We start from the raw sequence: 144179 nt of genomic DNA on the forward strand, positions 1-144179 counted from the left end.
CAGGAAAGAGGCCAGAAAATAGAGAGCCAAAGGACTCTCTAATGGGTGTGCTAGTGAAAAAATGTGTTTATAAAGAAACTGGACAGAAGACACTGATGTTTTTGTCATGTCACATTACTTCAGTTCAGCAACGCCATCTGGGATAAGTTACTGTATTTTTGGTACTCAACCTATATTTGTTTCCTGTGAAGTGCATGTTCCTGATTTAGTATTTTTTCCTACTTGGTTTAGTCTACTGGAACTGCCACAGCTGCTAACGCTCCAGAAATTCCAGGAAAAAGAGAACTTCTGAACCTGTGGCCTTTGTTTTTTTCTGAGAAAGCTCTTGCAAGTTAGATCACAACACGCAGTACTACTTTTTTGCCTGAGGAAATTTTACTGCCTGATAATAACCAGTGTGCATTTGGCTCACATAAAGTCCATCAGCTTGTCTTTCAACAGAGAGAGCAAACAACAGAAACGAGGATGTATTTTTCACTTTTCTATCAGACATGGCCACATTGCCTATGGAACCACTACCTCGTCAGACCACAGACCGACTTGTCATGCCATGAATTGTGTTGCAAAGCACCAAAAAACCGGAGGAAACCAAGCCAGAGGTCCAGGGTTTCTGCAGCTAGCCTTGTCCCCTACTCAGACCTCGAACAGCCTTGGCCGGCAGGGATGGCCTGGTGGTTTCCACAGCAAGCACAGGACTTGGCAACCTTGGGCACATCACCAGTCTTCCGCAGAAGCTGGCGAGCACTTAACATCCACAATGCCTGCAGTTCACCCAGCCCTTTATAACATGAGGCAATTAGCACTTCTCTGCTGTACATTGTAGGTAGGGAAGAGGCAGGACCAGCTGCCAGGACCCCGCAAATAAGGGTGGACAGGGCGAGCTGGATGGAAGACAGCTGCAGGCAAGGCTGCCTGACAGCTGAAGCTCCCCAGGAAACGCAAGTGCTGCCCTGGTGAGGAGGCCATCAGGAAGGTGAAGGGGGAGAGTCCGTCTGGACACCAGTCACGTTGCGGGCAACAGGCAGGCCGGCCCCGCGGCTGCTCCGCGCCAGCCGGGGCGGGGGGGAGGGAGGGAACACCCGAGGGGCCGCCGGGGGCCCAGCCTCAGGCCCCACGGGTCCTCCTGCCCCGCGCGGCTGCGGCCAGCTGTCCCCCGACCCGGGCTGCCCGCCATCACCGGCCGCTCCGGGGGCTGGAGGCAGCCCGCGCCGCACCCCCTGCCTGCCTGAGCCTCCCCTCAGGCCGCCCGCCGCCATCTTCCCGGGTCACCACAAGCCGCCATCTTCCTTCGGCCCTCAGGAAGCCCGGGGCAGCCCAAACGTTATGCAAATCTGCCATCTTCTGGTGAATATGGGGTAAAGGGATGGGTTGGAAAGCCATGCTGCCTGAGCAAATTCCGACAGAGCAATAAACATACCGGCTTCACTCCCTACTCTCCCCTTAACTTTTTCATGTAGCACCCACGACTTCTCCTGCCCGCAGCACCTTTCTTACAAATCCATGGGATTCAGCATTTTTGGCAACAGCAGTACTCTGCAGCTGCTGGCTTCTCTTCGGCAGTGCTGCGCCCCACAGTTTCTTGACTACCTGCTCGGCCCGGGAGCTCAGAAGCTCCGTCAGGGGCGGTCAGTGGGAAAAACCCTGCAGCAGCAGGGTCTACAGCATGGGGCAGGACCTGGGCATAGCCTGTGGGAAGCATAAAATCCCTGGGAGCCCCACAGGGATCTGGGTCTCACAAAGCCCCGCGCTGAGTACCTTGTTCTCTGCCCCACAGGGCTGCAGGCCCTGATGCTGCCTGGAGGCCTCTGCACCCCCAGGGACTGCCCCCCCAAGCACTGGGGCTTCTTCTGCCCACATTGTCTTCTCCGCTGGCTGCCATCAAGCTGTCAGCATGAGAACCATGGAGGCCGATGGCAAGCCCTGGGAATCTGGGCAAGATCCTGTCCCTTTATGACAGGGCAGCATGTTAAAACTGAAGGCGAAACAATTTTCAAGTCCAGCAAAACAAACTGAAAAATGCTGTCTGTGACTCTCTCTCTTCTTTGCCTGAGGTTGCGAAGTTGAGATCCTAGCTCCTCAGCTTAATGAAAGCCTTTGCCACAAGCCATTCTCATTTTTAACTTGAAGAAATGCTGTACCTCTGAGAAGGAAAGGAAATACACTGATCTTCATCTCAGTCTTTCTGCTGGAGCTCCCCTCTGCAGACCTTTAGCTCCAGGTATGCTGGCTGTTGCTGATAATGAGATTTGTCCATTAAAAGCAAAACTGACTTCATCGATAATAAATACAGTTTCATTGTTATTTTAAGTAATTGCATATTAATTTGTACTGAACTAAATCCAATAACTGAGCAAAGAAACATAACCTCTGATTATAGATGAGTTTAAACGTTTTATGGCAAACAGCGGACTTTAGTGGACTGTAACCAGCAGATGGCTGCTACAGGTTGTTACAACTGCCATTTAGTTCTGGTAACAGGGAGGAGTAACTCCAAGTTGTGGCTCTCAGATGTAACTTCCATTGTTTACATTTGAGTATTTTAGCTGTCATTCTGTCAGAAAAAAATACTGCCAAGGAAACCAAGAAACCAGTCCTGCAAACTGGTTGATTGCTGCATGACTGGTAAGTTCTTGACAGGTGTTTCTAGATTTTCAAACGTGATGCTTAGTCATTCCCTGGGAAGTCTGACTGGTGCCAAGTAACTACTTCAATGTCTTACATGTTTTTGAATATTTTTCTTTGGTGTTATTTTTCTTCTAAGAAGTAAGGAAATAAGAAGCTTTGAACTAGTTTGCAAGCAACAAGTTTGCCAGGAACTTTGTGCAGCATTTTGGAAATCAGTCTGATTTGTTTGGCTTTGTTTTGTTTACAAAAATCATTTGCCTTCTTCATTCTTAATATCTAATTTTTGCTGTTGACACATCTCCTAATTTTGTTGGCATGTGATGTTTCCTTCAAGCCAGCATTGTAACTGAAAGACAAAAAGGCTATGTAACATGCATTTCCTTCCCAGTCATTTAATTCAACATGCTACCACATCTCTAAGAAGAATGGACATTGTATGAATGGAATAACCTTTTCATCACGAGTACTCTACTGCCAGTCTCATAGGCATCACATTGATTAAAGAAGCAGTGAATTATACAAATTGCATTTTTGATGCACTGCAAAGCTGGTTTGTGTAATTTATTAGGCATTTCTCATGATAGTTCACAAAAGCTGCATTTAATGGAAAGAACTGCATTTGTATTTGTGTTTATGGTAGGATGGTATTGTTTGTCCTCTTTTAATGTGTGTGTGTAATCCTGAGATATTTGGTGTCACCAAAATATGTTCCTTATGTTTATTTTTGCTTTTTCAATATTTTTGTATTTCACAGTTACTACAGAAGATGGTGTTTATTTCTTAGTGGCACGTTTTGGTTATGTGTAAAAAACTCCAACGCATCCACTTCTATATCCACTTTTACACATGTCCAACAGACCTGCATAAAATTTATTTCATTTCTCCATTTTCACATTTTTTTTACTGAAATAATTTTTATCTGACTATCTGCAATGGGTTAGTTGATAGTTGCTCTTACTAGCCCCCATGTAAAAATTTTAATTCCTTGCACTCTTCCCAACGAGTAAATAAAAGTATCAAGGGATTAGAATAAGGTATTCAAATTTTAAACATATCAGTGAGAGCTGAAAGTGTGCTGTTGATTCAGAATACCATATAAGTTTTGTATGTGGTTCCCCATTGTGTTAGTTACTACTGAAAAATAAAATGGCAAGAGGGAAAGTGAAGGTTTCATAGACAGAAAACCAGGGTATGTTAAGAAAGCCAGTGGACTTCTGTTGATTAGACCAAAAGACTAAACTTCCAAGTCTTCTGATTGTCAAGTGTTCAACCTATGCAGAATTCCAGTCTGTTTCAGCACAAGCAAGTGGCTTGCTCACCAAGGACTGAACTATGGCACTCACCATGTATCCTTAGCCTGCACCATGATCTCTAGCAAGTCACTGAACATTTCCATGTCTTATTTTCCCATCTTTTAGCACAGACCCTGAAAAAAAGCAAATTTTATTACACATTGTCCTTTAATATGTTAGACTATTCTGAATCATATCACAGAGCCAGTTTTCAAGAAGGCTTTCTCAAAATGTTACCTTGTGCATAGACACGCAGAACATTAATAATCGCGTTAGGATGGACACAGACATCATCAAGATACTACAGTGTCTGAGCAGTGGTTAGCAGGTATTTCTTAATGTGGTGATAATGCCTTATAAGGTGGAAAGTATTCTGTTTGAAGGACAAACTCTACCTTGTGCATGGCTAAATCAACTGCATACTCTAGAGTCATGATCTGGAGCCACCTGATTTAAAATAGAAGGGGTTTTCAAAGCAGTCACACCAGCCAAGAATTTGAAAGGTGGGATCAGTTGCCCTTAACTGATACTGTCAGTTGTTTATGAAGGAACTTCAACTTTCTTCCAAAATAGATAACTGGGGCCTTGCTATTTTGTATTTTTAAAGGAGACAGTGACACTAGAGCCATTATTAAAAGGCAAAAAAATGTTACAGGTAAAGCCCTATAAAATGCAAGGAAGAGTTTGTTCTTGATTCAGGACTGCTCACACTGTATCACTTCTGCTTAAAAAGCAAGAACCAGAACTGATATGAAATTACTAAGGTAATAAAACATCCTGAGGAAAGTAGGTTTTTGAATTGGGCTCTTGGAAAATGTCTAGGGCTGCAGCTTGACTCCTTGTGGGGAAAAAAGGGATGTTTCCCAGGCACTAAAAATTGGCTTCTAAGAAAGAGGGAAAATAGATGAGAAGAAACACTTGGTATCTGTGTTAATCATAGCCTAGTTGGAAGCAGAAACACCTGAATTAAAACCAATGTTGGGATCCTAGAAGCTGAAAATTGTGTTCAGAATGTCTGGGTTTTGAGCTCATTTTTAGGAAAGAGGCCAAGAGATTATACTGGATGCTGAATTTTATTTAATGTCAGCTTGCATCCACTGTCTATAAATACACATACACACACCTGTAAGGAGTCCTGTTTATTCTTACTCTTGCTCTAGAGCATTACTAATTAATAATGTATTGTTACAAATAGTTTCTGGAGGGCCAATCAAGAGTCAAATACACAGCCATTTTTTACAATTCATTGGGATTTCTTACCTGAACATTTTCCTGCAGGACTTATGTTGAACACTAAAGTTTTCATATGAATTTTAAAAATTTTGGTGGGCAAAGACATACTATAGTTATATACCATATCTCACCTTAGTTAAAAACTGAGAAGCCAGTACAGCTCAGCAGCAATCAACCTTTCACGTTTGTAAAGCATTTTTTCTAATATCTAGGTTGTTATATTGTCAGTTACTTGCAGCTTTGTTTCAAAAATAGGAAAGCTGAAGACAAGCAAAGTTCAACAAATTACACTAACACAGAGCAGGTCTATGGCAGTGTTTGAACTGTTCCTCACGTCTGCTGGCACATAATGTTATATTAGCACAATGCCATCTACATTTTTGAGCTAGATAAAGCCACAGAGGTAGCCCACCAGAGCATTCAAAATCTGTTCTTATGAGGATATCAGTCTCCTTTAGGTTTTCACTGGCAATGGTATCCTTGGAGCATTTTCATTTCAGTCACGTGAGTCAGTGGTAACAGCCTGTAGACTGACACACCATCCCCCACCTCTCTTTCTTTCCTCTTAACGAGTTTTGGTCTGTCCACCATTAAAGACTTCCCTTAGTTATAAACTCTGACAGACCCCTCAGCTGAGACTAGGATATGGAAATTTTAAGACTCATGCTTTTGAAATGGCAGCTCTAGGCATTGAAATACCTGGATCATTTAGTTAGAAAGAAAAAGTCAAGCGTGTATACTTAGATAAAAAAATAGTTTGCTTTACAAGAGCATTGAGTAGGTCTCCTACTTGTAAATCAGGATCCATTAATTATGAGGCCTTTAAGAGTCCAGTTTTAAGCAACCATTGTAAGTAAGTTTATGTTAAATGTCTGCATGAGTGCTATAAACTGCCTTCTTGGCATTGTGTCAGGAGGTGTTCAGTAAAACTGTACTGCTATCACTCAGCTACGCTCATAGAGAGGTGGGACATGCCATAACACAGTTTCAATAGCAGCCAAATTATTAACCCCTCCAAGTACTGCTGTTTTCTGTAATTAAATGTGATAAGCCTGGGTTTGTTTTTTTCCTCTGGGACAAAGGGGTTTGTCTGTTGTTTGTTTTCAATCTGATGCCCTAGGAGCTTCAAAGCAGGTAATATAGGGTCACCGCCTTCCTGCCTCTTCTAGTTACTGGCAATGCCTTCAGTTTTTGAGGTACCCCAGCACTTCCTAGGTCCTCTGTAAATTCACGTTCTCTTAAAAAGAAAGTCAGACAAATATGTCCCTTCCACTAGTCCTCATCTTCTAGAATGCATTTTCCTCTTTTCTGAAGAAAATAGCTCTTAGAGTAAGTGCTGTTGACAGTCTTTTAAGCAGGTTAAAATTATATATCTCTCTCTCAGCTTTAAAGGAAACAATTAAAAAACAAGATGTAAGTGAAATTCATAAGACCTAAGCTGAAAACTGAGGTCTTTTAAAAATATATGCATCCTCCAAAGAAAAGGCAATTAAGCTAGAGAGAGAAAAGTACTGGCAAATGAATTTTACAAGTATTTCTTACCAAATTTTAAATGAGGGTGAAAAAAATACTAAGAAGAAAATTGAGTTAATCCTGGCAATTGAGATAGGCTATATTTTTCCCATAATTTACCGGAGTAATAAAGTCCAACTGCTAATAAAAAAAAGAAGTTAGAAAGTCCTGAAATAATTATAGTGGCACAATGATGCATTCTGGGACAGCTTTGACAAAACTGATTAGCTCATGGAGTAGGAAACTATTCTGAAGGAAATTGCTTGCAATATTTTTTGGTGTGATGAATGCCTAATACAGTCTAGGGAGGGAGAAATTCAGGTTACACTTCTGCAGCCACCACTAACTCAAGGCTTGTGAACCCAATAGAAATATACAAAAACTTACAAGTTTCTCCATTCTGATTTATCCACATCTTATAAATTTACTGCTGTAATATAAATTTATTCCTTATATCTATTTCCTTTCCTTCAACACTGTGACAAAGCCAGAACAAAAAACTTGTTTCTAAAGAAACAAGTGTGTTTGGTGTTGTTTCTTTGTATGGCTTTAACCATCAGTATTGTTACCTCTAACAAGTGAGACACAATTCACTACTGAGGCAGAACTGAGATTCTCCAGTAAATGAATGTCACATATACAGAATTGTTTGTGATTGCTTCTGTTCTAGGACTAAAGGAGTTAAATAAGTGTATTCCTACTCAATGAGTGTACTTATTAAAAGTAAGTATTAATAGAAGAGCAACATCTTGGCTAATGAAAACACCACAAAAAATTGACTATGTTAAAAATAGTAACATTTACCCTGCTTAAATCCAAGTTAGTGGGCTTTCAAAAAATTATTACAGAAAACTGATGAAGATATATCTGTAAAAATGTTACATTACCAGAGTTTCCCACTGTGACATGTTAATCATGCATGGTCATTATCATCTGTATTTACAGTTTTGATTTTTTTACAGATCAGGTAGAAGCTTGTATTGCTCTTTTCCTGTTGTGTCCAAATGTTTCTGGTGAGAATCTGGATCTTTCTCTTCCATTCTAAACCCAAATCCCTTAGTAAGAATACAAGGCACAAGGATTTATAAACACAGGTGAAAAATCTATGTTAAGTATGTGACTAGAATTTCTTATACCCATAAGAAAACATAATTTGAATGGCATTGCTTAAAACACATTTAAATAATACAAGTTGCTTGCTTAGATTCTGGCTGTTTGCCCTGAGAGCTGAGACTTCCCTTGTATCAACAAGCATCTTTTTCACTATTTCTTGTAGATCTCAGACAAGCCAATTCTTTCATCACACTCTAAAGAAAAAATGGAGAATCTGCATTCTTTATAGAAGGCAGCAGTAACAAATATTGATGACTGTTCTAATGTGAGACAGAGGAGATGCCCTCAATGGCATCACAAGGTAAGTCCAGACATGCTTGGCTCTTGTCATTGTTCATTTCATACACCTAATGAAGAGTAAGTACCTAACTCACAATTCTGAATAGCACTTCCTCATTCCTCCCTAGCAACTGAGACTCATTCTTTCTTTAAGGTCCTTTTGTCCCTCTCTACTAAATCAGGCCAAACTGGTTATTGACACCCTTCATCAGGGAGGGCCACTAAACCCTGCATCTCTACCTACTTCCTTGCTTGCCTGTCAAGTGTCATTCTGCATGAATTCTCATTGCTGTCTCCTAGTACTTATGAAATCACAGGGCCATCTTGCAGTCTCTGCTGTGCCAGTGGCCAGCATTCAGCAAATCTGTTGCTTCTCAGCTATTTTCATCTAGCAATGAGGGTTTCCAGTCAGGAAAAAGAGGACAGCAGAGCAGAGCAGTTGGAGTCTGTCTGCATCCCATCAAGACCACTTTCAGGCCAGAAATCCAGTGAAACACACTCGTTCAACACAGAGGTACAAGCACTTCCTCACTGTGTGATGCCAGGCACTTGTAAACCTTTGTCCTCACAGTTCTGGTCTTTGATCCTGCCTGCTACTCTTTACTTTTCTTGTTGTCCTGGATACTTCTGCTCTGCTCCTTGCTCCTTTAACAACAAACATTTTGGCTATTTAAATTATTTTAGAATGCATATAGCCTGTAGGACAGGCTCCTGCACACAGTCCTATTGGTCATAAGTCCAGGCAACTCTGAAATAAATTTTCTTTCCCTCTTCTTCCCAGGCCTTAACATCTATACCCCCAAAGTTTTACTTGGGCAGATTTACCAAAGCTGGTTAACCCAGGTTTCTGTGCGTAGTTACAATACATACATTGCAATGCTCCATATATTGTGTGACTATATAATATGATTCTTTTACACATCATAAGTTCATTTTTAAACAGAAGTGCCTCCCAAGTACACAAGAATGGAATGAGAAGTGTTGCTTCTTGAGAAAGTCAGAGTCTGGCCCACTGGCTACATGCTGTGAACATAGAGTAATGCAGTGAAATGGTGCTGCTAATGATAGGTCATGTTCATTCCATGGTTGGAAGTGAAAGTGATCTCAGACTGCTTTTAAGAGAGAAGAGAATCCGCTCTGTGGGACCAGAAAGATGAGATTTTAAATATATCCTAGTCATAATACACAGTGATGTAGCTGTTTCGCAAAAGCTCACTAACTCTGCTAGATTTGTGGTGTTTTTTTTGAAGCAGAACAGGGTGTAAGTTGGTTCAAGAAACAAACTTATGTGCTGGGTATTTATCGAACCACTGGTACATCAGAGGGAACAAAAATAACCACTGAGTTATTTAAGAGAATGGTCCACTTGTGTTTAACTAAAGCCACACAGTTAATCTTCTCTTCACCTTTATGCTAGCCACAGCTCCCCAGTGGAATTTCAATTTATATCTCTTACATAATCAGAGCACAGTTTCAGGGGAGAATTTGACCCTGAGGGAGGCAGGAGGACTGGAGAGACTTGCTAATAGTCATGTGGTAAAAATAGTCTTTTCATAAGCCCTGCATGAAGCACGGAGAATGCCTTGAAACATGCCCTAGCTAGTATCAGAAATAGCCGAGCCAGAGATGAAAAGCATCCTTCTGCTCAAATGTAAAGGGAAAAAAACTGCCTAAGATATTCTATAACAGTCCTCATGAGTCACTCAATGTGTTAATGAGTTTGTCACAAGCCACCATTTAAAATGGCAATCCTTTCTCACCAGCACAGAAGTACACCAGTTCCCTGGACATTCAGGTTCTCATGCACCCTTTCTCTCCTTAAATGTGGAAGGTACTAACAGCAGTCTCATTTCAGGGTCCGTAGAAATCAGTCTTCACAGCCCAGGTGTTTATTCACAAAAAGAAAAGTGAATAAGCCTCATGTTCCCTGGGAAGCAGCACTTTCTCCAGGAGCTGGGAGAAGAGCAATTTCTTTCCTGGTTTTGCCTATACAACCTGTCTAGTTTCCCTACCCTTTGTGCAGGTGCCTGGCTCTTTAATCCCCTGTTGTCTTGACAATGGTAGGAGATTTGTCCTGCTTCATGCTTGAAGGGCTAAGGATTTTGTGTATCATTCTTCCAAATGAATTAGTTGCATCTCTAAACTTTCCCATCAAGTATGAAGCTGCTTATCCAGCTTCCATGGGATATAAAAAAGGCACTAATAAGGTGCAATTTTTTACTCCCACTGAAGTACAGAGAACAAAATATATACAGATTAAAAGTCAATGGGATAAGCACCTGGTGCATGAGGAAAGGACACACCTAGTCTTTTTTATGACTAGGGAAAGAGTGATATCATGAACCAATGCAACAATTGGTGGTCAAGCATTACCAAAAAGATATCACTGTTAAGAAATTAAAATGACTGTATAAATTTAATAAAGATCTCTAAAACCACAGCCAGTCTGAAGCACATATTTTGAAGTAGGAGTGTGCCTGGAAAGCAAAATATATCAGTGATAACACTGTTCATTTAAAAATACTGTAGAAACCCCAGAAAATCCCAATATATTTATAACGTCTGTGTTTGAAGTTAACTATGCATAGAATTCTGTCCTGATAATTACCTACTTACTGTAAAAACAACTTCTTTACAGTAATTCTTACTTGCAATTCGAAACGGTTTAGCAAAAGGTGCTGTAGAGAGATATCTCTACGAGGTTTTGAGCAAAGCATTTCCATTTTCCTCCTGAACTTTTTTTTTTTTTCTTTTTTTTTTTTTTTTTTTTTTTTTCTGCAGCGTTACAGCTGAGGTGTCCTTGTCAGAGAGCAGAAAGGACAGAGTGCTCCAGAAGGGAAGGAGATCCAGGCTGACAGCAAGACAGGAAGAGCAGTGTCACCCCAAACAGGGCCCAGGTCCACAGTGCCTGAAGAGGGCAAGCATGACAGGTCTGGAGATAGTAAACCGTGTCAGCCAAAAGTAGGGATTGACAGACAAGTCCATGGTGATGAGACAAGTCCGAGGTTAAGCCAGGAAGTCAAATCCATGTGTCACAGTTAGGATTCAGATCAACAGGATAACTGGCCAGGTATGGGCATAGGTGCAACGTAGCTCTGGCAGAAAGCAAGTGTGAGAGCGCAGCCTAAAAGCAGCTGCTAGAAAAAGGTGGAGAGCCCCTGCAAGGGCTGCTCAGGCAGCTCTCCCTCACATAGCTTCAAGGCTGGAGAGCTGCACTATCAGTGTTGGCCCTGAGACCAGGCAGCATAGCTTCCAGGCGAGAGGGGTATGGTCGGGGCTCTGATAGCCTGCATCAGGATGATGAGTGTTTCCTTTTCTTACTCACTGTACACATACTTACACAAAAAATAGAGTTTTTTTCCAAGAAGTTAGTGGCAGTAAAGCATGGGGAGACTCAGTGAGCATCAGGCTTCTGGCTGCTATTTGTGCCTTTAAGAATCACCTGCTTTTGGAAGTTTAAAACCCAAGAGATTATTAAATAGGAATTACATTATAAGAGAAGTGAGGGGTCTGGAGGGAAGTGCAAGATGAGAAGACACACCTGAACTCCTAATGTTTGTCAGAGCAGAGCAATTAAATACTTCATGGCAGAATCATAATGACACTTCTTGATAACCAGGCTGCACTAGAAGCTGTTAAGGATAGCACTCTGGAGTGTGTTCTCTGAAGAGAGAGAGATATCAAAAGACAGAAGAAAAAGCTAATTAGTTAGTAGCCCTAGGCAATACAAAAGTGAAATAAAAATTGTCTTACTGACTTATTATGCCTACATATACCTTTGCAGTGTGTTCTCAAGTTCTCCATCCTGACAGTAGCATATCATTGGAAAAAGCAAAGACATGTGCCAGGGATTTCAGTCAAAGTGAGGCTGAGTCCTAAATCAGGTGGTAGCCGCATGTGGCTACAAAAGGATACGTTATTTTATCCCAACAGGTAAGTCAGATCAGGTATTTAGGTTTCAAATTCAAAACAGTTTTCTTTTCTTCTGTTTGTCTCTTCTTCTCTGTCAGCATTCGAGCCACTGTTCCTTGTGTCAAAGCTACAGTGCAAATGGTAGATTGATCTTTGTTTGGATGCTAAACATGACAGGAAAAGAAGTTGCTGGCTCCCCACTGTTTTCTGACAGAAGGTAGGCATGTCTAACTTCAGCAGAGAAAGTAATGTACCAAAGACTAGAGAATCCTGAATGGCAGAGAAATCTTTTCAGGTTCAGTAGCATCTGAAAATCCTCAGCTTCTCCCACTAGACTAGTTCTGACAACTAGTCAGTCACAAAACGGTCTACGAAAGGGCATTATGCCAAATTGGACATTTACCAAGTTCACTCCACTTGAGGCACAGATTTAAAAAGCTCATTGAGACAAAGCCTCCATCAGCAGAAAGACTGGGATGTTAAACAAAGGCTGTTTTCCACTTCTTTCTGGAAAAGTGACATTTATTTTAATTGCAGTATGACAGTGGTCTCGATTATGATCCTGGGCTACACTTGAGATCACTTCTTTGCATCCAAAGGTCCAAGGAGAAAGTGCTCATTCCTACTCCTGAAATATCTGTTCTACTTAGACTTAGGCATTTTCTTTAATCACTCTTTATTCCTGTATTATGTTGCTGAAACTAGGATGATCCTTTTTCCCCGTAAAGAAATGTGAGAATACGTTTGTGTAACGCATCTTGATACATAGTAACTGGCAGAAGCCAGAACCCTAAAGACTTCAAGCATGTAAAAAGTATACAGAACATCCTAACTGTTCTCTGTGTAGCTGGTGTAAGTACTGAGGTGAAATTGTAGCAAGATAGAAGGAGGTGGGACCATAGAGAAAACTTTTTAACAGGGAACGGTACTGAAGCGTTGTACTACATACACCACAAAGGAAATGGTAAAGACTCCACTACTGAAGGTCTTAAAAACAGGTTAGGCAAAAATCTCTCTAGCCTGATATATGCAGTAATGATCATGACTTGAAGAAAGGAAATAGTTTGGACCTCTGTTTCATTTTGGGGCTGGTCCAAAGGGATGATCCAAAACGCTAAATGTTCCTTCAGTTACAAAAGGCCAAGAGAGCCCCTGTATCAGTGAGGTGAGTTCTCAGTGGTGTCTTAGGAATTTCTGATTGCATGAGACCCTAGAAATGTGGAAGCAATTATAGGCTATGAGGGTGTCTTTTGGGAGGGGGGAAGGGGTGAGAAAGGGTGTGTGCAATGACAATAAATGTGCAGTGCTAATGTGCATAAAAATAAGACAGAAAATAATTCAAGAATTCTGAAAACATAAATTAGTAATGCAGTGAGAAGTGAGAAGGAGAGGGAAAACCCATTAAAGCAAAATGCAGATTTTAATTGAATCCTGCTACAACCAGTGGAGTGACCAGTAGATCACTGGAGCATGTCGCAGGTAAGAACAGAAATGTCCCTCAGCTGCCATCTGTAACTGACACCCACATTCTCCATGGTAGATCTTAAGAGCAGCCAAGTTTGCTGTTCCTAAGCACTGCAGACATCTATAACATTTCTGCCTGCGTGGGAGGACTGAAAGATGGGAGGCTTTTGAGAACACCAGTGATGTTCTGCTCAGTTTCTTCCCAAACAGAAAACTCAAATTATTCTGTGCTGAACTGGGACCAGCTCTTCTAAGGCCTCTCAGGCAGTCATCCTATCAAAGTGAAATTCATTCTCACATTCTTAGACTTGCTGAATGCCCTTTGAACAACTACAGCATTGACATCCTGCATTATAGTAACAGAAACCCAATGATTTATTCAAGCAAACCCCTTGATGCAGAAATATTTTAAGTTATGTACTTAGGCTAGGATTTTCTAAAGGTTAACCTGGATCACTTTGAAAGTGATGTTCCTGTTGGCTTCTCTAGGAACTGTGAGTTAATTTTTTTTTTTTTTTTATCCAGTCTCTTTAGGGGTTTTCAGTCATATGTTATATCAAATTATTAAGACCAACAGCATTTTCAGCTAGAGAGGTAATCACTGTAACCCATTAGTTTTCTAGCTGTGAGTATTCTCCTTGCAAAATTCCAGATGTCATCATTCTTTCCACCTTCTCTTTGGAAGAAGAAAAATTACAGATTGCTTTAGGTGACGAAAATCCTGGAATGTTGATTTTCTTCCACAACAGCTCATGTACGGGTCAATTCTCTAACCAGAGAATAGTGCATATTTTTAAAGAGAAATATTTCTTCTTCAAGTCTGTGACATATTCTAGATGAAAGTCTTCATACATCCTGCAGGGAGTATACATGATACTTTTAGTTTCAAGTTTTGATAGATTTTCTAACATTTTTGAAATTAATTAAATATTTAATCTTATTTAGTGTTGCAGATCAAACCCAAAGTACAAGCCTTCCTGTGATGCCCCATGAACTAGAGGGGACCTAAGGAATTAATCTATAAAAGCATAAATTTGTTCAGCATTTGCAGTAACTTGAGAGTCTAGTGAAGACTATCTGCCACCTTACCAATTAATACCATTTGCATTTTTGAGGTTTCTGTGAGTTTGTGTATAACATCAGAAGCAGTTAGCTTCTACTTAAAGTACTTAGCTGTAGTTTTCAATGTCCCTAATTACCTTTTTACAAAACTCTTTCTCTGATCTGTCATGTTTTCATACTGCCTCCCAGCTCTGTTCCTTTATGTAAACTATGTAACTGCTCCTTCTGCTGCAGTTGAGTTAAACTGTCATCAAAGATTAACCACCTAACGTTAACCTTTCAGATCTTTAACAACAAATACGTCACTACTTCTTTTTTTTTTTTTTTTTTTTTTTTTTTAATTTTATGTTTACTATTCTTTTAGCCCAAGGCCTCTTTCTTTGGAATTCTCTCAAACTTCTAATATTTGGGAGACTGTATGAAGGAAGTGGAGAGAGACTACAAAGTTAAGGGACGTCATGGGTGAAAGCTCAGTAGCTTGCTTACTGCTCTCCAGCATTTCACCAGACCCACAGCTGTTGCCTTTTCAGCACTCTCAGCAAATTGAGGGCACTCAGTACTTCTGAAGCCACTGAACTACTACAAAACCTATGACAATGTTTAGTCTTTTAATTACCAAGAATTCTGGAGAAAATCAGATGTTGCTTTTTGATCTTGCTAATCCAGGCTCAGCTGAGGTCTGAGTCTCATTGAACCACATGAACACACATGTGTGTTACTTGAATAAGAGTTTGCACCTAGAACAGGTGAGAACAGGCAAAGAGTGGGAGGAAAAAACCAACGTGTGTGTTACTTGAGTAAGAGTTTGCACCTAGAAAAGGTGAGAATAGGCAAAGAGTGGGAGGAAAAAACCAGTGACCTAGTTAAAACTAATGCAGCATAATAATAATAATTTTAAAAAAGAGCAGTTGTAACTGGATCAGAGTTTTGATCCAGTTGTCCAGTTCATCTCATAAGTAGCAGAAAGCTTGGAGTACCAGCACCACAGGGAGAGCACACAAGAAGCTCACACTGGAAGGCCTCTTTTGATATATATGCTTGCTTGTGTCAATGTGGAGTTACAAGACAAGATCAACATCCTTTGTCCATGGGGCTCTATGCAGGACAGAATAGCACTTTCTGCAGGCTAAAAATGCAGAAACAAATGGTTACAGTGACCCAGTGGAGGTGTGATCACTTGCTGTGCTGTCATAACGTGGCCATATACCAGAGCCCTGGGAATTTCTTGTGGCAGTCCAGTGCATCACGCTGCTGTGGGAAGGGAAGGGGTAGAAGGCCACTAGCTGCTGCCACCAAACCCCCAGGTGAGAACCTGAGGTCAGGCAGGTTCTCCGCTACACTGCTGCCACCTACTCTTTGTGGCAGCTTGTGCATCAAGAGAAGACTATCCTTAAACCAAACTGCGCACAGGGGAGAATCTGTCTGCCGTTGTTCTGCATTGAAACCACTAGAGGGGAGTGTCAGAGTGCGCTGGCCATGCCTGCTCACCACCTCTGCAAACACGGTAACTATCGAAAGGTTTGCTGGTCAGTTATGATCCCAGTAAGTAAGGCACTCAGACTCTCTGTCATTTAAAATGCTTTTTCTTGGAGCTAACACTATAAAATGAGAGTAGGATAGATAATCTTACATCTCTTTAGATGCTAGGAGCATGGGGCAGTGTAGCATTGAGCAGGATGGCAACCCACGTTCAGGATAGTTTATATTTCAAGAACTTAAGTTTTAGCTACTGATTTCACAAATGACAACATAGTTCAGATAAATGGTATCTTTGTAATTCCATCATTTTGAAATGTCAAATGAGCCCTGGCAATGATTTTCTGAGATTGTTTTTTTGTTGAAAATAAATGTTGAAAATATGTCTTGCTAGAAAATTTAACCTATTTAAAAATGAAGTAGCTTAACATCTCTATTTGAACTTCAGCTTGTTATCAAGACAAGAACCATCTGGAAGTTCTGAATGCCAGAATAAATAAATATTGTCAAGGATATTTGAAGCTTTAATCACAGTTATTTTTATTTCATTATATTGCTGGAAATTGCTTTCCTAAAATACTTGAAAGCACATAATTAGCAAGTCTTATGGAGCAATATTTTAACCATTGTTATTTTTTTCTACAAATGTTGCATATTTATATTTTATTTATTATTATCAAAACATTAATGAAAATGCATGGTTTTATCAATATCTACAGTGATATTGCTCATAAAACTTGGAAATATCTTTATTTTCCCTCTGATTTGTAGTAGAAGTTAGTACTGAGTTAACGAATGAAATAGAAACGTCGTAGTTTAAGGGACTGTCTAAGCATAGCCAACACAACAGAAATAAATCCGTAAACATAAAGTCATTTGATAAACCTCATTTCAATCAGTAGAAATTACATTGTGTGTGTGTGTGTGTGTGTGTGTGTGTGTTCAGATGAAGAGATCCTTCTAAGAGAAGAAGCCAAAGAACTGTTATTGCACTGAGCCAGGCAAGTGGCAGTAGGCAGAATTCAGTTCATCTATACTAGACTGGGTCTGACTGTGTTAATAAACTCATTTATAGTATGACGGATGGTAATGCAAATTCTGTGACTGTGTATAACTTACAGAGAGAAAAAGAAACAAATGTAAAATAAAGATTATTAGGTTTGAGATTACCATCTCACTTTATTCAGATCTACAACAGAGAGTTGTAGATAGACCTGAAGAATGTATTACTCACTAAGCTCTCAATCCTTTCTTTTTACCAAGGTTCATATATTTATATTGCAAAATATTCCTCACTGGTTTTCTTTTTAAAATTTCCAATGCTTAAATGCAGAGGTGGTAATGTGCTTCTCAAATAGCTGGGATTCTGATCCATCTATCTTTAATTCAGGATTTCCAAGCCAGCTTCTTGTACATGGCCACTCTCCAGGAATTCTGAACTTGGTGATAGACAAGTAACTATAAATGTAATGTATGATCTTTACAGTCTTTGAATCATGATATTAATGTCATGTGAATATTTGACAGTCCTGTTAAAGAAAATAGGATCAGTCTGGTATTCTTTTGGCTGCTGTAGGGCCTAACAAGTTGTAATCCTTAACTTCCATGCCAGCAAATTCCTCATTGAGCACAAGATATCCTAAAACAAATCACCAGTAAAACCTCTCCAAGATGTTAGTATGTGTAGCATTCTTTTAAGCAGATAATTCCAGCCAAAAAAAAGGCTTTTTTTTTTTTTTTTTTTCTTCTCCTTCTGCCATGTAGCCAAGCTGAAACACGGTAAAGGCTTCCATATATTGAAACCTATGATTTGGATGAAATGGTCATAGTGAAGCACAGGAAGACATAACACAAATGAGGTTTAGGATTTCACTAGAAACATAAAATTCCAACCTAAAATGTTTGTATTAGTTTATACAAGTATCTCTTTTATGAGTGAATCCAAACAGATTTTTTAATTGATCTACAACCCCTTTCAAGATGAGCTGGTCACACATTGCATTTTTTTCCTGCAATTTTGATGCAATAAATAGTGAAGTCCAAGCATTTTGATGAAGATTCTTAATGTCAGTTTGGGCTGAGAGCCAGCATTCCAGAGAAAACACAGGGAAATATTCAGGAGACCTGAATCACAACTGAAGTTCTGTGTTAGCAGTGACTTCAGCAAACATAAATAGTCATGGACACATCTATGTCTTTATTGTACCAGCATGGCTAGGCAGAGGTCTGTTTGCCTGTGTACGTAGCAGGACACTTGTCAGGCAGAAGTTGTCCTACACCCTGAGAAATTGAAGTCATAGGGTCTAATATAATTCAAGTGAGAAGGAATGTCAGGAGATCACCTAGTCCAGCCTCTAAGGTTATCTTACATAGGTGACCGTTTCTTGCCTTGGAGTTTATACACTTCTCCTCCCCCAGGCCCAGCCATGTCTCTGTGTTTATTTCCACAGTATCGATTCAACTGCCTAAGGGTCAGATGCTGCTCAAGTTCGACAAGTCAGTGAAATGGAATCCTCCCGTTGCTTTTCCAGCTTTGAGCTGACAGGGGCACAAAATTCAATGGTCTGAGAGCAGGGCTGCCCCTAAGACAAGTGATGATTTTTCAGAGAGGTTCAGCAGAGGTGCATAGGGGTGTTTCCACCTTGCACCGAGAAGTGGGGTAGGGGGGAAGAGGGCAGGAGGAGGCAGAACAGCTGCAGCAGCTGTAGTTGCCAGGTTGAGCTTGCCTAGCAACCCCCCTTCTTAGGCAAGGGCATCTAGTTCTGTAGCAACAGCAACATCAGAAGCAGCCCTGACACTTGGTGAGCTGGGTGCATGTTAGGGAGCATGAGAGCTGTCAAAACACCAGCCTTAGGGCTCCGAAGCCTCCTCAGTTTATTGGTAGGTAAACTACATAGATCTTCTTACCAGAACTTATTCCTGTGGTCTGTGCATATGGAAAGATCTGTATATGGCTTATTGCAGTGAAACAGCTGTTTATACGAGGCAATCATTGAATGTTATTTTAGTAATGTAGAAAACGAGTAAAAGAAGAATATATTGGAAAAATGATATAATTTTATCTTATGCCATGCATACTGTGATAAGTATTTAAGCTATTCTGATGCTGTATTCTACCTGTAATAGGCTTATGCAGTCTTAGTATTATCTATAATCATATATTAACATTTATATAATTAACAGTTGTATTGTGTTATTAAAAGTATAGCAAAAACCTACTCTGTCAAAGAGTTTAGGTGTAAAAGATTAAAAGAAAGAGCAGTTTGGAGCAAGGGGGGTACCATTTTAAAAGCAAACAAAAAAAATATCTTTAAATCAAATGTCTCTCTGCATATGCTCCTAGAATCCCCTGCTCTTCACAGAAATAACCTTCTGCAAGACACAGATTAGTTAAGTCCCCTCAATGTTTCATGGCTAATTTCTGGGTAGATCAAAATAATATACTGATCGAGTCTGTATATCCCTCGAAAGCTGTCATTTTTTTCTCCAGAAGTTGAAGAGAGTGATATATGCCAGGCTATGTTTCTGCATTTGGTTTGACTTCTTTAGAAGAAATACAAACTTTGGAGAAGGAACTCATCCTTCGTTTCTTCCCATACTGTCTTTTTTTGGAGTCTATTCATATGCTTTTTTCTGGCAGGTGATACTAGCGGAGGGGTGGCATGATTTAGATAACAAAGACTATGACTGTTGGCCCCTGGAAAAACCAGATGAGTATAACATGCTGGACTGTGGAGGTGAGTGAGTCCTGAAGCTGCTCAAGAAAGAGAATCTCTTGCTTGGGGAATGGTTGAAACCCCAAAATTGAAGTACTCAGTATAATACCTAACTCATGATGAATGTTATGCATGGTAGAAAGCATCTGAATCGGTGACAACCTCTCTTTCTAGAGAAATAAGTGAAAGAAAACAACCAAAAGATACTCAAGAGCAATTATTTGTCCAATATTCATTGGTTCTGAAAGATTAAAAAAATAGCAACAGCTGAATCCCTTCACTCTGGAAGAAACTGAAAACATCTTATTTCTCTTTAGAAAACCAAATGCAACTTCATCAAAACAAAGCATGTAGGCAGCTCTGCATTGCAGCAAATTCTATTGAGTCATTGCTGAAATTTTGTAGTGTTAGTTCAAAAGTGGACTGTGTTTAAACACTCCAGCCAGTAAACAAAATCACTGATTCTACATATCATGCTTTTCCACCTTGCTCAAAACTGTGTTCCATAAGTACTTAAAAAAAATCTGAGATCTTTAATCACTTATTCCAGTCAGTTTCAAAAATTAATTTATATGATGAGATAATAAAAAACAGAATAATTATTTATGTTGGAAATTGATTTTTTGAGATTGAAAAATAATTAAAAAGCAACTGAAAAATGAGAAATTAAATTTAAATATGAGAAAATACTTTTATACTGTAAGGGTGACCAAACAGTAGAACAGGTTGCCCAGAAAGGTTGTGGTTTCTCCATCCTTGGAGATTTTCAAAACCCAACTAGACAAGATCTAGAGCAACCTGCTTTACGTGATCCTGCCTTGAGCAACAAAGGGTTGGACCAAATGATTTCTGGAGGTGCCTTCCAATTTCAACTATTCTGTGATTTTGTGACTCTGTAACTGATAAATAACTGATGTAAAGCAACACTTTTGTTTCTGTTGTAGAAGATAAGACCAGAGACAATGTGTTTCAATATGTGTTTTAGGAAAAATAAGAACACCCGTGAAACTAATACTGATAAAACACTCCAGGAAATACACTGCTGGGTCACACCCTGAGTTCAATATTACGATTAAACATTTTCCAAAGAGTTCTGTTGGAACAGTGAAATTGAAAGACTATCTAGGGTGATCGTCAACTAAGGTTTTTATCCCTGTATGGATTTAATATTACTTTAACATTGAAACAACTATTTACCAGAAAAGATTACTTGTTTAAAGCTATTCTTGCTAATAATCAAAGTATGAACTGAATACAAGGGAAACTAATATGAGGAGGTTGTTTAATTAACCTATATTCTTTACAAACAGGTTTAGAAAGAACTCCAAGCTCTATCCTACCTTTCTCTGTGGTGCTTCCTTGTCATCTTCTGGGCATTGCTAAAAGCAAAGCAAGAGGCATATACTGTAGCCTGATTGTTGTGGATTTAACACAAGATCTTCAAAGGATTTAGATGTGGGAGTATTGATCATTGAAAGAAGAGTTTTGTTTATTTTTGTAAGATCTTAAAAGGAATTAGAGAGTAATTAAACTGAAATTTATGTTGACCTTTTGCCTTCATTCTCACACATTCTCTGAAGCTCAACTCTCTCTTACCTTTTAGTGCAAATCACACTAGTATTTTGTAAATCTTTGTGGTGTTGTTTCTCTCATAGTGTTAGCATTTATTGAGGAAAATGTGAAATCAAGAGGTTATTTTACAATTTTCTTCTTTATATCTGAAAGGTAATTACATTAGGGGAAAAAATAGGAGCTTCACTAACAGTGCAAGTGAAGAATACATTTGTAAAAACAACTCCAGAGTAATAAAAGATCTTAAAACAGAACAAAAACAACAACAAAGTGAGATTCTCTTGAAGGGCAGGTTTACCCATCTTCTGCATAAGGGATTTGAAACTTCCTCACAAACTGAGAGATACACACTTGCATGATGTAAGTAATTTGATGTGGTGAGAATTAAAACCTTCACCCAACAATATGGAAAGAGGTAGGTGAAAGGAGTGGGAAGATTTTGATAGTGTTGTTTAAGAATATGGATTAAAAACTTCTCCTGTCTTATGACACTTCATTCCCAGGCAGGTAATATGGTATCCCAGGGACAAGGGAGATGACTGGGATAAATCATCTTTCCCAATAAGAATGTGGAAATGGAAAATGACACATGTCTGAGTAGCAGTCCTTCCACTGTCCTCTGTTCTAGATGTGGTATGGTTTTATAAAATGAGAATGCTTTCTTAAATATATTAGTATAAATAACTTATGTCTCATGAGGTTAAGGGTTTTGACTGAATTTCTTGTGTGCTAGAGTTGTCTGTTCTTCTTCCATAATGAGGTATGCCACAGTGAAAGCAGCTAAGAATGAAAAGAAGTGTTTATTGCCTGATCAAAGAGGAAAACAAATATATCAGGACAAGCAGCACTGCATTATACTGGGAGTAAAGACACTTCAGATAAGATGACCAGATTTTTTGTCATATTTCTCCAATTGCTTGATTTTTTTAAACTGAGTGTCAGAATTGTTCAGTTAATGTGCATTTTTATTTACCTATACAGCCACTAAAATGGATGACTGTTTTGGGCTCATAAAAAGCAATAGGAACAGCTGATGAAAATCACTACAGAGAAAATTCTACATTTGTGTGCATCTGTAAAGTAGAAAAGTATAGCAAATATGTTAGCCCATGACTGTGTTGTTTCTAGGCCTGGAGATGGCATGGGTGCAAAGGCCTCCAGAAAAGGCTGTGAGTGGAGAATTCTTCAATGTGACCTATGCAGTCTTTGCTTCAGACAGCTTTTATCAATATGCAGTGCAAAATGGAATCCTTTCTCACAGGTATTAACTCCAATAAAAATGCTTTCATTGTCATGATTATGTGGGGATTCTGTGTGTGCATTTTCAGTTACATAATTGGAACACATATTCTGGGGCTCCTTTCTAATTCTTTGCATCTCTTTAAGTCTCTTTTAGCTCTGTTTGCCCTGATATTTTCCCCTCTGCATTGGCTTTGCTCTCAGATAAGCCATCATGGCATGCTTGCCTGCATGGTCAAGGATAAGGCACATCATCCTGTATCTGTATTACTGTCTCAGTGCAACTCTGAACATCACAAGGAATTTACAACTGAAATTTAAGCACAAGTCCCAAATTAACTATGTCTTATACTCATTTTAATCATAAGTGTGTTTGAAGTGCACAACATGGATATGAAAAAGAGGCTGGCTCAACCCTGAATCCACTGAATTTAGTGGTGAACTGCTTTTGATTTCTGTGGGATCGAAATCAGTCCAAAAGCTTGTATACCAACTCAGAGATTGTGTTGATAACTGTAGACAACAGAGGTTAAATACGGAATGTTTATGGGTACAACTCCAGATCACTTAGAGGCTAATAAGCCCTGATTTTACACTTTTGTCTGTACATAGCAGTTCTCCATCCATATACAGCAATGTCAGGGACAGAGGTTGCAGCTGTATTTCCCCACTTTATGTGATGTGCTTGGTTAGTGTAAGAGAGGTTTATGGAAAACGTCACATTTTTGTCTTCCAGTCTGAGTGTTCACATTGCAAAGTTCAGATTGTAAAGGCTGTTATCCAGAGATATTTTTTTTCATATTGAAAGATGACCTATAATCAATTTGCAATGGTAAAAAGTTGATATGGGATTTTGATCGTCTATGTACTGTGGTTACACTGTTTTGCAAAATTTGTATATCACATTTTCTGAAATCTATGGTTAGTAATAGTTCCAAGAACTTAACCATAAAGCAGTTTTTTTCACTGCTTGGAAATGAATCTATTTTTCTAGTCTTACCAGGGAGACCCACTTCCTTAAATCAGTAAGGAATTTGGAAAATTCTGCTTTTTGTGTACTGATACATATCTTGCACACAGAAACAGATGGTAAATATTTTAAAAGAGAGAAATCTATGCAGCATTTTTTCAAAGGGATCAAATTTGCACCTCATTTTAACTAGAAGACTATCTGGTTGACTCATAAGCTTACAGTGGCTGACCAAATATGGCTGAGGCTGGCTAGTCAAAGTATGGGTGTCAGCATAATCGGGTGAAGGCCATGATGAAGATATTGAATTGAAAATAGACAATACAGGACAAATTTTAAAAAGCAGCCATAAGGACAAATATGTGATGGAATTAGGCAACAGCTTGCTTAAGTGTTTTTTAAACTCCCAGCATGGAGTCAAAGGCCAATAGATTTTAATATTTTATCTGTTTAGATGCCTTGGGAATTGACAAATTTGCTTATCTCAAGTTTCAAGTATGTCTATGCCTTTGTAAATCTGGCCATTAACACAATCTATGTCAACCAGATCCCCTATGTTTGTGTTTATTTCTTATAATACAGTCTTCTGTCTTAAATCTGCTCATTACTGGCTAGTTCTTCTTTCACTAAAAAACAAACCGAAAAATAAATCCTGGTGCTCTGGCATTGCTTTATAGAGATCCATCACAAGTGCATAACATTTAAACTAAACCCTACAACTACATCTGTCTGTATCTACTGAGTAAACCATGTTTGTAGAAAATTATTTTATATTAAAGCTAAGTTTATTAGGGTGATAACCAACTGAAAGTGTAACTGAGGAAACAGTGGGGAAAAGTGTTTCATCACACATTTCCAGGTAACTCTTACAGGGATGAAATTTCAAAAGGTCCACCTTGTTTTGCAGAACAGTCTGTTCATAAAGTCCACTTTTTGCTATAAGTTTTTGGTTTGCAGAATTGTATCTGATATTATTGTCCAATATAGTTATTTTCCTTGGCTGTTTGCATTGTAGAGCAAAGACTGGAGCTCAATGATATATATGAATCACCTGCATAGATAAATGTATATAATTGAAAACACTGAGAATAAAAGTAGCCAGGGACATATATTTCTGATAGTGGAAGTAGAGTAATGGTATCTTGTTCTGTGCCAGATGTAGTGGTACCAAGTAATCTCACGTGGTCATCAAGTCAGTCTGGGGAAAGAAGTGGAGGTGAGTACCTGCTTGCAGCATAGTATCTGCCAGAAGTCCCTACCACATGGCAGTAGACAGTGATCCAGTTGACAGCAAGCTTCATTGCTCTAGAAGCGCTTCAACCAGAAGCAAAACAAAAGAGAAAGAAGTGGTGTAACTATGTTTATTTCACTGCGTATGTTTTTGCTGCTAATTTTTCTGTGCAGGATAAAGAACAGGCTTTCATGTGCTTGTTGCAGTTTTGGGAAATGAGGAATGAATATAAAAGTTTCTCTTTCTGCTGCTTGGCTAGCAATGCTACTGCTGCGAAGGAATTCTGTGAGGAGCATGAATGCCCTGCCAGCTGGAAAGATGCAAACAGGGAGAACTGCTGTGTCTACCACGCCAACATTCACTCCTGTCCTTTGGCCTTCATGGTTAGTATAATGGTGCAGCATCGTGTGCTCTGTTCTTGCTACTGAATGAGGCATCATTGTAATAACCAGGTTCAAGTTTATGAAGTCTTTCTGTGATTACAATTAGACCAAATCTATAGCTCACTAAAACCACTGTGGGGATATCTGTCAGTTTTAGAAGTTTTTGCACTGGATTCTGAGGCTCCAAAGCAAATGGCTGGATTTTTGGACAAGGCAGTATTCGAAGTCTCTCATTAGGGCCAGTTTCATCTCTTTGCAATTACTTGACTTAGATTTCTGTACAGTTAATAGAGAAAGAAAGACATATCATTTCATTCTAAAGCAAGCAGGGTGAATTGTCAGTTGGAAGCGTTACTGTCTCTGCAGCTTATAGAGGGACCCTGAATGATTTGCTTGAATTACTGAAGTTGAGTAGGGTAAGTATCACTGATTACTGAAGTTGAGTGCAGTGAGTATCACTGGCTGTGACTTGTAGAACTGAAGCCTGTATACACATGTCCTGAGAAGGAATTATTTTTCTGTATTATATCAGAGCAAAATAAAGGAATCCAAATACATGATAACAAAATTTGTTCATGCAATGTAAGCAGGATCTATTCTTAACTTGGCTGTCCCTCTTTGAATGAATATTTAGCCTTTCTAGTTGACCTCGCTTCTGGCAACCTGACACATTCTTTGTTAGCAAAGTTGGTGTAATAGAAAACCTAGTGTACATGTCTTGTGGCTATTTCATGTACACTTCTGTGTGAAGGCTTAATGTCTCCACAAGAGCTCTAGCTTACTTCTTGGCAGTCTCTTCAGGAGCTGTTGTAGCAATGACTCCCTGGGGGCCTTAGCTGATACCACAGCTTTGGTTTGAAAGAGGAATCCCTGCTGGAACCATCACATCAAAACTTTTGTCTAGAACCATAGTAAAGAACTTCAACATCCCACCACTGCAGTGACCTCTCCATTATTTCTTACTTTCACAGTTAGTTCTGCCTGGAATTAAGGTTTGGAAAAGGTGAAAGCATGTAGCCAACATGCATCATCTGGCTTCCTTGCAATACTGTAAATATTTCAGTTTCTGCTTAGGAAAAGTCTAAGCAGGTTGGCTGTCATGCAGCAAAAAGGCCATGAGTATCATTGCATAAGATTGAACATACACTTCAAAGCAAGCTTTTTCCATTATTTGACAGAAGATTTTGTTGGGGGTTTTTTTGCAGTGTCATGATTTTTAAATGTTTTATCTTGGTTAACATGAACTCCGGTTCTTTTGATTTGGTCTATGTCTTACAGTGCATTGAAAGAAGTGCATGAGGAAATATCTGGAGTTAGGAGACAGACTTAATCCTTTCAAGCAAATAAAAAAATGCAAGATCTTCAGATAGCCGAAATAATGCTCTATGGTTGCAATTGCTGGGAGGTTCACATCTTAACAGCTTTACTGATAAATGCTCTGCAAACAGGCACAGAAGAGATGCCTTCCTTTCTCATTAAAAAAAAAAAAAAGCTGCCTTATCAAAAGTGAAACGGCAATAAAACCCCTTTAGAAAAATATTTAAAATGGGATATGATTCTGGTTCTGGTTCTAATATAGCAAATCCTGAAAAAGTGCATTAGCTTCATAGAATTACTGCATTTAAAATTTGGGACCACATTTTGGCTCCTGTATTTTTAAAAATAACAATATTTGTGAGATTTTAACTCAGTATATGCACAATTTCTTCTCTCTTATTTTATCTTTTATCACAGAACAGTGTTGCTTGTGCTTTGTCATTTTAATAGACATTTGGTTATAAAATATCACTTTATTTGCTCTTAGAGAACACAAGTCATTTTAAGAAAGTAAAAGAGGAGGAGCTAGTATTTTATTATGTCATGGTTTACTGACATAACCAATATGTCTGATAAAGGGCAGAGGAGGAATATGTGGCCCATGGATCCCAGATGATGGCCAGATATTTACTCACACTTTGTCTACAGCTGGCAAAATGAGCCAAAGAAACTGGACTGCCAAGGTAAGGTATATTTATTGCATACAGGATTTTACCTAGTTTGCTCTTTTCAGAACTTACTTGCTAGTAGTTTAGTGCAGTTCATGTATGTGTTCCCCATCTCATTTATTTGTCAGTGTTATGTGTGTTAAGTGATGCATATGGCTGAGTAATATCAATTCCCAACTGACTTGAGTTGGAAGTAAGAATTTTTCACACTACTACTCCCTAGGTAGTAAGTAGAAGTAATGGGGATGGGAGGGTTGAGAATATCTTTATCTGTGCATTCAAGACCTACACTAACAATATATTGCTCTACTGACTGGAGAGTGTTGCAGGTTAATATGGTCATTAGGGGGCTTCTACCCAGCAGAAGTAACAGGGCAGCAAACATGACAGAATGCACAGGCTGATAGCCCTGCTTGGTGAAAAGAACCAGGAGGGGAATTAGACCTGCCTTTCCCACAAGAATTGTGTCTCTTGCTTCTGCATGTCTCCCTAGTCAAGGATACCTGTCCTTCCTGATTCTGAAAAAATGCATGCGTTCTTTTGCAAGACACCACAACTGGACAATGTTGGTACAATAGCCTACTGTATGCAAGTGAAGTTTTGATGCTTCTGCTTTGTTCACTTGTTTGGCAGGTTGTTTTAGTTCATGTGGGTGTGACTTCTCTCATCGCACATGTCAGAGTTGGGAGAATGCAAGTTGCTCTGGAAGCAAAAACCACAGTCCTTCCTGCAGTAGGTATGACATAAAATGAAGATGTGAGGGAATTGCCTATTGAATGCAAATCCCAAAGCTTTTATCATTCATACATGGTTACCAAGAGCAAAAGGGACTCCTCTCCACCATTGAAAATGCACAAAAATCTTCCTAAAATTCTTCATCACATAACACTGAACATCTGTAAAACTGTTTGAGTTTCTAACATATGTATGAATCTAGAACAGTAGGAAGCCACTCTTGTCAATAGGTAAAGTCAAATAACATGCCAAATGGCTGCAGGTACTACAAGGCTTATCTGCAGTTGATGGGGATGTGAAAATATTCTTCCAGCTAGTATATTGTAACGATCTGGACACTCTTCATCTGAAGGGGACCAGGCTAGCCTTAAGCATACTGGAAAGGTAGAAAACCATCTTGGTTCCCTTGTTCACGTTAAAATTCAGTTGCTCCCAGAGGCATCAGTCTTTCATTCACTTTAGCTGTATGCAGGGAAGCAGAAATAACTGTAACAATTCTCTTAGCAATGTAAAATTTAAAAACTGGAGTTATTTAATAAATTAAACACACAACCTGAAGAAAAGTATTGGGTAAAATAGGAATGTCATCATAGTACTCTTGTTACCTACTCTTCTGGAAGTTTGAGAATAAATTTTCCAATGTTATGAAAAAAAAAAAAAAAAAAAGAAGAACCAAAGTAACTCCAGTTTGGATGGAAATACTTAGCTATAGAATTTGCTATTCATTTCAAGACACCTGCAGCTGAGTTTTCCAGGAAATTTACAATTTATCAGAAGAGAAATCTAAAATATGCAGCTCTACCCCTGAGGCAGAAAGTGACTTCTGTGATTACCCTGGTATTATCCTGGAATCAATTGACTGAGCTAAATTATTACTGAGCAGTGTGTTTTTGGTGTTTTTTTTTTGTTGTTGTGGAGGTTTTTTTCAAAAAGGGTATTACATAATGACAGAATAATACCTTCAGTTCATCTCAGAAGGCTGAAGTACAGCATGATATTAGTTAGTCATAGAGGTAAAATTGAAACACCATTCAGCACATGGGAGAAGGAGTTTTGTCCTTTAGGGCTTTTGTTTTAAATCACACTTGATACTGCTGATAATTTTCATAAGACCTTGGAAAAAAAGAAACCTTCTTGAAGTACAAGTTTCATTCAGCAGTATTCAGTGCCTTCTGCTGCTGCTGAGGAAGGGTCACTGGTTTCTGGGATCTCAAGGACTGGATTAAGTACAAAGAATAGAAAAGACAATGCCCACCTTGAGGAACTTTAACTCTCAGAAAAAACAGATGGACAATGAGAAACATAGTAATGATGAAGTGATTTATAAACAAACATGTCAAAGGCTCTGATGTCATTAACAATTTAATCTGATCAAAGAGATCCTGTATCACTTTAAAAATTCAGATTATTCTTTCAGCTGCTTGGGTACTATCTCTGGATTTTTCAGAATTTATTCTTTCTGGTACTCTGAGGTTTCCCAGATCAAGAACCATGTGTTAAATCTGAATACAACCTCGTGGAAGGATGAAACTGCCTTAAAGTATTCTGATATGTGTTTCCTTTTCTTATCAGTCTGTGGAGATGGCTTTTGTGAGGAAGAAGAAGGCTGCTCTATCTGTCCAGCAGATTGTGGTGAATGCCCACTGTCTGCTGATGCTAGGATAGCAATTGCCTTACCAATATGTTTAGTCTGCACTGGCTTCATTTTGACAGTAATGGTAAGTATCCTGTCTCTCCTCCTCTATTTCCTTTCTCTTACTTCCATGATTTGGTTAGCTAGAGTAGAGCTCTGTCTTAGCAGAGGGTTAGATTTTCTTCTGCATCCAGAACCTGTGTCCTATGGAAAAAAGCAGAAGGAAGGGAAACAACATTTTTGGCTTCTTGATGAGAGGAGGCTCATCGGGCTAGGAATTTGCATCCTGTAAAACAGAAGCCTGAAGAGGAATGTAACAGAGAGATGGATATATAATGGTAAAGGAATAAGAGGTTTTTCACAACATAGGAACTAGGCAGTGCTAGTAAAGTAAGAGCACTTTTTGCTCAGAATAAAACTGTTATGAAATTAACTGCTTCAAAACCCTATGGGGGCCAGAAGTATAAATGAATTCAAAAATAATGTGGCAAATTCATAACGGGATTAACTCCACCAGAGGCCATTAAATCTCAGAGTCCAAATACAACTTAAAATGGAAAACATTCAACTTGGGATATTCTCAAAAGAAATAATAAGAAAAGGATCTTTCCTTTGTGTTTTTTTTTTTTTTTTTTTCCCCTGTGTTTTGTTGGTTTTTTGTTTGTTTGTTTGTTTGTTTTAATTTAATTTTATTTTTTAATAGATTAATTTACTTAGGGTAAGTGAACCATTTTGGTTCAGTTTAAAGTGATTAATTTTACATAATAGTTACCAATTATTATAACAGACTCATGAAGGAAAAACAAAAAGGGAATGAGGAGAGAGGAGTGTATGGATATGGGAGAAATAGTTTTGCATACCTTTGAATGAAAATGTCTGTATAAAGAGGAGACAGCATGCTATTATGGCTTATTACTTCACAGTGCTTCTAGGAAAGAGGATCTACATTCCTTATGTGTCTGCATCTTGAAAAAAAAATATGTTTCTGAATTTCATAATAAGGATTTAACAGGTGAATATGGCAGTTTTAGAGTCATTATATTGATATGTACATAACAGATAATTTATTTGGTGTTTGGCCTATAAATCCTGTAAATCGACAGGCTCTTCTTTCCTCAGGGATTCCTTCTTTTTCTATCTTGTACTGCAGTTGCAGTGACCACCTGAGGTAGGCAAGAGCACTGAGGGGGAATGAGCAGAAGACTGATGGCCCACTGAGTAAGGTGTCTTCTCTATTCTGTGCCCCTCTTTGTGGCTTTGTGAGTGAGGAATGGAAGCACTGTTGAAAACTATTTGAGCATTTATAATCCACAGGGCAGTTGTGACAATGTGTTTATAGTAACTGTCCTGTAAAACCATATGATCTGATAGAAATGTATAATTGGACAGATGAGAAGTTCAGACAGTTTTAAACAATTGGCATTTTAGAAAGAGCAATGAAGTTTCTTGGCCTTGCATTGGTTTATCTAAAGGTCTTTTAGCAAAATTTACCTATTATTTCTGCTATTTTTTGTAGGTTTTGAGGTTTATTTTTTTCTTCTTGCATTTCTGTATACTTCTTCCTGCCAAATTCTGCAGTAACACCTTCTTTATTTAATGTTTTATTTAGGTGATAAGTAAACAAGATAGGAAAGATCCTTTTACCTAAGTCAGTAATTAATAAAATGTAAAAAGAACCATGTGGGAAACTAATGCCTTCTTTAATCATTCAAAAAGAGGAGAGGATTCCTTTGATATCAGTGTCTCTAGCAAGCCTAGTGGTCACTTCCAGCTAATATGTCTTTTTTCAGTCATACCTTTGCAAGACAAAATGTAGCTGATGTCTTTCCTCAGAAACATTTTGAAATAAATGGGATTACTTAATTTTGATTCAGCGAGCTCTATATTTGTCATAAAATTCTACCAAAATATCAACACAATCTCCGCACCATGTTTCTTGCGTATTATCTGGGCTCCTGTTACCTGTGTCAATGAATGCATAATTCCCAATATTAAATTCCACACTATAAAAAATGGTATAATGATGGTAAAATTCTGCTTCGGTTTGATATTTTTGCATTGACTGCAGCTATAACAACTGTATAATTTAATCTGCTGCTCCTCTTTTGAAAGCATATATTTACAGTTTCTACGTTAGTTTTGCATGTCAGCTCTACAGGAAATCAGCTATTAGATTGATGACTTCTTTACAAAGTAATCACAGAATCCCTACTAATATTCTTTATACTGGAGTATTTGACATAATATGACCTCTTTTGTGGATCAGGGACTAATTCTATTACAGGATATAAGATGTAGTGCTCTTTACCTTGGGGTTGGGATGTAGTGTGTTCTTGTCATGCATTTACATAGCATAGGACATTTCCATGACTTGAGGTGTTGTAAACCACTCATCTGATGTCTAGGATGACATGTAAAGGTAGTGCATAAGAAGTATTGACAATAATGGAGAGTTGGTAGCCAATGCAAAATATAACATGTAATTAGATTCTAGAACATAGATTGTACAGTTTTTAAGATACTTATCAGATGCTGTTTTCTTTTAAGCTTGTTATTAATACTCTTGGTTCTAATATTACTCATAAGATACATGTTGGATGCTTAAACAGCAGATTTTGTTTGGATAATTATAAACTTTCATATTTGAAAAAAATAATCTCTGGTTTAATTCCTTTGAAGAAAGTAAGGCTACATCAGGAATTAATTTGATTGGGTTTTGTAGTGGTTTCAATATCAGAAACAAAAGATGTTTTGGGATGAAAGCTGGATTATAGACTTCACCTGCATCAAACAAGGTTAGTAACTTGTCATTTTGATACTACAATCAGTTTCCTTAATCATGTTGAGAAATAATATCAGACATAAATACATCTTCATGTTTTAAGGGTCTTATAAAAGGTGAACCAATTTGTGAAAGACATAGCCAAAGTTTTGTCCCTGTAACCTCTGTGAGCTGATCACTGATATTTTTATTTATTGGAACATTAGATGTCAAAGTTATTTTAAATAGTTTCTTTCTTTGTTATGGTGATTTGTCAATTTAAAAAGACAGGCCTATCCCAAAATAAACAGCTAATCTCTGGACTTGGACAAAATAAATTCCATTTGCTTCAGTGGATGTATCATTCTGTATAATTGGTCTCATTAAGTTGCACACATATAATGAGGGATATAATGAGATCTTCAGTTCTCTCAGTGTATGCTATCTGTGACAGACTTGCTGCAAAATGTAATGCATTGTGGCCAGAGTTTTTTTCATTTTACCTTCTGGATATAAAATATGATTTAATTGGTTCTAATTAAACATGTTATGAATAAAATCAGGTATTATTATATGCTGTACTATGCTGCACGCAAAATAGGTATATATTATTTACTTTGCTGTTCATTGTTTTAGCATTCAGAAGGAAAACAATGCCTAGACCCTCTGAAAGGGTAAATCTGTAGAAATCTGCCTAAGTTGATAGGTCTGTGCTGGTGTACACTCTCTCACTTTTTGTCTCTGTGAGGAATTGCTAGAAAGGTGTCTGCTGTAGCTGTGTTATGTCATTGTGTTGCTAGTGGAAGTGTCAAAACATTCTTATTATATAGTACAGACACTTTCAGCTTTGGACTAGAATATTAATTTCTGTGTAGTGCTGATATGATATCCACGTTGCTGTAAGGAACAGATGTCAGTTTAGAAATTAATTTGAATACATAAACCAAACCAAATTTCAATCCAGATTTGTGAAAACAGAAATGGAACACTCAAGGAGAAGTGTCTTTCAAAAAGAAACACGAGAAAATTTTCAGCTGATAGTGAATTAGAAGAGTTCATAAACATCACAGAGGAAGATAAACAATAGAAAGAGACTGAGGGAAATTAGAACCACGATCAAGAAATCACACATTAAAAATTAATTTGAAAAATCCAATATGAAAGACAGTTTTCTTGGAAAGGAGCCTATGAAGCAACAATACTGTTTAAGACCTAGGAGTGGTAATTAACAACTTAAGGTTAATAAGCACTGATAATATGATGAGATTTGGAAACAGACAGTATGTATCCTCTGGACAGAGCTGTCCAGAGATACCCATAGTTGCCTGAAATGTACAGTTATCTAAATTGAAACACATCAGCAGTGCTATACCCAGGGTGTGTACCCTGTACTGTGAAAAATTTGCTTTATTTTTTCAAGATAACTCCTTTTTTTGGTGCATTGCACCATATACAGAGAGAGAGATATATATATATGTACACTCTTATTCTCAAAGCTATCTTGGGGATCTCTAATATATTTCTGGGTGGAATGCCGTAGAAAGACTCCCAATGTCAATGCAATTTTGAACTGCATATGGATAATACTGTGGTGTTGGAACATGGCAGTCCTGATGCAAGGTGAGATGCTGAACTTCCTCAGCAATGCTTTATTAGATACTCATACCAGGGAGAATTGAGAGGTTTCAGCAATGCTGAGACTAGTTGGCTAAATGTGGGTTTTAACTGGAGATGGTGAAATGATATGTAATGTGATGTTACCTTGAGCTGGTCATCAGAGATGAAAAAACAGAAGTTAGGATCATTGATTTTTTTTTCAACTGACTGTATTGTTGCTCTTCTCTGACTTCCCTCTAGTGTCAGTATCACTTCCCACATCCTTGTACTTTAGAGTCTTCTAGGAGCTCCAAATAGACTTGTTAAAGTATGGCACAGGGCTTGTTCTGCTTCCCTGGGTTCTGTCCTCGGCATCTAAGTATCAGCAAGGGCTAATCATCCCAAGAACAGAGATATGAAACTTACACTGAAACCCGGGGATTAGTGGGAAAGATCTCTGTCAATGAATCACCTCTGGAACTTTTTTTACTTTTTATGGAACACTCACGTTCCAAGCAAAGTGTTAACAAGACCGGACAAGATGCAAAGATTTGGAGAATTGGCTATATTTTTCTGCCTCTGGAGTCTCTAGCTGGGAAATAATATGCATCTTCATGTGTCTTGTCTCATCCCACATCCCGTTTAGATCACGTAGTATGGACAGCAACAGGAAGCATGATGAGTGCTCCTCCAGCACACAGTGACTCCAATGCCAGCTGTATCACTGTTCTGAGCTCCTGCACAGCACCTGCTAATGTGTCCAGGAAACAGTACTTCACCCAGACTGGGAGATAGTAAGTCAATGTATTACTTGTTTACTGCAGTACCTACTATACTGTAGTTTCACCTTGCTTTCCGGTTCTTGCCACTTTACTGTTGATAGGTAGTACAGAAGTGTCCATTTCTCTTGCTAGGCTAAATCCAGTAAGTTAGCATCATCACCTAACTTCTGTACCTCATACTGACTGTGGAATATCTTATATGCCAGGCTTCTGTTTTGGTTGTCATTTCTTCTTTTCTTTTGGGGAATTGTTAAAAGGCTGTGGCTGCATAATGTGTCTTGCATCTGTTCATGAATGGCCCTTACTGTTCAAATATATTTGGAACCAAGGCTTTTAAGCAGCCTTTTTTTCTAAATTGAAGGCAGAGCACAGCTAGGTTTTTTGCACTAAAGAGTGGCATCCTATACAATAGCACATTAGAAATCTTGTCCTTAAACCAGCTGATGTGGCTGAAGATACAGAGCATTTCACCTCTGGATCACATTATAAAGGTGCACATCATATAACTATACGAGCAAATAGTATAGCCATATCCTGCTATCCAGAAAACAATTTTCCCATAAAAATACTACCGTTAGGGGTTAGGGCCAGAACATATATGAAGATAGAAGTAATACCTACCATTTGAATACACAGGGAAGGATCCGTGATTTGCAGGATAGAGGAGCTTAGGATTATCGGCAGGGCAAGCAGCTGCCTTATCAGCACAGATCACTGTTCTGAAAAATTGCAGCCACTTCATTGAGTGACATTGAGAGACACTGTGTCCAGCACAGATCTTTTACAGTGAGCATTTTTGCTGCTTCTTTCTGAATTATGACATTTTCATCATCACCATCTTCCTCAGATGAATCAAGGTCAAACACATTCATCAAGGGTGAAAGATGTAAGAATGGGACATTCAGTCTCATTGGCAAAGCACCTACATCTGCTACACCACAGACCCCATACTCTGTATTTATATGGTGGGTATCACTTAAATTCCTGCATGTATGTCCACTGTATTCCTTTATTCTTCCATGGAAAATTGCTTTGCTGTCTATCAAACTCAGCTGCTTCATCGCTGAGAATGCTTTATCCCATGAGAACAAAAGGATGTTAAATATCAGTGGTGGTTCTCCAAAACAGTAGGCAGAAGCAAGGGATAGCAGGGATGTGTTTCACTAGCTCTGACATTTCCTGTAAAGTAGTAGTAGTAGTAATACTATTCCATCATCCAACTGCCTCAACTGACCCTAACCTCATATGTTCCAAATGTCACCCACAGATCAAGAATGCTTGAATATAAATGCTAATGCTTCCCTCATCATAGAAATAGGGCCTTGTTGCCTGTCACGTACTCAGATTCAGATTTACACCCACATATGGACATGCTTAAATTCTGTGCCTCATCTTGAGAGATATGAAGCTGCCCACCGTAGAAAAAAAAATCCAGCCCATTTTTGCAGTCTGGATGGATTATGAAGTTGGCCTAAAACTCTGTGAACAGCATTTCATTCTGTTTCAGTGATGGTAGAACAGTGGCCATAAAGAAAATAATGAAGAAGGCATTCTCGCTGTCCAAATCTATACGTAAAGAAGTAAAGCAAGTGAGGTAAGAAGTGAAACCTGAGGAGTCTATGTTGTTCCATTTTTATGCTGGTTCTTTAGGGTTTACAGGGGTTACAATCTGTCCAAATGTGACTGTAAATTCATATTCCTCTTTCTTTCAAACTTTGTTTTGACACCAGATCAAAATCTCCTTATGCCAGTTTTACTTTTCTGTCTATATTGTGAGACAAGGGACTTGGTCTTCCAGTTACCTTACAAAAAGCAGGAGGGACATCTGTGAAAACTGATGGTGTGTTGTGATTTTTGTTGATTTTCACAGGGAACTTGACCATCCCAATCTCTGCAAATTCATTGGAGGTTGCATAGAAGTGCCAAATGTTGCCATCGTGACAGAGTACTGCCCCAAAGGCAGCCTGAGTGATGTTCTACTCAATGAAGACATTCCTTTGAACTGGGGCTTCAGGTAGAAAAAAACTTTTGGAAAGCTACATGACACAAACTGTGCTATGTGCTGTTTAGGACAAGATTTTAATTTTAGATAAAGTCCTTGGATAGTCAGGCCTACAATGTGATATGGAGAGAATGAAGAAGAAAGAAAGAAAGTGAATTCAAATATCCAACCCAACTTGTCTTCTGGATTTTTGAGCAATCATATGTTTAGCGCTGGTCATGCTAAGCCAATGGCTTTTCAATCCACGTCTAGTTATACTGAAAAACTGTTTTTAAACCTTTTTTTCCCATGTAACTTTATTTTGTTCCCAAGTATCTTGGGCATCTCCATTTAATTAAAAATCACTGCATCTCTGTTTGTGAGCACATATTGTTGAAATTATTAGCATAACTACAGATGCAGTATTATATTTACTGATACAGAAATTGAGCTCACATTGTCAATGGAGACATTGTTTTTTGAGAATAATCTTCTTGGCACACTCTTTCTGCTTCTGCCTTATGATTGCCTTCAGCAAAGAAAAGGATTGTAAGGGAGGAAACCCTCCAAATCAAGCGAGAAAGTTAATAAAAAATTGTTTCTCTTGTAAACATTTGGAAGTACTCTCAAAGATACAAAGGTACTGGGGATTTCTAGAAGAAACTCAACTGTCTTAAAAGAGGCTAAAGACCTGTGGACTCAGACAACTGAGTTGGGAGTTTAGGGCTTTCAGCAACCCACCTTCAGTGTTTTGGAAAAATAAGCACACAAACTGAAAGCTATTGTAGTCATAGAGAGGCTTTCTGTCAACCTCAGTAAGCTTTGGAGCCACTCTTGAATGAAGGTTTAGTGGAAATACTAGCTCATTGATTTTTGTCTTTCAGGTTTTCTTTTGCTACTGATATTGCACAAGGAATGGCCTATCTTCACCACCACAAAATGTATCATGGACGGTTGAAGTCTAGTAACTGTGTGATAGATGACCGATGGGTTTGTAAAATTGCAGGTAAAGAGAAGATAAGAAACAAAATTTCAAAACTGTTCAGCTAACCCACCAATGCATATAGATGTTACACTCAACACTCCTTCTAAGCACCTCCATGTTGACATTTCATGTGGAAATGCTGACTATACCAGCCTTCACTAGAAGTTCCCTGTGCTGAAGCAATTTTCATGTTACATTCTCATGTCAAGCCATTTAATGTGTCACTGATGCACACATCAGATCCCACAAATGATGGGTTCTATCAACATCAGTCTGAGCAGAGACTGTCTCATTCTCAGTTTTGATACAGAGAGAAAACCTGAGCCATGGACAGTGCTGTAAAGACATGAAATAATGCTGAGTGATTGGTAAACACAAGGTAGTTTCATGGAGAAAAGCAGACTCAATTCAGAACTTTTCAGTCTTGTACACAAAACTGAATTGTTTCCCAGAGACAGAGCTATCAGTCTGGTCTGCTCCTGGTACAGGAAGACAGCCTGTGCAAAAACACTGGAGAATCTAGTTTAGTTTGCAGATTCCAAAGGGAATGAAAGCAATGATCATCTTTTCTACTTCCTCCCCAAAGTAGTTATTACACTCTAGAACCCACAGCCATCTTAAAAACAGGAGCAACAGATTTGTCTTTCAATTGTTCATCTTATGACTAAGGCTCCTACACAAGGCCATGCCTGCTTCTCCAACTTGTTTAGTATCCTGCTGCCTTCAGAACTGCCTACTTTGCTTAGAGCCTGTTCTGGAGAAAAGCATAAAAAATGGAGGTAGTTGGATTACATCAGCTGCATCACCTTAGCACAGCTCCTCTGAATTAAATGTGATCTCTGTGAAATTGTTCAGAAGATAACTGGTAGCATTGTAGAGACTTCAAATATTCATGGTTTATGTGGATGCAATAATGCTAAACAAACCTCACAAATAACCAGTATGGGAGCTATTTGAAAAACTCCAATGACATCCAACATAAAGAATGAAGCTCTAGGACCATCTTAATTAGAGGTCATTACGGGCAAACCCAGACATCTGTATCCTGCCTTCCCATACACTCAGCAGAGTGCTGTTTATTATCAGAAAAAAACCTGAAGTCAGTTGTTTTTTTCTCCTCTCCGATGCTGAGTCACATACTGAGAATCTCTTCTGTTAGGATAAATGTATAACTGCAAAGATGTTTCACATTTATGCTGCCTTTGTTTTCAAGCTAGTAGTGTGCAGGTAAAGGCCACCATCTGATTTTCAGTAGTTCTAGTCTGTCTAACTTATAATTACTCTAGCAACCTTCCACCACAGATAAGGATCAGGGGATGAGTGAACAGAAACCTGCATTTGCATGCTAACTCTTGCACTGAAGTGAGCCTATTCTCTGAATATAATTTTATAAAATCATAAAATAATTCTGATTGGAAGGGCCGTGTAGTTCAACTTTCCTGCTGTCATGCAGACTCACCCAAATATTTGGTTTCCAGATCCTATATTTGCAATTGGTTTAGAGGGACAAGACCACCAGGCCTACACTATTTTTAGACTAGGATGTGTATTTCAAATAGGGAAAATTAATTATTTTAGACTAGTTGTGTTACTGTCTACTAATGCACATGTTTCAGAGGAGTACCCACTGAATAGTTTGCTTCCTGTTTTCTTGCATGTTAGATTATGGTTTGCAGTCATACAGAAAAGAAGATTCTCCTGAGGGGTCAAGCTCCTACCAGCAGCATTTGATACAGATTTACACAGCTCCTGAAATACATTCCCTTTCAGACTTTGAACCCAATTCTATGACAGACATCTACAGGTAGTAAACTTTTCCTGTTTCTCGCACTTAATAATCTCATCTCAAGGTGAGTATTCTTTATTCACAATTAGGCTCAGTATCATTCTGTGGTCACCCCACATATATTTTAAAAAGGATTGATTCCAGAATACCGAACAGCATAGATAGGATCTTCTCTTTCAAATACTGAATTCACTGACATTATGTAAATGCAGAGTTAGTCTAACAATTTATGCGGAGTTACTCTGGACTGGTAGATAAAAAAGGTATAAAGAACTGGTATTATCTAGTAATCCTTTTTTGTTGTGCTTCTTATGAAGAAGTAGATTATTTTCAACATAAAATTTAAGAGCATCAATTTTCCAGGATGTTGTAATGAACATATGCATCCCATAATTCTATAATTAGTGTCAGTACGTTATTTTGCTGCATACACGCACAGTGACAATATTTGGTTTGCAGAGGAAAAATAGAGGTAAGAAAAGGAGATGGATGCACTAGTGAATAGCTCTATCTCTTTCCTTTCAAAAGCCTTTATAGGAGACCACTTGGCAATGGTTTATTTGGCTATTAGGTTTAGCCTTGCCAGTGATGGATAGGTTCTATCCAACTGCTTTTCAGATAAGCAGGATTACAATTGAATTTCTGGAGAATAATAATGCAATGAAAAAGCCATTGAACTAGGTTTTTAAAAAAACTACCTTTATTTCTTGTTTCTCACATGAATTTTCTGTATTAAATAGGAAAATCACTGTGTTCTTGGTGTATTCTATTTCATAACAATACTTCCTCTGTCTGCTTATTTCCAATAGTTTGCTGAAAGCATTTGAAAAGGGAAAATGCAGAATGGTATTACAAGATGTTTTGTGTCCCTTTTCTCTTACTTTTGCTTGCTATACTCCCAGCTCAGCAGAAGTCTTCTTTTTCCTGGGGACTTTGGTAGCTAGCAGAGTGTAAAGAACTGGAATTCAATTAGAGACTGAAATGCTGATAGTGCAACACAGTTGAGCAGAAGGTGGCATGGTTATTAGCACTGTTTATTGACAACATTTACCAAAGAATAGCTATTATTGCCTTTTATCAAAAGCTCTGAATTTTCCTCTGGCCTGCACTGGGCCACAACAAATACTTACTGCCTTAAGTGACTGTTATGGGGCTTTTATTGAAAAATGAGTTGCAGAAACAGAGAATGTAGTTTAAGTCTTCCCCTTTTTTCAATTAGGATTAATTAAAAATTATATGAACTGAAGACATTATTTTATACATAAGATTTACGGGTTTAATGCACATTATTTGCCTATAAAGAAATGTATGCATATATAATGTGCTACAACTTTATTAATTATAATCCATTCTATCAGATTATATAAACAAGAATTTGAGGTCTCAGTAGTATTTTTATCTATAGGTTTAAACATGCCCTTAGAATTTGCTTAAAAATAGCTCAGCTAAAGGCAGTTTGTCACTATGTTGATATTTCTGGCTATTGTCATTTGTCCTGTGTTGGTCTTTAATTTTTCAACATGGACTATTCTTAGAAAGTACTGTGCTTCAACTAAGCAGTAATTTTAGGGTTATCTTATGTGTTGCAGTTTATGATTGCTCCACTGCCAAAATACATTCCAGAAAACATTTCCTTGGTGCTTGTCTGGTTCACACTTTGCCCCTGTTCAGGCTAGATACCATTACTTGACTTTGCAGTGAACCTGGCCTCCTGAAGCCTTTACTTGCCGAGGACTCCCCGTAAAATATTAGCTGATTTGCTCATACCAATGATGAGTACAATGAACTTTTGACAGATTCAGTGAATGCTTGCTGAATCTATCTTGCTCTCAGTGCCCATGTCTGCAAAAATCCAGGTCTTCTTTTGTTATACTGCAGTTAATCCTTTCTTCATAAAAAAGAAAAAGCAGTTAAAAGACGAAATCAGAAAAGGGAGAAGAGCAACGTGCAGTCAGGGAAGAAAGATAGAGATGCGCCCTGTAGCATTGAAAGGGTTGTCTTTTTAACCGAGCTATTCTTCATAACCTGCATTTTAACACAGTTTGTGTTTGATGATATGAGCATCTACTAAGCCTTCCTGATATATGTATGTGGGCTTGCTGGCCAGGGAGCAACGTCCCAGTCTTGGAATCTTCAGTTTTTATCTGTGCAAAAATTCCATTACTATTCTGAAGGTGTGGCCCAAATAAAAAATAGGTAGAAACTGCAGGAGTGGGACTTGTAATTTTGTGTGCTTTTACAGATGAATCACTTGCTTTTAAAGTTCTCCAGGGAATGTGTTGGTCAGATGGGAAAGCTAAAATGGAAATGGGAACAGGAGCATGAAAGCAGCTCCTGGTTGAGCTGAAGAGGCTGTTTCCAGTCACAGTTTCTCCTAGATTGGCTGCTCTTGATTTGTAATAGTTATGTGAATTTCACTATCCACTATGTTAGGACTTTTTTGAGCAGTGCTGCTGAAGCTGAATGAAATCAATGCTTCTTTATTGGAGTTACCGTGACCTAATTAGTCTCCTTGAAAATCTGTTTCGGCTTTGCTCTCTCACCAGGATTGGCATTCCTTTATACTATCAAATCACCCCCAAATTAACATAAAAATCTAATCAGATTAATTTCTACATTGTTCAGCATGTTTTATATGCATTATTCTATTTGCTAGTGGTGGTACACAAGTGGACTGAATGATAGACAGATATAACCCATTTTACATCTAGAATGCCTTACAGAACAGAGTAACCATTAGCAATACAACAGATTGGAAACCAGTATTTCCCATTAAAATAAATGTTACCAAGTAGAGATGCATTCAGGGAGTTAATTATTACACAGTTTCAATACATAAAGAGGCAAGAGCATCCTTATCAGGATTGTTGGCTGGAGGAGGTGCTGGATTCTTAGACATCACTGTTCTAAAAGATCTCTAGTGAGTTCAATAAAGAGACTGAACACCCACTTGTTACCCCATTTTTTTCCATGCTTCGCCCTTGATGAATGTGTTTGACCTTGGTTCATCTACAGAAGATGGTGATGATGAAAATAAAATTCAGAAAGAATGAGCAAAAATGCTTACTGTAAAAGATCTACTCTGTCTCATCATTGACCTTATGGAGATTTTCCAGAACAGTGATCTATGCAGAAAAGAAGCCACTCCTCCAGCTGATGAACCTGCTTCCACCCATTGATTACAGCACAAACCTGCCCTATATGTTTAATTGGTAGGTATCATGTAAGTCCCTGCACATATCCCCTCTGGATTCCATCAATTCTCCCAGAGAAAATTGCTTTGCTCATCAAACTCAAAAGCTTCATCTCTGAGACTGCTAACTGTGAGAGGAGACTGCTATGAAATGATCAGTGACAGATCTCTGAAAGCACAGAGTAGTAAAAGCAGCGCTGTTGCCATCCTTCCTTTTGGGATACTGAGCTTTCAGTCACAAAATAGGGAAGAATAAGAAATCATGGAAAGAAAAAATCACTGACTCCATTAACTGTTATTTCATTAAGATTTTGGTTTGCTTTTATTCTGCAGTTATGCCATCATTCTACTAGAAATTGCCACAAGAAGTGACCCTATGCCAGTAAGTAAAAATTAACTTTGAAGCTTGCATGACAACTTTGATTCTGTTTCTGCTAAAGATACAAAACAAACTCTGTGTAACTGCACCTTTGATTTATTTTTTGAGCATGCATTTTCCTTTTGATTTTGTGGGTGCAAGTTCAGTTCCAATGGAACATGCAATCAGGGCTTCCTCATGCATCTACCAGACTTCCCTTCAGGACTTTGAAGAAGAGTGTATGACAAAAATAATGTAGCTCCAAAATTGTGTTTTCATTAGCTCTGTGAGGCTTAATGGCAGGAGGGTGGAGGGGGAAGGTATGCCATAACATCTTCCTGTTTCTCCTGTTGTTCCTTCCCTTTCCTGCCATGCACGGGCCCTTTCAGTGGAGTCTTGCAGTGGTAAGAATATGCTAGAAGAGCAAATGAGCTGTTCTCCATAAGGAAAATGTCTTCTTTGCACATGTCTTGTCAGTGCTAAATGGCAAACACAAAAAAATGCACCTTGACATTGAAACCAGATGTTCTGAATATGTAACAATGTTCTGTTTGAAATAATTTTCTGAACAAGAATTCTAACAACGAAGACCTGAAACTGCCGTTCTTCCATTTCTGACCATTTGTGATAATAGACCAATGTAGGCCTTGTGGTTTCTCAAAAGTTTTCCAATACCTTGCCAGCTATTAATTTGTTTCAAAAGTTCTTTACCTCTTATAAACACTCAGATTAAAGTCTTTCAGCCATTAAAAAGCTTTTTGACAGGGCCACCCAGTTTAGACTAGGTTATATCCTCTTTTTTTTTTTTTAGCTTGTACTCAGGTAAAAAAGCTGATCTGGACATGATAGGGAGGATATCATAAAAGTAATGATGATTATAGTAATATATTTTCAATGGATGGTATGAAAAACACAACATTGTTTAATCACTTTTTCTCTAGAAAGACAATGCGCATTCAGCTGAATATTCTTGGTGCCCGCCTTTGGCAGAATTAATTTCAGGAACGGCTGAGAATTCTTGTCCATGTCCCACAGACTACATAGAGGTGAGTAAGATACAACATCGTGTACAAAAATTCTTTATTAAAGTGAATCTAAGACATGTCACAGAAGTTTTATGGCAATACTACCTTTGATGAATGTAAACAACCCAGAAGTCCAAAAGTACATCTCAAACAAGGTACAATGAAATGCTTTAATACCCTTAATAAAAAACCTGTCTTTCTGACAAATTGAAAGTTTCAGTTGTCACCTCAAATTGTCAGTGTAATAAATGACATTTTTAATATTCAATCATTGATTTTTGTGCATTTTTATTTTATTATAAAGTGATGACTTCCATACATATTTTATAGTAGTAATGTCTATTTAGCTTACTGACAAAGGACTTTCAAATAGTGAAGTATGTGTTCAGACAAAGGATGAGTTTGGTTTGATTGTCATGTAAAAGGTCTATGTGTTCAGTAGCCTCAAATGGCCTAATAAAAAAAAGTATACCACCTCCCAGTTCAGTTAAATCCGAACAAGATTGCAGCATCCTTGTTTCAGCTTAAGAGCTATATAACTCACCTTTGGTGGTTTGTAGCAACATAAATGTAACAAACTTCTCATAAGCAGGACTGTATTTTAGTCAGGAATTAACGTTCTTAAGTAGTTGAGTTTTTAATCTTTTGTGAATTTTGTGTACAGACAGGTCCTCTGAAAACAGTATGTGACTCCAACAGCATAACACTGAACTAAAGCACAAAACAAGAGCTTAAGCAGTGTTTGGCAGAAGGAACATAGGCATTTAATTCATGATTTCCCGGAGCAGCATTTTCATGAACTAACATTCTTCATTCAGCATAAATCTGTAGAATTCCAGAGAACTCAGTATAGCTCTGCCACTTTTTACCAGCTGCAGATAGGGCTTCCCATCCACAGTTTGCACCAAGAAAATAGTAGTAGTAATTAGAAACACTGCCTGTGCTTAGAATGACAAAAGGCTGTTTGCTTTTCTCACTCTCTTTTCCCACTGCAGTTAATCAGAAGGTGCAGAAAAAATAATCCAGCCCAAAGGCCTACATTTGAACAAGTCAAGAAAATGTTGTACAAGATGAATCCTAATAAAGTTAGCCCTGTTGACATGATGATGACTCTGGTAATTTTAGTTTTTTAATCAATTCTAAGTCAATCTGCTCACCTGCAGTAACTTTCACCTCTATCCTTCAGGTTTGTTTTCTGATCCCATACCCCTTGTTTGATGAAGAAATCCAGTCATTCACTCACCTCTGGTGGGGTGATTGTAGCTGCAGTTCTGCTTGAGACCCAGCTTTCCTTCTCATTCAATTTCTGTCAGTTTTTCTTAAATTTCTCAGCTTCTTTGGGGCTGAACACTTTTGTTTCTTCAGTGAAATGTTTGGGTTTTTATGTACTTGCAGGAAACTAGATTCCCCTTTTCCAGTGTCTTGGTGGTGGTCTTACAGTACTGGGGGTATAGAATCCCTGCAAGCCACAAATAGCATGCTTACAGATGCATTTTGAGCAGAGTATCTTAAGCCCATCAGCAGAGAAAAGAGACTCCTGCCTCCACAGCCTATTGTCTCACACAGAGCAAGGATGTAAAAAGCATAGTATAGCATAGCAGGAAGGATAGTCTACGAAACAGCATTGTGAGTCTTTGACAGAAGATTGAGATTTAGATACATTTTGTTTTGGTAAAATATTTTAATCCATGTCTGCAGCTTGGTCTCTGCATTGGATTTGACCCCTAATATTTACACAGACTTTGAAAAGTCTGGAATTGGCTTCTGCCCTCTTACGTGTAAGCGACAATCTCAAATCCAGAATCATAAATTTACTTAGAGAGAAATCTGATCTTTGAATTTTGTAAGAAAAAATTAGCTATCATCTCAGACCTGAGCCTTTACTTATCTGAATGTTTTCAAAGCAGAATCATTCAAATGCTTAAATCCTATCCAACTATGAATCTGTTTCAGTAAACAGATTATTTTATGCAATTCTCAATGTTATTTAGATGGAGAAATACAGCAAACATCTGGAGATATTGGTTTCTGAGAGAACCCAGGATTTAATGCATGAAAAACAGAAGACTGATCGTCTGTTATATAGTGAGTCATACAGCAAAAATACTTCATATTCTTCTCAATAATAATAATAATAATTTGATTTTAGCTGTCTAATTACAAACAGAAACCCTTTGATAGTTGATTATTTAATAGATAACATTTAGTTAACAATGAATTAATATACTTGTTCCTTGCAAAGCTGGAAAGATATTTAGCCACTTTTTATATTTTCCCCCTAAAAATCAGTGCACTCCTCTGAGAGCTATGACTCCAGAATCCATAGTGCTCTCACTTTGATCTTGCTTGGTAATCCTTCTGTATAGTTATAAAAAATGGGGAATTGCTTTCGGACTGAGGTTACTTTTGATGGCAGTGTATCTTCTGGAATTCCACAAGAAAAAAAGGATAAAGGAACAGGTATAACACAGAGGGCAGAAACATAACACAGGAAGAAAACACTAGCAAAGAGTTAGTAATGTCACAAGTCACACTATTAGAATCTAACCTTACTCTGACTTGGAATGTATGGATACTGGTCTGTTTGAACTAAAAGTTATAGGTCATCTGAAAAATCTGGACTTGTTATCAGTGAGATTTACTGTGAATTCTCACATTACAGCAGAGCAGATTTTGATGCTAAAGACTGCTTTCACCTTCAGAATATTTCACATTTATGAACATTGCTTTTATACCTTTAAACAAACATGTTCTGCTTATTGTCTGCTTTTATCCATGTCAAAAGCGTAACAAGGCTCTACTTTCTACAATAGGTATGTTGCCGAAGCAAGTAGCAGATGATCTCAGGCAGGGAAAACATGCACAAGCACAAAGTTACTTAAGTGCCACCATCTTTTTCAGGTAAACAAAAATGAAAGATAGGACTAGAACTGACTCCTACTGAAGAAACTTCTAGGCTCCTAGTAGAGTGCAGAGTTTCTATCTAAACTGTCATTTATTGTACCAAGTGGCAACATTTGACTCTGCAAATGAGTGCCTTTCAAAATTTGCACACCTCTCCAATTTTCATTACAATTACTTAAATAAAAAATGAGATTACTGTGGAGCTCTAACACACAGCAACATGTCCCTTTATGTGTGTTACACACATATGCATGTATGTTTCATAAGATAGGCCTAACTAAAGGTTCCAGCATTTAGCTGTGTAAAGGAAACTTGTCTATCCTTAGAATCCACATGGCTTTACAGTCTTTGACTTGTTATGTGTGCATGAAGCAACATACAAATTGCATATCTTCACTTGTCATAAATGGACAGATATTAAGTTCCCTTTTTTCATTTGTACATAACCCAAACCTGAAGAGTACTTAGTCTGTTGCAGATTAAAATCTAGCTGTAAAAAATGTTTTACTGCATTGGTAAGCAAAAAGACTTAAGTCAGACAGTCCTTTTAAGTGGAAGGAGTCTGTTTTCAGTTTAAGTAAATGTTTGAAGAAAAAACTGTTCTGTAAGATCCTTTGTGAAAGAAATACTGAAAAAGAGAGGGTTGAGGTATTTCCACTGAGAAATTATTACTGTGTGTTTAGGTTTACCAATCTGCAATGGTCCAGACAGTGGATGAGTATGTTCTTTTTGTTGTGTTTTAACAGCGACATTGTTGGCTTCACTCAGCTGTCCAGCAGCAGCACACCTTACCAAGTGGTAGATCTCTTGAACAAGCTTTATACCACTTTTGATGAAATCATAGATAACTATGATGTCTATAAGGTGGAGACAATAGGAGATGCCTGTAAGTTCCTCGAGCTGTGGACAATGATGGGTCATGGGTATTTCACCAGGATAGGTACTGACTTGGTGGCAAGGAAGAACAGATGAAGGAGAATTGGAAATCTTATTACCACTGGGAAGACCACAAAAAAACAAATAGGGGAGAAGTCCCACCAGAGCCCTAGCAAACTTTAGGAACATTTTCCTGCATACCTTTCATCATTTCTACAATTGATGAATGTTGTGGATGGGACAAATGAGTTGAGTAAACTACTGCTGCTGTTTATTTAGTTCCCACGTCCTATAAGGTCTGACTTTAAACCTTGGCAACAGATTAATCCCGGTTGACAACTTCTGTTTCACAGGAACACAACTTAAAAATTTACCTTCTATATGGGAGCATAGGTGCCATTCCATAAGCTTTATTCTCTCTCTCTTTTTTGCAAAGACCATGACAACCTTCTCTCTCCTAATACTCTGTAGGAGCTTGTCTGCCTCTTCTTTTTGGATTTTTAGGAAAATGGCTTTATATTTGCTACCATGGGAATCTGTTAAGGATTGACTACCATTAAAACTAAGTTCCATCAAAAACCTAGCAGAATCTAGCAGGTTTTTTTGCATGAGACAGAGAGGAAATCCTGTAAGAGATGTGGAAAAGAAAACCCATCTTTTTTTATTCTGTGGTGTGGTTGAGCACATTCTGGAGCATAAAATTCCTGAACAAATGCACCTGAGGGATCCTGAAGAGACCAGTCTTTTGTCCTACATAGTAAGAGTCAGTGCAGAAAGCATAGGACAATGCCTAGTAGGAATCATTGTCTCTCTTTATAATATCTGCCCAAAGATAAAAGGTATTGAACCGCCACTTTACCACTACCTGTCCCACTTCAAGCATCCTTAGTGAAGGGAGGGAGGAAGAAAGGGTAGGAAGGAATAAATCTTATGGAAAAGTAAGCAGGAAATCCAACATTTTTCATAGCTAGCGTAACTACACACATGAGCTGTAGCCCTATCTTTCATTTGCTTCTGGCTTTCTCAGCTCAAATTGTGCTACAGGATAAGATGGAATAGGGCTTTACTTTTTTCTAACTTAGGCAGCATCCCTTGGTAAATCTGTGTGTAACGCCACACAATGTTAACACAGTTGCATTGTTGTGTTAAGATATGGTGGTGTCGGGAGTACCCAAAGAGAATGGGATTCTTCACGCCGGTGAGATCGCAAGCATGGCTTTAGACCTTCTGGACATCTGCAAGACTTTTAAGATCCCACATAAGCCCAACACACTCCTACAGATAAGAGCAGGAATCCATTCAGGTATGTTAAGAGGGCTGCAAAAGAGTCCTTCTCTGGTTTAACAAATGTTTCTGTAGGCATTTCCTCTCCATTAAAAGTGAAGTTAATTTCTTGACATGGGATGGAACACCTGATAGAGGTCATCCCAACAGAATAAATTATTGGATACCTGGAATATTTGGAACACAATGCAGAATACCACATTGGAAACACCACATGGCCCCAGTACCTTTGCTGATGTGAGTGAGGACTGCCATTCTGTATCTGTTAATTGTCCTTTTCAGCTGTTCTCTTTGAAAAATAATGAGTTGCTTCTTGACTTTTTGATCTAGCCTTCAATCTCAGACTCCTAGCTCCTTGATCTAAGCTGATGCGTAATTGCAACTCCTTCTTGATAGCCAGCCAGAGTTAGGCATGTGCTGTGCAGCCAGAACCAGCAAACTAAGCAGCTTACATTGTCTCAGCAAGAGATCATATCTTCTGTATTTTAATTCTCCTGGGGCTGACATGAAGGAATCAAAATAGTCATTTTCTGCCTTCAGCAGGAGCAGGTTACTTCCTGTTCCTGTGTTGTGTTTTATCCCAGCCAGCAACTAAGCACTGCACAGCCACTGGCTCCCCCCGCATCAGGATGGGGGAGAGAATTGAAAGGGTAAAAGTGAGAAAACTTGTGGGTTGAGGTAAAGACACTTTAACAGGTAAAGCAAAAGCCGTGCATGCAAACAAAGCAAACCAAGGAATTATTTCACCACTTCCCATTGGCAGGCAGGTGTCCAGCCATCTCCAGGAAAGCAGGGCTCCATCACGCCTAACAGTTACTTGGGAAGAAAAACACCATAACTTTGAGCATCCCCCCTCCCTTCCTTCTTCCCCCAGTTTTATATGCTGAGCATGACACCATATGGTCAGTTGGGGTCAACTGTCCCAGCTGTGTCCCCTCCCAACTTCTTGTGCACCCTCAGCCTGCTTGCTGGTGGGGTGGGGTCAGAAGCAGAAAAGGCCTCAACTCTGTGTAAGCACTGCTCTGCAATGAAAAACATCCCTGTATTATTAACAGTTTCCAGCACAAATCCAAAACATAGCCCCATACCAGCTGCTATGGAAAAAATTAACTCTAACCCGCCAAAACCAGCACATCCTTCTTTTCCATGTCATTACTGAGCGTTGTGTGCACAACTCCTATTGGCAGCTTTCTTATCTCGCTGCCCCTCAAAATATTCTGTTGTTGTGTTGCAACATGATTCTGCAGGTGCCTTAACTCATGTATACTACCTCCATCCCATCATCACTTCCCCCACCATTCTCCTCTGATGCCCTAAGAGACCATATAAGGCCATACTGACACTCAGTCTTTATCTTGTTAATGAATGAGATATAAGGTAAGGTAGGAAGCAGCCATGAGGTTGTATGACTGATTATGTGATTTAAAACCACAAAATATATTGTTTTCTTTAACAGGGGCAGTTGTAGCTGGAGTGGTTGGGACCAAAATGCCACGGTATTGTTTATTTGGAGATACTGTGAACACAGCTTCCAGGATGGAATCTACCAGTGAAGGTAACAAGGAACAAACTGTAGATGTGGTTTTGACCATCCCTTAATGAATTCTGAAAAAAATGCTATGCTGAGTTTTGAGTCCTGTCCTGTTCAAATGACTGCAAGTCCCGTAAGAAGGGTGTTGATTTCTGGGTCCAATCTGCCTTTGGGAAATTATGCCAGTGATATTCTCTACAACTTTTGTAACAAGATCCCCTCATTCCCCAAGTCTCAGATAGGAATATTGATGCTTTTGAGGTTCTCTATAATAAAAAAGGTAAGAATCAGATAAAATGAGAGGTAAGTGGATATATTAACTATTTCTATTCCTTCCTGGCACCCAGCTGAATTTACAGTAAAAATATTTTCATAACTCCTCTGTTTCACTGATAACTTCCTGAAATGGAGAACACTAGAGATGGTAGGACACCATGGGAGCTGTGTCTGTCTTTAACCAGTATAGCAGATTATACATATGTCCTCCAGCAAAGAGATTAGGCAGAAATCTCTAATGATTAAATAGTGGAGAGATCCTCACTGTCACTTCTTTCCAGGACATAAGAGCTCCATGTTTAGTTAACAAGCTTCGTCTTTAGCCAGTATGAACATTTGAACCTCAACTTCTGAAATATATTAGCCCAATCAACAAGAACTGGAAAAGAAAAAAAAAAAAAAAAGAAGAATGAGTGATTCAAGGTCAAACAACCTTGGTGGCTTGTTTTTGTTTCTTTCATTCATGAAATGAAGCTGAATAGTTTTATGGCACACGTTGCAATGCTTTGTAAATGGATTTGAATTAGGCAAAATCCAAGGTCTTTTCAAGTTTAATTTCATCATAAAAAGTGATGCTTTCAACATCTATCATGGCCCACTAAAAGCAAGGCAGAAAGGCAGAGGAGTGGTTTTACATTATGGCTTTGCAGGTTTAGCCTGGGGATTTGAGAATCAACCATGATCCATTCCTTCTCACTATTTTATACATTTTTCCAAAGCAAATACGAGCCTGAGTGGAACACATATAAATTTCTTTTCCTTCTGTCAGTCTTCCAGATAACTCTTTTCCTTCTCCATCTCCTCCTTTCAGGCTCCTTCTATCATCTCATCTGAACTGCTTTAAAACTAATGCCTTCAAAATCTGCTTTCATCATTCTTCACATTTCATCTTTTGCTCTGTATGTCAGTCTATTTCTTATATGGCACATCAACACTATGAACTTAAGTATATAGACAGAGCTTCTTGTCTTTTAAGCCTTTCTTTTATCTCCCTCTTTTTTCAGCCAGTACATTTGAGGATCTCAAATTACATTAACATACTTTAACCCTAAGATGGTCACTTGAAAATAGGTTAATTAATTACTAGTTTTATAAATTAAAATTGCTATCAGCTGGAATCTCAGTGCTAGTGTCTTGTTCCCAAGCAGGATTACCAGTTAAAATATCATTTATCTACTGGAAAGACTATTTCAGAGATATGTATCTGGATATGTTGAAACATATATTTCCTGGTCTACAGGGAATATTTTGAGACTTTCAATAACAAACATTTAAAAAAGAAAAAGCAGATCTACAAACCCATCAATTTTTATATAAGAAAAATCAATAGGACAATCTTAGCCAGCCCTACTATCATCTGGGATCTTTTTCAACCAAAGAAGCATAATGATTTACTCTGTGTTGCAGAATGATAAAGGCAAAAAACCCCTAAGGATATTTTGGTAATTTTCCAGGTTTTGGCAAGATTTTCCTTTTAGGTAAAAGTAGGAGTATTCAGAATTTATTCTATCTGTCCTCCTCCTTGGTCCTTCCTCCATCATTTGCAGAAGGCAAGACAGCCAGGATTTACAGAAAAATAAAATTTTAACAGAGGAAAAATCACATTGTTTAAGAAAAAAAGATAGTAGAATTATGCTAATATTGTCTGTTTCTGTCAGAGAGGGTTTTGTCCCCCTGTTTTTGTTTACAGGTTTGGAGGCAGAGCAAGGATGTCAGTTTTTTTAATGTTTAGACTTTGCTGAGAACTGTATGTGCAAAGAAAGAACTGGCTCGTTATTGACCATGAGGTAGAACTATGTATGGTTTTCTTTGCAAGATGAAAAGGGTGCTTGTCAGTAACTCCAGCCAGGCAGGTATGAAGAGTAGACAAATAATATTAGATGCAGGATGTGAAGAGTAGTGTTTGTTGACAGCCATATATTTGTCCTGAGATGCTCTCACAAAGAGGCCAGGATACTGGAGCTTGTCTGTGAACATTTCAAATAACAGAGGAATGAAAGCAAAGACATGAAAAACAAGAAGTGGAATTCATTAATGAGTCTTGAAGTCTTTGAGACACAGAGGCAGATGGGTCTGTCTTAGATTATGTCTTAGATTAGATGCTTAAATTATTATGATAATATGACAATTGTCTCTCTTTCCAGCTCTTAAAATACAGTGCAGTTCAAGTGCATACCAGCTCTTGGAGCAGATTGGAGGCTATGTGTTAGTATGCCGAGGGAATTTACAAGTCAAGGTGTGTATGCAACATTTAAACTCAGCTTTTCAGAGAGGAGAGTGTGAAAGTACTCTGGAGTCCCTCAGTTTTAACCCATGCAGTCCTCTATGTCTCAGAGTCCTTGGGTTAGTCTATTTCCTGTCCCTGAAGAGAGCAGTCTCGAATTTTAAACCGGGACAAATTCCATGGGCTTGCTCATGGGACAACCCTGATAATTCAGAGAAGAAGGGCTTAGCCAAACTTGGAACTACTGTGTGGCATGTCACTTTGTCATAACTGCTTGAAATCAAAAAAGGTCATTCAGAGACATCAGAAATCATCATAAGAGTTCCATAAGAGGACTAACATGCTTCTGGGCCCAGTTTTGGATGGGACTTTGTTTTAATCAATAGTGCTTCTGCTATCTTTTAAGGAAAAGTTTTATGCCTCAGTTGTCCTGTATGTAAAATGGCTGACAGGCACATCAGTCTCCTTTTGGAACTAGCTTTGAGTTGTAATAAGAAGGTTATTAAACAAATTATGGGTAGTATTTTAACCCTGTGACTCATTTTCTTCCTTAGGGGAAAGGAGACATGGTAACATACTGGCTTGAAGGTAAGAAAGCCTCTGCCACCCAGAAGGCAGTCACCAGCACTTCTGCCACTCTTCAAGACCCCAAAAGAGCTTCATTTAGTTTGATACCAGGTGTCCTTCCCAGTGATCCTCTCTCAAGTCCTCCTTACTAGCCACTCACCAACTCCAGCATCCATCCTGCTTTCAGTCTGTTAGGTCATCCTCCTAAATTAGAAAGTAAGAAAAGACATACTATGCCCCTTTGGCCTTGGGGATGTATTAGCTCAGACTTTATTCACAGGTATCTCTCCCACCAGTAGCAGGAAAAATACAAAAAAGCAAAAACTCACCTTCAGCAATGATACATCAGATTGGCACACCAGCTACTAGGGCAGAAGGTAGCTCCCCGTGTTACTTGTAGATTTGGTTTTGCTGGGTAGTGCCCTGCCAGCAGCCTCCACCACTTCAAAACCAGGTGCCTGGATTTTCCAGCCTGTGAGCTGCTCCCACAGGAAAGAAGGAGACAGTGTAGTGTTGCTATTTAGTGGTATGATAAACCTTGTGGGTGTGATTGGTTTTGTTCTGTGAAAAGGAAAAAAATGAGTTGTGTATTGTGTTAAAAAGCAAGGCCCACTGAAAGAGGAGGATGAAGCAGTGCAATCATAGTTGATATAAACTGAAATGAGAATCTGTGCTCCTGCTTCCATTTCATCTCCATTGTCTGGAGCACTGAAAGAAGAATTAAGAAGAAAATCCAGGGTATTTCCGTAGAGTCAACTCTTAGTGATACCTGCCATCTTGGTACAAAGGTTGAAAATCTTGGAAAAGAAATGAAAGACATTGCATGCTGTTGTTAAACAGAAGAGAGTCCCTTACAGCTGCTCTTGTCTTTAGTAGCTCTGGGATTTCTCTGAAAAACTGCTCTTAATGTTAGCTTATATTATGGAATTGCTCTGACTAAAGTGGCGGTGAACCTACTATTGCTGGCTAGCTGTCTGACTGTGAAATCAGCCAGCCCTCTGAGTCACTGTGTAATTTAGGATACAGTTTAGAAAATGTCATTCCTGAGCAAGCATTTCCTGTAAAGAGAGACCCATCACTACAAGTGGAGTTATCTGTTGTCAAGTATGGTTCTGTAAGCATTGCTGGTGTTGATTTTCTTTAAAGACAAAGCATATCTACAGTGAACCCTATTTATACTTCTTAGGGTTTTATTTATGGCAATAAATTACCTTTCAGAGCTAATATATTTTGAAGAGTTTAGCCAGTTCCTGTTGAACTGCTTAACAAACAGTCTAACAGGATTAGACATGTGAAATAGAGGAAGGAAGGATACCAAAAGTCACAGCAGTTCCACCATAATGTGAAGTGGACTGGCCAAAGCTAACTGGAAGGAGGTGAAAAGGAAGGACATAGCACCATTTACTCCTTATTCTGCTCCCTTACTTTCCAGTCTGTCCCCAGTCCTAGGTACAATACAAAACCACACACGTAGATGCATTTTTTCTGGTATAAATTTGTGTAGCTGAAACAAGCAGCTGCCTAGTTGTCCACATTCCCAATGTAGCTAGCATACTTTCAATGCTGAATATTTGCTGTGTGATAGTAATAGGAGAGTCACACTACAGTGCTTCTTCAGCTTCTGTGGGAAGTAAATGCAGTGGTAATGTTAGATTTCTCAGAGATGCGTAATAGAGGTAGAAAGCTAAATCCTTGTGAATTATGGAAGTCTTATTTGAAATACACAAAAAAATACAGAACATTGTCTCTCAGAAGTCTGTGGGAATATTGTCACTTGAATGGGACCAGAATCTTAGCGAGGGACATACACATAGAGATCCCAAAACAGAGTCCAGCCAAATTTTTAGAAATTGAAATTTTTAATGGTTTCACATTTTTTCTATACTTAAAAGATCCTTTTCTCTATTTTTTTTAAATTTGATATTAAACATGGTACAGTACAGTTACCTTATTTGTAATCTTAACAAAATAAATCTTTCAGTTATCCAGAGGCCAGATATGTCCTTTAATACAACCATTTCCTTTATCCAAATGCTACTTAGATGTTGTGAAACTCTCTGCTCTATTATAATGCTGCATGATTTATAATATAGTTTTATATTATCCTTTTAATGAGTTAGCATTTTTTACATTTTTATTAGAAAGGTGCCTATCATAGGGTCTTTTATCAAATGTGAATGTGAAAGCATGTGCTTTGTTATATGTTCATCTGTAGCAGTACTTTAGTTGTAACTGGTCTGCTTTATTTTAGTATCGTTTTCAGAATTAAAAGCTTTAAAATGAGTGTCTTCTGAGTTTAAAGTCTTCTAAATATAAATGAGTGATGAGTGACCATTAACAAGCTTGTTGGATTGGCAGCCTTCACCACTGACATGTCCTTGGGTAGTATTCAAATTCTGCTGGAGATAGTAGAGAGACTCTTGCTGACTTCAGGAGGCTTAGAGTCTGGTGGCTATCCACAAAAGAGGTCCAGCTTGAAGAACAGCAGTGGCAGCCTACCTCTCTTTTTTGTTTTTATCTCTTGATCCTCTCCTCAAACACACCATCTCCAGAATGAGAACTGGATTATTGTCTAAGGACTGTTGAATTTGTGATATGTCTCCTAAGACTTCAAGCAGTAGTCCTTATTAGTGTCAGTTTGTCTGATGACTGTGATAATATGAATGTTCTTCCTCCACAAGATAGAAGTATGGGGTAATGAACATTATAGATGCAAACAGAAGTGTCCTCAGTCAACTGGCAAGTATTTAAGATTTATCTCAGGCATTTTGACAAATGTCAATGGCTACAGCCTTATTTCATTGTCAATGACTGAAGCAATAGGCAAGTTTCAGCAACATGAGCTCTATTTGGTTACCCAAATTTTTTCTAGAAGTTAGACACAATGCAGCAATCGTCAGAGATTGTATAACACAGCAAATTCAGCAAAGGTGGCTGCAGCATAAAGCCTGTGAGATGTGCTTTGCTTTTACCTCTTGGGGATGGCATAGCTGCAGAGATAATTTTTTTCTGTATTGTGGCCACACAGGCATACATACATGTAATAATGTATCCATAGAATATATACAATACAGAGATAATTATATATTATTATATATGTAAAACATGTCTGGCTATAAATATAACTGTATAAGGAGAGGTTTGTGCAAATCAATACCCGGTGTAAGGACACAAAACTGTTGACATTTGTTGCCTCAGGCTTGAACTCTGCAAGCATCAGTTTTTGAATGCACCCAGGGAACACAGAGTGCTGCTGTGCACAGAACTTCATATACAAGGGCAGGTGGTCTTTATAGTACCTGCAAACCAAAACGCTGTCCCTTTAGACCACTCTAAATCTATATCCTTGTGTGAGGCAGCACTTGTGACTGATACTGCAAATTCAGATCTGCAGAGTCCTGTTATAGCTCCTGGTATCTCTTGCTGTCCAGGAAATGTAGCAAGGAAGTTTGCTGTGGCTAACACTGTTGCTGCTGACTAAAGTCCTGATGGCCTTGGCAATGCGGAAAAGCATTTACCAGCTGGTAAAGCTGAAGTATGATAACCAACCAGCATGGTGCTCATCCGTGAGGTACTTTAAATCCACAGAGATTCACATCCCAGATGTGCAGTTAGTCAGCTCATCTAGCAAGTATTCTTTTCTAAAATGGCACTCTATACAGATAAATATGTGATGTATTCCTCCTTTCATAGAAGATTATATCCCTACCAGAAAATGGGAAAGCTAATAACAGAGCTGAAGAACTGAAGATGATATGTACTTTATAGATCATGTCAGTTCTTCACTCAGTGGCCATTCATTGTTTATTGTCATGCTAAACAATGCAGAGGATACTAATACTATATTCATGATGTGATTCTATGGAAAGATTGTGCATTTTGTTTATTGTTTATTGTATCTCCATCTACATACAGGTGAGGATGCATGCAGGTACATTAAATAAATCACACAACGCAAAAACTGACTTATGAAAGTCTTTAATTAGATCAACAAACCTTCACTATATTGTTTCAGTTTGAACATTGAGAAACAGATTGAATAACCACAATATTTTAAAAAATCCCAACAAGTAAAAAAAAAAATTGGTTAATGTATTTCCAGGTGTAAAACTTCCCAGATTTTATTCAAACCATTGGCATTGGAAAAAGACTGTGTTTTGCCACCAAAAAGTTAGTATTTATCCCCTAGATTAGGTAGCAAACATCTTTTGTTTAGCTTGTTATTGAAGTGTGCAGAGGGTCTCCAGTTCCATGGTTCTTTTTGTGTAAACAGAAAAGTTATCTGCTTCCTCCTACAGGTAATTAGTCAAATGAGAAAAATGAGTGTATTTAAGGAAAAGTGGGACAAAGTCAGGTGTTCTTTGCAAACAGTGCAAGGGCATAGTATGAGTGTTGAGCCTGACTGTGCAGTCAGAAGATGCAGGGTTTCTTGAAGATCTATGTCTGAAGAAGAGATTGGTATGAGGTTTCCCAGAATGTAGAACATCTCTCTCTCCCACCCCACTCAGATCCCCAAAAGTTGTTAATAGCCCTTCCATCTGAATTGACCTCAATAGTAAAAGTCTTTGGTTTTTTAAGAGTGTCTTTCTGGGGCTGTCCTTTCAGACCAGTAAAAAAGACAAAGCTATGCAAGATTATTCTGATTGTTCTACAGCTGGCTACCATCTGCTTTTCAGCTAATAAGTACTCTGTCCTCCTAATTCCTGTCTGAATTTTCCCATACTTCACACCAGTCAGTGTAAAACATTGGGTTGTACATTATTACATTCTAAATTGGAATTCAAAGATAAAATCATTTGCAATCCAATGTTCTCTCCAAAGAAAATAGGGGAAAATTCCCTTTCCTCCTAATTTAAAATTTGCTAAAATGCACTTTCTAATGTAGAGATATAAACCAACCAGTTTGAAATGTGAGTGTGTTTTGTAGAATTTGTTTGCATGGGACCCCTAATGACTGAAACCTTCCAATGAGCATGTATGAGTCTACATGATGCTATTTATTGTCCCATAGTATACTAACCATGGTCCTCAGGTTAAGACAGGGAACAAAGCTACCTCATCTTCTGTATTTGTACCTCACCTTCATACTGCACTAGGTCTTAAGTGCATTTGTCCCTTTTAGAACTAACTTCTAGTGCCAGATTTAACAGTTATCATACAGCAATAAGTTTGACCTTGAAGCCCCACATGATTTTTTTATATTATGACTTTGTGAATTTTGCCTTGGATTTCAATGGCAGCAGAGTAGGTGCTTCCTAGTCAGTGAATGCCAAATACAAAGCTACTGTAGTAGCATCCTTATGTTCATAAGTGCACATAATTGCTAATGATTCACTGCATTTCATAGTAAAATACAGTGCTGTGCAAATAAGTGTTTTGATGAGATCCGGGTTGCTGGCATCAGATCCCTACTACATGCCAATTTTTTCTGTAGCTCTTGCATCCTTCTTCCAGGCAGAAAAACACTCTGTCCCTACCTGAGGAGCCTGTTCAGGGTAAGCTACCAAAAAGAAGCTGCACATATGGAAGAATGCACTAAACATATTGCCTATGCAACTAGAATATAACACAGTTAATCCAACAAAGTAATGAAATACTGTCTGTGAACCCTTTTTGGCCCCTTTTGCTTTCATGAGTGATATTTCTTTTTCTGTTCTTGCCTCACTGGAACAAAGTATGGAGCCAGATTTTCAAAGTATTTAACCCTTTTCCACTCCCTGAGTAATGAAACTGTAGGTTGAAAAAGTACCAGTACTGAATCTATCAGAATTGACCAAGGTTTCAAGGGTTTTACCAATGTTTTGGGGAAATGCTTTGCATTCAGCAAAGCACTGGAAATTTTCAGGTTGCAATAGGTAACAGAGCCAGGATTTCAGAGTCAGGATGTAACATTGGTTACAATGAAACAGTCCTGGGACATTTAAACTCTGTGTATCTTGTTGGAAGAACCCTTTGTCCTTGAACAGCCACAATGGAGTTCTTAGAAAAATTGTCTTCTCCTAAAGGATGGAAGGAATATAAAACTGCAACAATAGGCTTGAGGCAGAAAATTTGGCTGAGGTCTCAGAAAGACAGAGGGGTCCTCTGAGCAGATCTCAAATTAATATGTCACTGTGCTTATGCCTTCTGTGACCTGCTCTTGCAAACAAATGTGTACTGTAAACACACCTATGCATAGTGCAGTGTTTTTAAGTAACAACATTAAGCATAACCATTTCTGCATGCATCTGACAATAGGATAGTCAGGGGTAATCCATGCAACTGTTCTGAACAGAAAATAGACCGTGATTTAAAAAGCAATGATAGCTGGATCTCCTTGCCTGGTAAAGACAAGGTCTGGAATTCCTCCACTGGCAGGACTGTTATATTAAAGGTAATGCTCACTGATGAAAGTTTGCCGGAGAGGATTAAAAGTGAATTCTAGATCTACTCTCTGTGTTGTTTCTGAAGACCAGACATAAAAGGGCCAGTAGTACCAGAGAAGTAACAAATCTGCTGACAGTCGTCCCAGTAGGGATTGCATGTTCAGACTGTCTGCAGTGTTGAAATGGGCTCAGCATGAGCAGCTCTGCAGCTGATGCCCCATGCTGTGTTGTAAGAATGTGTCAAGAAAACTCCTCTAGTCTACATATTAGGAAACTCCTCTGCAATGTTTAATATGATCGATACTAGAAACTTGCACAGAAACCTTTCAAGACTCGGAAAATCCCCATGTCAGAACTGCATTCTCTAGCAGTACGGCTTTACAGGCAATGTGTTGAGATTCAGGTTTCTGAGTGCAGATTGTGCTCTGCATATAAATATATCAGTCCCTAAATGCTCATAAAAGTCAGGCTGGAAGTGCCTTTGAGACCTGACAGTTACCCATCTCTAACCCATCACTGCAGCACCTTTAGTGTGAAAGGTATTACACAGAGATGCAAAATTCCAGGCCTGTGCTGCAAGAACTGACAATTTAGTTGGATGTCTCAACACAACAGCTTACATAGAATGGTTGATATAGGGTCAGATTCTACCACCCGGGTCAAGAGCAGGAGCCCATTCTGCAGTCTGGTATGTACCAGGAGAAATGCTGAGAGGGGGTCATAGTGGCTGTTACTCTGCTAATTACAACATAATAAACAGTAACTGGAGCCAGGACTGTGGAGCGGTTGGATCAGATGTGGAGGAACTGCCTGTGGAAGAGCACCACATTTCTGCAGAATGCAGATCAAGAACACAATACTGATCCCAAGGGTCACACACCCTGAGCACACTCACCTCCCCCTCCTTCCATTCCAGGCAGAAAGGACCAGCTATTGTTCAGTGCCCCGGGAGAACAAACTGCACACTGATTAAAACTCCAAATTTTCTGTTAAACTCTTTGCAATGATCAGCTTGTATGGCTGTAAAACTGCTATTTGTGGCAACAGGAATTTAAACAAAGAAACACAAAATTGTCCTGTGACGATTGATCTGTGTATTTTTTCTTAAAAGAAGGTAAACTCCACCATAGCACTATGACAAATGCTATTCTAAAAATAAATTTTATATATCTTAGGAATCTTCTGTGAATGTCCAAATCAGTGGTTTTCTTCAAACGCTAATATATGCCCTGCCGCCCATACTGTAGGACCAAACAATATGTGGCAATTGAATTCAATGAGACCAGGTGCTAAACCCACAAACAGAGCTGCTCTACAACCACATGTGTTGTTTGGAGGATAGCATTGAGGACAGGAGTAGCATTTTTACCCAGAGGTGTTTTAAATGTAGCAAGGAGAGAAGCTTTCATCTCTGGATCATGGCTTGGAATCACATCCTAAGCTGTGGCGTCCTGAAATCAAATTCAGAGCCAAGTCTAGAAGCTGCCTCTGAAAAGCAATGTGATTATTCCTGCTTGTTCCAAGATCAGCACTGGTCCTACAAGTTCTAGTGACCATCAGAAGAGACCACATGAGCTGAATGAAAATAAAGCCCCAGTAATTCTCAGGCCTGGGCATGGTACCTGCATAAAAAGCTTGAAGCTGCTGTCATGCTGTTTTTGGTCAAATAAGCAGTAGGTTTCTACTGGTAAAACTACAGTGTATGAAAAATCTCACTTTATCTAAAAAAAAACACCAAACCACCACACAAAAAATTTTCATTTTTAAGTGGACAAATTCTTATTTTTAAAATGTCCAAAATAATCCATTTCCATTTCATTCTCTGCTTAACTAGCAGAAAAGAAAGGAAAAATCACAGAGAAAGAGATTTCAGGGGCAGCACTAATATATTTATTTAACTTCAAATTCCCACATGTTCAATAAAAAACTTCAGTGGATTATGGTGGATTAGCCTAGAAATATTGCTTAACTTGTATTTTGTTATGAAATCTTACCTCGGCTAAATGAACGGAGAAAGGCATTGACTGTAAATATCACATTTTAAACATACATTTTCTATATATCTTCCTATATTGTGGGAAATTTTCACACCCATTAAACTTGCTTTCATACAAAAATTCTCTTGTTTTTACACTAAGAATGGAATAAAGCAGGACTCAGATCTGCATGGCTGTATCTCAGGTTATATATTTACCATTCTAGTTGTCGCTAGAGTTTGCTGTCTTGCCTTGTAAAACCCCATATAACTTTTGTCAGGGAACATCTAATCCTACACAAAATGGAAAAACTTGACCTCTTCTTATATATATTTGCAGAGCTGTACAAATCTAGGTTCTCAGTGGGCTGATGCTTTGCTCTCTTATGCAAGGCAAGCGATTGCTCACAACCCCAGCAAAGGCAGCATGCAGCTACCTGGTAGCCTGTTCTCTCATGGTGGGTCTGATCTTCAGGGATGCTGAACACCCACGGGCACACGCCGAGTCCCTCACCTGCTTCCTTCGGGAACAGAAAGCGATGAAAGACCCTATTTCTCATCATGTTCATTAGCAGTATTTTAGCTGTTGGCTTCAGAGGTCCTGAAATAAGACTGCCCAGTGCTATCAAAGAACTACTCTGTACGTTGCAGAATGTCTTGGAGTGACTAAGCCTGCAGGACACTACCTGCCTGACAACAACAGAGTGCTTTTATGTGGAAGTGGGAGTTGAACATGTCAGGGAGAGGGTCTGTGTTTGTGGAATTCCTTTACTCAGTGGATAAAACTTGGGCTGTACTGAGTATAAGTTTATTTACTCGCACAGTTCTTTCGCTGCATGCCAGAGCAGCAAAGTTCCCTGTAACCACCTATCAAGAGGCTTTACGTGACTCAAATTAGCTAGTTTTTTTTTTTTTTATTTATCCTAATAGCATCCTGATAGACTGGCCAAAGTGTTAAAGTATTTTTTGGTCTGAAAGAAACCGAACTATCTTCTGTACAAAATTCTATTTCCTCCTTCAGGAAACCTCTTCAGAAACTGGTTGTTCGTAACGATTTGACGTAGGTTTCCAAACAAACAAACTAGCAGATGCATGAAGTTTCCATTCACTTTCCAAACAGTTCCACGGGCAGTGAAAAATGGCTCATTTCAGTGGAAAATCCCTTGCCACTTTCTCCACATCTCAGGTTGCTACAAAAGAAAGGCTGTTTTTCTTCTTTCCTACCCCAGTAATTCAAAACATTCATCTGGTACAACTCATGGTTGACAAAAACCAGCTATGTAAGAACAGTTATTAAGACTTCCGTCACAGAGGAACTTTTTGGAGTTGTGAGAGTTTAGTTATAGGAACTGGGACTTTGAGAGACGCTAGTAAATTACTCCATGTTTTAATAACCATTACTCTAAGACCTCAACCCTTAGAGCAGCTGCTTAGCATGCACATCGTATTATACCACATCTCTGTTACCTACACAGTACAGGTCAGATAAGATTTTTACACACAGCATGGAACATGCAATTTAGTGTTGGACAGAATAGCCGGGATTTGTGTTTCTGTATCTAAGCTGCAGGCTTAGATTTTGAATGGTTAATCCTCATTACTCGCTTCATATTTCTCTTGCCATGTATCCATAAGCTGTGAACAAAAACATCCGTCAGCCAGGTCCTCTGTTCCCTCCTCCCCCCAGCAAGGCATGTCTTTGAGACCCTTGAGTGGACTGTAACCATTCATCACCCATAGAGAAACATCTGGCATTTTAGAAAAGGCACATGAAAATGACATTTTCGGAAGAGTCAGGTCCAGCTCTGAACACAACCCATAGAAGTCTATTCCCTAAGTGACTTTAGAGGTACTGAAATGTATTTTTAAGACCCGAGTCCACTGACATCTGCTCTGAGTCCCTGCAAGGACTGTGTCATGATCATGTAGTAATCTACTTGTCAAGTATGCCTATAAAATCCAAAAGCATTAGAAACATTCCAGTGAACTTGATACCAGTGGGGAATGAAGATAAAACCTGTACCTTGCATGCTATTGATGATGGATTAGCTTTTGAAAAGTCCCCTAAGCCTATCTGGCTCCTAGGAGATTTTCAGAAGAGCCCAGAGGGTCAGCACATCAATTCCTTGAAACAGAGGAAAATAAAATCCTTCCAGGAAAAAGAAGGAAGAGAGACAAATCACTTCTACACTCCCTAACATCAGCCAGCTATTGGAGTGCATGCTGACATTTCTCAAGCCCTCCAAAAATTAAATGACACTATTGCTAACTCCCATTCAGCCATAGACCACCACATTCTTTCCTGGAGACAGCTCCAAGAGTTTTGATTCAGCTCTGGATCTCAGCTGACAGCCACTGCTGCCCTCCCTGCCGGTGTGTCTACAGGACTGGGTGCAATAGGCAGCAGGAAAATAAAAGGGAATGAAAAGGAGGAAATAAAATAAAAGTGTAATTTCTTTTTTCCCAAAATGAAGAATTGAGTTCTTTAACCTTTAAGCATGCTTGTTTACTTACAGAAAGAGTATTTCAGGCACAAAAGGTTTGAGTATCAGTCACATTCCGGGTTAAATTGTAATAGTATCAGGATTGTCCCATGCAGTGCAGTCAGCTATATTATCCCCTATGAAGAAGTTGAAGTTGTAGTTTTTGTATACATACATATATATATAAAGTATGCATCTTTCACACTATGGTCTCCTGGTCTGAGTTGACTCCAGTAGGGTTTATGTAACAACAGTATCTGTCATAAGGGCTGTTCTCCTTGTAAGAGCAGACAATGATACTGTCTTTAGGAGCAACAAACATGTTGTCTTCAACGTCTGGGCAAGCAATGCTGTCCCTGGTGGGAGAAGAGCTCTTCTTCTCCAAGGCACTGTACGTGGAGCCATCTCCCACGAACACATTCCCCGGCATCTCTGGGTAACAGGTCTCCAGGTATCTCAGCATCTCCTCCTGCTCCACCTTTCTGATGAGGCTCTTGCACTCTCCCATGGTGGTGGTGGTGGTGGTGCAGATGGACACAGAGTCCTCGCCCCGCAGCACTCTCCTGTCCTGGTATGCTTTCCTGGCCAGCTCGTCGCAGCTGCCCTTGCCAGACTCCAGGTCCGAGGGGGTCCTCAGCAGCTCCGTGACGTCCCGCTCCGTGACTTGCTTGCAGCATGGACACTTGTTCTTGGGCCATTTGGTGCAGCCGTCGGTCTTTCTGGTGAGGGCAATGGCGGCGATGCCTGGCAGGCAGATGGCCGGCCCGATGGCCAGCAGCGGGATGTCCCCCAGGGTCTCTCCCTTGATGCCGGACACGGTGAACATGAAGCCGAACACCAGGAAGACGCTGACGAGAGCCACCACCAGACCCGTCCGGGGGTTGATGTCGTCGGGTCTCATGGTCCGCACCATCCTGCCGGCGCGCAAGGGACCACTTCCCTTCACCGAGGCGGCCCCTCGGGGCAGGGGCTGGATGCTCCCCGGCAAGTGGCTGAAGTTTCCCGGACGGTGAAGCGCGGAGGCCCCCGACGGCCGGCACCGCTCGCCTTCCCCTCGGCGGAGCCGCAGCCGGAGGGCGGGACGAGGACGGGAACGGGGACGGGGACGCGGACGCGGACGCGGACGAGGACGAGGACGAGGACGCGGACGAGGACGAGGGCGGAGACGGGACGGGGACGGGGACAGGCAGGCACCGGTCCGGGCCGGCGGGCGGGAGCCGTCCTGCCTCCTCCCTCTCCGAGCCGCTCTGAGCCGCGCTCCGCCGACCGCTCCGCTAAGGCGGGAGCGGCCCCCCCGCCGGCAGCCCCGCCGCGTCCTCCCACGCGTGACGGCGGGCACGCGTGGGCGCGGCCGTGCAGCCGTGGGCACGGGGCTGGGGGACGGGGGACGGGGGACGGGGTGGGGGGGACGGGGCTCAAGCCCAGCAAAAGGGCCGGGGGGCAAGGGGGGAAGGGGCACGGAAGAGGGACCCAGGCGGTTTCTAGCAGCCGGCGGACGGGGAGCAAGCGGCCGCCAGGGACACCTGCCCTCCTCCCTCCTCCTCCCTCCCTCCCTCCCTCCTTCCTCCTCCTCCTCCTCCTCCTCCTCCTCCTCCTCCTCCTCCTCGCCCAGCCCCGCCGGAGCCCCGCAGCAGCCGTGAGTACGTGCACCGCCCACGGGTGCCGCGGCGCGGGGGGCTGCGGGCTCGGGGGTGGGGTGGGGAGGCTCGGGAGGTTCCCCCCACCCGATGGCCAGCCACCGCGGCGTCGCTGGCGGCTGCCGCCACGCCGGGCAGCCTTCCCCTCCCGGGCGGAGGGGACCCGGTCTGGGAAGCCGGCGCCGGACCCCACCGACGGGCGTCCTTCCCCGGGGTGCACCGGCCCCCGCTTCGGAAAGGCGGGACAGCGCTCCCTCTGCGCGGCACACCGCCCCCGCCCCCGTTCCCAAAGCCCCTGCCTTTGCGGGGCTGGGATTTGCGGAGTAAATCCTCCTCCGGACAGAGAGCAGCCCTGCCCCCGACTCTCCTTTCCCGGGTTAGGTGCAAGTGGGGAACAAGGCTTTAGGAGATGCTGTGCTGCTGCTGCTGCTGCTGAATTTCATCCCGGAGGAGGCCCGTAGAGATAAAGCTTCTCACGGTGTTATCATCTCCCCAGGACCCCAAGAACAAATCTGGCTGTTGGGATGCACCCCGCAGGGTTTCCCTTGGCGTCTGAGGCCGGCCGTAAATCGGCTGCGATGGTGACGTTTGGCCCCTGTGTTTTGATGCACGTGGGTGACGGTAATACAAAGTAAGCCCCACCACCTGAATGAATATAGGATCTGAAATGTGTGGGAATGTGGAAAGGCTGGAGGAGCCTTATGAGCAGCAGCATTTTCGGGCAGGTTGCTTCAACATTCAATGTGCCGGTGACATGAAGGAGTAAATGCTTTCACCTGGGGCAGACATACTGGGACATAAAAAAGGAGCGATGCTAGAAATCGTCCAAGAGAATTAAGAGGCTAAAAAAGGACATCCTGAACTAAGTTGTAAAACCATGTCTTCTGTAAGTTTTCCCTTTAACATGATTCCTTTTCCGCAGACTAGACGTTTGGAAAGCTCAGAGAAGCCATTTTAGAAAACACCCAAACACCTTTTGTATTTCAGCCATGAAAGGTCCTGGTTTTTCTACATCCTCCCTACAGCACAACATGAACAAAACACCTCTGTGTTGTAGAGTTCCAAGCTGGCTTGCAGAGAGCAAGCCCGAGAACACCAGAGAATATCCTGTCATTAATGGGCACAACTCCTGCTTTACAGGGCACTTTCTTCATAAACAGGGTGTCAAGTGATAGCCTTTGCTGTCTTAATTTGAAGGAAGAGTAAGTGTGGGAACAGAATTACACATACTGCGAGAAGTGTTTAAGTTGGTGGCAGTGGCCTGGTTTTGAGGTTAAAAGTTTGTAATGAACCATGATCATCGTTTGAACTCATCCTCCAGAAAGTCGTCCAGCAAAATGCACACCGAGTTTCTCATCTGTTGCTGAGCAGGCTGAAGCAGGAATAATTTGGACTCTGTTAGGAATACCCTCCGTCTTGACTGAAAGACTTCAAAATCAGACTTTCCAGTTATATTTCAGCACAAGTTAACGTCTGCTTTTGTCACTGTGCAGGATTTAGCAGGGTGAGAAATGACTGTAGTGTCTCGGCTCGTATTTTCTGGAGTGAGAATTTGCTGCTTGTTTCCATCTGCTGTTATTCAGATATACAGCTTTTATGTCCTCACATTAGAATGAATAATGCCTTTTTTACCCATCTGCTAAGTTCTGGATGAAAGGAAGTGATCAACCTTCAGCCAGTCTGTCCCACATAGCTAAAATATTGTAAAGGTTATGTTATGAGTTGGGTTATGTTGGTAACTAATGCTGTGAAACTCACTGTTCCTGCTCCCTGACCTTCCCTCACCTCCCCTCATACATTTGAATAGCCTTTAAGATTTCCTGTTGGGTTGGAAATTGGTCTTTTGCTGAAAAACAAACAATGTTGCTTGGGAATAGCAATTAGCTGTAGCCATATTAATCAACAGTCCTTCAGAGAACGGAAAACTGCATCAGTAGATGACACAGAAATGTAAATATCATTAGTGGCATCAGTGAAGGGGAAAAAATACTCTAAGAACTGCAGTACATGTCAGAAGAACTAAAAGAAATAAAAATGGCCCTTCAAATTTAAACGACAGGGTTACTGAGATGGAAGAGAGAACAGCTACTTTGGAACAGAAAGCTGTTAGTGGGCAGAAAAATACTTACAGAAAATGTCAGGACAAAGGTGGAACTAAATGCCTCCAATTTGTCCCTTTTTGAGTGGTTTCCAAGACTAACAGTATGAAGATTGTATGCTTCCTGGGGGGAGATAGAAAAGGGAAACCAACCACCACGTTCCAGGAAAGCAGGCTGCAATTGTTAAAACTGTATTTCCAAGCTAGAAATCAAGAGATCAGCAAGTATCCACTTGCGCAACTGATCGGCAATGCAAATGGTTGAGTTTTCCATCCTGTTCATTACTAGAGAAAAAAATTGCTTCTTTGAGGTGAAGCATGTTTCTGTTGTGGTGCCTTACACAAAAGGTTTGCATTAGCTAGCTTTGGAAATTCCAAAGTTTTAATTGAACAGATGGTGATGGTGATTAACAATCTTTTATTGCTATTACCCATAACTTAGACTGTTCACTCAAAGCAAAATTGGAGCTGAATTCAGGGTAAAAACTGTGTTCCTATTCTACACTGTGATTTTGCCACCTCTTATAGGATTGGTCTAATTGGATTAATCTCTGGAAGACACTTTTGGGAAGATCTAGGATTCATTAAGAGAAGGCTGAGAATGGACATCCCTTACCAGGGCAGGCAGAATGCTGCTATTGGACACTGGTATGTGTCATGCATAAATAGGGATATTAAATGGTAAACCAGTATGTTCTGGACTGGGACACTAATTTCAGCTTGCTCACCATGCATTTCCCCTATATACACAGTTAGATACAAACCCCATTTCCTGTCCCACATAACAGTTTAATGTAACAGATAATCAGGTAGTGTATGCCATCCTCTCACTGTTTGAAATTCATAACTGAAAGCAGTGACCACTGTTGGTAAAATGTGCAAGCATTATTCAGGTTGAAAGCTTCTACAGAGGTGTCACCTCCCCAGGCTCCTTATGGCTGCGGTGTGGAAGCTGGAGAACTGCAAATTAGAGCTGGCTTCAAATTGAAAATAAAGATTTTTTAAAAAGAGCTAATTCAAAGTACAGTTGACTATTGTAGTGTTAGTTATGTTAAATATCAAGGGTGCCCAAAAGTGCTCAACCTCCTTTTTTATCATCTTTATCCATCAAATGTAGAATACTTAAATATGAATGGCTCCTGTTGAGCATTAACTAGAAAGGTGGGAACTTTAACATGTCAAAGATCTGAAAGTCTTCAGCAGCTCTGGTCTCATGCAGTGGTCTGAGCCCAGTGCATGTATATAGGAATAACTCATCCTTCCAAAAGGACTGGATCCCTCAGATAGGGATGACCCCATCCTCTTTTTTATCTCCACTGCTTTTAGCACTTGCCACCTCACAATGCAAATGTTGTCTAGCCTTTATTTGCTGACCAGTTATATTGAGGCTGAAATATTAAGAATCAGCCAGCTGGGTTGTTACTGTTTCAACTTGAAGTAATGTTTTAAATCAATGCCAGGCTATTTCACAGAATCATAGATTCATAGGATGGTTTGGGTTGGAAGGGACCTTTAAAAGTCATCCAAGCCCCTCTTCAATGAGCAGGGAGATCTTCAACTAGACCATGTTGCTCAGAGCCCCGTCCAACCTGACCTTGAATGTTTCCAGGGATGGGATATCTAACACCTCCCCGGGCAACCTGTTCCAGTGTTTCACCACCCACATTGTAAAAAAATTTCTTCCTTATATCTAGTCTGAATCTACCTCCTTTTAATTTAATACCATTACCCCTTGTCCTATTGCTACAGGCCTTGCTAAAAAGTCTGTCCCCATCTTTCTTATAAGCCCCTTCAAGTACTGAAAGGCCTCAATAAGGTCTCCCTGAATCCTTCTCTTCTCCAGGCTGAACAACCCCAACTGTCTCAGCCTTTCCTCACAGGAGAGGTGTTCCATCCCTCTGACCATTTTTGTGGCCCTCCTCTGGATCTGATCCAACAGGTCCATGTCTTTCCTGTGCTGAGGACCCCAGAGCTGGATGCAGGACTCTAGGTGGGGTCTCACCAGAGAAGGGTAGATGGGCAGAATCACCTCCCTTGACCTGCTGGCGAGAAAGCTGGTTGGCTTTCTGGGCTGCGAACACACATGGCGGCTCATGTCCAGCTTTTCATCCACCAGTACCCCCAAGTGCTTCTCTGCAGGGTTGCTTTCTATCCCTTCATCCCCCAGCCTGTGTTGATACCAGGGGTTGTCCTGACCCAGGGGCAGGACCTTGTTGAACCTCATGAGTTTCACATGGGCCCACTACTCCAGCTTGTCCAGGTCCCTCTGGATGGCATCCTGTCCCTCAGGCGTGTCAACTGCACCGCTCAGCTTGGTGTTGTCTGCAAATTTGCTGAGGCTGCACTTGATCCCATTATGTCAATGATGAAGATATTAAACAGTACAGGTCCCAATACAGACACCTGAGGGACACCACTTGTCACTGATCTCCATGCAGACATAGACCCGTTGACCACTGACCTCTGGATGTGACCATCCAACCAAATCCTCATCTACTGAACAGTCCACCCATCAAATCCATATCTCTCCAATTTAGAGAGAAGGAAGTTGTGGGGGACCATGTCAAAGGCCTTACAGAACTCCAGATAGACGGCATACTTAACTCTTCCCTTGTCCACCGATATAGTCACACCATCGTAGAAGGCCACTAGGTTGGTCAAGCAGAACTTGCCCTTGGCGAAGCCATGCTGGCTGTCTTGCATCACCTCCCTGTCCTCCATGTGCCCTAGCAGAGCCTTTAGGAGGATCTGTTCCATGATCTTCCCAGGCACAGAGGTGAGGCTGACAGGTCAGTAGTTCCCAGGGTCCTCCTTTCTACCCTTCTTAAAAATGGGTGCAATGTTTCCCTTTTTCCAGTCTCCAGGGACTTCACCTGACTGCCATGACTTTTCAGATATCATGGAGAGTGGTTGGCAACCACATGGGCCAATTGCCTCAGGACTCTGGGATGTGTCTCATCAGGTCCCATAGACTTATGTGTATTCAGGTTCCTCAGGTGGTCACAAACCTGATCTTCTCTTAGAGTGAGAGCGACTTTGCTCCCCCAGCCCCCATTTTGCAGTCCATCCATTTGAGAGGTGTGGAAGAAAGGTTGCCAGTGAAGACTGAGGCAAAAAAAGCTGCTGAGTACCTCAGTCTTCTCCTTGTCTGTTTTTACCAGTTTGCCAGTCGTGTTCATCAGGGGAAGTACACTTTCTTTGAGCTTTCTTAATTACCATGGAGAAACCAAACCAGCTATCTAGATAAACAACTTCAGATCTGCTACATCATTTCTGTTTTTATGTAGGTTTGGTGGTACAGATCAGAAAAGAATGGACCAAGATGTATGTAGTGAAAAGGCTACCAGTTGAATGACTTTTTTTTTTTTCCTGGCACTTTTTTTGTAAACTCTTCTCTGAACCTTTTGTTTTGCAGATCTGATTGTCCTCTTCAGTCAGTGGCTTTGTGTCAAAGCAAAGCCTTTCTCTGACCAGGCAGTACGGTAAAAACCATGGAAAAGTGTGTGTAGCATATTTTTTAGCATCCTAAAGGGAGATAGATCTGGGAGGTGAAGTTTTGAATTAATATGCTGCAACAGACAGCTGGCCTATCTATAACATCTCATCCATACCATACAAAGACTCCACAAGTCCTTAGTAACATCACAGTTAAAATTAAACTCTCCTTTCCACATTCCAGGCTCTATGGCAATGCTAAAACTTGACACAACTTGACTACTTCTGAGTGTGGGATCATGTAAGTCCTACCTATAATTTGGATATGAAACACAGAACCTGTTTTGCTGACAAGTTCTGTGTGGATTGGGATGCTCAAGTTTCAAGCTTTTACAGCAACGTTCTTGTGCACACATTTGAGCCACCCCATTAGCTTGAGTAGACTATGGCATTCTGCTGAGGTCACTGGCACTTCAAACCTGCTCAAGAGCTGCTTCACAAAGTCCTTCCAGTTTGCTATCTATAGCAAGTACTCCTTGCTGAAGGTGGGTACTGAATGCCACATCCATTTCCAAGCCTTTTTTAACACTGTGTTTTCTTGGCCATATCTACAAATGGAAATACTTGCTAATTTCTTTGTGCTGTGCAAATGTGTGCTGTGATCCTCATATGCTTCAATATTCAGATTCATTTTTTTTCCCCCATTTCAAAAAACTTGTCTTTCACCCAGCTCCACATACCAAAATTCCCTCATTTGTAGTTCTCAGGGGGTCTGTCTAGCCAGACCCTATGTCTCTTCCATATGGCTCCTAACTTCTCTCAAAGCCCCAGGCAGTTCTCTGTCTCTTCAAGTCCTCAAGCACAAGAAGTTCACCTGAGGGAGGATTCCTGGTCTCTGGCTGCTCACACTAATGCCCCTGGGTCTTGATCTTTGCAGCCAATCATTTGTGTTTGACTGCTGCTTGCTGGCCGATTAGCCATAGGTCAGACATGGAAGGACACTGTCGATGAGAGAGTCCAAACAAGAAACAAGTGGCAAAAGCAAAGTAGCAGATGCTTGAAGGGCTTGTGCTTTGCCACCGAGCCATCATACCAGGAGTGGGATTCAGTAACCCTGGTAATGAGTCATGCATCAGTCTTGAGGTGACCTTGGGGACTTCAGCAGGGGTGCTGTGGAAGAGGTACAGGCTGTTGTATGAGTCACAGCATCAGACAGTAAATACACACCATAGGAGCAAACCCCTGCCCATATAATTCAATGGCAACTTTGTTTATCTGCATCATTTTGCCCGGTGTGTTTTTTCCCTTTGGGATACTTCTGATTAAATATACTTTATTTCTTCTGTTTAGAAGTACTCAGAGAAATGATGCAATAATCTCAGGGGAGTCAGCCACAAGTACCGTGTGTTATGCATAATGATGAATAATATGTATCTTGCTTTGTCCCAAAGAACACATCAAACTGAAGCCCACACTTCTTAAAAGGCATCTCTGATTGGAGTGTCTTGTTTGTGGAGAGAGAAGGAGGGAAAATAACCCACGTCAGGTTGTCTTGACCTAACTCTACAGAAGAAGCTAATGATTTTCAATGTGCTGAAACACCTTTAAAAGAGCTTTAAGCATAATCATATAGAAATGACCACATATTAGGGCAACCGAAATGACTAATTCTCTCTGGGAAGCTTGCTGACACCCTTCCTATCTGTTTAGGAAAAGTTAGTGAAAAACTAAGGGAACTGATCAAAAGAATACCAGCAATTCATGTTACTTGCAGGCTCTGGAAGACTGGAACCTCCCAAGCTAACTAAACTTGAAGCAAATGAAAATGGGGATGGATATTGTCAAATCCCTAGTCTACAGGTAATTTAAACAATGCAAATATCTTTTTCAAAAATCATCCCATGCTGTGGATGTGAAAGAAACAGTGAAATCTTTGTCATAACTGTCCTGATTGCCTGCCCTCTGATTATTTTGTGCCACATCTGCATCTTTGCCAAGATGTAGCAGCTAATCCTGGAAACCATTTCCAGGCATATGAATGACAAGAAAATAATCAGGAGCAGTCAGCACGGATTCATGAAGGGGAAGTCATGCTTGATCAATGTGATAACCTTCTACAATGAAATGACTGGCCTGGCAGATGCAGGGAGAGCCGTGGATATTGTCCACCTGGACTTCAGTAAGGCCTCTGACACTGTCTCCCATAAGATCCTCATAGACAAGCTGTTGACTTGTGGGTTGGATGAGCAGACAGTGAGGTGGATTGAAAGCCAGCTGAATGGGCAGACCCAAAGGCTGGTGATGATCAGTGGCACAACATCTAGTTGGGCACCAGTGACTAGCAGTGTACCCTAGGGGTCAATACTGGGTCCTTCAACATCTTCATTAATGATCTGGATAATGAAGCAGAGCACACCCTCGGGAATTTTGCAGATGACACAAAACCAGGAGGAGTGGCTGATAACAGAGGGCTGTGCTGCCATCCAGAGGGATCTAGACAGGCTGGAGAAATGGGCTGACAGGAGCCTGATGACATTCAGCAAGAGGAAGTGCAAAGTCCTGCACCTGGGGAAGAACAACCCCAGACATCAAAATAAATGTTAGGGGCTGTCCAGCTGGAAAGTAGCTTGGCAGAATAGGACCTCGGGGTCATGGTGAACACCAAGCTGAACATGAGCCAGCAGCGTGCCCTCGTGGCAAAGAAGGTGAATGGTATCTTGGGCTGTATTAGGAGCAATGTTGCCAGCAGGTTGAATGAGGTGATCCTTCCCCTGTACTCAGAGCTGGTGAGGCCACATCTAGAGTACTGTGTCCAGTTCTGGGCTCCTCAGTACATTAGAGACATGGACATACTGGAGGGAGTCCACTGAAGGGGCATTAAGATGATTCAGGAACTGGAGCACCTCTCCTGTGAGGAAAAGTTGAGAGAGCTGGGACTGTTCAGCCTGAAGAGAAGGCTCAGGAGGATCTCATCAATTAATATAAATACCTACAGTGAGAGTGCAAAGAGGACAGAGCAAAGCTCTTTCTAGCAGTGCCCAGTGGCAGGACCAGAGGCACTAGGCACAAAGTGAAACACAAGAAGTTCCCTCTGAACTTCAGGAAACATTTTTTTACTGTGAGAGTGACCAAGCACTGGCACAGGTTGCCCAGGGAGGTGGTGGAGTCTCCATCCTTGGAGATACTCAAAAGTTGCCTGGACGTGGTCCTGGGCAAACTGCTGTAGGTGACTCTGCTTGAGCAGGGGGGTTGGACCAGATGAATGCCACAGGTCCCTTCCAACATGCACCACTCTGTGATTCTGTAATGGCAGAGAAAAGGACAGATGAGTGTGAGTGTGTGCACGTGCATGGGCTGAGTAGCGCCTCAGCACTCTATGCAGGGGCACTGGATGGAGGAGAGGGGCTAGGCATGTTTTACTGAAGAAGGGGATGCAAGCAGCTCTCTTTGAAGTGGGTGAAACCCACTCGGTGCACCACGAGTTCTCTAGGGGGAGGAGTGCAATGTGACACAAGGCATGGGACAGCGGTGTCCCTGAATAACGTGAAATATGTTTTTTTCAGGAGGCAGCCTGTCTGATCGCCATCAAATGCTGACAGCTTCCCTCTCCCATCTGCTCCACTGGGACTGTCTGCCATCACGTGCCTGGAGGCACCAGAGCTGCTTGCTGCAGTCCCATGGTGGATCCCCAGCTCTCGAACACTTCCCTGGCAGCTCTCCTTCCCACTGGCTTTGGGCAATATCTGCCACTTCACCCGCTGCAGCTCCACCAGCCAAGTGTCCCAGAGAGATTTCCTCTGGCAATGCCTTCCAGCAGCTGCAGGGCCACAGAGGCTCCTTGGGGCACGTGTCTCACCTCATCCCAGCTACCTGCTGGTGGTGACCACTGTGAAGAGCTTTCAGGCCTTCTCTGAAGTCCCAGGGGAGAGTGATGTACTACAAGACAGGTATCTATCAGCTCCGTTGTCCCGGTGAATGATACCCAGTGCTGGCAGTCAGGGCAGCTGGGGATCAAACCAACAGCATGTACACGCTGTACAATTCCCCTTCTTGTGTTTGGCCTTCAGGTGCACCAGAGACCGAGGTCAGGGAGTGACAGAAGTCTGTCCAGGCTTCCCTCCCATACTGTGAGCTGCTGGAGACTGCCTGTAGAAGAAATGCTATTTGAGTTTGTACCCACAGGTACCAGCCATGAGGAGTCTGGGGGGAAGGAGGGGAGGAAAAGGTTGTTAGGAAGATGCTGTTTTCCTCTGTGGATAATGCACCAAAGGGATGGGAAGGGGTAGTAGCCATAAGGTCTCTGTGATGGAGAGGGGAAAAATCAGATGTTCTGTTGTGCTAAGTAAAATGCCTGCCATCCCCATGGCTCTTGCAGGCCATTGGCTGTCTAAAAATCAAGAGCGGACTTGCACATGCACGACTCGTAAGAGCCCTTGTTTCCTCAAAAGTGGCTAATTGTGTACCTGATTGACCTTAGTGTCCTACCGACTAATTGGGCAGTTATGGAGGCAGCTTCACAGATTTTAGTCTTTCCTTTCTATTGACTCACTGCCTTTTTCTGAAGTTGCACCCGCAGTATCCATTAACTAACAACTAAGCCATCACAGGTGGTGAGATGATGACGACCATGAGCCAGTCATGGTACTGCCCTGTGTCAGGGAGCAGTATTTAAAGGTAGGGTTATGTGCTCATTGTGCTGGGAGCGCAGCTGTGTAAGTGCTTTAGGCATAAAATACATTATAGTGATTACTAGATGAGGAGATGTATAACCACAAAGGGTGAAGGACGGTGACGGGGGAGGACTTTGCCAGTGTTATACACCTTTCAGTGTAATAGGCTGTTCTTGTACTTCAAAGGCATTCGGTGCAGGGGTGGGGGCGTTAAAGTTTTTATTACCGTACACTTGGACTGATTGGAACACTTAGAGCTGGTAAAAACCTTGGATGTTAATATCAGGGGATAGAAAATGGCTCCTGATTGCAAGCGTGGGTGTAAATACACTGCTAATTCACTCCCTTTCGGTAGAACAGACCTGTGCCTCTGAAGAAACAGGGAAGGATGCTGTAAAAACAGCTACATATGTTGCGGAGGAGGAGCAGAGCACAGGAAGGTCTCCAGCCAGTCCCCGGGAGTAAGAGGTTGGTGCAAACCAAGCCCCCAAACACAGGCTCAAAATGGCCAGACCTGGACCCTTTGCCCACCCTCGCCTCCCCTGCCCTCTGCCTGATGCGGAGGCAGCCCGCACCGCCCGGGGCAGCTCCATTCGGACAAGGGTGTTGCTTACTGTCCCCCACAGATGAGCTTAACCTTGCCACTGGGTTTGGAGGGCACCAGTGAATATTTACGCAGCACATTTACTATTGCTGGCCATTCCCAGTCCATCACAAGCCACCCGCTGGTGAGGCCCCATCCCCAGACCCAGCATTGGTTGTGAAGTGCCCTATGCCCTCTGTCAAGGGATCTCCAGCCTGCAAAGAAAGTGCTTGGGCCATGTGGCAGGCTCCTTTCTCGCTCTGCAGGCTGCTCTGAGGTATTGTGCAGTGCATGTGTCCAGAATTTTTTAATTCACTCCTGCCAAAGAACATATCTTTCAGGGGTGTGGTGGTAGGGAAGGCATGGTAACTGAAGCTTTGTAACAGGCTTTTTTCTCCTTCCTGCAAAGTGCAGGCCTTTTCTGCAGACTCTGGCTGTGTTTTGAGTTCCCAGTGTACTGCGCATGTGGGCACTTTCTCTTCAGCTGGGCTTTCACATCCCCAGTCCCAGAAGCCCTGTTACAATGGGACAGCTATCAGAGGTCCAGCCCCAAGACGTGCAGGTGAAGATGCTGCTAAAGGAGGAGCTGGTGTGGTCCCCGCTTCCCCGACTGCCGCACTGCAAGCAGAGAGGTGCAGCTCGTGCAGTGTCATGCTGTCTCAGGGTAAGGACTTTTAGGTAAGCACATCCTTGGGCTTCCTGTTGATCCCAAATGCTCACTTCCCAAGATTAGTTTTCATTTTCTGTTCAGGAAGCAACCTTCAGTTGAAGCCACAGGATGTGGGCAGCAGAGACTCCTTGTCTAGACAGACAGCTCATCCCAGGTGTAGAGGCTTGTTTTGGACACCCCTTCAACCCACCTCCCTACAGAGAGTGAGCACAGGTCAGTCTGGGACCCTTGTCTGCTGGGATCATGGTCTCTGAAAAGGAGCAACTAGCCATCGGTGTACGCTGAGAAGTACCTTGTGCTTTGACAGGAAGCTGTAATGTGGCAAGATGAGTAATAAATTAGCCTTGTGCTGCCACAAGCATTTCCAGTCCCAGCTGACAACAGACTAATTAAGAACCTCCCTGTGGTGTCTATTTTAGATAACCATTTACTTTGGTACAAATTAACAAAAGGCTTTTCTAATGGTTTATTTCACAGGCGACTCATTAGATAAATTTATGGGGCAAATAGCAGGAACCTGAATAGACGTTTTGAGTTCCCAGCCACTAAAAAGCCCAGACAATTTTGCTGAGGAGTGCTCTAATTTTATCAAGGCAAAACACTTGCTTCCTTCTGATTTTTTCTGTCACATCATTTGTTCTCAGACATTACCTTAGCCCAAGTCCAGAGGCTTTGAAAACTGAAGGTGACTTTACAAGTGCTGGTTCTTAGGAATAGATTGATGTCCTGACAGCCTCCTACATCATTTGTCCAGCAGAGCCATTCGAGGTGCTTGCAGACCAAGCACCATGAGTACAAAGTGCACCCCGTTATCAATGTCATCTATTTCAGCATCTTGGTGGAGGTTGAGGAACCAAACCTCATGCTACCCCTATGATCCCTGCATCTGTGACCATGGCAAACACTGATCCATGTGCAACTCCAGGGGCTTCACAGGATCCCCCCCAAACACTAAGAGAATCAGAAAAGGGCCTTATGTCCCTCAAATGGCAGGCAGGAGTGTCCTTCCTTTCCATGTTGGCTTTCAAATGTTAAGCTTGACCCTGCCTCACAACTGCACAAACACAGTTTGTCTTTAGGATGCTGCAGGACTCTCAGATGTAGTCTGGACCACAGTAGGGATGTGGGTTGACAGTGAACCCAGAATCCACATGGTTATCTCTGCTCCAGGATCTGTCCTAACAGGAAAACATATGCAGGAGGATTTTACCTTCCCTCACTGCCTCTGCGCTGCCTCATGTTTACATAGTATTGCTGTGAGTATGAAATATTTAAGTTCGACCCCAGATCAAGAGTGAGTGGATGACAGTAAAGATGGCAGATTGGACCTTATGTAGCAAGGGGATGCACAGCTTGGGAAGGGAATTGGGGCTTTGGACAGGAGAAGAGACCGACGAACATGAGCTGGAAGGACACTTGTTGGGAGCTAGGGTGGCACTGTGGCAGCAGTTGAATTCTCTGTATGGTTTTCAGAAGGGTACAGTTCTCCAGGCAACTGAGATTGCAGGTACCTCCATCAGCACTAGAATTAATTGAGAAGGTCTCTTTGAAAAGAATGTTTGAGCGCTTAATATCTTTTCTTTTTCCTCTGTAGGGATACTAGCCAGTTCCCTGTTTTCAAACACCAGTAGAAACTTAGGTAAAAGCCTGAGAGATGCATTTTTCTTCCACATTTGGTTGAAATTGTGTTGTGGGTTTGCATACAGAACAATTCATTGGAAAAATTGCTAAAGCTAGGGATGCCTCCCTACAAGTCATCTGCTCAGAGCCACCTGCTCAGAGGCATACAGAATCATATTTGTTTGTTGATGAAGGGGAGCATTTTCAAGCCTTTCTTCCTAAAACACTGTCCCAAAATAGAGTCCCTGGATTCTTGTCTAGTTTAACTCATAGAAAGTGAAAACTCAAACCATTAGTGGTATTATCAATTTACATTTCTCAGCACCTAGTTGTGTGTAATTTTTGCCTCACTGCCCCTCGCCCCCAGCAATTCTACTTGAGCAGAAATGGGAACATTTCCCCTGTTTCATGGCAACAGAGCTAGTCTGAGGAGGCTCCACAAAGCCACATGCATTATGATTTTTATCCCCTGTTGCAGGCTGGCAGTGTGTAAGCTTTTCCTTCCCAGTCCTCTGTGACCCTTTTGGGCTGCAAGCAGCTACAGTGAATATCAAACCCGACTTCGTTTGCTGCAGCTATCTGCCTTCCCCCTCCTAATCCTTAAGGCTATTGATGATTTCCTCTGCGGCTGGATGCTGGGATGCTGGTGACCCACTTCCCAAGTCTGAAGGCATCGCGGAGCATAGGGTAGCTGCAGCGCCCAGCAGCTCTGCTGAAGCTGAGTGCTGACAGCTGGGAGGCAGCAAGGGTTGAACACAATTGCTTCTGAAATGCACACTGCGCACTTCTCCTCAGCAGATGCTTCCGCCATAGCTGTGTGACAAAATGTGCTCCTGACTCACGAGGCCAGACTCCTCGCAGGTGTAAACTGGCTCAGGGCTACCAGCTTCAGGTAATTCCTGCTGAGGAGCTGTCCCTGCGCTCTCTGCTGACAGCCTCCGAGGACCCTATTAAGCATGGGCTTCTAGGACTTTTTTCTGAGGAGTAGCTTTATATAAGTGGCCTGTGCTACATTGATGTAATTTGCACCATTACCTTTTTCTGGCAGAGACTCTGAGCATTTCATTGTGGCCTCCTGAGGACACTGGCACTGGTGTGCTAACTCCTACCTGGCACACTCCTCCCTTAGCTGAACTCAGCCTGCCAGAGTTGTAAATTTGTCTAGCAGGGGCACTCATGTCAACTGGTGGGTGCAGGTGGCAGAGCTGCAGTTGTCACTCCTTTCAAAACCATCAGCTGGTTGGTTTTCTTTTTTCAACTTTAAATAGCTATTTCCAAAAATATTGGGTGGCTTCTAAGGATGCTGTGTGCATAATACCTGCCCCCCCCCCCCCCCCCCCCCCCCGGTTGTAAACTCACGGGTCCTTTGTGCTTTGTTGTGTTAACAGATGGGGTACTTCGGCATGTCACAGTGCACAAGAGTCTGTCTGGCCTCTGAAGCTGACCTGATGTCTACTGCTGATTTTCCAGAGCAGAGAATCTTCATGGGACCATGAGTCTAGGCAAGGTCCTGTGGGTGAGCTAGGTCTAAACTCCAAGTGACCACAACCCACTGTGCTACATATTTCTCCGCACAGACTTGCTCAGCCCCAGCAGAAACGCTGAGCAGTGCATTGCACCCAATTATGCAGCTTTGTCATTTTGAAACTCTGCCCAAATATGCATCTTTGCTAGGTACTATCTTGTCTCCAGGTCCCAGACAATTCAATTCAGTTTGTTCTGTACTCCTGGCTCCCTTCAGGAGAAAGCCTATCTCAGGGAGAGTGTGGTCTCCTGCTAAACATGCTGGAAACAGGCCTTGAGGCGTGTAGTTCTTGGGCTTGAACTGGAGAGTATGATCCTATTTCTCTAGTAAGTGTACTGCTTCCTATTGTAAATCCCTGTCATACCTCCCACTCTATTCTGCCCAACAGAAGCCACCAGCTGCCATGTTATCCCATGGCTCGTTGCAGTGTTGCTGTCTTCAGCAAAGCAAGTTTCTAATGGTATTTTAGCACTCATTCATACCCTGTGTCCCTGTCAGAGTCTCTTCCACAGTTTCTACCCAGGTGTTAGATGCAACACATGTCATCAGGCAGTGGGACAAAGACTGCATAAAAAAATTCTTCAGCAACTTTTATTTGACAGACTCATCCACTGTGATCAAAGGCCTTGTCCTGATCCCATGGAATTTAATGGACATTTTGCCAATAACCTCGGGAGACCAGGATCTGACTCTCCCTGGTTGGTGGACAAGACCATTACAGCTCTGGGAGAAATTAAATCCCCTCCCCTACTCTTCAGGTGGCGTGGAAAGGCATGTATCATGCCTCTTCTTTGGATGATGCCTGTTCTCACAACTGGCAATTATCTGAGACAGTAGCGGGTGTAGCATGTGTCAGAGGAGTGTGCTGTGGCAATTTCTCTCATCATCATATATCTAGCCCTGAGTCTGGAAGATAGTTGTACTGGACAGAGCTCAGCTAACATTATGTCCATGATTATAACTGTGCATTTCTAGTCTGTGCAACCACTGGTGCTGCAGAACCCAGCTTTGAACTTCTGCTTCTTTTTATTCTTTCCTAGAATACTTGATAGAGGAAGGGGTGTTGAGACGATTTCTCTGTCTTCCCACTGAGATTTGTATTTCTGGAATATGTCTCAAATGTACTTAGGGAAAAGGAACAAAATTCAGCAGTATGACTGCACTAGCAGAGCAAATGTTTTGCTGGTGGTAGCTCTTTTCCCCTTCATGTTAGCCCTGAGTTTATTCTGGTATTCCTGAAGTGCCTTGAAACACTTCATTCTTTACAGTGAGCCGAAATGGTCTCTCATGTGAAAGTTAGCTTTGGGAAGAAAGCACTAAGCCCCTTACGAGAGCAAAGCTGTGCCTGTGTTTAGACTGATTCCATCAGCCTCTGTGGCATTTGAGCTGATTCCTCTTTTTTTGCCTATCACCTTCTCATTTCCTTTGGCTGGGATCCCTCTTTCTTTCTGCTGAAATGTTTGGAGGGCAGGCGATTCCCTGGCTGCCCGCAGATGAAACGAGATCAGCTTTCAGCATTGAGTTGTGTAACAGCTGCCCACTGTCACTACAGAGCCAATTTTGGGACAGTGTCATCAGCTTTGTCAATCCATATGTCCCAGGGACTTTTTACTGGATCAAATCTTAAGTGCAGATTAACTGGATCAAATTCTTAAATGTACATCTGAGATCTGAAGCGACGAATGGGACACCAACTTTCATTAAACAGACAAAACTGTAATTCATTGATGTAAGCTGAAAGTTTCCATTAATTCCAGCTATCCATAGATACATGATCTCTGAAAGATTGTCCCATGCTCAGCCTAGTCTGTATATGAATGTGTGTGAATGAGCAAGAAAAATTTTAGTATTCTCTTTGCAAATTTTGCTTTGTTTTTTTAATAAAGCTTGTAATTGTCAGGTTGTGCTTGGGAAAAGTGTATCACAAAAAGATCAGTATGAATAATATCAGGGTTTCAGATCAACAGAGCAAGAGTGAAATGGCCTGGTGGAAGCTTGCAAAGATATATTGTAGGTTTCTAATAATAAAAATGTCTCACTCGTCTTAGATGTGGGACGCTGTGTGCTGGAAGATGGCCTCTTGTTACCTAACAGCAGAGCCTCCTCCAGTGAGGGCATGCCCTAAATTGCTCTTTGCAATTGAATTCATTTCCCAACAAGGCAACAAGACCCCAGGGCTGGTAGGTCAGCAACGCACAAGCTGACCAGGTGACTTCTGCTGGGAGGATCAGCATCAGCCTGTCTCGTCTGCACGTGCCAGGCAGCTGATGGGCTGCCAAACACTTTATGGAGCCTAGACAGCTTGTGATTTACACAGGGTTGCATAGACAGCTAGATAACTGAAACACCATGTGCTTCAGATGAGTTGTCTGCAGAGACCCTGCTACTGGAAGAAAAGTCTCAGGACTGAAGTTGGGCATATTTCTCTTTGTCTAAACACACAAGCACGATCAATTCACCTTACTTCACTTACCTGGTTTGTACTAGTTAAATTTTTGCATGAAATTCTTCTTTCAGCCTAATAGTGGCTTAACTTCATCCATTACCTTAATATTTCTTTAACTGACTCAATTTAAGTAAGAAACCAACCACATCTGGTGCAAAATTTGCTGAGTGATTGAGATGTGGGCCTGCTCAGTAGCTCACGGTCTCATGTTAGCTCTAGGTCACTTCTCAATAGGCTTCTGAACATCCGCAACATGACAGCCTCCTGCAGGGTAGCCAAGGGAATGAAAAAATTAATGCTTATTGTCGTGGTTTCACCCCAGCCAGCAACTAAGCACCACGCAGCCACTCACTCACTCCCCCCCCACCCAGTGGAATGGGGGAGAAAATCAGGAAAAAGAAGTAAAACTCCTGGGTTGAGATAAGAACGGTTTAATGGAACAGAAAAGAAGAAACTAATAATGATAATGATAACACTAATAAAATTACAACAGTAGTAATAAAAGGATTGGAATGTACAAATGATGCGCGGGGCAATTGCTCACCACCTGCTGACCGACACCCAGCCAGTCCCTGAGTGGCGATTCCCCCCATCCCCACTCCCCCCAGTTTATATACTAGACATGACATCACACAGTATGGAATACCCCTTTGGCCAGTTTGGGTCAGGTGCCCTGGCTGTGTCCTGTGCCAACTCCTTGTGCCCCTCCAGCCTTCTTGCTGGCTGGGCACGAGAAGCTGAAAAATCTTTGCCTTAGTCTAAACACTACTTAGCAACAACTGAAAACATCAGTGTTACCAACATTCTTCTCATACTGAACTCAAAACACAACACTGTACCAGCTACTAGAAGACAATTAGCTCTATCCCAGCTGAAACCAGGACACTTACTTATCCTATTTTAAATAACCGTCTCATGTTGTAAACAAACTAATGAACATACCTTAGCCAGACGTGCATCATTTATGAATCAGTATAAACAGTTATGTTCCTCTGATAAAGTCAGTTGGTGTATATTGATTTGCATCTTCCACTGATCAGACCTGCCTGCGTGAGATTCACCCCTTGAAATTATCTTGTCATTTAAAAGTGAATTTGGCCTATTTCTTTACAGCAGTGGGTAGCTTTTAATAGGAAATATCAACCCAGCATTCCGGGTGCTTTTGGACAATGGGTTTCATTAGGGAAGTTCCCATAATAATTTTTCCAGCAATAAGCTTTTTTTTTTCAGGCTGGATAAATTCTAGCTCAAGTAATTACACTCTGCCTTCCTCAATTCCCCCAAAGGTCCAATTAATTCAGGCATTCTTGGCATAAAATTGTTACATGCTGCTACTGTACATGGCTAAACAGCTGTTGTACTTCCCCCCCAACGACGAATACATCTCAGCGGTGCGTGAACTGATTCCCTTACCTCACTCCGCTGTGGTGTGCCTGAATGATTTCAATGCTCACAGTCCTCCAAGAAAAAGCACATCGGTTACACATACTTTTATAATGGTCTTCCTAGTCCTGCTACTCTTGCTCATCCTTTCTCATTCAGAACAGGAGATGGGAAGAGGCAAAAAGTCCTGCTGGTTAAACTCACTTCTGGATCTTGAACCACCATAGGTGGGGAAGTTCTCAGAGCAAAGGGTGGCATGTTGCCAGAGGTGCCGGGCACACTGGAGGCTTTACTTACATGGCACATGTTGTTCTGAGTACCTGAGAAGGCACCCGCTACTGAAGTAATTAGTTACGTCTGGGTTGCTTAACAGACACGTTACACCCATGGGTTAGTTGTTGTCCATCTATAGTGAGGAAGGGTTTTAAAAATCCAGAGAGTTAGTGGACATGAGAAGCTTACAGCTGCAGTAGTGCCTGTTCTGCTTTTTCTTTTGAAAGTGTTTTTTACCTCTGCTTTTTTGGCCAGGTCTCCATGAGATTGTTGCAGCAGAAGTGTGCTGCTTTGATGCCCACGGGTTCCCCACTCTAATGATCTGGTGCAACTCCCATTTTACTGCAGTAAAATCAGCTGCAGTGCTCATGCCTGACCCTTGCTGGCAGACCGGAGGAGCTGTCCCAGCACAGACTCGGTGCTTGTGAGTGGAGAGCTTTCCAGGCCTTGCCCAGCTTTGGAAAGCTCACCCCTGTCATAACCACTGTGGTAGCGAGGCTGTTTAACATCAGAGTTGAAAGGCACAGCCTCTTGCTTGTGTTAGTTTGAACAGCTGAAAAGCAATGTGTTGCCCAAAGGTAACACCAAGGCTGCACCAGCTGCCTGGTGGGACCTCTGCACCTCTGGGGCAGCAGCTCATGGCAGGAGAGCTGCAACGAGAGAGGGTCTTGAGAAAATAAAGCTGAGCGTGAGAAGGATCAGAAGGGGGAAGTTTCTCTACCATGTGCTTCACTATTTGACCTTCAGGGATCCTTTTGGACACACTGTAGGATTTTCAGTGTGCGTGTCAGCCCCTACCATCTGCGCCCAGGTCTGCAAGACACAGTGGGGGCAATTTGGTCTGTGGAGCTGCAGTAGGTCAGGATAATCCACACTTCTGTCACTTCTATGCCTGTGGATGCTTTTATCTTTCAGCCCACATGGGGCTCAGTTCACCTTCTTGCATTTCTCGAGGGATAGGATTTCAGCTGGCAGCTTCTGGGTCAGGCTGTCTTCAGCAGGTGGAGCAGCTCTGGGAGGGAGATGGTTCCGTGCAGGGCATCCTGCGTCGGTCTGTCTCTGATGTCCGCTGGGGTCTCACTCAGTGCCGGTTTACAGCTTCCTTCCTGTACAGCTGGCAGGGGCAGCCGTCATCCTGCTGGGCCCCTCTCCCGACGGTGACGCTGACGTCCTCCGGCCACGGCACGAAGCGCTGGGCTCGGGCTGCAGCCACGGAAGCGGCGTGTGCCCAGCCACCGGAGACTCTGGCTTTCCTGCGTGTGCTGCTGGCATTAGCCAGCTCACGTTTCATCTGAGCTGGGTCTGGAGGTGGACATATGCAGCACACGTTCTTCCTGGGGACAGGCCGTCAGCCCTGAGACTTTGCCTCCTCTAAGCCTGTTGACTTTCAAAGCGTGACATGGAACCACTGACCCAAGGGTAGAGAGCTAATTAAAGCTGTTAGGAAAACAGTTTTCATTTCATGCATGTAACTAGGCAAATTGACTCTCTTCAGAGTTCCTTATGCATAAAAGTGGAACCATACCATCTTTTTCTTCATCTGCCTGTCTTCATAAGCACACCTGCATGGCACTTAGGTACCATGATGTTGCAAAGTCAAAATGGTTTTGATTTCTTGGTGCTAGGGGTGTGGTTTGTTTGCTCTTGGAGAGCTTTGCCTCAGCACTCACAAAGTGGGAGACCAGCATTTCTCGGGGCCAGGAGCGCATTTCCTTGCCAGGAGGCAAGTTGGTCAGGTTGAAGTTTGGCTGTCTGCACGCACCCATGTTCAGGTCGTGGTCAGACCCTTTGCTGATAGCAGTGGTTGTGAAGGAAGCTGGAAGGAAGGACCTGCTCCTCCTTTCCCTGGGGAGACGCTTCAAAGCTGAGCTTTACTGCTGCCCTCCACCCACCACACTGCATTACAGCTGCAGGCAGATACATCTCTGCCCAGTCTCATACCTCCTCGATCCCAGTTCTGTCCCTGGCCTCTACCTGTGACTCCAGCCCTGACCCACACTTGCTACTCTGCATGCTGGTGCCTGCTAAGGAGGTCCCTGCTCGTGCTGGCCCTGCTATTGCACCCTGCTACCTGCTCACCCCCCTTTGCAAGGATGCTGGCCCTCTCTGCTCCCTGACTCCTGTTTCTTCCCCATAGGTTTGATTTCTGTCCACGCAGACTCCCAGAGTCTGTTTGTCCTTGTGGGGGCAACTCCAAGAGCCCTCAGCATCCTGCGACTTTCACCAGGTCTCTCTCTGTGACAGGCTGTCGTGGTTTAATCCCAGCCAGCAACTAAGCCCCACATGGCCACTCACTCAGTCTCCCCTGGTGGGATGGGGAAGAGAATCAGAAGGGTAAAAGTGAGAAAACTCGTGGGTTGAGATAAAGACGGTTTAATAGGGAAAGGAAAAGCTGTGCACACAAGCGAAGCAAAACAAGGAATTCATTCACCACTTCCCATGGGCAGGCAGGTGTTCAGCCATCTCCAGGAAAGCCGGGCTCCATCACACCTACTAGTAACTTCCCTAGTTACTAGGGAAGACAAACACCATAACTTTCAACATCCCCCCTTCCTTCTTCTTCCCCCAGCTTTATATACTGAGCATGACATCATATGGTCTGGAATATCCCTTTCTGGGGTCAGCTGTCCCAGCTGTGTCCCCTCCCAACTCTTTGTGCCCCCCCAGCCTACTCGCTGGTGGGGTGGGGTGAGAAGGAGAAAAGGCCTCGACTCTGTGTAAGCACTGCTCAGCAGTAATGAAAACATTCCTGTATTATTGACACTGTTTTCAGTGCAAATGCAAAAGATATCACCATACTAGCTACTATGGAGAAAATTAACTGTATCCCAGTCAAAACCAGCACATAGGCTGACATTTGCACCTCTCTGTTAGGTGCCTGCATAAATGATGACGAAGTTTTGCACATGACTTCAAACCTTTTCAGAGGGGGTGCCCCCCCTGAGCTGAGTTGCTGGTCTTACCTAGTACCTCCAAAAGGGTGTGCATCTCATTAAAGGAGGGCTGTGAGGCTATGCCTGCTGGGCCCCTCCGCACACCAGCACCTGCCCAAGCACGGGTAGCAGCTGGGGTCTTCTTCTGCAAAGGAGAAAGGGACATAAGGAGCTGATGCTGCAGTACCCTGGTGCTTGGGGTTGATGCCATGGACTGGCAGCTCTCTGGCTGCAGAAGTTGGATGGTGCCCAGAGGAGATACTGAGAGCTTAGTTTTGGGTTACGGGCTGCTCAGCTAGAGCTTCATTTACTCTTTACCTTGTGCCAGACAGGGAATCCCTGTTGGGAGCAGACACTGGAACCAGTCTTTCCCTCTAGGCCAATGGTGTGGGGATATAAAATTGACATTTTCAGGATGACCTCTGCCCGCTCTGTGCAATAGTCACAAGAGTCCAGTGGAGGTGCAGCTCCACTCATCCTCTTTCTCAGCTTTCCCACTCTTTTGTCTCAGTTTTCTTCATCCTTCTGTCCTCTTCTCCTTAGCATCTGCATGACACAGATCCATATGGCTTTAAAAGAATATCATTGACCTGCAGCACTACAGAAGGCTGATGCTTTCTTACAAACATGCCACTTTCTATTTTTATCCTCTCTGAACTACAGGCACCTCAGACCAAGCTGAGGAGGTCTGACCCGCTGCTGTGTACTGATCTTGGCTGTTGTGTCCCTGCACAAGTCTTATCCTGCCAGTGCTTCAGAGATGGCTTGGACTCCAGGTTGTGTCTGTTCAGACTGTGGCCCCAATACAAACTTGTAACAATCCTGTTTCTGAAATGGATAGGCGGAAACTTGCATTTTTAGATATGCATATGCAAACAGGATGCTGGGAAATGTAAGGACAGTATGGGGTTTTGTTCGGTTTCTGCAGTTCAAATTCCATTCTTCCCCCACCCTCTTCTATTTTTTCTCCTTCTGCTTTCACAAATGACTCAAGAAGTGAGATCACTCGCTTTACGACAGTATGAATTTGGTGTGGTACAACATGAGCGTGCTTGTGCTCCCCTCCCAGTGCATTGTAAGTTTGTCTCATTCGCATGGCTTTTTAAAGCAAGAGCCTGATAATAGTTTGTACCATAAGAAAAAAAAAGGACTCTCCATTTTTGCCTCTCTCAATCTAGATTGTATTTTACTTACTTAATTGCTCGATAAGCAAATATTTACTGCATTTATTTCAGGTGGTTGCTTTCCTGCTCAGTGATAATGGTAGCCTTTCATGTAGTACTTTGGCATATAAATTTTGGGGGGGGCTAGTTTGTTTTATCTTGCAGGCCGATTGAAAACCTTCTCAGAGTTTACCAGCCATTGTGCTGGCAGCCAGTTTAATGACCTCTGTTGTAGGCACTGAAGGTCCAGCACTTCCAATGTGAAGCACATAGGGCTTCAAAGATATTTGTAAACTGCATTGTTGTGAATGTCAAAATAAGTTATTTTTGCCTGAGAATTAAAAAAAGTCTAACACTGTGGGATCCAGCTGGACACCTAACTTTCCAAAATCCAGGAGTTCTAAAGTTAAAATTTGAAATGAAATCAAAATTGAAGTTTGAAACCTTCTTACGTCCTCACATGTCACCTTGAAAGACCTTCTTAGCTTCTCAAATGTTTAAAGCTCAAAGCCTGTGGATTGTACTGGTATGACTGAAAAACTCATTTTTTGCAGCAGTTTTTTTCTTGCATGTTCAAATTCTGAGGCAGAAGAACATAAGGCATAGAACGAGATCTGGGCATTTACTGTATTTTCCAGTGAAAATCACTTACATAACTTAAACATATATAATCAATGCAGTTCATGCCTTGCAGCGTCAGCCTGACTCTGAGAACTTGCCACAGTTGCAGAACATGCTGGCTCCCAAAACTGGGCTGTTCCAAATTAGCTGTTTAGATGTCTAAAGTATGTTTCCTTTAAAAAACCCAACTAAACAAACAAACAAAAAAATAATTGTGCAGGTGGCAGATCTCTGCTGCTTACCTGGAGATAGTCTGTGCTGATAGAGAGCTGCGGTTGGAGTGGGACGTCATAATTTGCTACAATTTATTTCTGTCATGGTCTAACCATTCACAGATAGGTAAGAAAAGGCCTTATTTTTTCCTTTCTCCAGCTGCAATGCAATGAAATCTGCATTTCCACTGCATACAAGGAGCCGGTGGGGAGCCCCAAAAGCCTTGCTGTGCACAGGGCTCAACTGTCATGGAAGTGAGAGAGGATGCGAGTGGCCACACATTTTTGTTATTCCCTACTCTGTGGTCTCTGCTGGACCCTGGTGCATCCTCTTTATAAGGAGCTGCTATTACAGTAGGGTGTCACTTCAATCCCTGTTCACATGTGTTATTTCATTGTCGCTGGTTGGGGTTTTTTTTGCTGTGAGATAATCAAGACATAAAGACAGATAATTTTAGGATGATTCTGGCTAAGGCTTCTGGTAAAAACATTGTGCCCTTTATATTGCTGTTCAAATTTCCAGGTAAATTCTTCTGTGCAGAGTTCTGCTCTTGCCTCAGGATCTTACTCCAGTTCCTGCAGTTCCAGGGATGGAATGCTTTTTCTGACTTCACCCCACCGGGGAAAGTATGGGTGTCTCAGCGGTGTTCATGCCTGCCATGCAGCTCCTATTCCAAGGCCCTCTGTTTCTGCACTTAGGACTATGCACTCTGAATGCATTGCATTCAAGCACCAGACGCTTCCCAGGATCACACACAGAGATGCCTTGTGAGTTGCAAAATGCCTCTGAAAGGGTATTTCAAGGAGCCTCGTAAGTGCCATCCTGCCAGCATCTCTCTCTGAGCAGTATGGAGTCATTGCTGGTTTTATTCCTCTTCTGCTGAGGCACTAGGCACAGTCGTTGTGTGGATAGGCTGGAAGCTGAGATGTTGTGACCTAAAAGGACAATCTGCATGAAATTCTCGGAAGGTGAAAAGTTCTATATGCGTGGGTTTACCTATTAGCGAGTGTGGAAGGTTTTCACTGCTGTCCTTGCCTATCTTTGAAAGCATGTGATGTAATTTCTTCCCCTTACCAGGTTAGTTGCTCTTGCTGTTTCCTCCTTCCCTTCCTGCTTTTGTATATGGCTGCTGCTCCTGATGCAGCTTGTGTCTACTTTATACAAACCCTGCTGTCTTGCAATTCAAAACTGCCTTCGGTCTTGAGCAGAGCACGATCAAAAAGCAAAGCACATGGTGGCCACAGAGCAATATCGCCTCATGCAGCAGCTTTGAAATAACAACCCCGGTTTCTCACTTTGCTTAACAGCTTCTGTTTCAGACCCATTTGACCCAGTTTTTCCAGGGCTTGAGAACTCATTGCCTGCTTTACTTGGTGTCTGCTGTATGGCTCGCTCTGTTCAGTGATTTCCACTTGACCTTTCCAGTTTCTATAGCTTCTTTGCGATCAGCCAACCAAAGGGCAGGTGTTGAATATGTTTAAGGCAGCAGGTTGCTAATGTGGGCACGGTTTAGCCAGTGCATGTGCATCTCTACAGCAGCATGAGGAATGACAGGAGGATGTACATCTTGCTGATAGAAGGCGGCTGATCTCAGAGAGCCTGAAGGTTTTGCATAGGAGAGCCAGTGCCAGGGAATATTAAATATTACTCCATGTCCAGAAATAAAACTCTGCAGATACTATCATGCTGAAAGGTATTTGTCTGTGTCTTTCCTTCCGGTTGTTACCCAGAGAACTCCTCAAGGCCAGCACGTAATTTTGCAACATTCAATGCCTTCTGTAAGTGACTGCATTCTGTACGAATCTTGTCTTTTTGATTGTGATGCTGGTTTAGACTGTATACATCCTTTCATGTCCAGGAGACTGAACCTGTGTGGTTTTGCTTAAAGAACAATAATTTTTTAAGTTAAAGAATAATTCTATTTCTAAATCCATTTCATTTTATCCTTTCCCCTGCAGAACATGATTATTTATAAAGGCAAAATAGCTCACTAGATTCTAGGGACTGGGTGGCTTAAGGGACCAGTTATAGAAGTGAAAGCTTTACTTTCCAAGTTGCTGACTCAATTCCCATTCACATATTAGTGAGCAATGTTGCCATCTGACAGCTGCCTGCAGCTCCCTTCAAAATGAGATGGTGGTTCAAGTGCAGTCCTCAAGGCTGAAGGGAAACCGAAGGAAAACAAAACAAAAAAAAGCCCTTCTAACTTGTCCTGCAGTTTGGGACCCTGTGGGCACCCTCGGATGAGTGCCAAGAACAGAGATGGGAGACGCACACGTGGCGATCTCTACCTGGAGACCATCCTTATCTCAGTGAGTGAACTCACCCCACCCCTCGCAGGTCAGGATGTTACTCATCTTCCAAGGTGCTTCTCAGCAGGGGTGACCTGATGATCCAAATAGTAATCTTAAAATGTGGTAGGTGCTGGGTGGTTTTAGTTAGCTTAGAGATGTGTACTGGTGGCTCAATTTTATTTGAAAAAAGACTCATGTTTAAAGAAGTCTATAATTTCTGCAAAAATGTCTGGCATTCCTGAAAGTCCTTACGTCTTCCAAGTGTAACACACTTCAAGGCTTTGCAGGAATAAGGAAGCAAAATTTGACCTCTAGATGAATCAGGTCCTATGTTTGCAGAGGCAATACCAGATTTGTAGATCGAAAGTGCTAATGTGGTGCCATTATAAGCCCATATGTGCTGCCTTCAGAGCTTGCCTGTAATCAGAATGTTGCTGATTTCATACCTTGATTTCAAGTTACTAAAAAGGTGCATAGGCCCTCTAGGACATAAGAAGATTGGAAAGGAAAGATTGGAATGGGCAACACAGGGAAAATAATCAGCAATGCCTGAGTTCAGGAAATAGAAACTCCCCTGGGAAAACATCTTTTCAATCATTTATAGTTACAGCTGCCCACTGATAACCCCAGAGCCAGGGTGAGACATTAGATTAAGCCCATCAGGTGTGCTGGATCGCACAACCTGGCTGATTTAATGAGTTGCTTCAATAGGTATTTACAACGGATGTGAATTAATCTCTTCATTGCATGACTGGATCTCATTGTTAGAAGTCACGTTGCCTGGTCTGGCAGACTGTGCAGCCTGGAAGATCAGCTCAGCAAGCAAGGTTAAGCCATTGGAAAGCACCTTTTCTTAAGCAGAGATGTGGTTCTACCTGCCACTTAAATACTAATACATTCATTCTTTCTCTAATTCATGAGGGTGTATGGGGATGCTGCCCAGTCTTCAAAGGCAAAGAAAATCTGAGTTTGTTACAGTGTTGGTCTCCTCTGGGTGAAAAAAACAGAGCAGAAAACCCCACCACACATGGAGTTTGCCCATCTCGTCACTCCTGTGTGCTCAGAAGTTTTATTTAGAGACACAAAATTCACATGCCAGCTGTCCCTTGTGAATGGTTAGTGGCAAATGCAACTCGCCGCAGATAAGCACTCCTGATATTTCCTTCTTATGCTAGCTCTGTCCTTACACAGGAAAAGCCAAACATGGCACCTTTCATGTGCACAGGAGGTTTTGGGATCGGAGGGATCTGCAGTCAGTGTTGGTAAGGAGAGGTGTGGGATGAGACCAAGAAGCTAAGGACATGCCTTTTTGTTCAACTTACAGTCCTGCTATAGCATAAGCAGACCCTGATGAAAGGGTAAAAAAAGGAAGGGGGCTGATTTCTGCACTGTCAGTTCAGACTGTTTTCAGGAAACTGAACATGTTTTATAAATATGCCTGTGTAGGTACTTTAGCGTGTTGGAATATGTTGGGCTCGGTTAGTGCTAAAAAATACCTTCTTGATTCTTTGTTACCTTTGTTCTCATTATAAAGTAGTTGATGAGTGTGTCTTTGAACAATGAATCTTACCTGATAATTATGGAACATTTAGACAGTTCTGTTGCTGGTTGCCTCTTTTTAAGGCCAGTAGGAGGACACGAAGTACACTGATGCATAAAAATTAGAGTGAGTCAAGAAGGCAAACTGGAGAGCTACGTTGTTGATTATATTTCTTATGTCAAATGTTCTTCTGAAAAACAAAAGGCATGAGACATGAACAGGAAAAATATCTGTACTCTCATACCATGCACAGGTTAAATTCTATGTTGGTCGCTTCCTCTTCACATATTCTGTGTAACGAAGGCCATTGTTCAAGGTTAAATAGATTAGTTTCACACATCTTGGAAGCCATGGAAAGATGAAGAGCAGCAAACAGATGAGATGTTCAGGACAACCACACTTTCTATTTCTGGCTTTGAGGTTGCCCATCCCAGTGGCATCTCTCTGCCTTATGTTCCTTCTGAAAAAGTAATTAATTCAAATCACTTTTTTGGTAGAACTTTTGTGTTAGAAGGCATAAAACCTCCACACTGAACCTGTGCAAGGAGAAGTCCGTGATCTTTGCCTGTCACAATATAACCCTCTTGCAGCTTCTGTACGTGCAATGGTGGGCAATTTCAGAGAGAAAAAGTACAGATTATGTCCCAAATTAACAAATATTTTCCCACCACTGCTTAAACTGAAATCACTGATAGCATTTTGGAGTTAGCATTGCTCTGGTGTAGCAAGATCCCTTTATAACTCTTGCCCCTGGATGTCTGTACTCTCATGCAGGCATAAATGCACAAATGATTTATGCCTGATTCACATTTTTAAGGCACTCCCAAGAAATTAGAGAAGAAAGCAATAATCCATTGAGCTGCCTGCCATAAGCTAGCTGAGGCTGGCTCATAGGTGTACACCAAGACACCAGCTCATCCAGTAAAAATTAGATGGCCTGGGATGTGGTGGGAAACCTAGCTGGCTAATTTAAGCTAGATAGCTAACTCTTGGATGGCTTATGTTATGAGACATGATGCCTGCCTTGATTCTCATATGTTGGCCTAATCAGTTTCATACCAGAGTAATTCAACTTATCCATGCAGGTGTGAGAGGAGAATGAGGTATTTAAATAGTTAAAGATTTGTAAACATGGAGTATAAAATAGGTGCTATCTCATGACTTTTAATTGCTGTGTTAGCTCTGTGTGCTGCTTGAATGCTTCATTCAAGGCTTTTAATAGCAGTAAAAAACATCATCACCTTTGTTGAGAGTGAGATAAATATAATGACTGCTAGCTACACTGTAGAGTAAGAGTTTGTGGCCTCTGTCCTTACTTGCACTTCAAAACTTTTACTTCACTATTTTCAAAGGAACATTGTATGAACTTAGCAAAAACCTGACTTCAGTTTGAGTTTTTCAATTTGAATTTGTTGGCCCCCGTTCTGTGTAATATCTTTATCAATGATCTGGATGAGGGAATTGAATGCACCCTCAGTAAATTTGCAGATGACACCAAGTTGGGAGGGAAGGCTGATCTGCTCGAGGGTAGGGAGGCTTTACAGAGGGATCTGACAGGCTGAACCGACAGGCTGAGGCCAATTGTATGAGGTTCAACAAGGCTGAGTGCCGGGTCCTGCACTTGGGTCACAACAACCCCATGCAGCGCTACAGGCTGGGGGAAGAGTGGCTGGAAAGCCGCCCAGCAGAAAAAGACCTGGCAGTGTTGGCTGACAACCAGCTGAATATGAGCCAGCAGTGTGCCCAGGTGGCCAAGGGGGCCAACAGCATCCTGGCCAGTATCAGAAATAGTGTGGCCAGCAGGAGCAGGGAGGTGATTGTCCCCCTGTACTCGGCACTCGTGAGGCCGCACCTCGAGTCCTGTGTTGAGTGTTGGGCCCCTCACTACAGGAAAGACATGGAGGTGCTGGAGCGTGTCCAGAGAAGGGCAACCAAGCTGGTGAAGGGTCCAGAGAACAAGTCTCAAGAGGAGTGTCTGAGGGAACTGGGGTTGTTTAACCTGGAGAAGAGGAGGCTGAGGGGAGACCTTATCGCTCTCTACAACTACCTGAAGGGGGGTTGTAGTGAGATGGGTGCTGGTCTCTTCTGTCAGGTGGCTGGAAATAGAACGAGAGGAAATGGCCTCAAGGGAGATTTAGGTCAGGTGTTAGGAAAAATTTCTTTACTGAGAGGGTTGTCAGACATTGGAATAGGCTTTCCAGAGAAGCGGTTGAGTCACCTTCCCTGGAAGTATTCAAAAAGTGCATAGACGGGGTACTCCAGAACATGGTTTAGGAACATGGTTTAGTGGGCATGGATGATGGACTTGATGATCTTGAAGGTCTTTTCCAGCCTAAATGATTCTATGATTCTAAGATATGCTTACACTTATTATAAATGCAACAAAGTAAGGAACAGGGTTTTTTCTAATTCTTTTCAAATGCGTGACTTTGTGTGTGCTCAGCTGATCATTTCAGGAAAGACAGTTAAACTTTAGCTGGTGGAGGTGGCCTCATTTCCTCAGGGGCAAGTGTTTTCAGAAGTTGCTACTGGTGCACTTTGTCCCCCTGGCAGGGATGGGGAGACATGTCTGGTTTAAAGCTGACAGTTCTCTACATTCGTATGCATACCATCAGTCTTACTGTTTCTTCATTTGGGCCTTTCACACAACACTAGCAGGGAAAGAAACATTTCTTTTAGCGAAAAATGTGACTGTGAAAACATAAATTATCAGAAGACTTCAGGCACAGGTTGCTCTCTTCTAAAACTAATTGTAACCCACTTTTATTTAGCATTTGACATTGTCCATTTAATTCAGCACTGGAGTTTTATACAGGTTTCTAAAGCATCACTTCCAGTTTCATTATCTGCCTTCAACAGCAAGAAACAACATAGGTGAGCTATGTTTGAGTCAAAAGAAGCAATAAAAGAACATATGCTTATTAAGCAGTAATAGAGGAATCCTACTAAGCTATCTCTAAAATTGCTTCCTAAACTAGAAGTATGCATTCTTCAAATGAGTATTGGGTACTCTTCTCCCAGAGGGAGCCAGTTAGTATTTATTATCAACATTAATGTGGCTGAGAGAGATATGTTGGCCAATGACAGATTGCAGTATGAGCAAAGTAGTTTTGAGAGGTAGTTATGTATCTCTTCCTGTTGGATAAAGACTTCCTAATCTGAATTTATCTAAAGAAAAATTGACAGAGCAATCAATATACTTACTCACAGACTAACTGTGGGTGGATCTGGCACACAAAACACAACCAGGAGTTTATACCAAAGTCTACTGAGATCTGTGTTAAGAAATTGTGTTTTTCTGAGCTTCTACTATTTTGACAAAATTGAAAATCATACTCTTATCTATTCAAATAAAGAGTTAGTGATCTGAGATACAATCACTTTGTAAAGCGTATTAAATTATATATCTGTACATAGACATTGTGCTAATACATATTAATATACCCTGTTGTATCTGGAAAAGTAATGAAATAGTTGTTTCTGAATTCTCAAATCTTTGCTAAAAATTTGTTGTAAACCCTTTCTTTTTATCCAGAAACAAAATTGCCTGTGCAGTAGTATTCCCCCCCTCCCTTTTTTTCTTTCCTCCCCAGAAGGAAGAATTAATGGACCGTTCAGAAGGAAACAATCTCTGTGAGGATAGATGCAAATCAATCATCTGTGAGTGGCTGATGTCCCCACACAGTCACTTGTGCTGGGCAGCCTACAGGGGATGGAAGAATACCCCCCTCTGCCGACCTGCTTCATCCTGAGGAAGGGAGTTTGCCATAGCCTGCTGGGTGGAGTTGTCTTCCCTCCTATCCTACCCCTCAGACCAGGATTTTTCCTCTGTCTGTCTTGCCCTCCAGCATACTCTAGGCTCAGAATGAAAGGCAAGGAAAAAGTTAAGAGGAAATGTCTCACTGGGGGCAGAGAGAGCACCTCAGAGACCAGGGACTGACAGAAATGTCAGTGGCTGTAATAACCACCTAGGATTCACAGACTACTTAAAAGGAATGCAGAACAAGCATTTGCAAAAGATGAAATTTGCTCCTTTCTCTGAAGTGCAGGTGAGCTGGCAGTTGTAAAAAAATCTGCAGATGTTCTTGAGGAAAAGGAAAAATTTGTCAGTGGCTTCGGGAAAATGCTTATACTGGTCTTGGGACAGCAGGATGACTCTCCTGCTCAGATTGTTGTTTCAGGAGCAAAACCTACATAAGCTGTGATATAAGCTGGTCCTGCTCCACTTCTGTTGGGCCCACTCCCATGAGAGCTGGATGGCACAATCATGAGCATTTGTCTCCTGGACACGTGTAATGCAAAGAGCTCTTCTGCAGAAAGAGGCAGATGACTGCAGATCTCAAGGGAACAAATTTATTTCTTTGCTCTTCCAGTTTATTGCAGTGGTAGCCATCAAATAACTATTGCCTCAGGTTTTTAAACATCAAACTCATAGCCTTTCTATCTGGGGCAGTCCACTGTGACACTACAGGGTTTTTTTCTGTTAGCCTCTACATTCCTCCACTGCGACCCATTTGTAGTCCACCATTCCCATCACAGCTGGGCTGTTTTAGAAGATTTTCAGAAGGCTTTAGTAAAAAGTATATGTTGACTGTTTTTTTAAAGGCTCTTTAAAACCCTATCTGGCCTGGAAAGACGCTCTGGCATGGGACCCTCAGGCAGACTGCTGTTGCTTGCTAGCTCTCAGCTTGCTTGCGAGCACCGACAACTTTCTTATCAGCACTTCTCTCTTCAGCTCCCACTCAGGGTGACAGGCACAACTGTATTTCCCTTCACTTGTTCTTTTCACAGCAGTTCTACTAAGACTGTAAGCTCCATGGTATGTATGCTATCTTTTACAGTCCCACAAAAATTTGGCTGTCTCAGTGTTACATTTACACATGCCCCCAACACAACAGTGCTGACAGACCTCCTTGAAGTCATTACCTGCACTGTGCTTTGGATCAAGGCCTAATGAACTGCAATTATTTGAGGAGGGGCTTATTATTAAGCTGACACCTTTATCACTAGACCAAATCCCTCAGTTCTTTACTGAGGCAAAACCCTCCCGGTTGCAGTCAGTAAAATCTGTAGGCTGTAGCTGCATGCTGCATGTCTGAAGCAAAGCATAATAGTTTAATTACCTTTTGAATTGGCACGTAACTCCTAATAGGTGCCATCTATCAGTACAGAAATGGAAACAAGGACTGAAATGTTAACATTGCTTAGTTTAGTTCTGTTGAGGTGAAATACCCAAACAGCTTTTCTCCTTGGAGAAGAAACCTCAGCATTACCAAGGCACGGGTTCTTGATTTGAAGCCATGGACTTCCTTCTTTTAATCAGTGTAATCAGAGATGGGTAGATAATGAGCAAATGCATCCAGCTGCAAATTTCACACAATATGTGGTCCACAAGCCTTTGGAACACAAATACTGTAAAAAAACAGTTCGAAGTGGGTTTGCTGCAAGCAGAGACCAGCAGAACTCTTCATGCTGTCAGGACCTCATGGCCCACTGCTATGTGCAGTACTGTGCTTTAGAGTACTAGACCTTCTTGGAGAGATACAGTACTTGGGTAAATCTCATCCCTGTGGTCTGATCCTGCAAACAAGATACTGTGTGTGAATTAAAGACACCTGATTAGAAGGTGCCACAAAGTGATACACAAATACTGATTAATAGCAGCCCTGCAAGGATTTTAGTCCGGAGCTTGTTTCTAGCTAGACTGAATTAATTGGCTTTATGTTGCAATTCTGGAAGTTCAGCATATGCTTTTCTATGTGAATAGTCCCCTTGAAATCACTGGAAACAACTATCAAGGTTATAGCAAGCTTCATGTCTGCCACTGATCTGAAGCCCACTGCCGATGTTTACACAGAGCATGATTTTTTAAATTGCATGCTTTCATTGACTTTGATAGGATTATTTGCCCCAAGTCATGGTGAGTTGTTTGTATGGTCTGGGATTTAACCTCCTAGGGGAAGTCTCCTTTTCAATTCCTTCCCCTTTTCCAGCTCTACAAATTTCTCCTTGGATTAGGCATTTCTACCTGCTGTGAAATGTATTGTCCACCCACAGTTACATCTGAAAAATGACAATAGAGAAGACAGAGTGGGTTACCCTGTGCTTAAGCACCTCTGTAGAAATGTGGAGTGACAGCAGGATGATTGCAGCTGATGACAAAAGATAAGGTATGGTTATGAAGCTGCATAGCTAGAAAATTATTTCAAAAGTTTGGGTTTGAATCTTTTTTCCTTTTGGGCTCTATTGCTGGCACTAAGCTTTTGGTTCATAATGAAAAACAATATATATTTAGTCCTAATTACAGTCTATCACTTCCTTATGTTAGTGATTTTGATTACTTCGCTGCTTGAATCAGCACAAAGATAGAGCCAAATATCATTTGGAATAGAGGACTAGGAAAATAACTCTCCCAAGAAACTAGTATGTTGGGTAAAAATATGTTGTTGTATTGGCTGTAATCAGTAACACCCAAAGTGTGAAGGAAGTAAATGCTATCCCTATCTGCTGGCAATGTTGTGCTCTCAGCTGCTCTTATCATTTCAAAATAATCCTCATCTGAGTGGAAGAGAATTCCTTTTGCTTTTCCTTGGAGTGACTGTTGTCCTCCTTCACTGTGATGTGTGCCATGGAGGAAGAAACTAAAGGGACTTATTGCATATGCTTTTTCCATCTTACCAAGTCCAGAAATCATTTTCAGAGCAATCCTGTATAGTCACAAAGTTGTACCCAGTTAAAAGATTATTGTGACATTATTATTAGAAATCGCTGCAGCAACAACTTGCTAAATGAACTGTTAAAAGCAAACCAGACTCACTGAACCACAATAAAATTCATTAAAGGCTGCTTGGGGCAACATATGGTCTTTGAAGGTCTTTATCTTTTTAACCATTCATCTCTTCCAGCATCTGTAGCAGAGCCACCTCTCTTTTTATCTCATTTGAATGTAAATAGCCATTTCAAAAACTGCCACTTCCTTTTAGTGACAAGCTTATTTGGTGGTGTGTCACTGTTAAATCGATCTACTGACATGCAGAAATGTGAATTGGGGGGGGTGTGTGTGCCTTTTTACTGCGTTTTACTTTTTACGTTCCTTCTGCTTTGGGAACTCTGCTTGAGTCTTTTGGGCTGTTCCCCCCCCCCCCCCCCCCCCCCCCCCCCCCCGAACTCTGAGTACCTCTTTTGTGGTTGTTGGTCTTGAGGCTGAAGTTTCAGAGATGCTAAACCACTTTTTTCTTCAGATGACAAAAAAGGAGGTCCAAAACTGATTACTGTAAATGGAGGACCCATAATTCGAGCCCTCTGTGCAAAATCCGAGCAGTAGCTTGCTTGTGCCTCAGAGCATGTGCCAACACTGCCGCCTAGCTTCTGCAAAGGTTTTGTATGCTTTTGCTTTACTTTAGTTGCTCACGTTCGTGTGTTAAAAAGCTTTGTGGAGCCTCCGATGGGGACTCAAGGTCATGTAGCGTTGAATTCTGTTCAGATACATGTGTTCCTTTCCACAGAAATGTTTGAAGTGGTCGCAGCATGAGATGAGTGATGGCAGATGGCTGTAGCAAACAATAGAAGAGACCTGAAGCGGCAATGCAGCAGGAGAATTCCCAGCCTGTATTTGCAGATAGAGAACTGAAACCTGTCTGTCCAAACTCCTGCGGGATTTTTGGTAGCGCCACAACTCAGACAAAGTAGGTCTGTTTAGTATTTCTAATCACAAAGCACTGGTAATGTCCTTGGACAGGGTCCTCTGACATGTCACCCTTCTCTGGGCTGAGTGTTTTCTTCTGCTTTCCTGCATCTCTCTCTTACCCTTCTCCTTCTGTGTCTCACACCATGCATACATCTTTTCTTCTCTTTCACCACAAAATTTGTAGCTTTTGCTTCTAGTTCTGTGATGACCCGGGAGCTACTTGTAGTCTGAAGTACTGTCTTTAGGTATATATGCATTTTATGTCTGGTCACCATTGGGATTTTAAAAGATTGTTAGGTTTCCGTTTACCGTGAACTTGTGTGTATTTACCAAAAATCTGTTTTTATACAGCTTTTAGGTTACAGGTGGTATTGCATAAATAATAGAGATGATAATGATAGCATGTAATTATTGTTAAGCAGGCAGAGGACTCTAGAACTTGTGTAATTCCTCCATTTTCAGGCAGCATGTAATGCAGGAATGAAGCAATTATGTTCCAGCTTCCTTGCTGCTGTAATTTGGGAGAAATTGATTATCATCAGTATGTTAAAGTGATTTAAAGCTGAATCCAGCCCACAGTTGCCTGGCTAATGATTTTGTTTCCATTTTTTATTGTTTTCAATAGTCTTCATTAAATAACTCAGCCACAACATTAGCTATCCCTACATATTCTTATCAACCTTATAATTAACATGTATCCATGGGTACTGTCTCATGTTAGCAAGACAAGATTGTATCTGAAGGACAGTCTTTTGTATGTGTGGAAGCAGCTGTTAGTGTGGCTGCATACCTGGCTGAATCAATTAATCATTTCATTAAGCAAAAGTCCTCTTAGCTATGCTAATCAAAAGCATGCTGATCATAATTTTTCCAAACAACCCCCTGAAACCTACACAAACAAACAAAACACTTCAAGACTAATAAACCAGCCTTGCTCTGATAAATAAGCTATGCTTTATTAAAAAGGATTAAAAAGAAAATAAAGATCTGAGGGGGATTTCATCAGCATTATGAATATATTCCTTTAGGGATGATAGCGTTGGCAAACCAGGCATCTCTGGTGATCTCATCTGAATGGTTAATGCTGCCTAAACAGTTATTTGCTGTACCATTTTGAATGTGACAGGAAACACATGCATTCTGCTCTGCATGGCATATTCGTGGGTGAGGAGAGGATGACGGATGCTAAGCAGTGGGTCCAAGCCCTTCTTGTGACATCCCAGAAACAAATTGAGGGGGGTTTGCATGTTCTTCTTGACTTCCATGAGCAAGCACATGAGCACAAGGTGAACAGAGAGTTTGAAAGGGAAGGGGAGGTGGAACATGTAACAGGTGGTACCACTGTAAGTGAGCAGCTTCAAGGACAGCTTCCTCAGAGAGAGGTAGCTCAGAGTATTAAGAAATGAGACAACTGGCATCAAAACTGCATAGGAAGTAAATTTTTAATACTGCTATTGATGATATGCTGAGCTTGTATTCTCTTATTTCTAATTACTAGATGTCTGCTGGAGATCTTTCTAAATTACTTTCAACCCATGTCTCAGGAGCTTGATCCTGGACAATGATCCTTACGACCTTGTCTTCAAGACAATGCATAACTTCTGGGCAGAAGAGTCAGAGTGAAGATTTACTCCCATGTGGGAAACGGAGCTGAGACTAAACCTCAAGTTTCTAGGATTCCTCTGGTTACCTGGAGCTCTCCAGTGCAAGTTATGATGACTTTAGTGGCACAATGCAGAGACTTTTCTCTCTGAGATGGCAGTTTCAAACCCTTGTGATGAACATAATTTTAATTCTTGCTTTCCTGAAAGAGCTACTGTTATTGGGCAAGTAGCAGAGGCAAGCAGAAGGGCGAGCTGCAGAGACAGAAGCTGCAAACTGTGTGCTTCCCGCTAGACTTGAAGGAGGTATTTCCCAGCTTCTGCGGGGGTTTTGTTCCCACTCCCATGTCACCAGGGAAAAAAAAAAAAAGTTGCTTCTTGCTGCTGCCATCATTCTGGCATGGCTTCAGGCAAATGTCAGGATGTGGAGCTGAGGATGTTTCTTAGACCCTTGACACTGACAGGGAGAGAAGAGGGAGAATAGTCAGGGCAGGGCAAAGAAGAAAAAGCTCTTGAGACTCTCATTTCTCTTAGTATCTGCAGAACCATCACACGGTTTTCTCAGTTAGCTAAGGACTATGCCATAAGAAGAGCAAGTTCTCTTTCTGCCTCCTTGCGGTCACTGTGCACGGTCCTAGTCAGCAGCAGGGACGTTTTTCTGTCGTTTCATCTCTGTTGTGAGCAGTCGTAGGCTCTGCCTTGGACTTCCAGGGACCAGAGACAACGGGGAGGTCTTGGGCCTCCGTAGGCTGTTGGGGAGGCACCCCTGAACACGCCGAGCAGCAGCTAACCCGAGGGGAGGCAAATTCAGCCGGCGCTGCCGCTCCCCTGCAGCCCTGCACGGCTCCCGCCCGCGGTGCTGGCAAGCAGGGCTTGGGAGCGATGCGAGGGAGTATTTTGCCATCTGGTGGCAGCTCGCAGGTAAACCAGCTCTGCGTGGTCACGAACACTCGCTACCCAGAAGGAACAAAGCCAGAACGGGCGATTTGCGTCGCGGTGGCTGCAAAACGGCACTTAGAAGGTTTGCAGCAGAGCAGAGCAACCCGACACCCTGCAGTGACCGATACCTGCCCAGCTGCAGCTCCAGCTGCGTGCCAGCGGTGGCACCTGAAGCGAAGGCTGAGAGGCCACGACGTGGGGCGGGCTGGTGGTCAGAGACTGTTTCTAACAGGGCCGGCCGGCCCCGCACCCGTCACTCCTGCTCTTGGCACCGTGCTGCTGGAGGTGGCCAGCTGGCCAGGGGAAGGAGAAGATAACTGCGCCGGGAGAGCGCTTGACCACCACAGTGAGGAAAACGGCGCACCGAAGCCAAGTTCTTACCGCGTGGACAGCAAAGGACGGTCTGGCCACTCAGCTTCGGCTCGGAGATAAAGTCAGTGGAGAGGCGGAGCGCCTCTCTGTCAGCACAGAAGCCTTTGTAGGGGCACTGCCGGGGCCTATGACAGCTGTCATGTATTCACAGGGTGATGCAACTGACAAGGGACATGCTAAAAAACCCTGGGAATCGAATAGCCTGAGCTTCCTGCTGACCTCCTTCCTCAGAGGAGCTGTTGCTGCTGTGCCCGAGAGGGTACTGACCCTGGTGCCAGGGCGAGCCAGAGAGAGGGCTGGGGGTTGTCCCCTCCCCAGGGACTGTGGGTCCCGCTGTCAACAGCTTAGGCATTGCCGGTGCTGTGGCTGCTGCTCAGGACACGAGACTGAAGGCCCCCCTACACTCTCGCTCCCACAAAGCTGCCAGTGGGGAAAAAACCCCTGCCACTCACTGACCAAGGGACTCCAGAGAACCCAACAGCCCAGGAAGCAGTGCCAGACCTCCCCAGGGGAAGGCTCTTCCCCAGCTTCAAGAGGCCTGTGGGTGGGATGAGGTGCTGCCAGCCTGTTTGGGCTGTGGGAGGGGAACCACAAGACTTCTGCTCTTCCCAGCTGTGCGGAAAACCAGCACCCCAAACCAGATCCATTTAACTTCCAGAATTGCTTCTTTTCAGCTCATAAATGAAAATTCCCCCTGTGAAGAGCCAGGGGCACCTTCCAACTTCCCATTTTGGTGACTCAGGGAGTTCCAGAGATGGACTCTCAAAGTGGATCCCACCTCACCTAAGAGCCAACACATGCACACAGCATTTAGGAAGTCGACTGAGTAGGACCGTTCCGGATACAGATCCCTCCTATCGTGCCAGTGATGGGAGTGCGTAAGGGTCTTGGTGCCAGCAAAGGGCGCAGGTGACAGTGAAAGTCTCAGCTTCAGTCACTGGGACGGGACCAGTACATGTGCCCCGAGTGCAGCTACTGGGGGAACCAGGGTGAGTAAAGCGAGCAAGTCTCAGCACCAGCATGCGGAGGACTGTGGGTTGCAGTGCAGGTGCCTGGTGCTGCCTGCTGGGGAGCCGAAGTGGTTACACCTCCCCCAAACACCAGGAAAGTGTTGGGGGCAGTGATGTAACTCCTTAGCACACTTCAAGGTGGGTGTCCTGGTTTCAGCTGGGATAGAGTTAACTGTCTTCCTAGTAGCTGTGTTTTGAGTTCAGTATGCAAAGAATGTTGATAACACTGATGTTTTCAGTTGTTGCTCAGTAGTGTTTAGACTCAAGGATTTTTCAGCTTCTCATGCCCAGCCAGGGCACAAGAAGTTGGCACAGGACACAGCCAGGGCACCTGACCCAAAGTGGCCAACGGTGTATTCCATACCATGGGACACCACATCTAGTATAGGAACTGGGAAGTGGAGGGGAATCGCTGCTCGGGGTCTGGTTGGGTGTCAGTCGGCGGGTGGTGAGCAATTGCCCTGCGCATCATTTATACATTCCTATCCTTTTATTACTACTGCTATCATTTTATTAGTGTTATCATTATCATTATTAGTTTCTTCTTTTCTGTTCTATTAAACCGTTCTTATCTCAACCCATGAGTTTTACTTCTTTTTTCCCAATTTTCTCCCCCATCCCACTGGATGGGGGGGAGTGAGCGAGCGGCTGTGTGGTGCTTAGTTGCTGACTGGGGTTAAACCACAACAGTGGGCTAGCTGGCAAGTAGGAAGCCCAGGGTCCCGGCAGGGTATCAGGCATAGGGCCATGCTGGTATCTGAGGAGATCTGCAGGTGAGGAACACTTGTTGGGTTAAGCGTGTCAATGCATGCGCGTGTTTGCTCGTCAGCAGGAAGCTGGACCAGCCGGTGTGTAGGAGTAAGTTATGGGGCAGGGTTACTAGATGGACAGAAGGGCTGTGCTGGTACTCGAGGGATCTGTGAACCCATGTGTGCTTCCACCAGTGAACGTCAATCCCTTCCGCCTATAGGAAAGAAAAGGGACATGGTGGGCTGTGCTCACGTTTTATGTGCGTTCTGGTAGTAGTGCTACATGCAGGTGCTGTGGAAGACAGCACTTGGTCTGCGGCAGTCTGCGGAGCTGACCCTGTCAGTGTCACTTTTTTTTTTTTTAAGGAAATGGCTACGTATGTCTCTTGCAGGCACGCGCTGGTGCAGATCAGCAAGGAGAGATCTTTTTTCTGGAAACTGCTTGTGCTTTATTTACCCAAATAATAACAAGGCTCCTCCAGCCTTCCGATGGATTCCTCCGTCCTCTCAGAGACAACGCCAAGCTCCCGGCGGTGTCCTACTGGCTTTGACATCGCCTAGGGCAGCCCCTGGGCCAGGAGGCCGCTCTCCAGCTGCCGCTGGGCGGCCACCCGTGACCCGTAGAGGACGAAGCCCCAGGAAAGCAACACCACGGCAGCTAGCACCTGCGGAACAAAACATTGCGCGCTGGTCGCGGCAGCACCGGGACCCTCCCGTCCGCTACCCGACCAGCTGCCGGTATCCGCTGCCTCCACCGAGAGGTACACCCAGCCCTGCTCCCCGCCCGCCCCGGGCAGTTAAACCTGCCCTGCAGGCCGGGCGGCCGCGGACCTGGCACGCCCGGGCCTGCCCCCCGGCCCCCCCGCCGCCGCGGTTACCGCCACCGCCGGCCTCGGACCTGGCACGCCCGGGCCTGCCCCCCGCTCCCCCCCCCCCCGCCGCGGTTACCGCCACGGCCGGCCCCGGTCCGCACCAGGCGGCAGATGGGCCGCGGGTCCCGCCGCCCCGGCGCAGCCATGCCGGCCTCGCCCTCTTCCGCGGCCTCCGCCCAGCAGCGCCTCCCCCCGCCAGCAAGATGTCGCCACCGGCAGCGGAAGTGACGCCAGAGCATAGCGCCCGCGTTCCGCTCCCGGCAGGCAGCGCAGCGGCCCGGCGCTGGCCCGCTTGTGGCGGGGGGCAACGGTTCCCGTGGCAACGCCGCTTCCGCCGCCGCCGCCGATGGCAGAGCCGTTACGGCGCCTGGCGGAAGGCAGCCGCCGCCGCCGCCGCCCGCCGGGGGAGGAGAGGCGGGAGGTTCCCGGCTCCGGACGCTGCCGGACGCGCCACAGGCTGAAGGCGGCCGCGGGCCCGGCCCGCGCGGGCAGCGAGGGCCCGGCATCGGTGAGCGCGGGCGAGGGGGCCGGGAGCGGCGCCGGGCCCTGCCGGTGGGCTGGCGGCGGCGGCCGGAGACGCGGGCGGGAGGCTCGGGCAGGCGGGAGCTGGGCGGGGAGGCGGCCCGCAGCGGGCGCGGGGGCGGGTGGGGAGTGGGGGGGAGGTGGCATGACACCCCTCCCGGCCCCCCCCCCCGCCGCCGCCGCCGCCGCCGCCGCTCGCGTTGGTGACACCCCCCGCGTGCGCGTCCGTGCCCCGCGGTCGGTGCGTGTCCCTGCGGGTGTCCCGCGCGTGTCTCGCCGGCCTGCGCGGCAGACGCCGTGCCCCGCCGGTGGCCGGGTCCTGGCCCTGAGCTCGCCGCAGAGGGTGGGCGGGTGAGTGTCGAAGCAGCGCGGTCAGCGCTCGGCGGCGGGCCGTAGTGCCCGAGGATAACGCCGCTTCCTGGAATAACTTTAAAATAGGTGCATTTATTGCTAACCCTGCTCGACGGCCTGACTAGATGCAAAGGCAGCGTGTACCTGGGGAGGGGTGTAGGAATGACACCTGGCTGTTTCTGCTTCAGTCATTGAAACAGAGATTAATGTAGGCCGGAACGCATCCCGGGAGGTTGTCTAGTCCAACACGCCGTGTGTGGTCCAGTGTGAGTGCCCAGCAAAACGTGGGCAGAGGGTGCAGGAACAGGACAGGTCCAGCAGAACTTGGAAACGGGCTGTTTAGTTTGAGTGCAATTATTGCTTGTTTTGACTTTTTCTTAAAAGGCAGAACTAACTGTTCTGCTATTTTTCCTTTGTAAATGCTGGTCTCTTTTGGAAGTCTGTTTCAGAGGACACCGTGTTAATCATAAACTTCCCAACCACGTCGGAGCAGGTATTTATGAGTGGGGAAGAAGACAGGAGTCCTGCCTGTTACCTTCATACATGCCAGCGTGATTCAAGCTCTGTTTAAAATTTGCGAGTCTGAAGAGCCACATGTCACTGTGAAGAGAAGCCAAGCAAAGTAGTTAGGTCATGCTGCCTCTTTGTTCTGTGTTAATGCTGGGTTTTGCAACCTTAGAGGCCACTGCTATGGGTTTCTGTGTCTAGACTTTAAAGTTTTTGTCTCTCTGAGGTAGCAATCATCCTTTGTCTCTTTTTTTTGTAGAACATGACTTCAGCAGATAAGGAGTTTTCAGAAGATAGCAACTTTTCGCCAAAAGCCAGCACCAGCAAGCTGCTAACAGATGCATCTCCTGACTCTAAATGCCCCATCTGCTTGGATAGGTTTGACAATGTTGCATATCTAGATCGCTGCTTGCATAGGTTCTGTTTCCGCTGTGTCCAGGAGTGGTCAAAAAACAAAGCAGAATGCCCCCTCTGCAAGCAGTCCTTTTTTTCTATTTTCCATACAATTCGTGCTGAAGATGACTTTAAGGAGTACATAATCAGCCCTTCAGAAAATAGTTCCTTTGCCAGCCCTGATGGCCGGAGATTTCGTTACCGTACCACCTTAACAGGAGAACGCCGCCCTGGCAGTTCCCCTTCCCGAAGGACGCTGTCCCCTCCGGATAATGGGATATTGTTTGAAGGGTTGTCGAGCGAACCAGTGCGGCAGAGAGATGGTGAGATTCAGCAGATGATAAGGAGGCTAGCCTCCAGGAGGCAGGCTAGCGCAGAGGGCAGATCTCTGCGGCAGATTCAGGAGGAGGACATGATCAACTTCCGCAGAGCTCTGTACCGTACTGGTGTGCGTATTCGGAGTATTCAGGATGGTGGCCGCTATCGAGACATTTCAGCAGAATTTTTCCGCCGCAACCCTGCTTGCCTTCACAGGTTGGTTCCTTGGTTGAAGCGAGAACTTACAGTGCTGTTTGGTGCCCATGGATCTTTGGTTAATATTGTACAGCACATTATCATGAGTAATGTGACTAGGTATGACCTGGAAAGTCAGGCCTTTGCTGATGATTTAAAGCCATTTTTGCTGAACCGGACTGAACACTTCTTACATGAATTCATCAGTTTTGCCCGTTGTCCTTTTAACTTAGAAGCATATGATCAACACGCCAATTATGACTGTCCTGCGCCATCATATGACGAAGGAAGTCACTCGGACTCGTCAATTATTACAATATCTCCAGATACGGCATGTTCTCAAGGGCCAGATAACAGTTTGTCTGTGACTGGTCTTGGTCAGGCCCCCTGGGATGACGAAACTCCAGGGCCTTCCTATTCCATTTCAGAAGAGGTTCGTGCAACTATAGCTTCTCCTTTGGAGATGTCAGAAACTTCTGATGAGGACTCTGCTACAAAGAGTCAAAGAACCAAACCACAAACTCAGTTACAGGCTAATGCTGACTTAAACGACAGTGACTCTTCCTCAGACAATTGTGTTATTGTTGGGTATGTTAAGCCATTAGCTGAGAGGACACCAGAAGTGGTTGAGCTGTCCTCGGACTCTGAGGAGTCCAACAGGGAAGAGAAGAAGGAAGATGTGAAGAAACAGCAGCCAATCCAGTGTCGCAGCTGGAGTGATAGTGAACCAAGCAGGAGCTTCTCGTCACGTTCCCCCACATGTAAGGAGGCTGTACGTAGTTGCAGAAGATGCTTATCTCCTGCAGTTGAGAAGACAGAGTCAAAAGATTATGAGAAAAACAAACATAAGGTAAAAGATTTGTCTCCGCAGCACTTGAGCTGGAGCCCCTCTCCGGGGAGTGACACAATATGCTCCCCTTGGAATCACAGGTTGTCTAGAAAGGGAAAGTCCAGGAGTCCACAATCCTGTTCACAAAACAGTCGAGGTAGTCATGGCTATCAGTCTAGGAGGGAGCATCGTAGCAAAAGCCAACTTAAAAAGAGACGATCAAGAAGCAGAGATAGTAGCAAACATAGGAGCAAAAGAAGCAGCAGGAGATCGAGGGCTCATGACACCAGAGCCTCTCTAAAAAGCCAGAGAGGCTCTTTAAGTCGTGAGAGCACTTCATCCAGAGAAGTAAGCAGATCACGATCACGTAGCAAAGGCCATGGCAAAAGAAGATCAAGAAGTAGAGACAGTGATCGTTATTATTCAAGAGACCATTACCAAAGTAGATACCAGTGGGGTTATGCTTTCTGTAGTCAAAAGGTGTTCGGAGATGGCTGTGAATACTCCAGCAGGAGGAGGATGCAGTCTAATGCTTTCTATTCAAGGCAATCTGCTAGTCCAGAATACAGGATACGATCATTTATTGAAAGGACAGAGCCGCATAGCCAGAGGGGACTCCAGGAGAGACACTTTTACTGTTACGAAAGATGCAGGTCAAGGAGTCGATCAAGCAACAGGTCAAGGACCCCTTCTGGAGGAACTGACAGAACGAAAAGTGAAAAGCCTGGTGGAAAAAGGAAGTACAAAACTCGCCACTTGGAGAATGCATTCACAGAGAGCACAAGTCTAGAAAGAGAAAATGACCCCAAGAAAACTGTCTCAAAATTCAGTGACTGCTACAGAAATGAAGACAGCCTTTCAGACAATCGAGCAAGCAGTGAGACAAAGCGTAAGAAAAAGAAAAAAAAGATGAGGAGTCCAAGTGTGGAGATAGTCTATGAAGGAAAAGCGACAGACACAACAAGGCATCTTAAAAAGAAAAAGAAAAAGCATAAGAAGAAACACCGGAAACATCACATGAGTAACTCGGCACATTCTTCCCCAGTGGTGATTACAATTGATAGTGACAGTAGCAGGGAGCCAGAAAGTACTGAACGTGACAGCAGTATTACTTGGACAGGCACAACTCGGATAAAAGAGAGGGAAAACGAGTCTCCCTCTTCTTTTCTGGGAATGACAGGAGATGGAGATGTTTACAGAGTTGGTGAGAAAACTGGAGGACCAGCCAAAAGCTACAGTATTCCTACCAGAAGGGGAGACTTAGATGGTGACATTAGAAATGCTGGTGTCAAACTTCAAGAAACAGCAGCTGATCGGAATCTTACGATACCGGACACCAGCAGTAACAGCCTTCACATAGAAAATGTAACCAGCTACATTCATGAAGCACCAGCAGCGCCTTCCAGTCAACTGCCTTCCCCTAGGATTTCCTTCCTAGAGCATCCAGAGAGACAACCATTGATACTAAGACTGCCAAAGAGTCTTGTCAACAGATCCTCTTGGTTTGATTTCCCAGAAGAAAAAATGTAGCACTCTTTCCATGGAACACTTCTTAAAATAGTGAATTTGTTTTAACTACTTTTTTCCCCTTGAGAACAAAACCACCTGATATGATCTGTGTATATTAAAAGATGTCTGGGAAATGTGTAAAACCTTGGAATGCGTATGCACTTTTAAGTCAAAGAAGATAGAATATTGATAGTACGTAACTTTTAAAGTTTCTCAGAAGACACTTTGGAAGTTCTAATTTCATAAAGCCATCCTGTACTCTTGTCATATGTAAAATATATCCACAGAATATTTCAAAGTTTTGTTTAAAACCAATAACAAAAAAGGAGCCCAAACCAAAAGCCAGAACATGCATTTTATGAAGATTGCTCTTAGACATAGGAGAAATTGCTTAGTTCATAAGAAATTATTCAGGCTGAATTCTACCATCATTTTAATCTATTTGGTTTAAGCTGATCTCTGCTGAAAAGTAGTCAGCAATTTCTATATAGATCTTCAACAGGACTTCCAGTAAAGTAAAAGTGAGCTATGTCAAAATCTGAATAAAGCAATAAGACTTTTTTTTTTTGAAAATGAATTTAAATGCGTGGACTGTATACTTTGCAAACAGAACATTTATCTTTCAGTTTTGGGTGTCTTACCAGTACAGACCATGGGATGTTCATGCTGTCAGGAGTACTCTGGGTTGGAAGGGACCTCTGGATGTCATCAGGTCCCAGCCTTCACTGAAAGCAGGAACAACTTTGATCAGATTGCTTGGGATTTGCTCAGTTTTGAATATTCCCAAGCCTGGATGGCCTTTCTGTGCTACCTCTTCTAATGTTTCCTTGTTGCAATCTATGTCTTCTACCTCACATCCTGTTGCTGTGCAACTCTCGAGGAGCCTGTTTTCCTTTTCTGTGTGCCCTACCACTACATATTTGAAGACATCTGTCTTGTCTTAGCAGTAGAGCAGCTCCTCCTGACCTCTGCTTTAGGCAACACTCACCCAGCTCAGTTCACCCTAGGTGTCCTGCTTCATGTATGTGTGAGGCACAGGGCTTGGGCAGGGTCTTGTTCTCCAGGTTTGGGCCTTCTCTGTCTGCACAGCAGTAGCTCTCAGGGCTGAACCAGGAAATTGCCTTCTGTCTCTCCTGTGTTACTGCCTCCATGAGTGGTGGGTTTGACTTTGGCTGGTTGCCTGCCAGATGCACACCAAGGTGTTCTGTCGCTTCCCCTCCTCCACAGGGTGGGGGGGAGAAAATATGATGGGAAGGCTTGTGGGTGGAGGTGAGGACAGGGAGATCACTTAACGATTACTGTCACAGGCCAAATAGGCTCAGGGACAATTAATTTATTACCAGTTAAAAATTTAGTAGGATGATTAGAAACAAGGACAAAACTAAACCCACCTTCCCCTCCCTTCTTCTCAGGCTCAACTTCACTCCTTCATTCCTGACTCTTCTCCTCCTCAGCAGCGCAGGGGGATGGGGAATGAGGGTTGCGGTCACTCCATAACACTGTGTCTGCTGCTCCTTCCTCCTTACACTGTTCTTCCAGTCTAGTGTGGGTCCTTCCTACAGCTTTCAGTGCTTCAGGAACAGACTGCTCCAGTGGGAGTCCCCCACGGGGTCACAGGTCCTGCCAGGAGCCTGCTCCTGTGTGGTGTTTCCGTGGGTTGTACCTTCCTTCAGGGTGTCTTCACCTGCTCCAGTGTGCCTTTTTCCACAGGCTGCAGGTGGATATCTGCCCCACTGTGGTCTCCCCGAGGGCTGCAGGGGGACAGCCTAAGTCACCTTGGTCTTTTCCAGGAGCTGCAGGGGAATCTCTGCTCTGGAGTCTGGAGCACCTCCTCCCCTCCTTCTCTGACCTGCAGGACTGTTTTGCTCATGTTTTTCTCACTCCTCTCAGAGCTGCCTGCAGCGTTTTTTACCCTGTCTTAAATATGTTTTCACAGAGGCACCACCAGTATGGCTGATGGCCTCAGCTGTGTCCTGTGTTTGGTCTGTTTTGGAGCCAGCTGGAACTGTCTGTGTCTGGCACAGGGCAGCCCCTGGTCCCTTCTTACAGAGGCCACCCTGCAGCACCCCTTGCTATCAAAACCTTGCCACATAAACCCAGTACACCCTAGCTTGACAGATATGGATCCCACATGTCAGCTGTTAGTTGATTGTGTGTGCAAAGATAGTGATGAGCACATCTGGCAGCAGGGAAGACTTGGTATCTAAATCCCAAAGTGAGTGTGTTTTGGGTTTGTGTGGCGGGGTTTTGGTAGCAGGGGAGGAGACTGCAGGGCCAGCTCCTGTGAGAAGCTGCTAGAAGGTTCCCCTGCTCCAAGTTGGACCACCACTGGCCAAGGCCAAGCCCATCAGTGATGGCAGTAGCACCTCTGGGAGAACAGATTTAAGAAGGGGAAACCTGCAGTGGGGGAGGAGAGTGGGATGTGAGAGAAACCCCTGTGCAGGCAGCAAGGTCAGTGAGGAAGGAGGGGGAGGTGTTTTAAGATTTGATTTTACTTTTCATTATCCTTGTTTTGATTTGATTGGTAGTAAATTAAAGTGCCTTTTTTTTTTCCCCAAGTTGAGTCTGCTTTTTGCCCATGACCATAAGGGGTGAGTGATCCCTCCCTGTCCTTGTCTCGATCCATGTGTGTTTCTTCATATTTTCTCCTCATCCCACCGGGGCTGGCAGGGAGGAGTGAGCAAGCAGCTGCATGGTGCTTTGTTACCGGCTAGGCTTAAACCATGACAGAGTCATTTCAGCAAGCTACTGAACATGTGCTGCAGTCTTCTTCATTCCCTGCAAGGGACGGTGATTTCATAGCCATTTGGGATTAACAAGGTGACACCACACCTTCTAAGGTTTTCCTCCCTTCCAAGGGTGCTATTCTCTCTGGAACATGGGGGATTTTTTGAGAGGTTATTGAGCCATTCACTGCAATGACAGAGATGGAAGGATTCGCATGAGAATGAGTGTTCTCACAGAAGGTCAGGATGGTGTGGAAGATCAGTCTTTGGGGCTGGTAGAGGAAGAGACCGTGACTGATGCGTGCAAAGCTCTGCATTGCCAAGGTCTGTCTGTCCAGTGTTACCAACCACTGAGTGTAGAACTGGAGGGAGGGGAAAATATTCCTGATACCCAGGCCTAAGCTTCCACCATTGGGGACCTTGCCAGTATTATGGAGGAGGTGCTGTCCTCATAGACGGCTGCTGTCTGTGCTGCTGGATGGACTGAGGTGAGCTTTGTAACTCCCCAGGATGACGGAGCAGGAGGGAGCAAGACCTAGCCTGGGGTGGGGGGTGGCCACCACCCTGCCTCTACCAGCCCGAGAAGAGGGATTTGCACATCCCAGGCAGGAAGTGCACCATGTTCATATATATGTGGCCATGGACCAAAACATTATTTCTTGCAACTACGCTTGCCAGGTGAATGATCTTAAAAAGTTCTTTGACCACTCTGCATCTTTTGCCCCCTACACACTTCATTTTCACCTTGGCGCTTTGGATAGAGAGGACAACTGGCCTCGTGGCCCAGCAGCTTCCATCAGGCAGGCAGGCTGGTGGCTGACGAGCTGTCCATGGGCAAAAGGTGTCTCCTTGGCTGAATGCTCCTGCTTCAGGAACCCTCTCCAGGGCCTCTGTCCTGCTGGCTGGGGACCTGCACACCAGGATGGGTGTGAGTGGGAGTGCACCCAAGGGTGTGTGAGTGCAGGTGTTTCCTCTGGTTTCCCCGGTGCTCTGCCCATGCTGCTTCTCTGCCTCCATCAGCTGCTCTTAGTAAGACAGAAGTTCAGGTGGTTTGTATCAGCCTTGTTATCCCCCTGGGTGACAGCTGCAGGAAGATGTCCTAGATCCAAACCTTGGGACTGACTTTATTGCCTAGTGAAAGAGTGAAGCAAACAGAAGTTTTTTGAAGACCTGATGCCTACTTGTGAGAGCAGGAGCATGGGACAGCAGCTGTGCTGAAAGAGCTTTTTGCACAGCAATCCCAACACTGGAACATGGCCTAGGAAATCATGGAAGTCAGCTCCCGTGGGGCCTGGGAAAGAGCTGGACAGTTTGCCTGCCTGCACTGCCTTCTCCTCTGGTCCTTGAATGTGTGCGCGCCCTCCTGCTGGTCCTGGAGAGTCTGTGCTCCACCCCTGAATTGCAATGGAATGCAAAATGTGTGAACGGGATCAGAGCCCCATCACTGAAGCACTAGTGAGTGCCCCAGTAAAGCCATTGGCACATTAACATTTAAACACATCACCAGGTGAACAAAAGGCAATTGCTGCTGGGGGTTACACTTGTGCAGCTGCAAGCAGGAGCAAGGATGAGTGTCAGTGTTACGGTCCACCCTCCTATGTATCCCTAGGGAGTCAGTTTTGGCTCTCTGAGCAATGTTGGCCCAATGACAGACAAGTGGAGGAAGAGAGGAGGACCACCTTTCAAGGAAAGAACGTGACATGTTTCCTTGAGGAAGTGGGGCGCTGTGCCTCATCATCGTCAAATTCTGCTCCTTGGTAAACCAGGGACAACTGCTCCCTGGTATTAGATGTGTAGAGGTGCCCAGTTCTGCTCCAGAAGCCTTTGAGAAGCTTCAGCAGCACGAAAGAATTTGGGAGTGGGCATTACCAGTGACCCTCGAGGCGGGGCTGGCAGGATGGCTTGCTGAAAGTCAACACTTCCAGCCACTCTCCTTCAAGGCTGGCTTCCAAGGCTGACAAAGATGAGATGTTGAGGGGCAGAGCAGCAGCAGCAGCAGCAGTGTTTCTCCTCCTTTCCAGTCACCCATGTGGGCACTTTTTAGTCCTTGTTATTTGGTGGGCTGTGAAACTCCACACTCCCAGGATGCAACTGGAATTAAATGCCCTGAGAAACCCCTCTGTTACAATTGTATAGTCCTTGCTCTTCAGACTGAGAGAGATGGGGACAGATGCCTGTCCTTGGGCAGGTGATGTGAAGCAGACACAGTCTTCTCTGTGCAGGTACAAGGCTGGGCCACAAGAAGCAGCAGAGAAAGCCATCACACACCTTTAAGACAGCACGTTGTGATACACCAGCATTTCCACCACAGCACAGGAGAAGAGCCTGAACATCCTGGACCCTGTGTCCATCCCGAGCAAGGTGACCAACTGGCTGTCCAACAGCTCTTTGCCTGGTCCCTCTACTGTGGTTCCCTCTGGGTGTCCTCCTAGCAGACTCAGAGATAGCAGGAAAGAGTTCATGCTCTGCAGCCCCTCTACCAGGGCTGTGTGCTGGTGGTTTTGGTCTAAATTCAGACCTGATTTTGTACTGGAGACCAGAGAGAGGATTCAGAAAGAGAAAGAAACTGCAGCACTGTTTGTTGAGGTTATGCTCTGGGGCAGCAGGTTCATATCTACTGATGTTCCTGAAAGCATTGCTTTCTGCTGGTTTTCCCCTTTCCCTGCCTGTATGTGAGGTGCCAAGCCAGCCAAAATGGAACCCAGGGGATCTGCCATTTGCACAGAGGCAGCTTCACCTTTCTCAGTGCCTGTCTTGGTTCTGTTGGACTGGTTCACTTAGGAGCCTGAGAATAGATGTCGGGGGAGGCCATTTATACCCTTTTTATTTGTTACTGCTGCCTCCCCAGAATTTTGGCTTTGCCCTTCAAACCCGAGATCTCCATCTTCCCTTTAAAACAGCACCCTCAAACAGCAGAACAGTTCCTGCCCCCTGAACAGTATATCCACAAGCATGCACAAGCATGACTTTGTCAGAAGGAGATTTCCCAGTTCAGCTGTATTTCTGAAGCAGAAAAAAATCCAGGTGTGGACTCATGCCTATTTATCTCAGACTGTTGCAACCTTTGAAGCCTAAAGATGCCAGTGCCACTGCCAGCCTTGCAACTCTTCAGCAAAGCAGCAAGTGGTGTGAATACCAGTGCAGTCTACCCTTTACTTTCTTGAGTGCAGCTTTGGGGGAAAGCTTTTGTGCTCTTCTTGCCAGCTGGATTCCTCATTTGGCTTTGAATTTCATTTGGGAAGGGGCAATTTCAGGCAGACCACACTGCCTGATTAACACATAGGTATAGCGGGGTGTCGTCATTTCAGCCCAGCTGGTGACAAAGGACCATGCAGCCGCTTGCTCACTCCTCCTGCCCCCACTCCAGTGGGATAGGGAGGAGAATCAGAAAAGAGAAAAGAAAAAAAAAAAACCCAGAACCTCGAGGGTTGAGATAAGGACAATTTACTGGACAACACAAAAAGAGAAGTTACAACAACAACAACAGTAGTAATAAAAGAGTATATAAAATGAGTGATGCACAATGCAACTGCTCACCACCTGGAACCCGACTCCGCCACTTCCCCCCCCGAAAGCTGAGAGACCCTCCCCAGCCTGGTCCCCATTTATATACTGAGCATGATGGCACATGGTATGGAATAGCTCCTTGGCTAGTTCAGGTCAGCTGTCCCAGCTGTGCGCCCTCCCTGGTTCGTGTAAAAATTAACTCTATCCCAGCTGAACCCAGGACATGGGTCAATGGGGCACCCTCCAGTCCCTCCGTCTCAGCAGCCCTCTGTTGCCAGAGAAATGGGAAGGCAGATATGGGAGCATAACTCTCCCTGATAAGTCTGTGGGAAATGGTGGGCAGAAAAGGGGCTGCTGGACTGCTTGGGAGAGGACAGCTCTTCACTCCATGTGCGTGCCCTCTGCTTGGACAGGTCCTGCACAGCATGACTCCCTCCTTTGGGCAGAATACTTGACAATCTTGCCTGGGATGTAAAGTGACTCTACAGTGTTATACGGTCCATGCTGTCCTGCTGTCAGACCTTGTTAAACCAGAAGAAAGGGGGGGGGGGGGGAGGGGCAGGGGGAGAGAAGGAAACAAGAAAAATGAAGGTCACACACGATCAGTGGCAAAACTCACTGGAGGCAAAAGGGGCTCCCACATGAGAAGCAATTGGAGCAACAAGGACAAAGAAAGAAATAATGAAAGAAAAGATGAAGGGATGCAGAATGAAGACGTATTTATAAAGGAGAGGAAGCAGCTGCAGTTTTCACCCTGATGGCTGAGGAAGGAGATGGCCAGGTTGCCACCTGTGGTGCCCGCCAGGTTCTTCTTTGGGGCTGGAACATCTTCTCCTGCCAAATGCACAAGCCTTTTCTCCCCAGGCCACACCTTCCTCCACCAGTATTTTACAAAGCTGTAAGACTGGGAATAGACTTAGTGGACACAGCTGGGAATTTGATTTAACAGCTCTGTATAATGTTTCCTAAAAGGTGTTGGGAGAGGGGAAACAAGAGCAGTCTCCAATTAAAGAGGAAGGATTCCTGAGACACAGGGCACACCTATTCTGAAATATAAGCTCTGCAGAGGGCAAGCCTTAGCTGGATGGCTCTTTGCCACTTGTTATAGACATTCCCTGAGGAAAAAGGAGGGCTCCCTTCTGTAAAAAGCAGCATGCAGAGAATGCTGCCCTTTGACTCGTCACCCCCCATTGCCCACAGACAGCTCTGCCCAGGGTTTCTCCTGCAGCCCCCCGCACAGCACTGCTCAGAGGGGCAGCCGGGCAGACTGGAGAGTGCTGATGGACAGGGAGGTGGCAAGGGTTTACAGACACATGCCTGCTCACAGAAATTGAAATGCCATCAATCCCCAGGGTCCCTTTCCCTGTGGAGGGGTGGAGAGGGTGGACATTGTCTGGGGAGAGATCTGCTGTTTGTGTATCTCTCTGCTTTGGTTTTCAAAACTGATTCCTGCAGCCAGAAGTGCCATGGTAGGGAGCTTGCTCAGACCTGGTGTAGTGGTCTAACCCCAGCTAGCAGCTAAGCACCCCACAGCTGCTTGCTCACTCCTCTCTGGTGGGGCGGGGAAGAGAATTGGAAAGGCAAAAGTGATAAAACTCGTGTGTTGACATAAAGACAGTTTAATAGGTAAAGCAAAAGCTGCTCAAAGGAAAACAAGGAATTCATTCACTATTTCCCATTGGCAGGCAGGTGTTCAGCCATCTCCAGAAAGCAGGGCTACATCACATGTGTAACTGTTACTTGGGAAGACAAATGCCATAACTTTGAGCATCCCCCCATCTTTCTTCTTCCCCCGGCTTTTTCTTGCTGAGCATGACGTTATATGGTATGGAATATCCCTTTGGTCAGTTGGGGTCAGCTGTCACAGCTGTGTCCCTTCCCAAATTCTTGTGCACCTCCAGCCTTTTCACTGGTGGAGTGGTATGAGAAGCAGAAAAGGCCTCAACTCTGTGTAAGCACTGCTCAGCAATAATGAAAACATCGCTGTATTATCAACACTGTTTCCAGCACAAATCCAAAACATAGCCCCATACTAGCTACTATGAAGAAAATTATCTCAGTCCAGCCAAAACCAGCACACCTGGCAGAGGAAAAACTGGGCAGTTCACAGAAGCGACGGAGGTTGAGCTGTGTCTGCTCTGTTGGTGTGATGGGCATGACCTTTGGGAAACAGTGAGCCAGCCAAGAAACAAAGAGAGGGAGAAAGAGAGAATGAAGGACAAAGTTGCCCCCCAGAGGAGTCAGAGTGACAAGTGCAAGGTGTTGCACTTGGCTTGGAATAGCCACAGAGCCCAGTACAAGCTGGGACCTGTGTGGCTGGGGAACAGCCTTGCTGCCAGGGACCTGGGGGTCATGGTGGACAACAAAGTGAATGTGAATCTGCCACTGCAGCAATGAAGGCAGATCGGATCCTGGGCTGCATCTGCAGTGGCATTACTAGCAGAGATAGAGATGTGATCATTCCACTGTGGTCAGTGCTTGCCAGGCTGCACCTGGAGCACTGTGTCCAGTTCTGGTCCCCATGATTCAAGAAAGATGTGGACAGACAGTGGAAGGTCCATAGCTGGGCCACCAAGATGGTCAAAGGGCTGGAGAACCTGCCCTATGAGGAAAGACTGAAGGAGCTAGGTCTCTTCTCCCTGAAGAAGAGAAGGCTCAGCAGGGACCTCATCACAGTATTCCAGTACTTAAAAGGTGGCTACAAAGAGGCTGGAGGCCCTTTGTAGCTTTTCAGGGAGCTACTTAGTAGAGCATCCTGGGAATCTGTTTTTGAGGGCTTAGGAGTCCATGAGTGCTGGTCAGTTTTTAAGAACCACCTTTTAAAAGCACAGGAGCAGGCAATTCCACTGTGTCGAAAGTCAAGCAAGTGGGCCAGAAGACCAGCTTGGCTGAACAGGTAACTCCTTGTGGAGCTCAAGGGGAAAAAGAAATGGGGCGAACTCTGGAAGCAAGGTCAGGCTTTGCAGGAAGATTATAGAGCTCGTATATGTGGAGAGAAGACAAAAAAGGCCAAAACTCAGAGTTGAAGCTGGGCAGTGCTGTATTTGACAACAAGAAGGGCTTTTTTTAAAGTATGTTAATAGCAAAAGGAGGTGTAAAGAAAGCATTGGACTGATACTTGTTGAAGATGGTCACCTGACTAATAGGGGTGAAGATAAAGTGGGGGCATTCAATGCTTTTTTTCCCTCAGTCTTTAATAATTCTGATAGACCTTGGGCTGCCCGGTCCTCTGAGTCAGAGGACTATGAGTGTAGGAACAGTGACTTTCCATTTGTGGACGCTGAAATTGTAAGGGATTGGCTGTATCAGCTGAATGTTCATAAGTCCATGGGGCCTCATGGGATTCATCCTAGAGTACTGAAGAAGTTAGTGGATGTTATGGCAGAACCCCTCTTGATCATCAACCAAAGGCCTTGGGAGTCTGGGGAGGTCCCCGCTGACTGAAAGCTGGTCAGTGTTATTCAAATTTACAAGAAAAGCGTGAGGGAAGACCTGGGAAAACTACAGACCTGTTAGTCTAAGCTCAGTTTCTGGAAAAATTAGGGAAAAAATTATACTGGCTACTTTTGAAAGGCATTTAAAGAACAATGCAATCATCAGGTACAGTGAACAAAGGGAAAGTCCTGTATAACTAGTTTGACATCCTTCTACGATAAGATCACCTGTCTTCTGAATAAAGAGGAGTTATGGTAGATGTAGTTTTTCTGGATTTTAGTAAGGGTTTTGACACCATCCCTCACAGCTTCTTTCTGGACAAGTTGTCCAGCTGTGGGATGAGCAAGTATGCAGTGTGCTGGGTGAAGAACTGGCTGGACAGCTGGGGTCAAAGGGTTGTAGTGAATGGGGATACATCTGGCTGGTGACCAGTCACCAGTGGTGTTCCTCAGGGCACAATTCTAGGGCTGGTTCTGTTCAATATTTTTATCAATTATCTGGATGCAGGAGTTGAATGCACCCTTAACAAGTCTGCTGATAATACCACATTGGGAGCTGCTGGTGCTGTTGACTCTCTCTTGAGGGACAAGAGGCCTTGCAGAGAGATCTAGGTAGACTGGAGCATTGGGCAATCAATGACATGAAATTTAAAAAGTCTAAGTGCCAGATTCTGCACCTGGGGTGGAGTAACACCAGACACAAGTATAAACTGGGAGTGGCTGGAGAGCAGCCCTGCAGGAAGGGATCTGGGGGTGCTGGCTGACTGCAGGCTTGATATGAGTCAGCAGTGTGCCCTGGCAGCCAAGAGGGCAAACCCCATCCTGGGGCTCATCGAACACAGCAGAACCAGCCTGTCAAAAGAGAGGATTATCCCACCGTACACAGTGTTGCTGTTGCCTCACCTTGAGTACTATGTGCAGTTCTGGGCCCCACAATTTAAGAAGGATGTGGAGGTCCTTGAATGCGTCCAGAGGAGGACAACACAGCTGGTGAAGGGGCTGGTAGGAATGCCCTGTGAGGAGCAGCTAAGGACTTTGGATTTGTCTAGTTTGGAGAAAAGGAGGCTGCGGGGCAACTGCATTGCTCTCTAGCTTCCTGAGAAGGAAAGTGGAGAGGGGGGTGCTGAGCTCTTCTCCCTGGCATCCAGTGATAGGACATGTGGGAATGGTTCAAAGCTGCATCAGGGGAAGTTTAGACTGGACATTAGGAAGCCTTTCTTTACTGAGGGGATGGTCAAACACTGGAACAGGCTTCCTAGAGAGGTGGTTGGTGGCCCAAGCCTGTCAGTGTTGAAGAGGCATTTGGACAATGCTTTTAATAACATTCTTTAACTTTTGGTCAGCCCTGAAGTGGTTGGGCAGTTGGACTGGATGATCATTGTAGGTCCCTTCCAACTTGAATATCTTTTCTTTTCTTTTCTTTTCTTTTCTTTTCTTTTCTTTTCTTTTCTTTTCTTTTCTTTTCTTTTCTTTTCTTTTCTTTTCTTTTCTTTTCTTTTCTTTTCTTTTCTTTTCTTTTCTTTTCTTTTCTTTTCTTTTCTTTTCTTTTCTTTTCTTTTCTTTTCTTTTCTTTTCTTTTCTTTTCTTTTCTTTTCTTTTCTTTTCTTTTCTTTTCTTTTCTTTTCTTTTCTTTTCTTTTCTTTTCTTTTCTTTTCTTTTCTTTTCTTTTCTTTTCTCTCTTCACAAGGAACCACATGGACAAGACATGAGGCAATGGGTATCAATTGCACTGGGAGAGGATTTATCCTGACATAAGAAAGAAATTTTTTACAGTGAGAACAGTCCCTCCCTGGAAGCAGGCTGGATTGCTGCCTGGGTGAGCTCTGCAGTACCAGATGGGCCATTGTGATACCACTGTGTGGTAGACGGGGATGTCATTCAGTGGTGGCCTCATCTGGGGCTGGTGAAGTGGGGGCTGAAGTGGACCAAGAGGCTCTCCTTAGTCACCTCAGTCTACTTCCTCGCGAAAGAAAATAAAAGCAATAAAGACTACAGGAGGAGTCTTGGTGTCACTAACGGTGCGGGTGGCCTTGCTGTCGCCACCGGGGCTGCCTTCGGTGCTGCGCCCGCCTGCCCCCTCGGGTGTCCCTTGCAGCCGGGGGTCGGTGGGGCGTCTGGAGGGAGCTGGGGTACAACCCCAGCTCTTTGCTGGGGGAGGGGGTGGGATGCTCAAGCTGACGGCTCTGCCCGTGTAGCCCAGGGGCCATGTCTTTTGTTTCTCCCCCTGAGGGGAGTTCTGCTCAGCTCCAGGGCTGGTCCCGGGGGGAGTGTGTGCAGGCAGGGGGGGCTCCAGGGCCAGCCCGCGCCCCGTTGCTCATCACCCCAGGCCTGGCCGCCTCCGCTCCTGGCCCTCTGCCCCCACGTCTCAGGGCTCTGCTCCCCTGCCAGCCCACGCTGCTCGGTACGGCCTTGGCACGTAGCACCGGGGCTCGGTGCCGCTCCGTGTAAAACCAGGGCTGCGCCTGCCAGTGCTTCTGGCAGGTAATCCCAGCGAAAGCCCGGCTCCCCGGCAGAACAAGGCTGAGCAGCCCCAGCCAGGAGGCCTCGCACACTCGGAGCAGAGCCAGTGCCCTGCTGCGAGCAGCAAGGGTGCCCTGCACAGCTCGGTGATGCAGGGAGCGGCATGCTGCATGCTGCATGGGATGTGCTGCAAACACTAGAACAGAGCAGCCTGTCAAAAGCGTTATCAGTATTTCAGAGAGACATTTACACCGTGGGAATCTTCATGGGGTTGTTTTCCATCACGTGTGTTATTAGGAAATTGGCATTAAAATGCAAAGGATTGTTTTCCATGCCTAGGGCAGTGTGCTCGGCTTAGGAAATCAGAATTCTGCCACAGGCGACCATGGCTTTCCAGTGCTGCTTTGGGTAAGCCAGCTCAACACTCCCACTGCACCCACCTGCAAAGCGTGAATAAGCAAGCCAGTCCATGGCAATCAGCTGCTATTAAGCAACCTACTTCTGCTGAAGGGAACCGGGCTGGGTTAATCGGCTCTGGGTAGGAATGAGACTCATTACACCTCTTGCACGGTTCACCTGGCATAATTTTGTAGGCTTTGGAAAGAAGAAATCTGCTGGCAGTGGTGCTAGATTTAGTGGACCACGTAAAATTATCTGGGGCCATTTGAGATTCCCTGGATATTCTGCCTGGCTTCCAGGTGCCTTTTGAGAAAAAAGGTGTCTTATCTGCCAGACCCGGGGTACCTTGAAATCTCAGGAGAGTCATGTGTGCAGATAAATCCACTGAGAGTATTTGTTGCCCTGCATGCATGCAGAGCCTGTCAATACAGGACTGGGATCTTGTTTGAGGGCTGTCCTGTAGGGAATAGATAATAATCCAGGCTGCACTGCAGAGGGCTCTGCCCCTTTAGCATCCACCTGCTGTGCTTCAAATGAGTACTTAGGGACAAAGGGACGTTCCATGGGCACACTGTTCATATTGTAGAGAAACTCTCTGGGGAAGAAGCATGTTGCAGTGTACATTCCTGTCTCAAAACTGGACTGGCATCCAAAGGCTGGCTGCAGAAAATACCAGTGCTGCTAGTGCATTTATCTGTTGAACATTTTATTAGTCGGTAGATCAGTGATCTGCAGTGTCAGAGGTACTCGGTGCCTCCGTTTCAAGTCTTGCTTTCCAGCAGGCTGGGGCTGTCTGCAGTTCAATAGGTTTCACAGCCTTTGCTGTGGAGTGACAGAGGACCTGGAAATGACCCGAGACTATCTAGGTAACCTGCTCACCTAGGTACATTTTCAGTGTTCTCCAAAAGAGGAACTAAATTAACTGAGGCAAGTCTTCTGGATGAGCAAAGGCCAATGGAAAACAGAGGAAATGTCCCCCTCCTTGGGGTGCTGTTAAATGCTTGGGTCTAGGGAATCATTTGCATGAGGTGTAGAGTGAACCAGTGCACAACTAAGTTAGTCTTCAATCCCAATGAATAATATGGCTGCCCGCTCATCAAAAACATGTGAACCAGTATGTGTGACAATATTACTATTTATCTTTGAAAACCTCTAGCCCTTAGAGATTAGGTATCCAGTATGTTAACACACAGAACAAGCCTAAACTAAGTGACAAGCTGCTGTCCAAGGCATTGAGATGAAAATTAAGTGCATAGGGGCAAAGAGATGCAGAGCTGTGAAATAACTTTTTTTAAGACCATTCACCTGTTGAGTGTAGTTGGGATAATAACAGTTTGATCCTTGGCTACCTACATGAACAAGATCACACAACTCCTTCAAACCACAGGGCTTTGTGCCTTGAACTGTGTTAATTTCTTCTCCACCACTAGCTGAAGCACAAAAAAAATATACATACATATGTACGTTTTTATGTATGTGCTTGCACACCTGTGCACATTATTTGTTAATGGGGAGAGGGAGGGAGAGGGAGAGAGGGAGAGAGCATGAGTGAGCTGTCAGATGCCTGTTGTACTCTGGAAGAGCTGAGCAGAAAAGCAAAGGCAGATACTGTGCGTCTCCTGCACGCACATTTATGTTTTTTTGACATGTGAGAAAGACCTGAAAAGAAAGGAGGAAAAAAAAATACACTGGATGGGCTGACATCTTGTGAGATTTATGAACTGCTACATTTAGAAAAATCATTTTGCCATTGCTGGTGTATCGTAGGCTCTTGGGCATGAGTGAATAAGAAAAAACACAAGTCACTTTCTCTGTGAGAGCATGTACAAGTAACATAAAATAGGCTCAATTAATCTTTTTAACCACTGAATTCACTCTGGATAAACAAAGTGTGTATCAAATGATATGCCCTAGAAAGGTAATCAGCCTTATAAAATGCTTCTCTTCACAGCTCTGCTTTTCTCATTATTGTATTACAAATAGTTTTCTGAAAGGAAAAATTGTTCAAGCAAAATGTTAAACAGTATTCATTTGTCATTTTCTTACACAGACCAAGCAGGAGCCTGCTGGATCTCAAAATATGTGGTCATTATGAAGCTTGTATTGAACTGTCTTTTTTTTCTCCTTCTTTTTCTCAGGTGCTGTTCCTTTATGACTGGTAATTTCCAGCACTCCTGCTTGCGTTAGCACAGGTTAAAACTCTGCAGGAATCACACAGAAAATTAAGTACAAGGGATCATCACAAGCTAGCGATCAGGCTGTGTTTTGGTACTGTACAGGTGATCTCTACTGCTTCACCTGTAGCCATAGATGTTTTTTCATGGGGGCCAGCTGTGCCACAAATCACATCACCAGGATCATTACAGAAGAAACCAGTAATTTTGGGCTGAGGCATTAATGGGTGGAAAGAGATTTTAGCAATCCCTTTGTATTATTTTTTTTCAAGAACAAAAAAGGAAAACTCTACAGTTCATTTTTCATGGCAAATTATAAGTTTGATGCAAGAATAACTAGGTAAGGCTCTTTGGCTTTTGCTATGGAGTGGGTCATAGTAAAGAATTAGATTAAATTGTCCCTTCCAGCCAAAAAAAAGGGGTGAAAATAAAGCTATGAAGTTAAAGAGTTCAGCCACAAAGCAGAACCTCATGTTGTTTAATGGCGAGGTCTTTTGTGCTGGCATCTCGATTTCAGAGTGTGGGAGATTATGATCATCATTACACACTTGGTGCTGTTGCTGGCTTTAAAATTAATGCAAAAATTCCAGCACTCTGAAGTATGATTAAAGACCGTCAATCTATTATATTTTCATTCCAAATTTTCTATTGCTTTATATGAGCTTTAATATTTGCTATCAGATTTACATGGCTGTATTTTATTATACTTTACAGTTGGCTAAACTGGGTTGGGGTGATTATCCCTGGGAATATTAATAATCCTTGCTTTAACAAGCCAAAATTTATACTATTGTCAGAAGTTGATTGCACTGTTGCTGTCTTTTTGCACAGGATTGCTGATTGCTACAGGGCAGTGGCAGAAAACAATACTGGTATACAATACAGCCTTATTCAGATGCTAACAGCTGGCACCACAATGAAGATTGCCAGAGAAAAATCAGTGTCACAAAATACCCATACCATGTCATATAGGTGAAATAGGAGAATAATGATGCCATCTCCCACACAGCACTGAACAGACATGTTGAAATAGTATGCAGAATATTATCCATGTTGTAACCACTGATGCCAGTGAGATAGTTTCATATAGCAATGCCTCGTTGTCACCAATTAGAGATTATCATTATCAGTGCCACTTCCATATATAGTTTCTCCAGCAATATTAATGTAATTTAGAAAAAGAAGGTCAACCTTTTCCTATGAAGAACTACTTTGTGATAGCAACTCAGTTGTTCTGGGTAATCATGCTTAACCAGATCCTTTGCCTTCTTTAGCATACTTTCTGGATGTGCTTCCTCCTTGCCCCATGTCCTCAGGCTGCTGGATTTCTAAACTTGAAGAAGGTATGTCTTGTGTGGAGTGAATTTGGATCAGGTGTGGGTATATAGGAGAATGTAGATCTAAGAAGGAACATTTCTTTCCTTATGCACAGCATGGGACAACTAGATGAGTTTGGGTACCTTTTCTTCCTTAAAAACATGGCCTAGAGATCCAAGGTTTTATAAGTTTAGGTGGATTTAGGATGAATGATGGCCTTGTATTTAACTGCCTGCTTTTGCCTATATTTCCCCTGTTTGAGTGTTCATCACATGAATATTGTGCTGTTTAGTGTGATCCTAGGTCGATACAGGTGTCTAGGCTTTCAGCTGAGTGGGAGTTATATACATATCTTGGAAGATCTGGGGTTCTTCATTACATGAAGTGACTTGTTACAGTTTGGGAATGCGAAGCCATCTTTCTGCATCCCAGAGTTTCAGATAAAGAATGGAGACCAGCAGCTAAGCCCCGCTTCTTGCCAGGAGATCATAGGCTCTTCTGAATAGTCCATGTCCTTAGAGTGCTTAATGGCGATCTTAAAAACATGAAATGATAGTTCATAATCTAAGCTGTGACAGTTCTCCAGAGTGGTTACCTAGTCTCCCTGGATACTAAACCAGAATTGATTAGCTGAGAATAATGCAAGAATGAGGAAAGTTTATGGTATCCTGGGTATCTGTAGCACAAGAACATCCCAAGCCAGAGTTTTGAAACAGAAATAGCTGAGTAACTGTTGTATGCACATCACCCGCCTGGGCTGTTTGTTTTTAATAGCATTTGACAGATTTCTTTTCTGTGAAGGTCATGATTCAGGCAGTGTGACACATCCATCCAGCCACTCTCTGAGACTGTAGGATTGTCTGTCCCTGGGACCAGGAAGAGTCAGCTTTCTTCTACTGGTTGAGATGCTGTGGTGGCCCTGCCAGAGCTGACGTTGCATCCAATCGAAACTATGCATGCTTCCTGACAGGCATATGATGTTCCTCTGAATTGGACAGCAGTTTCCACAGCAGCAACAACATCGCAAATATCCGGTGTCACCCACAGTCAGTGAGACACCGAGAAAGTCTTCGCACTAGTCCACTCTCCTTTTCTTGTCCTGTGATGAACACAGCCTTAGAGAAACAGGAATGCCTATTTTTTCCAATCTAAACAAATGTCAGCAAGGAGGCCATACCATTTGATATTCAAAAAATAATATTTGGCAAAACCTACATGCAGTTATATAGATGCATTTGTTTACACTTAGCCAAGGTGTTCCTGAAGGGACAGCAGAGGTTTTTCATGAAGCGTCTTCCTGCCTGTTGAAACATCATAAAGAAGCTCATAAATCATAAATTTCATCTCTACAAAATGCCTAACAGCTCTAGAGCTAGCAGGTCTCCTCCGCAATCTTTCTTCATCCTTTTCTCCTTTTAGCACCTGTCCTTTTTTCTGTGTGCCCTGAACATCTCAGATATCTGACCAGATAGGGCAATATGGTCAGAGCATGAATCATGTGAAGTTGATGTCAGGACCCTGAGGGCACTCCACTCCAGCCATCTCCCTGGGGCTTGGCTGACTGTGCTGGTGGCTGGCTCTGGCATGGGGCAGCCGTGTAGCCTGGGTTCGGGCTGCTGCAAGCAGAGGTGCCAAGGTCTGTGCTGGGGGCCTTACCGTTGCTTGGGAGCTGTGCATCAGCTCAGCCCCTCTGGTTCTTCCCTGTGCCCGGGCTCCCGGCTCCCCTGACGAGCCACCTGCTCTTGCTGCTGGCCAGTACTCCGTGGGGATGCAAACTAGTTCAGCTTCCAGCTACTTGAACTTTGTGCTGCCAGCCTTCAGTCTGGCTGGGTGCTGCTCCAGTTCCAGGTCCTGAAGTATTATATTGCCGGTGCTGCTTAGCACTGCTCTGACAGGAGAAGTTGGAATATGGTCACAAGAACGGTTTTGTGTCAGCCCCAGTTGCTCATTGTCTGTGCAGCCCTTGACAAAAATGGCCAGGGAAACAAATGCCTCCATAACAGTGGACTGCTCTGCACAGCTGGTGCAAGTTTCTCTTCCCTGTTTGCCCAGTTCCTCTCCTGCTTTAACTTAAGTGTGTCCTTGCATTGCTCATTCACTTCTGAATGTAGTTTCTCTCCATCAGCTTGCTCAGGCAGTTATTTTCCTTTTTCTTCTATATTGAAGTATACAGATATTTCAGAAAAACAGCTTAATTGCTTTAGTGCTGTAAAATTCTCTTCCCCTGTCTTTATATTTTATAGCAGTAAAACTGAAGATGCAGTGTGAAGTTGAGAATAAGCAGAGTAATAATAACCTAACTGGTTATATTTTGTCTGTTGTAATAGAATTCAAAGTGACATCTGTCAAGATTAAACCTTGCTAATATCTATAGGCATATACTTTGCATAAACTGGTTTTGTATGGATCTAAAAAATCTGATTTTCAGTCTTTTTTCCTGAAGACAACTTTAATTAGAGTCCAAATTGCATCCCAAATTAATAGAAGTTGTTGAAAAATATGCCAGTCATAAAAGCAAATTCTTTTAATTCTTTTGAAATTACCAGGAATAGAGGGGAAGAAAAGGTTGGGCTGTTGAAGTAGAAGCAGCATCTCCCTAAATGTTCAGGTGACCGAAATGAGGTTAAAAGCTGTGGCACACTCTTACCTTTCTAGGGATAATAAACTGTACAATAGTGTTGATATTCCCTTGAATTCCCTGCAAAAATATATTACAAAAGCAAGACAGAGCTGGCAAGCAATTTTTAGAAAACAGAACTGTGCTAGAGTTTCTATGTGATTTCTATGTGCTTGGAAACCTAGAAAATCTAAAATCTTATGTTTGTCCCTCTCTCTGAAACAGTTCTTTGGCCTAGATCGATCATTGCTTATTTAAATCCTTCAAGCAGCCCATATTTTCAGGACACAAAAGAAAAGATATCATGGAGTCATTCTCCTTCACCAGGTGTTATTGTGCCTTATCTGAAGATTGAAATTCTTATCTAATTGGGAAGACTCAGAGATACTGGATGAGATGGCTGTAGAAGAAGTTGAAAGGATTTAGCCACTGGTAGTATGAGGATGAAATCTGTATTTTTAATATTGAGCAAAGCCTAAGAATTTATAAATATCGTGCTTTCCTACCAAAAACTTCCTCCATATTCTGTGTCATCTGCTGTCCTATGATGTCTGTCTTCTTATTTCTTCAGGCTGCAAATTGTGGGTAGAGAACCATCAACTTCTTCTGTGGTTAAGAAGTGTCCTGCACATCTGGGTTGATAATTCAGAATATGAACATTGTCTGTGTTGAGTACTGTCATCCACAGTATGAACTGCACAAATACTCTGAAAGGTTAGCAATCACTTTCTCTGAGAAGGTACCAGCAAAATGTATTTACCAGTATTATGCAGTGGGATGTGATGGCCATGGCGTAACATTTTTTAAAATCTGATCCTAGGAAGGTGTTAACTTGGCACAGAGAAAACCACTTGGGATTTCCACAAGCCATAGTTAGTTGGACTATTGCAATAGGACGAGATCTTAGCAACTAGGAAAGGACAGTATTTAAATTACCAGTCAGGAGAAATAACAAACGTATACTACAACTGGCAATTATGCAACATTTTAAAGGTAATCTCCAAAGCCTTGTATGAAGCTTTTTGCTGTCACACATCCACTCTCCCAGGGCTCTTAGGGTCACTTGAACTCCACTGCAGCCACATTTACAATCTATACTTTAAACTGCAGTGAAGCTCTCCACATTTTCCCAGTGTGACCGGCAAGCTTTGTCTGAATGCATCTGTTTAACTGAAATTTCCCCAAGATGCACACTGTGTTTTTTTCAAATAATTAACTTCCCTCTCTCTGAGGACACAGACATGAAACCGATGAGTGATATTTAGGATGCTTCCTAATAATTCCAAATACCTTGAATGATTATGTTATTTCTAGTTACAGCACAACTTCCTAATACAACAACTTGCTTGTTTTTAAACTACACATATGAAAATAATTGGACTTATGGTGCTCTTATGAAAGCAACATACAGCTGTTGTTCTAGGTCCAAAGACTGGAAGGAAAAGAAAGTGCTGTCAATCCAGCAAACTTCTATAAAATGGGTGGTAGGCAGTTTTGGGTATTAACAACACCAGTGCCTTACAGAGTGTCTTTCATTACAGAGATGACATTTCATACCTGCTGCTGATTAGTGCTGTCTGTGCTACCATCTTGTGGTAGCTGTTATTTTTCAAAAGCAGAAAGTACCGCTGTGTTTGCTCATAGCAGAGAAAGTGAGAAAGCAACAAGGATGGCTGTGTTTTTGGAAGTTTGCACTTTCCTTCTACCTTACAGTACTAAGAGAAGACATTATTAATTAAGGGTTTTGTGCAAAAATTCTGGTATTTTCTGCTGTACTGGGTGCCTGTGTCCAAGTTTTGGCAGAGGTGGGCTGCAGGGCTGGCCTCTGTCAGAAGACAACAGAGATGGTTCCTGCTGGCTCTAAGTGGGCCCACTGCAGGACACAGCTGAGCCCATCAGCCAAGATGGTGGCACTTCCATGAAAATATATTTAATAAAGGGCAAAATATCACAGAGCAGTGTGAGGAGTGTGGAAAAAAGTGTGAGAAACAGCCTTGTGAACACCAGGGTCAGAGAAGGAGGAGAGGAGGAGGTGCTCCAGGCATTGGAGCAGAAACTCCTCCGCAGCCCACAGAGAGACCATGATGCAGCAGGCATTTCCCTGACACTCATGGAGGGGACCATGGTGTAGCAGGCATTTCCCTGCAACCTGTGGAATTGGAATTCACTACAGAAACAGACTTCTCTGAGATATATCTAAATTTAATTTTTTTTTCCCATCCTATGAGGATTCAAGAGGTATTAGAAGAAGTAGCTTGAAACTTAATCTAAAAGTATATCAGATGTCACCACAAAGGTTCTTACAAATGAAGTAATGGAAGATTTTCTAGAAAGTCTGAAAAGTTATAGTGTAATTTTTTTGGGAAGACTCTTAATTCTAAATTCTTTCCTGTTCCATGAAGGTTTAATGGGGGTGAACTGCACAGTACAGGCCCCACTACCAGAGTCAAATAAGCTGCAGGTGACATCTACAGCATGTCACTTTTCTTTCCGATGTACAAGAAATGCAAGCTTGGAATGCCGAATAAAAGGATTTCAAGTCATCTTCCCACAGACTAATCCACAATAATTTTAGGATTAAAAAGTTTATTTCTTCCTAGCATTTCAGGTGTGGAAAGAAGCATTAGTACAAGCTGGCGTCTTGCCTGGGACTGTTTAGCTAGTGCTGAACCTTCAGTGGGAGTAGCAAAGTTCAGCTGTAGTACTGGCAGATAGAGTTGATAGAGCAGTTAATGAGTCCTATGTTCTTTCTCTTGTCTTCCTTGCTTTGGACACCACAGCAGCTCTGTTTGCATGTCACTGCGTCATCTCTGCTGCCTGTCTCCATCTGGAAAAGTTCCTGAAAATGCCTTTGCTGATAGCGGAACTTTGGTTCTGAGGTGTGTGCTGATAGCGGAACTTTGGTTCTGAGGTGTGTGCCACCTGGTGAGGGAGGGTCAGGCCCCACAAGCAGGGTGCCAGCACGTGGTGTTGGTGGTCACAGTAGAACTGCAGGGTGCAGAGGGGCATAGGTGTGCTGCTGGGGATGATGTGGGGCTGCTCGGAGACTGCGATGTGATGGTCTTAGTATGGTGCAAAGCATGCTGTCAACCACCAGCAGTGCAAAGTGCCCTGGATTTTGGCAACAGTGGGAAGGCTTCTGCTCCACCTGTAGATCTGCAACTGCAGAATAGGCACAGTGCCACACTCAGCAAAGGGTGCATCGGAGCCAGCTGAGACTGCACCTCGCATCTGCAAAAAGGGGAAAGGCAAGCAGCAGTAGTGGGAGGCTTCGTCCTGCTGGGTATGGAGGCACCTATCTACTGACATGACCCAATACCTTGGGAGGTTGCTGACTGCTCGGGGCCATGATCCAGGATGCCACAGAGAGACTGCCAAGACTTGCCTGGCCTTCAGACTATTATATTGCTACTCTTCCACATGGGCATCAGTGATACTGCCATGGAAGTTCTGGAGAGCATCTAAAGCGATTAGAAAGTTCTGGGGTAAGCGTGAAGGCCCCGGGTGGTGTTTCTTTGATGCTGCCAGCAAAGCAAAAATACTTGAGTAGAAGCAGGCTCATCAAGTGTGTCAGCAACTTGCCACATGGCTGGTTTTGCAGGCAGGACTTTGGCATCTATTGACTACAGGACCCTCTTTGAGAAGCAAGAGCTGCTAAGCAGGGATGGGATAAGCCTGACAAAGGAGGGCTGGAATGGCTTTGCAAATGAGCTTGCTAAAATAGTGAGGAGGACTTTAAACTAGTTATGCAGGGGAATGGTTTCCACAGTCTCGAGCGAAATGAAGGCACCGGGGCAGAGCAGAGGTGTCCAGATGACGGCATGACCTGCAAAAGCAGAACAACTTACAGCCCATCTCAAATGGCTGCACATGCATTCAGATAGCCCTAGGGACATGGGGGAGGCATTAGCAGTGGGCACACGGTGGCAGAGCTGTGACCCCAGTGGAATGGCAGTGACACAGTGGGACAGCTCTCACACCTGCAGAGAGCTGGAGTGGTAGGATACAGGTGCTTCAGAAAAGGCAGGGTGCGCAGTCATGGAGGGGTGTGTGTACTCTCTGTAAAGGGTGGTGTGGGGCTTCACTGTGGGGCAGGTGTTGAACCGGCAGAGAGCCTGTAGGTAAGGATAAGAGAACAGAGCAGCACCATGATGTAGCAGTAGGTATCTGCTCAGATCTCCTGATCAGAAAGAGGAGGTAGAAGAAGCCACCTTCTTCATCACTATCACAAGCCTTGATGTTTGCAGGTAACTTGAATCACCCCAGTATCTGCTGGAAAGCCAACACATCTAAGCATAGGCAATCCATGAGTTATCTGGAATTTATTGAAGATAATTTCCTGATGCAGGGGATCAATAAACCAAACTGGGGAGGTTCTCTGTTGGACCTGCTACTCACAAATAAGAAAGAACTGGTTGTATACATGAAGGTGAAGGGAATCCTTAGCTGTAGTGACCATTGGATTTTTCCATTTAAAATCCTGAGAGGTGTGAGCAAGTCAAACATCAGAATTACAACCCTGAACTTCAGAAGATCAGATTTTGGCCTGCTCAGGGACTTGCTTGGCTGAATACTATGGGAAACTGACTTGGGGGCAAAGGAACCAAGGACAGCTGGCTGATTTTCAAGGATGACCTCATCAGAGTACAAAAGCAGTCCATTGCAATGTGCAGAAAGTCGATCAAGTGTAGCGGAAGCCCTGTTTGGATGAACATGGAGTTCCTGCCTGAACTTAAAAACACAGAAAGGAAGTACACAGGAGGTGGAAGCAGGAGGAAGCTCCTTGGGAGCACATGGAGCAGCAGAGTCCAGCAATCCAAAGATCAGCTGGAGTTGAAACTAGCAAGGAAGGTAAAGGACAGCAAGAGAGGTTTCTGTAAGTACACCATCAGCAAAAGGAAGGCTAAGGAAAGCATAGTCCTATTGCTTACCAGGGTGGGGGACCTAGTGACAAAGGGCATGGAAAAGGATGATGTACTCAATGCCTTCTTTTGTGTTGTTTTTTGCTGGTGAGGTTTGCCCTCAGGCTGCCCAGGTCCCTAGGTGAACTAGCACAATCTGGGGGGAGTGGGGCAGGCAGGAGATTATTGAGTTAGAGAGGACATAAGCCAATGAGACAAACATAAGTCTGTGGGACCTGGTGGGATGCACGCAAAGGTGCTAAGGAAGCTGGCTAGTCTTATTGGAGGCAGCTGTCTATTGCCTTTGACCAGAGCTCTTTAGTGTCTTTAGTGACAGGGGGCACTGCCACCAAGATATTGGGGGACACCAGATTGAGGGGAGTGGTTAGTGGCCTGGAGGGCAGCACTGTTATTGAGATTGACTTGGGCAAGCTACAGCAATGGACTGATGGGAACCCCACGCAGTTTCCCAAAGGCCGAGGCCAAGCCCATCCCATCGGACAGACTCACCCCCAGAGCAGGCCATGCTGGAATCAAGTGGCCAGGAGCAGCAGCTCTGTGGAAATGCCCTGAGGGGTAGCAGGTTTCCATGAGGCAGCAGTGCTCCTGGTCAGCAAAGCTGGTGCAGACCTACAGCCGGGTCTGCACCAGCATGGGTGCAGCAGCAAGGCCAGGGGCTGATCCTGCCCCACTGCTCAGCACCAGTGAGACCGCACCAGGAGTGCAGCGTCCAGGTCTGGGCTCCTGGTGCAGGACAGACCCTCATGTACAGGAGCGAGTCTGGTGGAGGGTCCCTGTGATGGTCAGGGCTGGAACCTGGGACATACAAGGGGAGGTGGTGGGTGCTGGGCTGGTTCATCCTGGGGAAGAGGAGGGTAAAGGGAGACCTCACTGCTCTTTGCAGACCAACTGATCTTCTTCCACTGCTGTAGCCACCCCCATAGGGCGTTAGCCACCATCCAGGAGTGGGTATAGAGGTAGAGTACCAGCCACTTTTCTCGTTCAGCAATGTCTAGGGATAGTTGGATGGCTTTCACTTCTGCAAACTGACTTGACTCGCCTTCTCGTTCAGTGGCCTCAATGACTTGTCGTGTGGGACTCCACACAGCAGCTTTCCACTTCCTCTGGTTCCCTACCACACGACAGGATCCATCAGTAAACAAAGCATAATGCCTTTCGTCTTCTGATAAGTCATGATATGGTGGTGCCTCTTGGGCATGAGCCACCTCCTCAGGTGATGCTCCAAAATCTCTGCCTTCTGGCCAGTCCATGATCTCTTCCAGAATTCCTGGGCGGTTAGATTTCCCCAGTCGAGCCTGTTGCGTGATCAATGCTATCCACTTGCTCCATGTAGCGCTGGTTGCATGATGTGTAGAGGGGATGTTTTCTTTGAACATCCAGTGTAGCACGGGAAATCGTGGTGCCAAGAGGAGATATGCTTCTGTACCAACAACTTCTGAAGCAGCTCGAACCCCCTCATAGGCTGCTAGTATCAATTTTTCAGTTGGGGTGTAGTGGGCTTCTGATCCTTGGTACCCCAGGCTCCAAAACCCTAATGGTCAACCTCGGGCTTCTGGTGTTTTCTGCCAGAGGCTCCAGGTGAGACCATGCTCCCCAGCTGCAGTGTAGAGTGCAGATGGTATAAGAAGAGGGAGCCAGACTGTTCTAGGAAGTCCATAATGACAGGAAGCGGTAACCGGCACACACCACAATGTGGGAAATACCAGTTAGATATTGGTGACAAATTTTTTATGATGTTGGTGATGTAGTACTGGAACAGGTTGCCCAAGGCGGCTGTTGGGTCTTTGCATCCTTGAAGGTGTTCAAGACTCATCTTGAGGAGAGATTAACTGAGCAAAAGCAGGCTGAAATGAAAACATAGTTCAGTAGTGTCCAGAAGACTATTCCTATTACACATGTATACAGTTCTGTGCCAATTAATGCATGCATATGTAAATAGACCGCAGGCTAATTATGTACTGTTTTCACAGAATATGATAAACTTATGGGAATGCACTTAAAGTTTCATACATCTATACGTACTGGAAATATTGTAGATCTGAGGAAATGACATTTATTTCAGAAGAAGAGAGACCAATCAGTATAGGTGAGTAAATTTTCATCCATCTGTCTCCACAAAACATGCTTTCAACATTCATGCCTTGAGTTGAACCCCACAGCATCCTACCTTCTAAAGGTGAAAAATAAGAAAACATGGACAAAATGTATAGCAATATTTGGCCAGCATGTGTTTTCTGATTCTGAATCTATACATCACTATAAACGTAAGCAATATTTAGGTTTCTTCTGGAGGTCTGCTGAAGTGGAAACACAGCAATCTTCTTTGTTGTTGCCTTGCAGCTTTCCTGGCTCCAGGGTAGCTCTTATGGAAAATGTGAGATACAGAATAGAATAAGAAAACTTCATAATTATATGAGAACAGGATATTTGGACAGCAGTATGATTTTTAAGCCTAATCTCATCAATTATTTTTTTTGTGAAGCTATTGCTTCTGTGAATTTTCACTGAGTGTCCATTATGTGGACATTTGCATGTACAAAATTAGATCAGACTTGTAAAACTTTCTTTCTAGTTGATGAAAGTCTGTAGGATTTATTAGTAAATTATTTTATTTCTACAGATTTTGTGAACTATCCTGTAGAACAGCATTTTTGTTGATACAGAATTTGTGAACAGCTTAATAGATGGGAATAAAAATGTAAAAATTCTAAAGGTCTTTAGGGTATTTCCTTTAAAGTCCAATTAAAAATAGAGTTTTCCTAAGACCTGAGTTAAGGTGGAGGTGATTCTAGATAAACCACTCCTTCTGAATTACAGCCTATTATGGGAATTTTAGGAATATTTATTTCATTTCAGCACTTTCTGGAGACCACAGAAATTCCCTCTTTTATGCATTTTCCTTCATCAAAACTGTTCCAGCCTCTTGACCCCAGACTCCCTCTTCCCCTGCCATGTTAGCGAGAAAATCTCACAATTTAGTCACAGCTACTGATATGAAGGGGCTTAAGAAAGGCTTTGAGCAAGGTGGAAGTACTGAGAGTGCCCTCAGCCTTCCTGGGGCATGGTTAAGAGCTAGCAATGCCCTGTGCACCATTAACAGTACCAACACTTGGCATCAGTGATGGAAGACCATCCAACAAATTTTGATGGTGTCTACAGAGTCTGGAAAGTACACTAGTCAGACATTATTTTCCCTTTCTCTTTGCCTGCCTAGGCTGGGTTTCTGCCTGTCTTCAGGGTGCAGGAAAAAAAAAAAAAAAAAAAAAGAATGTGTAAAGAACCTTAAATCCTTCTACTGCATCTTTTAATAGCATTTCATGACTTCTTGCTGTCATATTTATTTCAAGTTTACATATGCCTTGAATAGGAAATTTGAAAGGCATTTTTCTTTAAATTCTGTGGAATTTCACAGCATTTTTGTAGTACATTGACTTGTCTTTCTGTATCTTGTGTGATGTTTGCACAACACAAGATAAAAATGGGTGTCCTCTATATTCAGACCTTCTGCTGCATGGACGCAGACACACATGCAAGCCTACCTTTATATGTAGTTTTCATATGTCTGTTCTTCTCTTAAGCCTGCTCATGTTTCCTGGTCCCTGTACAGCCTCTGCATGACTAACTGATCCATCTTCAACAAGTTTCCATCTGATTAAATGATTGTCATAATGTATAAATATAGTGCTTATGGGCTGCTAGCATTCTAAGACGTGTTGCACACTTTGGATTTACAGAAGCTGTTTTTTATGACCATCTGTATTAATCTTTACTCTGTTTGGCTGTGTTTTTCTTGCAGGCAAACTAGAAACAGACCTTAGGGCTTTATCTCCAGGATAGTTTTGAGCTCCTTGCTTCCACGGTTTTGCAGTCTGAGTCTGACTATGTTTATTATGTGTGCAGTCTGGGTATGTGGCGAGTGAATTCTGTCAAGTTGGCTGTCTGGGAAATTGTAGATGGCTTTCAAATACACTCTGTGTGCCTCTGACTGTACTGGTATGCAGACTTCCAAGCCTTTTTAGGAGTATTTTGAGTTTTGACTGAGGTCTTCATGGTCATGGACTAGTGACTTTGGCTTTTGAAGGTGCTGAAGTCATGAACAGAGCTGGCTAGAGGCTGGCAATTCTGTTTCCCAGCAAGAAGTTTCCAAGTTTAGCTTTACCATACATTTAAGCAAAATGGTGATTTTTTTGCAGGGCTTTCATCTATCTGAGCACTTCATCTGTGCAGTGATGCAGACAGCACGTCTTCTTTTGCCAAAGGGTTATGTATCTCACACTAAAACTGTTTTTCCTCAGTCTATCTAAGCCTCCACTGGGAGCAGTTAGGGCTTGGCCTGACATACAAGAAAGAGATGCTGATGTGCTGCCTTCTGAATAGCTCCTGAGCTAGGGCAAGGAATGGGGAAACAAGAAGGCCGTTTGCATTCATAAGTATGTGAAGGTGTTGCAGAGACGGATAAGGACTTCCAAATCCATGCCTCACAACACAGGGATGGACAAAGGTGAGCCTATTTCTTAGCCAAGGCCTGACAACCTGCCTTCAGGAGTGGAGGCTGGGAAACTGTGATTTTAACAGGGATTCAGTGGCACCGTCTCCAGTCCAGCCCTGTCTCAAGCTACCTATCAGCCTGGACTGAGTCAGGAAGAAATCCTCATCCCAAATTTCTTGCATGCAAAGAGTAAAGTTCATGCCGCCCTATGGCTTTCCATGGATTAGAGAGCTATGGCACTGCCTCCTCCCCTAAGACTGCAGCACTGCTTACATTGCAGCTTTTACAAAATTTTAATTACTTTGAAAATGGTCTTGCTAGTTCTGATCACTCTTGAAAATGTAAGCAAGCAAGAGTATCGTCTGCCGAAACAAAAGTCAGTCAGCCAGCCTTTGCTGCTCAGCTTTTGCTACCCAATCTGTTATGCCTGTCACAACAAGTTGTCAGTTTGTCACAATAAATGGCCCAAGTTTAGGATCTTGTTTTGTTTAGCTTTCGTATGAAATACTTTTAAGAACATTTTAGTAGCAGAGTATAATTAAAGTATAGCAAATGAATTCCCAAAGAGGGGAATAAGTTACACAGTAGTTTAAAATTACTAGAATAGGATTTTCTGTTTGGTTTTTGGTTACTTGGAGTGACTGTAAATTGCCACAGTTGGTTCCAGTTGGGAATACTAAGCAAATAAAAATTGATTAGGAAATTACTGCCTGAAAACCATCAAACTAGGAATGTGAAGATTTAATTTGCTTATTCAAATTACTTAATTGATAATTACTACTCTTATGCAAGTTAAGCTAGTGCAGCCTGCCAAATATTCACCCCATTAGAGGAAGAAAACCTAGTGTTTGTTCCAAGAAATGATAATGCCTAACCATTATTATATTTTTCATTAGGTATTCCTCTTCTGTCTGATTTTCCACAGAGATCTGTCATTTTTTTCTTTCTCTTTTTTTTTTATTTTTTTTTTACAGCTTGGAGCTCTCTCTGAGCAGGAATGTTAATTTGGTTTCAGTTCTCACTCCTTTTACAGACACTGATGGGCCTCCAGCCCTTTATAAGGCCTGTCACCATCTATCCAACCCTCTGTGTTAATCATCTCTACAGCCATCCCTTGTGCATTTCAACATCACTCAGCATGGTCAAAACCAAACCCTTCTGGAACCATACTTCTCAGGCCTGCCTTCATCTCCCAAATGATCACTGTCAGCAGAATGAGCCTCTTGTCATTCAGACCTATGATCTTCGTCATCCTTGACCTCTCTTCGTCTTCAATCATAGCTACATCTTCTTATTTGAGTCAAATGCTTTCAGAGGGACTCCTTTTCCTCACCGTAGACAGAGAGCTTGCCACCCATGCCCTTGTGTTTCTCTGTCTTGGCTTCCTCCACGTGCACTTTTTTCTTTTACACAGGAGATGAATACCACCAATTTCCCATCCTAATGACTGTGTCATTGTTAGTGTTTTAAATAATTTAATTAGCTCCCATCTCATTCTTTTCCTTTGACTTCTTCATGACCATATCTTTACTTCTTCCCACTGACCTGCTTGTCATCCTCTACCCTGTCTGGTACTCCACTGACACGCTATGGTGCCAATTTCAGTACACCTCTCCCTCTCCTTTTGTTCTTACTCAGTTTTCCATACTAGTACACAAGCCCCTAGCGTATAGTGCTTTGATTAAATTTCACTGAAATTTTGAATTTTCAAACATGTAGGCAAGATTTTCCGATCAGAGAGTGGCTAAAATACAGATTATCAGAGTATCAGTAGATTCTGACAGGGTCATGAATGCCCACCTCAGTCTTTAACTCCATCCCTAAATGTCTACTTCTAAGCACTTGCTGAGAAGAGCCACCACTGTGAGCCAGGATGTCCATGCCATTGTAACCAGTGTCAAGTCTGCTGGCCAGACAGGGAAAATAGCTGTCAATAGTCTGCAACTGATACAACTAGAGACGTGTTCTTGGAGTGCATGGTCATGCTATCTCCTTTCCTGAAATGCTTGCATTTCACATGTGCCAGCCAGACTGCATGCAAATTGAAGGTGGAAAGCTTTTGCTTTTTAGGTTCTGGCACATTGAAGAAGTTACCAGAAGTAATGAAATAACAGTATTTCATATGGAAAATGTTATCATTTCTACTAGGCTTTCATATATGCATACATTGCAGAACATTGCAGAAGCAAGCAAAAATAGTGTTTTTCAAAATGAAAGAAGAAAGATTATTAATTATTTTTGTGTAAGGAAGGGACAGGAGGTGGTGAGTATAACACATAATGTAGTTAACTAAAAATCAATGCACTTTGTTTTGAAATTATCATAAGTTAATTAATATTATCATTGTTTATGTATACATACACAGATATTCATTTTCTAGCCACATAGTTGCATCACAAAGATTTAGAGTTCCCTTGGATATTTTTTGTATTAGCAAAGAACAAAAATGAGGACTGGATCAGGCAACCTGTATACACATAGCACTGTTGATGAGCCTGCTCATGCCAGAGAGGTTGCTGCTGTAAATAGGCCTTGCAGAAGCTGACCATTAGGTAAAATTTGTGGAAACAGCTCCTCACTGAACCAAGTCAGCCTGCACAGGTTAGATAGATCACCCTGTTCAGTACTGCTCTAAGCTTCAGAAATTTGGACAAATGCTTCCAGGGACCTTCTTTGTCTTGCTTACACACAGGCCATCTCTCTGAGCTCAATCAAACACCTGCAGCATGGCCTCTCAGTCATTTTGTTCAAGACCTTACAGCCCATACTGTGGCACGTACCATACAAAAAGATAGGTGGTCCCTATTGCAGAGGTCTTGCCCTCCTGATAGGTGAAAATCAAGGTCAGCAGAAAAGACATATTATCACCGCCTTTTTGGAACTGAAGGATGAAAACCATGCCGGTTAGCCAAAGTCACGCAGCATTGAGCCACATCCTTCTGGTTCCTTGGCCAGGACCTGAACCAGAAGCCTTCCTTCTGTTTTGTCTCAAAAAGAAACTGCAGCCTCCTTGGAAATGAGGGCCAGCAGAAACACTGCAATTCAGCTTAGCAAAACTATTACACTTAGTAAAATTATTTCCACTGGCAATAATGTGCTCAATGTCACAGAACAGCAAAGAGAAAAACATGGTTCATGGATAAAGGAATCTGAGGAAATAGGAAGCAAATCAAATCTATTAATTTAAGAACTGATGTAAGTTAAAGCTAACTAATTTCTTAGGAAAAAATTAACTACAAGCAATAGCATGGCATCTTCAGTGGTGGTGGTGGTGGGTTTCTAAAGAAATTATTTTTAAGAAAGTATTTGATTGAAAAATGTTAATACTCAATAGAAAGGCATAGGATGGCTCTTCAGGGCTGATGCTTAGATTTCTGAATCGGTGGAAAGAGTTCTATATAATGATTATCGTGGTGTTGGCTCATTTTCACACTGTGACAAGCAGCGTGATCTGCAAACTGGCAGAGACCGGAAGGCACACTGGACCTCAACACACCAGGTTTAGCTCACATCAGTAGAGTAAACATTTTTTACAAAATTGAGAATCTGACCAGTTGCCTGTGTTGGTTCTTATAGGCTTTGGATATCCAGGACTGTTTTTAACACCTGAAGTCTTTCTGTAATTCCCATGCTATTTTTCAGACACGCTTGCAGAATTGATCTGCAATGCATCCAGTGTCATCTATTTTAGCTACCTACTCATGATATTATCCTCATGGTGCCATATATTAGATTTTCAAATGGCATAGTTAGCCTTAGATAAACAGCAAGGCTTACCATCCAAGACAAGACATTGTTTATAGAAAGACGCAGATGTTCACAGAGCTCTGTGTCTGTGTGTTGTGTTGAGCAGTGTTAAGAGCTCAGGAGAGCTTCTGTTGCTTTACATTTGCTGAACTGTTAACTCCCCTGAACTCTCCTGTTTCCTTCTTCCCTACTAGTTTTCTCTCTTTCAAGCAGCCTTTCCCCCACCCCATACTTTCTTCCTACCAGCACTGAGACATATGTAGACATGGCAAGGCAGAACAGTGATCTAAACACTTAGATTAGCATTTTCTACATTAAATGTGATTTAATCTTAGAAGATATTTCTCTTCTGTGTTTTGGATATCTTTATCCTAATCTCTGTTGTTTTTTAACTAAGGGTGTTCATTTACAGAATTGCTGTGGGCACCTCTGGAGATCATCTAGCTGACCCATCAAAGCAGGGTCTCTTGGAGCAGGTTGCCCAGGACCATGACCAGTCAGGTTTTGAATAATTCCAGGGATGGAGACTCCACAACCTCTTTGAGCAACCTGCTCAACTGTTTGACCAACCTCACAGCCTAAAGTGGATGTTTTTTTAAACATTTAACTGGAATTTACTGTGATTCAATTTGTGCTCATTGCCTCTTATCTGCTCACTGGATACCCCTGAGAAGAGTCTGCCTCTGTCTTTACTCCCATCTGGTTTATATACACACGTGTATGTGTATATCCCCTACCTACTCTTTTCTTCTCCAGACTAAACAATTGCAGCTCTTGCAGCCTCTCCTGACAGACAAGTTAGCTAAGTCATTGCACAAGGTTGTGTATCATTCTGAAATTATATTAACCCAAAATGTATTAATTTGATTTTTGCATGTTATAAATGATGCGAAGAGACACCAGAATAAGGCACAGTCATGTTGAAGAATGATGGGATAACCTATCTGGATATCAATTCAGATTATTTTGGATTAAGACTCCTCTGTTTAAATCAAATTGGTGCCATTTCTGAAGTTTGAATTGGCCTCAATTTCCTTTGAAAATG

The 144179-nt window shown here is 43.1% G+C and overlaps 3 protein-coding genes and 1 long non-coding RNA gene across 4 annotated transcripts; 2 read left to right on the forward strand and 2 right to left on the reverse strand.

Annotated features, from left to right (window-relative positions):
• The first annotated feature begins 13436 nt into the window (after positions 1-13436).
• On the forward strand, positions 13437-53713 carry LOC126035799 (atrial natriuretic peptide receptor 1-like). The gene is made up of 24 exons (XM_049794744.1): positions 13437-13445; positions 19609-19705; positions 22385-22517; positions 24638-24646; positions 24956-25079; positions 26975-27079; positions 27698-27800; positions 29372-29517; positions 32155-32227; positions 34436-34583; positions 36079-36165; positions 36442-36585; positions 37437-37558; positions 39200-39341; positions 42850-42898; positions 43816-43920; positions 44895-45014; positions 45891-45984; positions 46713-46800; positions 47550-47689; positions 48830-48982; positions 50420-50518; positions 52915-53006; positions 53549-53713. Exons 1-24 carry the CDS (start codon positions 13437-13439, stop codon positions 53711-53713), a joined length of 2547 nt encoding a protein of 848 aa, XP_049650701.1.
• A 10369-nt stretch (positions 53714-64082) lies between these two features.
• On the reverse strand, positions 64083-65534 carry TMEM215 (transmembrane protein 215). The gene has a single exon (XM_049794919.1). The coding sequence runs from the start codon at positions 65295-65297 to the stop codon at positions 64584-64586; it is 714 nt and encodes a 237-aa protein (XP_049650876.1). The 5' UTR covers positions 65298-65534; the 3' UTR covers positions 64083-64583.
• Positions 65535-105610: 40076 nt separating this feature from the next.
• LOC126035884 (uncharacterized) lies at positions 105611-106922 on the reverse strand. The gene is made up of 3 exons (XR_007505063.1): positions 106820-106922; positions 106304-106511; positions 105611-106061 (listed from the first exon to the last, which is right to left on the reverse strand). It is a non-coding gene; the product is annotated as an uncharacterized LOC126035884 (long non-coding RNA).
• Positions 106923-107026: 104 nt separating this feature from the next.
• TOPORS (TOP1 binding arginine/serine rich protein, E3 ubiquitin ligase) lies at positions 107027-111886 on the forward strand. The gene is made up of 2 exons (XM_049794883.1): positions 107027-107226; positions 108358-111886. Exons 1-2 carry the CDS (start codon positions 107065-107067, stop codon positions 111361-111363), a joined length of 3168 nt encoding a protein of 1055 aa, XP_049650840.1. The 5' UTR covers positions 107027-107064; the 3' UTR covers positions 111364-111886.
• Positions 111887-144179: the final 32293 nt, after the last annotated feature.

The sequence above is a fragment of the Accipiter gentilis genome, chromosome Z (assembly GCF_929443795.1).
Source record: "Accipiter gentilis chromosome Z, bAccGen1.1, whole genome shotgun sequence".
Classification (NCBI taxonomy): domain Eukaryota; kingdom Metazoa; phylum Chordata; class Aves; order Accipitriformes; family Accipitridae; genus Astur; species Astur gentilis.

Excerpts from the sequence above, each read along its gene's own strand:
- LOC126035799 (XM_049794744.1), top strand. Across the intron at positions 46,801-47,549 it reads AGTGCCACCATCTTTTTCAG|CGACATTGTTGGCTTCACTC; the intron begins GTAAACAAAAAT and ends GTGTTTTAACAG. Across the intron at positions 50,519-52,914 it reads GATGGAATCTACCAGTGAAG|CTCTTAAAATACAGTGCAGT; the intron begins GTAACAAGGAAC and ends CTCTCTTTCCAG.
- TMEM215 (XM_049794919.1), bottom strand. The coding sequence starts at position 65,297 with ATGGTGCGGACCATGAGACCCGACGACATCAACCCCCGGACGGGTCTG.
- TOPORS (XM_049794883.1), top strand. The coding sequence starts at position 107,065 with ATGGCAGAGCCGTTACGGCGCCTGGCGGAAGGCAGCCGCCGCCGCCGC. Across the intron at positions 107,227-108,357 it reads GCAGCGAGGGCCCGGCATCG|AACATGACTTCAGCAGATAA; the intron begins GTGAGCGCGGGC and ends TTTTTTTTGTAG.